Here is a 122316-nt window from a genome sequence, read left to right on the forward strand (position 1 = left end):
ATGTGACACAGCCAGGGCCACTGATGACAACCTCATCCCCAGAGAGGCTGTTATTATCCCACGGAGCTGTCGATCATGCAGGAATAGCATGAAAAGCTCTGGGAACTTCCCTCGGCCGCAGCGGGACCCTCAGGCTCCTGTGCCTTCCCTGCATCTCTCTGCCCTTGGTTGCAATTGTTCTTATCTAATGCCACATTCTGCTTTCTGCCATGAAAAGTAATTCCCAATTAAATGCATCCTCAGAGCAAATCCAGCTGTGAATTAGCCTGGAACTTGGTGGCTGGCTTGTTAACTCATCAAAGTCTCCAGGATAATGGGGAGGCACAGCCTCAAGAGCAATGCGCTGTTTGAGGATTTTGCTCATTGCCTTGAACTTGCCGCAGCTCTGCAAACTGGGACGCAGATGCCCTTTGCTCACCTTCACCGTTTTTCTGTTCTCCTTCATCCCAGGGCTGAGTAAGCAACTCCAGGGCTACAAAACACAGCCCTGCTGCAGCCTCTAGTGCTGCCTTGTGCTTCTGCCCTGAGGGATCTCAGGGTTTGCTGAGTCCCTGTTAGACACGAGGAAGAAATTTCTTACACTGGGGGTGGTGAGATCCTGGCCCAGGTTGCCCAGAGTGGTGGTGGATGCCCCATCCCTGGAGACATCCCAGGCCAGGCTGGACGGGGCTCTGAGCAACCTGAGCTGGTGAAGATGTCCCTGCTCATGGCAGCGGGGGAACTGGGGGAGCTCTGAAGGTCCCTTCAACCCAGACTATTCTGTGATTCTGAAGGAGCTGGCTACGCACTCCAGTTTATGGAGAAGAAATTATCATGGCTCTTGTGACTCAGATCACTTCTCCCATGTGCTTCCCTGCATGGACAAGACAGAAGCTGGTGCAAATCATCAATTTGTCTCCTCTGTTGCCTGCCTTAACAGGCTCCATTCCCAGGGACCTTCCCCCGGTTGGCAGTGGCAACCAGTGCTGCTCTCCCGACAACGGGCACCTCGAGGTTGTCCAGCTGCTGAGGATGATGGCAGGGATATGGTGATTGCTGCTGCTTCATGAGCAAAACGGACAGAAACCAGGTAGGAAGCCCAGGGAGCTGGCTGCAGGTCTGATGACGAAGGGAAGGGAAGAACGGCACATCCATGGCGCCAAAGTGCTGCTGGGGACCGCAAAGCCCTGGGTCCTGCTCTCTGGTCAGAGTGAAAGGCTTCAGAGTCACAGGTTATGGGATAATTCAAACACTGCAAAGGAAGCGAGAACTAGTAAAATGAGAGATTCTGTTTCCTGTGGACACGCAGCCAGGGACACATTGGAGCACGTGCTTCAGGGCTTGTTTTGGGGCATGGAAATCCCTTTGGTTCATGTAGTGAGGGCTCACAGCACCCCCAATGGGGTGAGTGGGTGTGGCAGTCATTCCATGCTCCTTGGTGACAGTCCCCATGGAGAACCCTTCCACACTGTAGTGTGACACTGCTGTGGCAACCAGGCCAGTGCCTGTTCCACAGAGCTGGGGCAGTGCAGGGTGCAGGATTGGGACCCACTGCCCTTGGGGCTGCTACCTCTTCTGCATGTCTCGCTGGAAAAGGGGCTGTTCCTTGGGGACACCTGACTGCTGCCACCGTCCTGTCCCCTGGCTGGAGGGGAATCACAGCACCCTGCAACGGAGTGAGCAGCACTGGGGGGCACAGAGGAGCCCAGGGAGCTGCAGCAGGGCTGGGGAGACCAGGTTTTGGGGAGGCTGAATCCAGGTAATGTCCCCCACTCACACTCCCCAGGGGCTCTGCCCGCCAGGATGGGGGGGGTCTGACCTCGCTGGGATTTCTATGGAAACCCAGGTACTAAACGGGGTGGAAAGCTCAAACCATCTGTTCTTCCCCTACTTATAAACTCGATCAGAGGAGCGTTTTTCACAATGACATCACTACAAATGTTCCCCTTTTATTCATCGTGCTGCCATCTGTGATGGTTTCCTCATGTGCCAAACACGTGAGCGGGTGCTGAGGGATGAGCAGGGGGGACACATCCCCTTACCCGGGTTTTATTTCTCCCTTTGGAAAGCAGACCTGGCTCCGTGGAAGCTTCTTTGTCCCCTTTCTGAGACATCTGCAGAGCAATCGGCAGAGTTAGCTGGAAGAAATGACGTGTTCAAAGGTAAAAACCAAAGCGCAATCCAAAGCTGGTGGAGGATCTGCTGTGGGGACCTCACCTACAAGAGTAAATGCTGTGGTGAAGTGAGCCAGACAGGCGGCAGGAAGCCAGACTGAAGGTGTTGGGTTGTGGTGGGACTGGTTCTGCCTGTCCCTCCTGTGCTGGGGATGAGACTGTGGCTTGAAATTTGGGTGTTCGGTGAGGCAGGGTTGGATGATATCGGTCAGCTGAGGACATGGGTAGTGGTGGATCTGCCACAGCTTCAGTGCTTACCTGTTAAGTAGTTTCTCAACTTGAAGCTACGTTCCCACAGCTGGAGATGTGAGCACTCCTGGTCCGCTCCTGGGAAAAGACAGCTGGGTTCCTACCCATCCCCGGCACTGGTGGGTTTGGTTCTTACACGGTCCTCGCAGTTGTTTTGGGTGACAAAAGAGGTGACAACCTGCCCTCCCCCCTGCTGAAGGTCTGCACCCTGTCCTGGAATCGAGGTGTTGGCCGTGGTCAACAGGCACCAGTTTTGGTCACTGTTAACACCTACTTGCCCTGAGTGGTGGTGGTAGGGTGGGGGTGGGTTACTCAAGAGCAAAGCACCTGGTGGACCTTGCCATGAGGCGCATCAGAAATGCTCATGGAGCTGGTTTGCATGGCTCAGAGGTTTTGGGTGATAATAAATATCTGAGGTGGCAGCAAAGAGCTGAAGGTGGTGCCAAACAGCTGGAGGTGGCGATGCCATTAACCCACTCCGCTGTCTGATTGTGTTCGCACAAGTGACCAAACTCTCTGTGGCAGTGGGGAAGGGCCGCTTTGAGGAGGACACTTTTGGATTCCCCTGAGAAGGAGAAGGTGACTGAGGCTGAGTTCAGGAGGCTGCAGAAACAGTATTGGATCGCAACAGAGAAGAAGAAATCTTATGGCACACACATGCGGCAGCAGATGCAGACTCAGCAGTGAGTGCGGCTCAGAAAGGTTCTCCATGCTGAGATCTGGGGACCCTGGCACTGGGATGGGGAGGGGTGAGGACCAGCCCCAGCGCTGCAGGTGGGTCGTGCTAAATGACATTTGTTGTTCTGCTTACAGAAAAGAAACAGAGCCGCTGAACCAAGAACGAAAAGAGGTGGTGTTGGTGCTGGGCCGGATCACGTCCATGAGAAAAGCGATGCTGAGAGGCAGAGATTGTAGGGAGCTCCAATGCCTTTCGCAGACCAAAAATCAGTATGATTCTATGATTAGAGACAAAAAAGTCCCGTTAGTTGACGTGGGCAACCAGGTAAGAGCATCTGGAACGTTCCCTGGCTGAGCAGGGTAGAGCAGAGTCACAGGGTGAGCCTTATCACTGAAACTCCTCAGTGTAAAATGTGTTTAGTTCAGGCCTTGGAAAATAATGCTGCCTCCTGGCAAAAAACAAATGGCAATGACAAATGGATAGAGCCAGGCTCCCACTCAAGTCAGCAGCACTGGCTAGAAAAGTCAGGTCTGACTCTCAGCCTTGGTGTCCCACCAGTCTCTGCAGCTCCTCTTTGACGGCACCCACCTGCCTGGGGTCATGCAACATCCCTCTGCTTTTCCTTTAACTTTTTTCTTCTAAAAGAGAGGAAAAAATGAAGCATGTAGTTGTGCTGCCTGAGGCATGGCAAACAGAGGAGCAGCAACATCTGAGGGACCTCCCTTCACTTCTCCTGGTTGGATTTGGTCAAGGATGGGGTGGGAGGCCAAGGGAAACCCAGAGCTACAGAAGTGACGGGTCCCTGCAGCTTTCTGCTCTGAACAAGCCACCCGTGACAGGAGTCAGGGGACACGCTCATGTGGTTTACAGTTGCTAGAGGTGCTGCAGAGCTTTCTACCACAGGCTTAGCTTTCAATCAGGGATCCCTTGGCTGAGTCATACCTCTCCCACCTGCCTCCTGCTTCGTTGTTCTCCAACAACTTCATTCTTCTGGTGGATTTATTTCTTCTGGCAACTCCCCACTTCTGGCAAAAGTTTTCCTCCACGCATTCCCAGAGAGGACTCTGCAGATCTGGCCAGCACGATGCCACTACCAAAAAACCATCCTCATTGCTTCTTCCACTCTGCACAGAGCGCTGCTGTGCCTTGTTCAGCACGTCCTGAATTCCCCTCCAGAGGCAGCTGCATTTCCTTTATGACATGAAAATAAACCCATTCCTAGTTACAGTTTATGTTTCTGCATGTGCAGGATGGGATCCTTTGGGATTAAAGCTGCTTCTATAACTGTGAGCTCATTAATGACACGGTTGCTGTAGTTCAGGTCAACAGAGGGTATTTGCTTTGGCTAAGTGTCCTGACAAGAGTCCAGAATATAGGGGTGGAGATGACACTTTTTTTTTCTTTTCCTCTATGTGTGCAGATACTAGAGCTGGAAAAAGAGATTGTGAGGCAAAACCGGATAGAAGCGAAGGTGAAGCAAGCGAACTGTAGCAAACGGCTGCAAAAGCAGATTGAGAAACTGGAGTTGCCTTTATATAACGTAAGCAAACATTTCGCAGATCTTCGGAGATCACCTGCAGGGCCACACTGGGGCCTGTGCACAAACCACTTTTTGCTCAGAACAAAGGATAATGGTGCAAATGCATTTGGTTGACATGAGCTGTGTAAAGGACCTGGCTTGTTCTTCTGGCCTGATTGCTCCCAGAATATCTCAAAGACTCCTTCAAGCTCGGTGACCCAAATGCAGCACTTGTGCCATGCCAAGAAGCCTGAAGGTCTGCACCTGCTTAGTGATAAAACCCAACTGCCTAAAGCCACCTTGCCTTGGACAATGCCAGCTCCAGGTCTCTACCACGATCATCCTGGCCTGCTGCTGTGCCTCCTGTCTTGGGGAGAAGGATGAAGTCATAGAATCATAGAATAATTCAGGTTGGAAGGGACCTTCAAAGCTCACCTACTCCAACCCCCCTGCAATGAACAGGGACATCTTTCACTAGATCAGGCTGCATGACCAACTTAAAATCTCTTGGGCTGTTTTTGCCCCAGCCCTCTCTTTGAGCAGAGACCTGAGCCCACATAACCTTCAAACTTTTTGCCTCCCTCTCCCCAGGTCACTGTCCAATTTGATACCGTACTAACCCGAGATAAGGAGTTCCGAGAAAACATTCAAAGCCTGCTAATCCGGAAAGCCAGTTTGGAAAACTTCTACCTGAAGTTCTGTAGGAAGAAGGGGCAGCACAGAAAAAGGATGAGCATTGCCCTTGAGCTATCCACACAAGCCCACAAGCAGCAGTACGTGGCTTTGCAAACACTCTGTGGCAAAATTGGCACTGATGGGCAATGCCGGTGTTGAGTATTAATGGAAAGAAAGATCAATTGTGATTCCAGAGGAAGGATTAACCACTCTTGTCTAGAGCTGGGTGCTAAGGGTTGGGTGCAGAGAGGCTGGTACCTCCAGAGGGATTTACTCCTTGTACCTGTGTGTGGTGTAACCTGCTGCTTGCTGTGTGCAGGATGGAGGCTCTGGCAAGGATTTCAGCCCTGGATGAAAGGAAGAACAAACAGGCCATCCAGTACAAGGTTGAGATGCAGGAAAGGGAGCGTATCCTCAGCAGGGACACCAAAATGAAAAGCTTCATGCTCATCAAATATATAGATCGCTCTGAATTGGAGGAAGAGGCCAAAAAGAGAAAAGGTACCAGATGAGAGAAACCATGTGCAACTAGGACTGCAAACTGCAGGGTTGGCAAGGGGGCTGCTTGTGGCACTGCACCCCACTGGCAAGACCTCTCCTGGGGAGGGATCCCACTGTGTTTGCCCCATTCCCATGCAGACTGTGAGCTCCTTGCTTAATTTCTGAGCGAAATAAAGACACTTTCTGCCCTGAACACCCCACCCAACCCCACAGAACCCTCAGGGGAAGGCTCTGCAAAGGGGACATGCACAGCCCAGGCTCTCCATCTCTCTCTCAGACCTGAAGGCAGCTGAGCGGGCCAAGCGGAACCAATGGGAGATCATCGAGAGCCAGGAGGTGGCTTACAGGCGTCTGCTGGAGATGGCGGAAGATGGGGATGTCAGCCACCTGGTGAATGGCTTCATCAAAAAGGATCAGAAGACCTTTGCCGGCTTCAACTATGCCTCCGAGCTGAGCAGCAAGACAGAGAATATGTGGCAGAAGATCAAGGACCTCGAGGTCTGTGCCAGGCTCTTCATATCTCCCCTTTCTCAGCTGGTGATTTTAGGTTGGGGTGGTTTTTCCCTCTCCCTTGTGTCCAGCACCAACTGCCCACACCAGAGCCCAGCTCACAGCCTGCCACATTAGGGGAATGCAGAGAAGTAGCCAAAAATATTACTCCAATAGACAGAACGCCGTGTTCTCAGAGCTAAAAGTGTCTCAATGCTGCCACCGTGTACCCAGCAAAAATACTGCAGGATCCAGGAGAACTGAGAGCTACCTCGGCCACATGTGCAGTGAGAAGTTGTGGGGTCACCTCCTGCCCTCCTGGCCCTGGCGACAGTTGTGCCCAGAGGGGTCAAGTGGGGTGTCCCTGCTCCCAGGGTGGAGGGATGGTCCCCAGCCTCTGTTAGGCAGCTCTGGTGGACATTCAGCCAGTACATCCTCCATGTGCTTGTGTTTACACAGGATGAAGTGACAGGCCTCATGTTGAATCAGGAGTGTGCAGAGAGCAGCAGCCTTCATGCCCTGAAGGAGCTGGAGGTATGGCGGTCAGGATTAGAGCAGCAGACACATGTCCTAAGGAGTCTCTGGATGTCTCCTGGGATGTCTCCAGTGTCCAGACTGGAACTGGCCAGCACTGGGGTGGGGAGGGACAAGGGGCTGGTGTGAAACTTAGCAAAACCTTTGCTGATAGGAAAAACTAACGAATGCCACCGAGGAAGACAATGAGCATGAAGAGAGATGCAAAGGGAGCAGCAAAGTGCTGGGCCACATCACACCCAGCCTGGAGGCCCTGTTCAAAGGAATCAACTATGACACTACAAAGATAACGAAGCAGCTTGGAGAAAATGGGCAGATCACGTATCTGAACTTGATGCAGTTTTCTGGTGGGTTGGAGCTGCCCATCTTTCCCTGCCGTGTGGCCTGGACCTGTATGCCCACCACCCCCTCGCATGGCGTTTTAATTTGAGCTAGTTTTTTGCCCCTTGACCCAACATGCATGGGTGTTCCTAGTGTGCATTTGGGGGTCCCAAATTCCCAGCAAATTCAGGAGCTAACCCGGCTGTATAAACACCCCAGTAGACCCCCCCAGTCCCTCCCTTTCGCTCTGGGTATGAGACCCAGCCTGCGGACCCTTGTCCCTGGGTGCACAAGCTGCTTGATGACACTGCCCTGGGGCAATCCATGGAGTCCCACTGCTCGCTGGTGTGATCCCATACACAGGGGTGGGTTTGGCCAGGGGTCTGGGTGCAGGAACCCTGCGGGACAATCATTCTTCTTGCCCAGATGTCCTGGAGGAGAGGTTCAACAGTCTCCTGCAGGTGGAGTCCAACCTGTGCTACGGAACGGCTGATAAGCCCCAGCTGGACCAGGACATTGACAACTCATTGCTGGGTGCCACCAGCCTCTTCCCATTGCCACCCACCCTGGACGGCACCAGCCGCACCATCGACGCTGGTGAGTGCGGGAGGTGAGAGGGAGGGACCGCAGCCATGCGACCAGCCAATCCACAGTTGCCCCATGGCCACTTGGCCAATCCCCTGCTGCCAGCCATCCGTCCCAGCCAATCCCAACCAGCCTGTCCTACCCCACCGGGTATGTAAGGCCTGGGATGGCGGGCATGACGGGGTGACCGTTTTCTTGAGCAGGGGAGGTGCCACTGGACCATGGCCAGCTGTCCCAGATGGTTCTCCAGAGCCTCAAGGAGAAAGAGGGCAATGCCGCCAGCACAGGCAACAAGGGGAGAAATGACGTTGATGTGTGAGAACCTGGCAGGGATTAGTTAAATAATTAGATTAGTTAAATAAATAATAAAACTACAGAAACATTTTGTTTGGAGGACACCCTCAAGATCATTGAGTCCAACCATTAACCCAACCCTGGCAGTGCCCCACATCCCTGAGAACCTCATCTCTAGTCTGTCCAACCCCTCCAGGGATGGTGACTCCAGCACTGCCCTGGGCAGCCTGTTCCAATGCCCCACAGCCCTTTGGGGAAGAAATTGTTCCCAAGATCCAACCTCAACCTCCCCTGGCGCAACTTGAGGCCGTTTCTTCTGGTTCTGGTGCTTGTTCCTGGGGAGCAGAGCCCGACCCCCCTGGCTCCAAGCTCCTTTCAGGCAGTTCAGAGATCAGAAGGTCTCCCCTCAGCTCCTGTTCTCCAGCTGAACCCCCCAGGTCCCTCAGCCGCTCCCATCACACTTGTGCTCCAGCCCCTCACCAGCTCCCTTCCCTTCTCTCAACTCACTCCCGCTGGGCACAGATGAACACACAGACACACCACGCAAGCCCAAGATCCGCTCACACCAGCAGCTGGATTTCCTCTTGCCAAAAGGCAGTTTAATGTGGGTGCCATTCACTTGTTCCCCAGGGGAGAGGCAAAGGGACCCCCCCATGCGACCTAGACACAGGCAATCTCGTCGTGCCAGCCCCGGCTTGGGCTAATCCTTCTCTTCACCATGAGTAATTACATGGACAAGGTTTTTGTAATCCAGGTTGCCAGACATGTCTGGAGGGAAGGCTGCGAACATCTGGTCAATCTGACGGGAAAGAGCCAGAGTAAAAAGGCAGCACAGGAGGGGTTTGGGGCTCCGAGGAGGGCTGGGGGTCTGTTGGGATGGGGGGCACAGAGGGCTGGCAGAGCGGGGGAAGGAGCTCATACCTCTTCCTGGGAAAACCTCTCGCCCTGCGTCATCAGCATTTCTTTGATGCTGCAAACAAGAGAGTGCGGTGACCACCGAGGAGGACTTGGTAGGGATGCCCATCCACCCTCCTGGTTACCCCTGGACTTACTAAGCAGACTTCAGGCCTTTCCCCTCTGGATCAAACACCTTGAACGCGTTCAGGATTGTCTCCTCTGGGTCGGCACCTGGGGGTGACATGGCCATGGCCATCGGAGATGGTGGAGGAGGAAGGCAGCTGTGGTCTCCTGCTTCCCCCAGCCTTTGGGGGGATGATGTGGGGTGTGGTGGCAAGTGGGGGCTCTGTGGGAAGGCCAACCCCACAGCTCTCCCATGCTGGCAGGGGCTCTTGATGGCAGGTGGTGGCAGGTAGAGGAGCAGACGCAGGGTGGTGGTGTGGACACAAAGCAGCTGTGTCACCACCACCCTGACAGACGGCATCTATCTTATCTTTTGGGTGTATTTATAGAGCTCCAGGCACAGGCGCTCGGGGCTGTGCAGCCTCCTGGAGATCTGTGGCGGGGCTGCATGCCTCGGGTTCCAGAAGTGATATAGAGTGCAGCCGGACAGGGCTGCTGGGTCAAAGTCATGCTGCAGCCAATGCCCTGGCCAGGGTGGCCATCAGTGCCACCGTTGGTATCGGCAGGCTTGGAGACACTGCAAGATCTCCTGTCTCCTCTTTCTATGGGGACAGCAGCATCACAGCCTGTGGGATTTTCTTTAAAGGCTGGGAAACTGAAGCACAGAGGCCTGTCTGTACCCCCCAACAGGTTGGGGACACACCAGATAGTGCCTTCTCAGATGGGACACAATACTGGTGATGGTGTGGGTGCCCACTCAGCCCCCTCCCCAGCTCCCTGTGTCCCCCTCACCCTTGAGTTTCTCCCCAAACATGGTGAGGAACACGGTGAAGTTGATGGGGCCGGGTGCCTCCTTTATCATCTCATCAATCTCCTCGTTTTTCACATTCAGGCGCCCTAGGGGAGAAGAGTGTTGGGTGAATTGTGGGTCCCTGTCCTGCTGCAAATGCCTGCAGATCTTTGGGCTCTGCTCTGTGCATCGGGGGCTGAAGGACACACCATGGAAACCTTCTTCTGGAGGTTTTCTTTAGAGCCTACGGGATTGAACCTCTGCTGCTGCAGGAGTTGCTCTGAGTCACCCCTTGTGGGATCTCACAGGTTGACAGAAGTCGTTTCGGATCAGGAGGTTTTCAGCAAAAACAAGAGATCCAGTTAGCAGCTGGAGCTTGCTTGAATGGGGGCTCACGGCTGTTTCCTCACCTAATACATCTAATGTCATCGAAGATTTTGGGAATGGTCCTAAAAGGGGGCTCACCGAGTGCAGCAAACGTGTCTCTCAGATCCGCCTTGTCAATGAAGCCATCCCGGTTCTGATCCATGATGGTGAATGCCTGGAAGCACAGGAGGAGGGCAGGGAGCACAGGGAGAGGGAGACTTGTCAGCCTTTGCCAAAGCTTTAGTACCTTCTTCTTCCTCCCTTTGACTTGGATGGGACAAGGGCACTGTGAGCCCTTCCAGGATGGGGCTCTGGGGGTCCTCACCCAGCAAGGGAGCAAAAACCATCACCTGAACCCAGCAGCAATCCTGTCCCCTGTGCCATTGAGCGATGTGGGGTGATGGCTTCCTACAGCAGTCCAAACACTAATGCCATGCAGACCCTCTCCTTCGCCAAAGCGCCCTCAGCCTGGGATGAGACCAACTGGGCAAGACAGCCCGAGCTGTCAGCTCTCCAAACAGGGACCAGTTATCCCTGTAACTGGCATCTTCCCAGGACCGTGTGCTGACTGTGCAGAGGGTAAGTGAGGAAAAGCTCCTGACACAGGAGACGTGCTCCTGCTCTCCTGGGTGCTGCTGGCTGCTCCATGGGGTGCGAGCTCCTCAGAAGCTTTGAGGTGATGCCATACTTAACAATGTCACCGAGTTGTTACTTGCACTTTTAAAATAAAATGACTCAAAACCGGGCATGCTGCCTCCTGTTGCAAAGCAGCTGTCACCGATCTGAAAGCGCTGAGGAAAGAGCTGAAGGTCACATCGCATCAAGGACCCTCTGTCATTTCTACCAAACCCACCTACCTCTTTGAATTCCTGGATCTGGGCCTGCTCGAACATGGAGAAGACATTGGAATTAGCACCTTCAATCCTCTTCTTGGCTTTCTTGGGTGCCTGCAGGGGTTCAAGTATGTATCACTAATTCACTGGCTTTTTATAGTGTGGAAGAAAAGCATGAAACTACCCTATTCTTAGTCATGAGGCCTTCACAGCAGCTCTAAGCACATGTGACGCTCTGAGATACTGAGGGGTGTTGAGATTCCTGCGGTTCAGTCTTTGCTTTCCTGATGAATTTAGCCAAGTAGGTCCAAGGAAAGACGAGCTGGGAAATTGCTTCCACACCAAAGGCTATAGCAGGTGAAAGGATGGGCACTGCAGCAGGATCTCCTGGGGTGGAAATCTGAGTTTGGGAGCACTACTGAGGCTGCACGCAAGGGCTGGAGTCATTAGGTGCTTCCTTACATTTCTGTGCCTCTCGCTAATAACGCAGCACTTATTAAAATGTTTGCTTATTAAAAAAATCTGCTTCCTCCCACACTGAGGCTTGAAACAACCAGAAACTGCTCAATGTGTATTTTAAAGAGGAGCAGAGGACAGAGCCGCTCACCATCCCACCCTGCCTGTCATCCCTGGTCCCACCCATGAGCTCCAGCAGCCTTGTCCCCTCTAATTGGGTGGGTCTTCAGGGGGGAGGCAGAGCAGGAGGGTTTCGGGGGATACAACAGCCCTTCCTCTTCATGGAGGAAGGGAAAGCAGAAAGATGGCGTTTGGACCCCCAAACACTGCTAGTGTGGGAGACACCTCTCTGTTCCCCACGGGATGCTGCAGATGCAGCCAGATGCTCCCCAACTTGCTCACCCCCTTTCCAGGGCAGGAAGGACCCTTGGCCATCAAATCCCTGTCACCTCCATCCCTCCCTGCCCCACTAAAGCTATACTGGTGAAAAAGCTGATGGATTTTGCCTCTTCCCACTGGAACTTTGGTCCCTCTGTACTCACCATGGCTTTGCACAGCTGCCAATGTTGCTGCGAGAGGCGTCCTGGAGGCAGTCCCTCGCTTCCCCTGGGCTGAAACAATAAATACATCCCCCTTGGGGCTAAAAATAACCCCATGCCCACTTTTGGCTGTAATAGGTATGTTAGCCACCCCCAACCCTGTTGTCTCTGCCTTTCTCTGTCCCTCTCTCTCTAATCTGGAATAGCTGCTTGTTGTTGTCACTGGCTGACGTGACATGTGAGCCGGAGAGGATTTCAAGGTTAACGAAGTGCCAGGCGGCCTCGCAGCTCCCACACTGGAGATGCTGACCCGAGGAGGGGACTGCACAGGAGCAACCCCACCTGCATTTGTCACTCGGGCTGGGGATGAGCTTTTCCCCTTCGCTAGGACATGCAGGGAGCACTTGGCCTGGGGGGACCCTGGCTATAGTCCCCCAAGCCTTGGGACATGGATGCTTCACCACAGTCCTGCCAGCATCTTTGGGAGCTCCAGCATGGCATCTGCATGGCAAAGCAGGGCACTGCTTGGCTGCTGGAGGCAGAGGAACCCTGCTGTCCTGGGAGATGCTCAAAAAGCAGAAGAAGCTGCTCGGCCACCCCATCTCTGGCTGAAAGGGATCGTCCTGCCATAGCACCAGCTCAGATGCTGTGCCCCATCTAAGAGCTCCAGGATGAGACTAGAGGCAGATGCTGAGCTCCCACAAAGCCGTGCAGGCACGCAGGGCTCCTCTCTCATGTGTCACCCCCACCGAGGCACCTGTCACCCACTTAAGCCAAACACTTGCTCACCCTGGTCCTGGCGAGACACATATGATTAACTCTCCCCATGCTGGGTTCTGCTGCCTGGCATCATCCCCTCCACATACTGGTAAGGCTGGTGAGCGGGTGGGGGGCTGGGACAGGGCTGGGGACAAAAGGCAGCATGAAATGGGATCCCCTGAGCTCCGGGCTCTGCCCAGACACTGCCCTTGTTCCCCCAGAAGACGCAAATATCGTGTTTAATCCCTGGCACTGCCGTGGCTGAGCCAGCAAGGATGGCATTACGGGGAGGATTTGGGTAGGCAGCAGTGAAATGAATAGGGAAAAGCGCCTGGAGAGGAGAAAACTCCTGACCCAGGAATGACTGCCTTGTCTGGATGAAGCTGCAGCTAAGGGAAGGGATTTCAAGATGGGTTTCGGGGTTTGTTTGGGCAAAAGGGTGAGCGAGAGAGCCGAGGGGCAGAGCTGGGCGAGGACGAACCCCGGGCGCACGGGCACAGTCAGGGATGAGCGGGATCAATCTCGACACGGACGCTCCCTCCTCCTGCCAAGTTGAGCTGGATTCATCGGCCAGCCGAGCCCAATTACCTTAATTTGTGGCATTAAGGAAAAATCCATAAGCATCAGGGAAGTGATGTGTAGCGGTTTAACAGGACGGGTCAGCTTCGGAGCTGCCGGCGCTGCCTGTCCCTGGCTCCGTGTCCACACTGGGGCATGGCAGCCCTGCAGCCACAGAGATTGCCCAGAAATTTGGTTTTTTGGGGGGTGAGAAGTACCATTTCTGCTTGCTCAGCCTGGAGGAGGTCAGACCTCACTTTCTCTGGTGTTGTCCAATGCTGTGGTTGGGGGTGAGATGGTGGCCAGGGGCTTTGAGGGCCCGCGGCATGGAAATCCTGGCTGGGGATGTGATGCAGATGGTTGCCTGTGTTTCTGCTGTAATTTGTAAGACGGTGCATCTGCTCCGCTGCTCACTTCTCACTGTCAGCCGTCATCCCTGGTGCTGCACGGGTCAGATCCTGCCCCTCCAGTGAGGACTCTGGTCCAGCTTGGGGTGAAGGTGGCTCCAGGCACATCTTCTCCTTCTGCTGCTGTAGAAATTGGGAGATTTACCAGCATCCAGATAAAACGGAGTGCTTTAAATATGTGTGTGTGTGTGTATATACCTATAGAGCTCCGTAGTGAACAAAAGAGCTGTTAGGAAGTGGCTGCAGCCTGTGAATGGATGTCAGGAAACAACACATGTATCTATGCCATGGCAAAATCAAGCATCGTCCCTTCTTATCTGCAAAAGAGCCTGTGTTTTACATGAAAAAGCCTTTCTAATTAATAGGACAGCCCCTCTTGAGCTCGATAAAAAATGGAGTCAAAAGGATTTGATTAACCTCCGCTCTTTTCAAGGCGCGCGCTCTGCCTGAGCGAGACGCCTGCCTGCGCCCGAGCCAAATCCTGCCCGCAGCCGATAACGGGCTCTGATCGTCCCAGGGAGCCCAGCAGCATCGTGCAAATGGGCAGCTCCGAGTCTGCAGATCACGGAGCCAATTTGGGGGTGTCCGGGCCCCAAGGCTGGCTGAGCACGGCTGTGTTGGTGCATGGGGATGCTCCAGAGCCAGCTCATGCAGCCGCTCGCTCCACACCGTTGTGGTTTCCCTATGAATATCTTTGGCTCCAACCAATATTTTTTTCTGCGATCAGATACATTTGACTAAACTAATACATATGTATACATGCTGGTACATTCCCATTCAAACCAATGTAAATTGCCTTTGACCAATACATTTTCCTGGGAAATCAATGCATTTTTACACTGGATAATATTTATGAAATTGAATTTTTTATTGAAGCTAATGCAATTCTCTTCTATTTTATGCATTTTTATTAAACTAATGCATTTTAAATTAAACTGTTGTATATTAACTACAATGGCTGTCGGTACTTACAGTAAAATAATATATGTTTGCTGAAATCAATACATATTCCAAACCTAGGAATTTCTAGTTAACAAGGCTATATCAAATATAACAAATGCATGTAGCTACTTAATTTGATGCTTATATACACTGGCTGCTATATTTGTTTATTGGTAATGATTGTTTTTAAAGGGAGAAAGCTTATTAAAGGTAGAAAGATGGATTCCTGTGCAGCTCAGGGCTGCAGTTTGAAGCCAGCGGTGGTGGCCACTCTGTCCCCAGTGCCCACGCTGAGGGGGCCACGGGGGTGGCCTGTGTGTCCCAGTGCTGGTTGGTAGCTGGTTGGTGACGGTCTTTGTGCCCTCAGCCACATCCCCGCACCTCGGTTCCCGCTGCGCAGAGGTTTGGGCACATCCTTCTCTTTCCCTGGGCTCTCCTGTGTTCATCACACTCCCCCCACAGCCCCTTGCTGCTGTCAGCCTCTGCAGGAGCTTTCAGAGGGTTTTATCCATCTCCCCTTGGTGTTCAGAAGGTTTCAATGTTTAACGGCTTATTCCAGACAGACTTAATTTAGCAGCTTTGCCTAATTCAGCTCCGTTTTCACTCAGAAGGATATATCACTGCAGTAAGGGCCAGGAGGATTTGCCCAGCTCAGGGGTCTGGGGAAGAGCTGCTGTCTGCAAACCAGAGCTGGGGGCTGGCTGGGCTGAGGATGAGACAGGTGATGGGGGCAAAAAGGGACGCTACCCCCATCCTTGAGCTGCTGGGCCATCTCAGGGATGTGCCCTGCGCTGTGCACAGGATGCAGCCCTAGGAGGGGACGGCCGTCCTGGCCTCCTGAGACACAGCGTTGACAGGCGAAAGCCATAAATAGTAGCATTATCTGCTGTGCGCGCGCTGAATGGCGCCGTAGCTGAGATAATTTGGGTGAAGCAATAAAAGAGGAAAATTAATTAAAGAGTATGTGCTAATTGTAGGGGGAATGTGTCTGGAAATAAGCAGTTGTGGCAGAAATGCAGCCGGTGGAAGGGTTTGGGCACCTTCCCTACACATCCCGGGGCACCCAGGGGACACGGAGGGCTGAGGCCGGGCACAGCTCAGCGCACGTCCTGCGGGAGCCGCGGTGGGCGCTGAGGGGACACCCCGCCGTGTCTCACCCCGCACTCCTGTGCCTTCCATGTCCCCCCTCATATGCCCCGCTCGGGGTGTCGGTGACCAGTCGTGTCCCCTGCGGCCCCCGCCGTGTCCCGCCGAGCGTCCCCGCCCCGGCCCGATGGGACGCGCTGCAGGTACAGTGGCGGCCGCCAGGTGGCACCGTTGTAGCGGGCGCAGTGCGGGCGCTGCCGGGGACCGGCCCGGGGAAAGGGACGGGGGGACGGGAGAGGGACGGGGAGATGGACAGGGAGAGGAGAAGGAGGGAGAAGGGCTTGGGGGGAGAAGGCAGGCTGCAAGGAGCAGGGACATGGCCAGGAGGCTACTTCTCATGACCTGCGGTAATGAGCTTTCATGCTCTCAAACACCTTCATAGAATCAGGGAATCATTTTGGTTGGGAAGACCCTCAAGATCATAAAGTCCAGCTGTTAACCCAACTCTGGCACTGACTCATGTCCCTGAGAACCTTATCTCTGTGTCTGTCCAACACTCCAGGGATGGTGACTCCATCACTGCCCTGGGCAGCCTGTTCCAATGCCCGACTGCCCTTTCTGGGAAGAAATTGTTCCCAAGATCCAACCTCAACCTCCCCTGGTGCAACTTGAGGCTGTTTCCTCTTGTCCCATCACTTGGAAGAAGAGACCAACACTTTCCAAAATCTTTAAGTCATCTGTGAGTATACAGGAAAGAGACTGGGACAGCTCCGTACCCCACCGTGGGGGGTGGCTCCTGCTGCCTCAGGCTGGCAGAACCAGACATGGCTGGGATGGCCTCTGGCTTTTCCACTGGAGGAGACAGAGACCCTGCAGTGGGGGGCACAGGGGAGGCAGTGGGACCCCTGCCAGGGTTTCCTGGCCCCCAGGAGCCAGCTTTACTTGGTGACAGCTGGATGGGGACAGAGCTCCAGGAGTGGCTGGCTGGATCTCCATGAGGGTTTTTCTGCGCTGCACCCAGGGCTGAACCTGGGCTGAGCTCCTGGCCAGCCCCAGGGCCTGACTCATCCCCTTGTGCCCTGATGGCACTGCTGTCCCCAGTGTGGGTCCTGGCATCCCCCTGCCCATCCTTGGGGCAAGGTGGCCAACTGAGCTCACCATCACAGCTGCCGTGTGTCTTTCACCCCTCAGCTGCCTAATGGAGCCGGATCACCGCACAAAGGACTTATCATGTGAATCACAAACGACAGGAAGGCAAGAATAAATTAACGTCTGAAATAGGAGTGTGCTGAAATCTAACTTTTCTTTTTTTTTTTTTTTTTTAAGTACACAGAAAAGCCTCTTCCATATTTTAATTAAAAGCCTTTCAGAAGAGGAGGCAAGGGGCTGCCATTTACAACGGGCTATTGTCAGGCGCACAAAGCAAACCATTCTGGAGACAAACTGATTTATTAACCTGCACCTCACAGTGCTCCCCAGGGCGGGTGAGCCCTGAGTGGTGGGGGGGACGCTGGGACCAGGCTCCCCCTGCTCTCCTCAGGATACCCCGGGGCCACTGGGACAGGGCCTGAGGGGACACAGGGACACTGGGGAGCAGGGACACAGTGTGCGACCCCTGCTCTCCATCCCTCTGTGTGGCATGGCGCACAGCCCCTCTCCTCTTCCTTATAGTTCCCATTGATTTATTAATGATTTGGCCAAACATAAACATTCCTCCAAATCCCACAATTTAATTTGCTCACCAAAGATGCCAAGTTAGTTTTATTTCTGATTTATGAGCAGGCTCTTCTTTTCCCTCGGCAGCAGAGCAGGGCAGTGATTTATGGGCATGAGAACAGTTTTGTGGGCACAGGGAGAAGGTTCCCTTGCTGGGACCTGTCTCTGATGATGCCCAACAGCAGATACCTGGAGCATCTTTACCAAGAACAGACAGGGCTATCCCTACCACTGGCATGGAGAAGATACCTTGGTATCAAACAGCAGAAAGCAACACTCACTCCAGCAAAGAACATCCATCCCACTTGGGCCTAATGACCCATCCTGTAAACAAACCTCCCCCTGCACATGGCCCTGAGAGAGGGACAGAAATTAATTGCTGGGGGGATCCCACCTTGCACAGCCCGTGCTCTCACCCCTGGCTAATTACAGGCTCATTAAGCCAAAGGTGAAGCACCTGCCTGGCACCATCAGCAGACCCAGTCTCGTTATAAATTTGGATGCTTCTCAGGAGTTTAGGCTCTCTGATTTTTGGGGTTAAGAGAGGGTCTACTTGTAGTGCTTGGGTTCCCAGAGCAAAGCTGGACATGCCCAAGCAGAAGCAGTGCTGAGGCACCCAGTGGTTGGGGTGTCAGAGCATCCATGGAGTTTGCATCTGATGCCAATGGGGTCAAGATTGCAGCTCGATGTTTGCAATTGCATCTGCAGTTCAGTGCTTCCAGGTGGATGTTTTTGTTGCAGCACCATGAGGAGGATCAGCTATGGGAGCCCCTTCTCCAGCCAGCTCTGGAGGTGGGGAACAGGCTGGAGCAGGGCTTGCAGGAGCATCCAGGCTCTCCCCAGCACAAACTGCCTTGGCGCTTGCAACTCCTCTCTCTGAACTTTTATTTTCTGTTCACTTGTTCTTCTGCCTGAGGCATTTTACAATTGTGGGATTGTGGGCAGCTCCAAGCTTTTCTGACTGGAAGAGATGAGAAGGATGAGATTGTTTCCTTGCTACTTATGCTACAGCATGGTGCCAAGGTCACTTTAGGTGTCTGCCTTATCCTTTTGGACACTTTTCCTGGCTCAGGTGAACTTCAGACAGCAAGAAAGGAAGGAGCAGACACATCCCTGTGACAGTCAGAAGCACCCATGCAGCAGACAGAAGTTTGAAGGATATTGCTTTTCCTTGGTGTCTTCTGAATTTGAATTATTGCGTTTTAGTGGAATCTCAAGAGTCCTGCAAAATGCAGGTAAAAGCAGCACGATGGTGCCTCAGCTGCCAGGTGGGGACAAGCCCCCGGGATGGCGGAGGGGCCGTTAATCCTCAGCCATGTGCAGGAAGAGACTCCAGTGCCGCAAGATCCGCTGCAGCGAGAGGAGCTGGGAGCTTTGGGATTGGGACAGTGATGGACTATGAGTGACAGCTGCAGGAGCACTTGTCCTGGGTTTGCTGGTGTCCGTGCACATGGATAATGGTGGCTGCTGGGATGGTTAACCATCTCCATTCAGCTTCTCCAATCATGGGGATCTCTGCAAGTGGTGACAGGTAAGATGGACACACACACACATGCACACCAATGTACTGGTGACTGAGGGGCTGCTGCCTGTCACCCTTGTCCTCTTTGCAGTTTCAGAGGCAAAGCAGCCTGGGGCAGCCCTTCAGTACTGCATCCCCCTCCACGGGATGGGTGGCTCAGCTCGTGTCACACTGGGTTTTGGGGAAGGGAGCTGGGATGTGGGTTTGAGCCTTGGGCTCTTCCATGTGCAGAGATGTGCATGTGCCTGCAGAACAGTTCAGGGTGTTACCTGTTCCTTAGCAGTAATATTAAAATGCTGCGCTTGCTTGGTCTGCGAAAACCCTCCTGCAAAATGCACCCGAAGGGGCAGCTCAGCCCTTTGCTGCTCAAAAGGGAGTCACGGGCAGCGGCGCTGGGCTCCCTACAGTGCAAACACAGCTCAGCTCTGCTGGGAGGTTATCGCTTTACCCCGGGGAAAGGAAATTAATGCTCAAAGCCCTTGAGATGTTGGTGTGGCTGGTACAACAGGATACGGGGCGATGTGAGGCAGAAACCGCGCAGTCCTTTATTTGTTTTGGTAGGAAAGCAAAGAGGCTATTTCTTGCACAGGTTTTGTTACTGCCCAAGCGTTACTGGCTGCGTTCCACTCTCCCGTTGAAGTTGGTCAAATTCTTCACAGCCCAATTGCATTAAGTAATTTAAAAATGTAGTCCTAAACCAGTACGAATTTGGGGATTTTTCTGGCCGTGGTGTACTATATGTTTGCTATGCCCATTCCCACCAAGGTCAAAGGTGCTAGATGTGTCAGGTTAGAAATAAAAATAAAACAACCAGAAAAAGTTTAACCGGCAGCTTCCGGATGGTGAATTTCCCCCTCCCCGCGGGGCTGGGTGTTTGTAAAACACCGATTTGTTTTTAAAGAAATCAATCGTACCGCGGGTCTGCGCTCCTTCCCCGGCGCGGGAGGGGAAGGGGGGGTCCCACGACCCGCGTGGGGACGGTCCCCGCGGGTGGCCCGGGTTTGGCCCCTTCCCTCCCCGCGGAGCGCGGGCGGGGCGAGGCGGCGGGGCCGCCCCCGGCGGTGGAGGCGGGCGGGCTGCTCCGCTCCCCTCCGCGCCGCTCCGCGCCCCTCCGCGCCGCCCGTCTCCCCCAAGATGGCCGCCGACGTGGGATCGATGTTTCGATACCGGACGCGGTTTGATGTCCGCCGGCTCCAGGTTGGTGGCGGCGGCGGCGGCCGCGGGGCTGGCGGAGGAGCCGGCGGGAGGGGGGGATCCAGGCGGCCGCCCCCATCCCTCCCTCTCCCCCCCCCTCCCCGTTCCCTCCCTCTCTCCCTCCGCCCGCCTTTCCCCATCGATAGGTATCAGAAATTGATCCCCGCCGCCGCCGCTCTTTGTTCGGCGCCGCCCGGGAGCATGGAGCAACGCTAGCGGCAATGGAGCCGCGCCGCCCCGGCCCCCGCCCCGCCGCCCCCGAGGTGACAGCGGGGCCGGGAGCGGGAGGGGGGGGCGGCCGCCGCTCCGCCCCGGCGGGAGGAGAAGGAGGGAGGGAGGGAAGTTACCGCGGGATGAAGTTGCGGGGAGCGCGGCCCCCCGCGCCGCTCCGCCAAGTTTCTTGCGCTCCCCGCCCGCGGAGCGGAGCCGCAGGTGCCCGCGGACTACAAAGTGTCCCCGGTGTCGTCGTTCCGTCCCCACCCCCCTGTCCCGGGAGCGGGGACGGCTCTGTAATTGCGTCCCCTCGCTGGTGTTTGGAGCCGGGCGCTGGGAGGGCAGAGGCTCTTGATGGAGATGATGGATGCGCGGTAGCCCGAGGGATGGCGGAGCGGGGCTGCCCGGGGCCCCGCCGCGTTCCCATTGTTATTCAGGGCCGGGGGTTTGCGGTGCCGGTGCTGGGGCTCGCTCAGCCCTGAATGTCGGTGTAGGCGATCGGTGTCAGTGGGCGGCTGGTCAGTCCTGAGAGCCGACGGGCGTGAGGGCTGGTACCCAGCGGTCGGGACTTGTGATGGATGCGGCGGGAGAGAGATCCTTTGTGGCTCTGGGCAGGTCACGGATGCCGTATCCCGCCGTGGTGCCCGCGGTCTGTGAAATTAACGGTAAGTCCTTTTGTTAACGTGTGCGAGGGAAGGTTTGTCAGGGGATGCTGACAGTTTTGTGACCTTAAATAGGCGCCGATGTAGTGGGGAGGTGGATAATTAACACAATAGCTCTCCCAACATAATGGGATGAAACCCAACCTGGATCTACTACAAAAGCCGAAATGCTCATTTACATGGATATTAAATGGGTTTATCCCTGTAGGATATTACGGAGTTTAAAATACAGCATGCTTCATAGGGGAGTAAACAAATTGAAATGCGATTTATGGGGCTTCAGTACTGTATCAACAGTTCCAGCGTTTAATACATTTTGGCTTTTAAGGAGATTACGTGCTACATCTGCGATACGCGACCCTAAAAGTAATGCAGGTACCAGGGCTGGTCGGTTTGCCATGACTGCTCATTTATGGCATTGTGGTCGGGAAGGGATTACGGGTCTAAGCAGTTGGGATACAAAAGCATTCCTCGCTACATCACACTAATGACTTTTCTTGGGTGCGCGCAGACCTTTATTTAAAGACAAATATTGGCAGCTACTTTTCCGTGGGTTTGTCGGGGCGGCCTTGCTGGGGGGAGAGTTGGGCTGGGAGATGGGCAGCCGCTCTCCTTCCCCACCGTTCCGCTTGGCCGAGCGGCCGTGCCTGGGTATGGAGCTGGAGAGGGAGCGCTGGGGATTGACTTCTGTCCAGGCAGCAGTTCTGCCGCCTTGCTGGGATCACGGTGGGAAAGGTGACCTTGTGCCAGCTTGGCCTAATGCCCTCTATTAAAAAAAAATAATTAAAAAGAAAAAAAAAAAGGGAGAAAAAAAAAAGGAAACAATCCATTTATTATTCTTCCAAGAGCCTTTTCTTTTTTATTTTTTTCTCTCTTTATAATGCATGTGTCTGAGAAGCTCTGCTGGCCTGGGGCTGGCTGAGAATGGCAGAGTTTGAGCAACCCTGATGAATGGTGGGCATATGTAAAACACGTAGATAATGTGCTACTCGGCAGCACTTTGATCGAGACGGCGTTGAGCCTTTTTACAGCACATAGTCTCGGAAATGAGAAGAGATAAAATTCTATCAAAGATAATACCAGACATATTTCACTGGGTTATGAGATTGTTTTATTGTGTACATTACTAATGCAGTATTTTTTTACAGCTTTCTTGTGTATAATAGTCATAGCGGGATTCATACCTTTGTGGGTTTTTTGTGTTTTAATTTGCTCTTGGTTTATTATCTTCCGGTTAGCATTGTATGGATTACACGCTCCGCGTGCTGGATGCCGTTTTAATCTGTGTTAAAACGGAAAAAAATAGCAAGAGTTGTGAGCTGCTGATTTGGGATAATAAATACAACCGTGAGTGAGAGGAGAGAGACCGATTATAGCCATCTTTTATAAATGTCTTCACATCTCATTATGCAGATGAGCTCTGGCTATATGGCTCCAGTGTTTGGTTCATCAAATAAAATGCTCTTCGTTTTATTTCCTGTAATGCAAGCGCTTTCCGCGTGCGGGAGCGGAGTTGGGCAGAAACTTCGGCTCTGCCGGATGGCAGCGTGCCGGGAGCCTCGCAGCGCGGTGTGGTTGATGGAATGGTTTTTAGCTGTTCAAAGTTTAGGGGAGAAAAAAACCCCACAACTGTGGATGTGATTAAAATATTATAACCTTATGATATTCTGAAGTGCATAAATTTTGCATATCAGCTACAGAGGGAGTTTAGGCATCCATTAAATGATATGACAGCTTGACTTATCTAAATGTGCTATCATTTAACAATGTGTCAAAATTCTTCTTTATATAGACGACAGCAGTAAATAAGCTATCAGTCCTCTTGGCTGAAGCTTAATTCCTGGAGCTTGGACTAATAAACTTAACTGCACTCTGGTGGAGCAGCCTGTTGGCAGGATAATCTTGGGGGCACTTTTGGGGCTGTGAATGGGGGGGAGATTCACCTCTGCAAATTCCCCGGGTTCTGTGTGCTTTGGGGGGCTCTTATGGAGCAAATGGTGGGACCTTCCACTTTCCTCCAGCACCCGACACCATCCGTTCCCACCCCAGCATTGCAGAGGTGGAGGGTGGGGTGGTGCCCGCGGTCGCTGTGCTCAAGGGGAAGAGAGGGGGAGCCCGAGGGGGGGCTCTGGGTGCCCCATCTCAGGGGGATTTTTGTCTTTCCAAGCTGAAATCTTGGGGTTTATGCAAGTGCAGCCCATGCTGGGGGTGGCTGAGAAGCGCTGTGGGGTTGCGAAGATGGTTTGTGCTCCCCAGGCATGTGGGCTGCAGAATTGTCCCGTTTAAACCATTAACATGAATTTAGGGGCAGTGGCACTAATGAAGCCTCGTTCTCTGCAGGTGTTTATCTCATTGTGGTGGTATGTGTTGTCTCATGGTTGTGTGCTCCTTTTGAGAGGTTCCCAGTGTCCATGGCATTCATGATGATGCTCTTCATGTGGATTCTCCTCTGTCTCCTATTGCAGCTGTGCTCTGCAGCCCATCCATTGGCAGAGACACTAGTGACATTTCTTTCCTTCACCCAGGAGCGCTGTTTCCTTAGAGATCTAGGGCTGTGGCAGCTAGAAATGCTTGTCCCTTCCATGTCCCCTTAAGGAGGTTCAGCTGAACCAACCACCGAAGCGTAGCTGATGCTCCAGCATGACCACTCATTGACTGTGGGACTCATGTGTCCCTGGATGTCGCCATCATTGACCACTTTGTGGTGTCACCTTCCTCCACATCTCCACTGCAGCTCTCTCCTTGGGACAGGCTGGGGTGCAGCGTCCATCCCACCATTCCCCAAAAATCCTTCATTAGAAGCTAATACTTGATATTTCTGGTATTTGCAATTTATATGTGAAGGGAAGAACGAGATGGACCATGTTGCTGGTCCCGCTCACGGTTGGTCCTGTGTTGTCCATCAGTACGAAGTTGAACCATGAAGTTTCTAAAGTGAAATGTGATTTTTCTTTTTTTTTCCCTTTTATTTTCCCCCCTCCTGTGGCTGAATAATTGAGACGCTGCCAGACAAGAAGAGAGCAGCAGAAAATGAGAGTTTATCTTTAGCTCCGCAGCTCTCACTTTAGAAACTGGTGACCCCAATTTCAGCCTGAAGAGCGACTTCTTCCCTAATTAATAAATCCATTAATTAATTGTGTGCGTGCCGCAACCCATTAGAGATGTGCATGCTGGCCTCCTGATCCAGTTTGGTGGATTGTCTCTGTGGCCTTGGTGGAAGAGGGGAAAAAGAACGGGATTGTGACTAAGAGGCAAATAGGGGACGAGGGTGGATATATAATTTGATTTTGTGGGAGCAGAGGGAAGGTGTCAGAGGGAGGTATCACCTCCGGGGGGGTTGTCCAGCGTGGAGGTGGGTTTGGGGATGAGCCATTTCCTTGGGGTCCCCGGGCTGCATCATCACCACCCGCTGCCTCGCGGCCGTGAGTTTGCCAGGGCTCAGCAGGGCTGCTGTGCTGCAGGTGGAGCTGAATATTAAAGCGTTTGCTGATCTGAATTATTATTTATGACCAGATTAAGCAAACAGTACACTCCCAGCCCGTGAGTCCTTCAGGAGGTACTTGCTTAGCTAGATAACCTCGGCGGAGCGTGCAGAACTCGCTATTCATCTCCCTCCATATGTTGGCACAGGAGCTGCTCCCTTCAGTTAATTTTTCTTGCCGTCTGCAGAGACTTCGAATAAAAATGCAGGCATAATTGTTGTGTGTTCCGGTCCCATAGCTACTGTGTTCTCTGCTGAATGGAAAGTTAACTGTTGGCAAAAGAGGCACCGTGTTTAAATGCAGAAGGTTTTGCTTGCCTACGGATTTGGGGGATGGAGTGGCCCGTCTGCTCCCATGTTTTCCCCTCCTATTTTTGCTGGTGGGAACAAGCAGTGTATTTGTGTTCTCGGGGTGGCTGTGTGTCCTGTGGGGTGGTGGTGATGCTGTTCCCTCCTCCCTTGGGTGCTGCTGTAATCAGGGCGCTGAACATTCCTGGCTATGGGAATTCCCATGTCTTGAATTTCAGGGATTTATCCCAGGAGCTGCCGGTGCAGCACAACAAGTTGAAAATGCGGGATCGTGGTTTGCAGGGAGGAGGGAGGGTGATGACGAGCTGCAGCATCCTGATCCTCTAGAGCCTGCCTTGAAATTCAGTTAATTTAGGGTTCAAAAGCGATGGTGTGTGCCTCTCCCTTACCAGACCTTGAGACAGAAACCCCACCACAGCTCGCTCGCTGTATTAATGGTGTTGCGGATTCCCTCTTGGTTTGGAAAAGGCACATTAGAAACATCCATCCCCCCAAAAAAAAACCTGGGTGAAGTTTCTCAGAACATTTTGTACCATCCTGCTCCTATTACCGAAAGATGTAATTCCCCAACTTGGGAGATAATAAGCAGGTATTGACTTCTGCTGGGGTCATTATCAAGATTTATTCAGTCAATATGCCTTCTTGGGTCAATAAATCTTGAGGTTGATAAAGGAGGAATATATACTTGCAGACTTTATTAAAAAGTTTTCCCCTTTCGTAACACTTTCTTGTGTATGTTGCGTTAGGATCTATGACTGAGTTTCCTTTAATTATCCCTTTTTTTGTGATGCATGCTTTCCTGCAGCTTTTGGTGTCTTGTTGAAGCAGCAAAACGTGGGAAGGAGGATTTGACCCCATGCTGGGTCCAGTTCGTTTGGGATTGGTGTCTAAGATCTCCCATTCCTGACGTGGCTTTGATAATGGGGTGGGGGCTCGGGGGCATGAGCAGGGGCTCTGGGTTCCTCATCCCAGCATCTCAGCGCTCAGTGGGTGGAAAGGACGGAGATGAGCATGGGGCAGTGGGGGTTTTTCTGCTGGAGGGTTAAAACTCAGGATTCCTGTTCCTGACCCACCATAGAATAACAGGATGGTGTCCCCATGTCCCCTTCCCACTGCAGGCTGAGAAGCGTGGGACTCAGGATGGAATGAAACTGCTCTGGTGCTGGGTCAGGCTCTGTCCCAGCACCCACTTGCTCCCTTGGGCGATGGCTTTGTGCCTCAGTTTCCCTGCTCCTGGGGTGTAAGGGATGGAGTATTCTTGCGAATCACCCCAAAAAGGTGCCTGGTGGCATTGTGGCTGTTGTGCCCATGCCATGGCTGTGTGACTGGGCACTTGTCCGTGGTCCCCTGCAGAGAATGGCCCTTGAAAGGGTTGTGTGCCCTGTTTCAGTTGCCCATTTTAAGGATCCTGGGGCATCTTTAAAGAGGTCCAGGATGTATCAGCGCCATGAAGAAGCAGCTCTCGAAGCCAGCAAGCCATCAGCCGCAGGGGGTCATCAGTAAAATCTAACCAAAAGCCTTAGATAGCCTGGAAAGCTGAAGTGCTTGTTATTTACTGCAGTGCTTGTTAATGAGCAGCATCCCCCTCTTCCTGCATCGTCCCCAGCTGGCGCTGGCAGATCCCAACTCGAATTTGGGGTGCTGGGGAGCAATGCCTGCTCACCCTGGGCTTGCAGGCGGGAACCCTGTTGGAAGGGCAGTGTAAGATGATGGGCTCCTTCAGCTTCATCTTTACATTTAATATGATTTATTTTGGCTGTGTTTGCCAAAGAGCTGCTTTGCAGCATCCCCACCACTGGTGGATTTTCTTTTAAGTTGAGCTTCCTGATTTCACACAGCTGAACACACCGGCGCCACCTTCCAAAATGGTTTCAGTGCCTTTTTTTTCCCTATTACGGCCTTGCTGTGTAATTATTTTTTTGACTACTTTGGTGTAGCACTTAATGATTTCCCCAAAGCTGCAACAGGACCCCAGAGTATTGATATAGCTGCAGTTTAAGCGACTCGCTGCTAACGCGTGGCCGTTTTAATATTAATTGCTTGGCGAGTGCGTGCTAGCTAGTTCTTCTGCAACGCCGATTTGCTAAAAAAGTAAATAACCAATTTGAACCCCGTGTAAATATTCCTGTGGTGGGAGCTGTGCCGTGCGTCAGCTGCTCCAAGCACACTGCCGTTGCCTTTGGTAACGCTCCTGCAGTTTTACACCGAAGTCAGGACCTCGGGCATCCTTTGTTTTCTTCCGTCGGGATAACATAATAAAGTATTACCTGGTGCTGGCAGCGCGTCTTGTAATGTGCGGTGTAAGCACAGCCGCTCATTGGCGCTGGAGACGGTGTTATTGCTCAGCCTGGCTGTGGAGGACATTTATTCTTTATTAATCACACCGGTGGGGTGAACTGCTGTCATCTGTGGCTCTTGCAGTGGTTTGCAAACGTTGCTTCATCCCCAGGGAACTGGGTAGTTGTTGCCCCTCGTGTCACCCTGGTTTCTTGGCTGAAGGGAGAGCAGGGGCATGGTTTGGGTGTTGCTAAAAGCCCCCATGATGCCTGTGTGTGATGGAGCAGTACATGGTGATGGGGAGGATGGTGCTCTCCAGGAGGAAGGTCCTTGGGGATCCCTGTACTGCAGCTCCCTGTACCCCCAGGGCAGCAGCTCACCACCCTCCATAGAATGATGGAATAGTGTGGGGTCGAAGAGACCTTCAAAGCTCATCCAGTGCCACCCCTGCCATGAGCAGGGACATCTTCACCAGCTCAGGTTGCTCAGAGACCCGTCAGCCTGGCCTGGGATGTCTCCAGGGATGGTTCATCCACCACCTCTCTGGGCAACCTGGGCCAGGCTCTCACCACCCTCAGCGGCAACGATTTCTTCCTGGTGTCCAGCCTGATGGGGCAGAGCTTAGTGCTGGGTCTCATGAGGTTCCCCTCAGCAGTGCCCAAGTGGAGGCTGCTGCATTTGCTCATGGCACATATGTTGTGCCAGAGCGGGATGCTCTGGCTGTGCCACTCCAGTCCCCTTCCTCCGGCACCTGTGGTGGGCTGATCCCAACCCTGTTTTGACTCCCCAGGCCCCATTGCAGTGGTGGTGAGGGCTGCCCAGTGCTGTGGCCACCCAAGGCCAGTGGGTCGCAGCCCATGGCACGGATCCGGTCATGACCGCGTCCAGGATGCTGGTGGCCATCCAGGGTCAGCAGCGCTTCCCGCTCCCTTCTCCACTTGGCACATAGTGCAGAGGTAGCGGCGTCTCCTGCCACTGCACTTTTCTTTCAAATAAAAGCAGCTAATTAACATTATTCTTTAATTATTGCCTTTATCAACAAGGGGTCTGGTTTATACCAGCAGGATAGTCGCTTTGCCTTCCACTACCCAAGTGAATGCTTCAATTCCTGTTGCTTTTGAAATGAATTTGATGTCATCTGCCCATTGTCACTTAATGGGGACACTTGGGTAATGATTGCGCGCTCCAGCCCTGTTAGCAGCACTGCGAGCGTGTAATTTAGCCCCTTAGGCAACAGTACTTTTGAAATCTCTGGATAGTTTTGAACTCTCTGTTCTTAATTAAATATGCAATTTTTCACGGTAACCAGGTTAATTCTTTTGTGTTGTGTTGTAATACTGTTAGGAATTTTCATAGTTCTTATTAAACATTATTCAGGCATTGTGAATTCCATAATTAAAAAAAATGAAAAGAACAAAGCTTGATTCACTTCTTTCTTTTCCCTGGTTAATTTATCAAATGAATTTTGCAAATTTTTCTTTTTCTCCCCAGACGGCGTGCCAAGTGTTTTAAAGGGGAAGGATTTAATTGCTCTGTAGGGATTGGTTGGTTATGAAGGATTTGGCTGTTTGATTAGTAAACCCTATTGGGAATGGTTTAATGCTCCATGATCTTAAAAATTGTCTGATTGTTAGGCTCTCCAAGGATGTTTTCTCTTTTCCGTATGTACGGCAACAGCTTTGCACAAGTGTGATTATTAGATAGTGAGGAGGGAGCGGAGGGGTAGATGGTCGGTGCTGGGTGAGCCTGTCTGCCCTGGCAGCGCCGAGGGAGCCACAGTGATCCCCAGAGAGGTGACGATGATGATGGGCGGACAAACCAAGGGTTGTTTGTTTACCCCCCTGCAGATCACAGGAATGAATCGCTGGCTGTGTCAGGATGGCTCAGCTTCTCTTCCAAGAGTCATTCCCTGATATCTACCTTGTAATGTAATGAAATTATATGGAATATCTGATTTATCAAGAGGCAAAACCCTGCTGTGTTCTCCGTGTCTGAATCACTCTGATATCCCACCAGGCAGCGTCCCTGGAAGGATGCTGAGGTGCATGGGGAGGTCTGACCGGGAGCCTGCCAGGGGTTTAGTCCGGAGTGGAGCCGGGATCAATTGTGACCAGTCTGAGGGGGCTCCCCAGGGTTTATTTGAGCTTTATGGAGAGCTCAGAGAGTCATCAAACTTACAAATACATTCTGATTTAAGAGAAGAGCCATTATTATCTTTGAGCTTGGTTTACGTGGCACCTATTTTTCCCCATTCCGGTTCAAGCCTCTTACAGTGAGTGGATCGACCAGCGACCGATGCTGCGTGTGGCAGTTTCCCAGTTCCTCTGTGACTGATGCAGCGATGCTGGGCGATGGTTAACGCAGGGGTGCGAACCGTTTGCTCTATGAGTTTTGCTCAATGCTGATGACCTGGGGCTTGAGCAGAGACCGGCCGTGCTGCCTGGGGTCTGGCGGCACAGGGCTGCTCCCTATGGTGCCGTGCTGAATCCGGAAAGTCATTTAAAAAACAAGAACGAAAAAAAAGGACTAGACATTTGCAAGGCGAAGCCGAGCAGACGCCGGTAATGTATTCCCAGGCATGACACGGAGTGGCAGCGTGTCATGAACCGCGTCCCCGGGGACCCCTGGGTCTGTGATATTGGCTTTAACCCCCACCGGCTCCGCTCGGGGCGTAAATTCATCAGGCTTACGGGTATTGCTCTTGGACTACTGAATAATTTACAGTTGCAGAGCCCAGCCAGGTTCAGGTCATTGGGGTTCATGGGTTAATAACAGGTTTGGTTTTTGTTGTCAGCAGCTGCCTTGATAACATATGAAAGAATCCTATTCTGTTGATTAGATTTTGAAATGGATCAATTTTTAATCAGCAGAACATCTGACTCACTCAATAAGAGGAGCGTGGTGGAGACAGGACGAGGGGCTCGTTATTTACAGGATTGTTTGTTTTTTACTAATACACAAATCCTGGCCAGGGCCGGAGCCTGCCCCCCGCCTTCCTCACCCGGGCTCCCCCAAAATAAACCGTGGGGATTATCTGCAGCCTCGGGCCAGGTATTTGATTCATCTACGGATTTGGTAGGACGTCCCTGTTGCTGTTTAAGAGATCTGACGCTGAAGCTTTGATTTATCTATCTGTTGTTATTGATGGAAAAACATTTACTTACCATTTACTTACCAGTCACCAAATCTTATAGAGAAAAGCACATTGGGGGTGCTCGGCTCAACCCTGTGGGGAGTTCCTGTCCCCAAGGGCCACCAAGAAGCACCTTCAAGATGAGCTTGTGGGTGCTGGGAGAGCAGGGGACAAACCCCAGGGGTGCTGAGCAGTCCTGGACAAATTCCTGAGTGTGAGCAACGTTTCCGAGGGAGTAACTTTGATTTCATCATGAGTACTAAAAGAACTGCATTCCTATTACAAGTTAAATACTGGATGGGGACCTGGGCAGATGTGCTTTTTTAAAAATGTATTATTACTTGGGACACAAAAAGCATCCCAAACTTGACATACTGCATTGCATCTTGATAAGCACATGTTGCTTTCTGTAAAGATGTGCATGACATAGATTTTCATTCCTAAATGGAAATTTGGGCTTGAAGTGCTCAACAACTGCTGTAACAGGACTCCCTGAAAATGAAACCCTTTTTATTTTTAATAATAGAAACGGTAAAAATCTTGTAAATGTAACTTCGGGGAAAGTTTCGCTAGAGTACAGACGACTCTGTGGTTGCTGGCTGGGCGCTGGTGGCTGGGGACGGTCTGTTGCTGGCAGATATTGATACAGACAAGAACTTGTCCTGATGGTGATTTGCATGGTTTATCCCTGGGTGCTTTGGCATTTTACTTTTAAAACTTGTGCCTTCTGGCAATCTCCTTAAGCTAAATAAATATTTTCCCTCTTGCCTTGGATCAGTTAAGATCAGGGATATGTGGGGGCTTGCTCCCAGCAGGTTTTTTCCTTTTTTTTTTTCTTGAAAGACTTGCCTCTTATTTAAAATTTGGTGTATTTATTAATATATATATATATATATATATATATATATATATGTTTTTTTTGTTGATTTGATGAGGTGGTGACTTAAGTACCAGGAACAGCGTCCCAAAGCCTCTGGCTGGCGATGGGATGAGCTCCCTGGTCGCACTGGGTGCCGTAGCCCTTTCAATACCATAAGCCCAAGAGCTCATTTCTATAACCTAGAAATAACTCCGCAGGTAATAGCGGTTTGCTAATGGCCACAGCACCAGCTTCTGGGCTCTCGTGCCTGTCGGCGGGCACGGGTGATGTATCAGTTTCTGCTAAAAACATTAGCAACATCAGAAGGTTAAATATGCATATTATATCATCCCTGGCGGTTTTATTTTCAGGAGAGCAATGAGTGTCACAAGTTCACGACTTCAGAATTAAGTTTATTTTAGTGATGGAAAATGTGCTCCTCTGTTGAGCATCTGCTGGTTATTTTCTGAGATGAGTTGAAAGAAAAACATTTTTGTAAAGAGCTGAGGGGCAGCTGACCTGGCTTTCTTTATTATTTTCTTTTAAATAACCAGTGCTTAGGAAGCATTGATGGAGATGATGGGTCTTTAGCCTCTGTCAGGCAATGGGGAGCTGCCCAGTTCTTGTGCTTGGGCAAGGCAGCAGCTCCTCTGGTAACTTATTAACTCTCCAGATTGCCCTTATGTTTAACAACTGAGCGCATGAATCGCTGGTGGCTCCCTGGGTTTTAGCGTCATTGCTCCAGACAGGGTTCACCCAAAACCGCGCTGGGGCCAGTCCTGCCGTCCCCGCCGAGCAAACCGCACCGGTGGGTTTGGAAACGGAGCTTTGCTGCTTCATTTGCGATTGAAGAGCGTGCGAGGGGGTTGTTCCATTGCAGCTCAGGGTTCATTTGGGGTCTATGAGTTTGGACCTGTGCCAGTGCCAAGGCTGGCAGGTACAACCCTGTGTGTTACTGGAAAGCTGCGCTGGTTTGATCTGGAGTTACCAAAACCAGAACACAGCCCTGCCCTTTTTCCTCCATGAATTTTAAGTGAGTTATGAAGCTCCAACAATTTTGGGCACCACAGGGTATTTGAGTTCATTAGGTCTTGCTAGGAGGGACGTGCAGACTGTGTTTTGGCAGCAGTTCTCCTTACCCATCCCTTGCTCTCTTATTTAAGAACCCTGCCTTTCTACTAGGGTGCACAACCAGACCCTGGAAGCATTTCTGTATTTTGGCCTTTTTTTAAGCTCATAATTAAACAAGTACAGAGCCCAGCATCCCTTTATTTAAAGAGCAGATGGAGCATCCTGAATATTAGCACAGTCCTGGCTCTGGCAGGGTATGGATGTACCCCCCAAGGGCTGGATTATTGGGCAGGCAGCGGGCAGCAGCTCTCTGGAATGCTGCTCAAAATGGCCAGGGCTTCGTTAGGAAGGGCTGAGCTGAGATGCTTTTCCTGCCCTCCCTTCCCATCCCATGGCAGAATCCTGGCGAGCTGCTTCGAAAAGCACTTTTGGATCCCAGTGGGTTGGAACTCCCTCCCGCTGTCTGAGCCGGCGGAATCCGGCACCGCTCTCCCTCCGTCCCACCTCGCGAGAGATCCGGGGAGATGTGGCTTTTACCATAATAACTGGCGTGTTTGTTTCTTTTTTGCTTTTTTTTTGGTGACAAATGCTTTATAATGGATAATCCCAGACCGCTACTTTAAAAAACCATAAAAGAAAATAGCGCGAGCGCTGGCTGCTGAGCTTGCCTGGAGCTGGCTGCTCCCTCCTCACCGTCACCGATGCATTTGGGGCTGCAATGGTGCATTTGGGGCTGTAGCAATGCATGCGGGGCTGCAGACGCCATCACAGGAGGTCCAGATCAATCACCAGCAAAATCCCCATCTTTCCCTGTTTTGTCTCTAACCATCTAGCCATCTAGCAACTGTATTGTTTACCTCCCGCACTGATTTCTCATTGAAATGCCCTATTTTTATTTTTTTCTTAAGCAGCTGCAATTGATAATTTAGCTCTGGATAAAGCAACCTTACAGCTTTTTTATTTCTCAGAGGCCAAACATTGATGTTGTGTGAAATGGGAGCTTTGAGGAGGCTTTGTATGGAACTTAGCTTCCTGAAAAATTTATTTACTGCGACTGTGATCTGCAGGAGTGAATTGATGTTTATCTATAGTAGTTCTTGCCAGAAAAAAAAATGCATAACTGCACTTTCTTCGGAAGCCTTGAAAGGCCTTTTAAATAAGTGTCTAATAGTAGGCTCTCAATAGCAAACAGCCAGCTTGATAGACAGTGTACAGTATATTATTAACTATAAGCAGGCTTAATCTTTTTCTCATGTTTTAGAGAATGCTTTATAACCTTGTGGCCAAAGAATTCATGATCGCCAGGTATTTGAAGCTAAGCAAAATTATACCAGCTGTTACTGCTGGGAGATCGATACTGCCGGGAAGCTCGTGGGGCCGGGAGCTCCTGCTCGCAGCCCGTGTCCTGGCGCCGGCGGCTCCAGGGCCATCCTGGCCGCGGAGATGGGATTTAGGTGGCCTGTGATCCCTGGAGAAGGGTGCTCGGGGGTTGTTTATATATTCTCTTTTGCAATTGCCACGTGAGAAAAAGGATCCTGGCATTGCACTTGAGTGATTTTGAACACAAGATCTATGGGGAGAGGCTGAGGGAGATGGGCTTGTTTAGTCTGGAGAAGAGGAGGCTTAGAGGTGAGCTCAGTACTCTCTAGAACCACCTGAAGGGCAGTTCTAGCCAGGTGGGGATTGGGCTCTTCTCCCAGGCAGTCAGCAATAGGACAAGGGGGCATGGGCTTCAACTCTGCCAGGGGAAATTTAGGCTGGAGATTAGAAAGCAATTCTGTGCAGAGAGAGTGGTCAGCATTGGAATGGCTGCCCAGGGAGGTGCTGGACTCACCGGCCCTGGAGGTTTTTAAACTGAGATTGGCCATGGCACTTAGTACCATGATCTAGTAAATGGACTGGAGTTGGACCAAGAGTTGGACTTGATGATCTCTGGGGTCTTTTCCAACCCAGTTGATTCTGTGATGTGCAGGTCCCAGCTTGGTGATGCAGCCACAGTGATGAAGGATTTGGCCTTGGTGGGGTGGAACTCACCTGCATCCCTCCTCTGGACGTGGCAAAAAACCAAAGCAAAACAAAAAAGCAGAAGTTTTCTGTCTGGCAGTGTTTGCACTGAAGTTCCCAGTGAGCCTCTGACCACCGTCTTTGCTCGTGGTCGAGGGCGATCTCAGCCACGCTCTTTAGTGCCCTATTTGCAGTTGGGTTTCTCTGCTTTTCCTGCTCATGCTGTGCAGGATCCTGGGAGCTCTGACCGGGAGTCAAGGAATCGATAGATGGTTAAGGTGATAAGTGGCGTTGCTAAAAACCAATTTTACAAGAGGAGTTTGCAAAGGGGTTAGCGGAGAGGAGCTGCATCCCTGCCCCAAATGGCTCACTCCATCTGGGAGCTCATCTCTGACCTGAATTAACCTGGGGAGCATCCTCGGTGTGGTCATGGCCGCTTTTCTTCTGCATCTGTAAATCTATGTGGGTCCTGTGGGAGGGTGAGGTGAGGCTGAGGAATAAGTTTCCTTCCTCCAGAGAGAGTGTTTGGGGAAAATCAGAGAGGTGAATGTGCCTGAGAGCAATATAAGCTTAAACAAGCTGAATTTGCTCAGCTGATAACTTCTAGCCGGTCTCGGAGCCGTTGGCTCTGCTGGCATTACGGTGACAGTATTTACGTAGGGGTGAAGTATTCCCACACAGCTCCCCCAGCGTGGCCGGTTCTGAGCAGGCTTTTCTCTGATCCCCACCACGACTTGCTGCTGCTTCAGCTCTGTTTTCCCTTGAACAAACGTATTTGTTGTGCTGACTTTCGAGTAGATCCCACAGCCCATTAGTGGTGTGGTCACTGGCATCAAGCACAAGTGTCCCCTGGTCGCCTGTCACCGTGTAGCACCCGACCGTGCATCTCAGGGATGTTCATCAAGGCAACTTTGACCACCAACAGCTACTACATGTTCTTTGTAGAGGAGGCGAAGCTGATGGCACCTAAGATCTTCCTTTCTAACTAAATTTTGCAACTAATTTCTGTTGTTTCAAATGCAAAAGTGCTCTGTGCATGTGGTGAGTCCCTTCAGACACCATCCAACTTGCTGCCGTCTCCTTTGCTGTATCCAAGGGGTCCCAGCTCCCTCCTGGGGCTTTGCTGACCTGATCCTGGTTTCTCAGGTGTCTCCTTGTCTTTGTGGCAGACCCTGAGCCCTCCCTGCTCCCCAAGGTTGCCTCGTTGGGCTGGTTTTGGTGGTTTCCCGCAGAAGAAGTTGGCTTGGGCTGCAGTTCATTGGGCTGGTGATTTATTCGAAGGCGTTCTAACATTCTGCTGGTCCATCCCATCCCTTGTGTATCCTCATCTCTGCTGTGCCTGGACTACAAGTCGACGAAGGTGTGGGCTTTTCCACCTAGTTGTTTTCTTTTCCACGGGAAGAAGAATGGGTTGTTTTTAGGCTATCTGGCATTTCTCAGGCTTGACTCATCTTTTCCCACCTGCAAGACCAGGATCATCCCCCAAATTCGTGCCTCAAAGCCGGGGCACTGGGGCCGGCAGCGGCATCCAACTCCCCTCGGGCAGCAGTTCTTTGTTTTCCCATTCATCAAGCGGAATTTCCCCTTGGACAGTGACCCCAGAAGGAGCATCATGGGATGATCGTGCATTGCTGTTGGGCTTTGCTTTCATGCCATTTTTTATTACTGTGTTCCTCCATTAACGCATCCACAGTTCGAATGCTGTGGCTGAAACCACCTTATTTCATGGGTTTTTTTAATCATAGTGGGGAGGCTGTTTCTGGATGCTGATTGATGGAAACATCTTATTTCCTAGTCAAAGTGTCTCTGCTTTGTGTGGTAATGAAATAGTTTGACACTTTGACATGTGTGTCAAACACTTTTCTGAGGAAGCAAACAGCAGAGACTTTGATCTAGATGCAAACTGGTTTCATTACAACAAACACACCCCCCTTTCATCCAGAAAAGATGATAAGGGGTTTCAATTGGTGCTAACTAGCAGTTGCTCTTAATGATTTTAAAAAGAAGAATAAGAAAAAATGTAATAATTGAGTAGTTAAGCTATTACGTTATAAACTAACCCAAGTGCTGTGGAGTGCCATAAGGTAGGTGTAGTGCCAACAGTATGAACAGGGAGAGAATTCTCCTAAAATAAAACAACAGAAATCTTCTCTTCTGGGAGATGTTCAGATTTGTTTTCCCCAACATTTTAAGTAAGAACATCTTCAGAAATGCCTTTTCTGGAGAAAATGCATCTTGTTTTTTGTAAAAGTGGCTTTTTCCATGAAAAAGAACCCCTTCTGCTATTAGCTTTCTTTCTGATCTCTTCCCCTTATTTTCTCCCAGCCAGGCCTGGAGATATTTTAAGTCCTGGTGGGAGGGCTGGAGTGGGAATGAATCCCAAACACCCTCAAGCTGACAAAATTCTGCTCAATTGTGATCTTTTATTTTTCAACAGACAATTTTGAGTAGAAATGGGTAAAATTCCTCCGTGGTGTAACCATGTTGACCCAAGTACGTCCAACTAAACGCAGCAGCACCTTTTGTTTTCTATTTTGAGTGTTGGGCTTGTGCACAAATGTCCTTCGAGCAGCTGAAGAGAATTTACATGACGTATGGAAATTGTTGGGTTACAGCGTATCTGGAGGTTTACGTGAAGGTTTTCTCTTCCCTGCCCACTGTACAACGTCATCACGGATGCTGCGGTTTTTCTTCTCAATCCGGGAGTTTTGCTTTTAACTATTTTATTAAAGAATATTTTCCCATTTGAGTATCTTGGACTGGGTGATCGTTGTAGGTTCATTCTAACTGAACCGTCCCGTGTCCCCATCCATGGGGCAGGGAGGCACAGGAGGCCCTCATGCCTGAGCAGAAACACTTAATTTAGTGCCTCCTTAATTAGCGCAGCAGTTCCTGCTCCTTGCCCTCATCCTGCCCTCTCCACACCGGGGCCTGGAGCTGGAGAAATCCTCCCTGGGAGATGCTGTATTCAGAAATGACATGGGATTTGGGGCTTAATTTTAGCCAGGACATGTGGCTTGTTTTTAAATGCTTTTCAAGTCAAGTCGCGGTGGCTTTGTTGTAGTTGAGGAAAGTAAAAAACAATCCCCCAAAAAACTAGAGAGGCGACATGGTGTAGATGGTATCTCTCCGCAGACGGAGTTAAGGAATTTAATACAAGGAAGCTTTTGCAAGTTGCTCGGTCTGCGTCGGAGCGTGGAGAGCCTGCGTTTGAGATTAAAACTCACATTTCATTTTTATACACTGTGCTTAATCCAATAATGATTCCATGTTACAAACGGCAATGATATCTTTCAGCATAGTTAATCAGAAGAGACTTAATGCTGTCACTATTTATTAACCTTTGTTGAAAAGCAAGAAGTTTTCTTACTAATCTGTGATTGTTGCTCTTGTCAGGCTCTATCAAGTGCAAACCAGATTTGGCATTTGTTACGGCAGGAGGATGCTGCTGCCTTCCCTGCCGTCTGCTGCATCCCACCCCGTGCAGGAATGGGGTCCCACACGGTTCGGGGGGGTGGTTTGGGTGCTGGGGGGGTCAGGGTGGCTGGTCCCCTGTTACCTGTCCCCGTACAGATGGGTTACAGCCTCATCTGCTCCTCCAGACCACAGTGCTGGGGTAAAGAGGCAGCTTTGCCCTTCTTGGGGTTATTTTTTGGCTGCCCGACGCACGTTCCTGCATCCAGGTCCCTCCCACCCAGGGGCTGTTTGAGGCAGTAGCTCCGGGAGTGGGGAGATGCTCTCCTGGCTGGGGGACCAGCGTTGGTCTCTGATGGTTTGTGAGAGGTGAAGTGGCTTCCAGCAGCTTCTCCAAAAGCTCGGGGGATGCCCCCACCCTGCTGCCGCCATCTGTGCTGGGGGAGAAGGTGGATGGGCAGACCGGGGGGTTAAGTGGGGTTTGTGAGGATGCGGTGGCAGGAACTCAGCTGAGGCAGATGGAGGCAGCTTGTCCCTTGCGTCCAGAAAGGTGTCCCTTGCGTCCAGAAAGGTGTCCCTTGCATCCGAGCATCACCCCAGGCCCTGGCAGAGACAGGCGGAGGCTGCAGGCAGCGCTGCCCGTGAAATCACGGCCCCGCGTTGGCATCCCAGGGACAGTGGCTCACCTGGCTTGGCAACACCGACAGCCAAAATGTGAGTTTTGGGGAGGGGACTGGTGGGGAATGCGTGGTTTTTTTGAAGCTCCGTGGTGATAAAAGGTCAGCGCGTGAAGGAATTTCAGCCTTCGATATCCTCCCGTTTATCTCCTGTTGCAGGGAGGCCAGTGCTGGAATTGTCTTGTAGGAGCACCTGGAATTAATGAGCCAGCTTGGTGCCGAGCAGAAATCGATGCTTCCTGCATTAATTGCTCTGTGTTGGAGCTTCGGCTTTTTATTCTGAGTTATGTAGTTACAGGGAGAGATGTCTCTCTTCGGCACAGCCCTTGTTCCCATGGGAAAGGGTCCCTCTCCTGCCTGGGAGGGGGTGGAATGTCCCTCGTCACTGCTGCTGGTGGGGCAGGAGCTATTTTGGCAGAGCAGGCATTGCTGATATTTCTTATTTTTAGGGTGGCATCGAGCACTATTCTGATCTCAGCTTGGGCACTTGAACAGGTGCAGTTATTTTACATTTAGCCATGAAGAATCCCACTTTGCTAATATTGTTAGAGCCTAAACATGGTATTTATATTTTTAGTAAATTGTTCTTTATGGTATTGATTTACATGTAATGTAGTCCTTGCATGAATAACTGCTATAAATCTGGAAGCATTTATCATCTGAAATAGCTACAAACTCAGTCAAATCCTTTGTTAGACACGATTAAGGAGCTTAAACTGCAAGGTAGAGGGTAAAATGTAAACCATATTTTCTATGACCAGCTCAGAGTTTCTACTCACCAAGCCATTGATCTGTGATAAGAGGTAAGGGTTAAGATAATTTGGTGAAATGAAAAAGTAGGGAATAAATGACAATAAATGGGATCTCTGATCAGGCACGTCGATATTGGGGATGGTGCCTGCCTCTGCCTTCCCTGCCCAGCCAGAGAAATTAACTTTTGAACTCAATGGCTCCAGGCTTTTTCTCCTGATTTTCGTCCTTGGTGCTGATGGGCAGCAGGGACGGATACTTATGTGTTATCCTGTTGATACCAAGCCCAGGAAAGCTGGGCCTTGTGGACCCAGGGCTTACCAAACTGGTGTAAATCTTGTTTGGTATTTGTGAAACAGTGATCATATTAAAAACCCCAAGTCCGGAGCCCGCGCTGGTGCCGTGTGCCAGACATGGAGGGCTGGAGGGTTTCTGGTTCTAAATTTAGCCATTTAAAAGAAGATTATGGACTATCCACTTGGGACTTTTTTTAAAAAGGCTTTCACAATAACTCTTGAAAGCCTGATGCCTTTAATCCTGAACTTTAATTTAAAGTAAAGAAATCTTTTCAACTCTCCTCTTTCCCCTCCTCCATCCCGCTATTCCAGGCTGAGGCTCTTTCCGACTTGCTTACAGAGCAAAGATGTGCTAAGCTCTTTTAATTTCTTATGAAGATATTTATTTTTTAATAGAAAGAAAATCAAGTCAACACTCGAGAGTATACACAGCAGTTTACCGCGATAGGAGGAATTAATCAGTCTATAAAGTTCAAAATATACAAAGAGAGAAGGAAAAAAAAGCTCCGACTGATCAAACATGAGACTCCTTTCGAAGATGAGAAGATAAAAGCCTTTTCCTCTGCGAGCTTCTCTGTTATTGGCAGCCAGTGGGGTCAAGATTTGTGTGTGTGTGTGTGTTATGGAAAGCTCAAGATAATTAATGTTGTTGAAAGAGGACCGTTGGTTGGCGTCTGGCAGGCGAGCCCCTGAGTCTGGCATCTTGTGAAGCAGCAGTGAGTCGGGGGGGGAAGTTCCCCAGCAAGGGAACTGCCAATTTAGCAGAGCAATAAATAAAATGGAGATAAAAAAGAGAGTTTAAAAAGGGATGCGGTGCTGCTGTTGCTGGTTGAGCCTCTGTTCCCTGGCTCAGCATCATGTACGGGTGTTTACACGGACCACACTGGTTTGGGATCTTGGAACAGGCTTCTGAGAGCGGTGGTCGATGCCCCAAGCCTGGCAGAGTCGGACAGTGCCTTTAATAATGGGCTTTAACTGTAGGTCAGCTCTGAAGTGGTCAGAATGTTGGACTAGATGATCACTGCAGGTCCCTTCCAACTGAAAATATTCCCTTTCCCCATTCCATTCCCTTTCCCCATTCCATTCCCTTTCCCCATTCCATCCCCTTTCCCCATTCCATCCCCTTTCCCCACCTGGCTTTACTTCTCTGGATGCTTTTGCAGGACCAAATACCTGCAAACTCCTCCTGGATACTGGGAATTCTCAGCCAAGGCTGTGCAGACCTGCTTGCTGCGTGCTTGATCTTTCTCATCTCCCAAAGCTCGTTTGGATGTGTCCTATTACGGTTTTCGTGTTAAATCTGCCTACACTAATAATCAATAGATGTATGGTCACCCAGGCTGTTTATGTATCTCCTCTATCAAAGCCCTGACAACACAAGATCAAGATGCGAACAGGCAGGCTCATACATCGAACGCTATTTAAAAAGCAGGATGAATTAATTAGTGCTGTTAATGACCGGGGAGAGATTTTTAGGAAGCTTCAACTGATGGTTTGGAGCCTTGAGCATGGGACCAACCAAGTAGGTGGAATCTTATGGTGCTTCCCCACTGATGTTTTGGTCTGGGATGCCGTGGTCCCCATCTGTGTCCTTGCAGCCGGTGGCTGTGAGACCAACCGAAATTTGTAGGGTGTGACAAGTCCCTGCGGATCTGGCAGGGAATGGACCTGGGGAAAAGATAGGTCTAAATGCCTTCCTTCCTAGTGGGTGCTAGAAAGGAGGACACTTAGATGTATCTTTTCCCCAGTCCCTTGTGTCCTGCATCAGCAAACTTCCTTCCAGCACCGCTGCCTGAGCATCCTTGTGGGATGACGTGTGACCGGTGGGCTGTGACGGTCCCCAAATGTCCCACCAGCACACCGGGGCTGCCTCAGCGTCATTACAGCAGAGTGGTGGTGGCCGGATTTGCCCCATCCTGCTTCTTACTCAGAATTATGTTAATTATGATTATTTTTTAATTGCTTGAAGCTCTTTCTGGCCTTTCACAGCCCCTTTCAATGGAGCCGAGACAGCACAGCTGATCGTCCCATCCTCCGCTGCCTTTTCTATTCCAGTTATTTATTATGCAGCATAACCAGAATTGCTCTCAGACAGGACTTGTCAGCTATAAAAGACACTGGCAAATTTTATTAGTTGACAGAAGGGTTTTTGTTTCTTTTTTTTTTTTCCCCTTCTGAAAATATTAAAAAGTCAGTTATAGAAACCTAATTTTAATTTAGTTAGGTTTTAATTTAATTTAGTTTTTAAATTCATTTTCCGGCAGAACTCAATTTTTCAAGTGTAATTTGATGCCGTCAGTGGCTATAATGTTTAATGTCCTACCTATAAATTGCAAGGATGGCTTTGAAATGATTTACAGGATTCAGGGGGATAAAGCTGTCTCTTGGCCCCGCATGTGGCCGAGGCCGGAGAGAAAATGGTTTTATTGTGGCAGCCGCAGCGGCTGGTGCTGTTATCTATGGAAAGATGGGAAAAACCTTAGTTTTCCTCCTGGCTCGGTGCCGGCTGGGGATGGATGGGAATAGGGATGGGAAGAGGGATGGGGTCTGTGCTGGGCAGGGATGCTCCAGGGATGTTCCTGGGGATTTGTGATCTGTCAGGCTCTGTGCTGGGATGAGGGGGGGATCCCAATGGATGAAAAAGGGGGCTGGGGGCAGCGGTGTTACCCCACAAACCCATCTGCTTTCTGAAAAGTGCTTTCCAAACCCTGTCTGGGTGCAGGATGCAAGTGACAGCTGACTGCTCAGGGGGTTAAAAATGGGGGCAGACCCTTGGAAAACCCAGTGTAATTGCATAAAATACCCTCCCGATTTCATCCATTTAAGTGTTGCATCTAATTACTGGATTAGCGAAGTCTTCAAACCATGTATTGAACATTATAAATGGAGATAAGATGATTCTGGTAGTGGCTTACTGAAACCAGGGAGGTGGTGGAGGCTGGCTGTGTACATCTTTGGGTGGGGGCCAGGTTGATTTGGCAGAGGAGGAGAAACCCCTCGGTGCTTTGGAGAGCGTGGCCACGGAGAGGGTTGTGGGGGTGTCTCCTTTTGTTATCTGGGGGATGCGCCAGCCCCTGGGAATTCCTCCCTGCTGGAGTTTGCTTCTTTCCCAAAAAATGAAGACAGCCAAGCTGTGTGTCCATGGGTGGGAAGGGAGCATCCAGGGATGTCTCCTGGTGTGGGGTTTGGGGAGCCCGGCAGTGGCCGTGCCTGCCCGGTGGTACCAGTGGGTTTTGGCTGCAGGTTGGTGCAGCCGTATCTCACATCCTGATCAGCTTTGGTGCAGTTGGGGTTCTGCCGTGGTGGGACCTGAGACACATCCCACAGATGAGCTTGGTGGCCTTTAACCCAAGCAGCCCTCCCCATGTGCAGGAGCAGTCCTGTTCCCCTGTACCCCCATGCTTGGCTTCCCGCAGGGCTGAGGCTTGTCCTCAGTGTCCATCCCCCTCAGTAACGTTGGAGTCCTGTGGTTAATTTTAAACCAATTATTTGACATGTGTTTTAAGAACTGTTCACAAAATTTCATGAAAATGGGCTGTTAGGCTGCCGGAGAAAAACACCTTAAACTATTGTCCTCCATGGAGAGAAGGGCTATGAACACCAGTGTCATATTAGGCACTGGAGAATCCACATGGGAGCTTCCTGCCATAGCCTGGGCTGTGCCACCACCCTCCCATGCCACCACCATCCAGTGCCACCATCCTCTACATCTTCTCTTGGTGTCCCCAAGACTTTGGGCTCCTGTGTGACCCGCATGCTGCACGCAGGGGTCTCGTCATGCGAATGCCCCCCATGTTCGACCCAAGGCTGATGTGCCGACACCAAAGGTGAAATCCTGGTACCCATATCTCCCGGTGAGATGCCATCGTCGCCCGGCGTCCCCCAGGTTGTCATGGTTACTGACGCATGGGACCCCAGAGACCTGGCTGGGAATTAATGGCAGCCCAGGATAAAGGATTCCTGTCTGGGCCGAGTTGATGGATTACATTGATGTGCCATTTGTCATACCGTAATTGTTCTGGCAAATGTAATACCCACTAGTATAAACATTGTGCTGCTTTGCTAATAAAACTGAAAATAGGAAGAGAAAGGATGATGCAGTGTTATGGTCAGTTAAAGAGACACCGCCTCCGTGCTGGCACCGAAGGCTTCTGCCTGGAAACCCGCCCCATCCTGCCCTCTGTGTCCAGGGAAAATGGGCAAAGTGCGTGCAAGATCTTCGTGGGATGTGTGTGGCTCTCAGCATCACTGTAGTGCTGGATCTGCCTTTGTTTGGGGGCCGAACATCTTCCTCCCCCCTGAAATAAGCAGGTGGGGACCGCCAAGGGTCCCCTTGCCAGGGGCTGAGTCCATCCCTCCCCCTGCCTTGCACAGACTTTAATTGCTTTGCGAGAGGTAAATGAGGGCTGCGGCACGTTTGGCATCCAACGGGGCTGCTCTCACCTTGATGGGGCTTTATAAACAGGGGGATTTATGGTGTGACGGGTGCCTGACCCTTGGTGCTGCCCTCTCCCCGTGTTTTGGGGGGCACCAGGGTTGATACTGCTGGGAGCAGTGTGTGCCCAAATCTCCAGATAGTTTTGCTTTCTTACTAATCAGCTCACGGATTAGGAGTCCAGCAGGGACTGTGACTGGGGATGAATCGCTTATTGTCCCGTAAGCGGGCCCTGGTGATGGAGAGGGGTCAGGGAGCTCCTCCAGCTGCCATTGGTCCTCGCTGGTGGGAACCTCCATCACCGTGGGGTGATCCCTGCAGCCCGGCTGGGCCTTGGGTTGTGTTCAGAGGAGGTGGCCAGAGCAGAACCTCGAAGGGACCATCTCACCCATGTCTTGTCTCATCTTGCTGGCACAAAAAGCAATGGCGAGGAGGAGGAGGAACACCATCACCTCCCCCATGCAAATCCTGGGGTAGTTGAGAGACATTGTGGTTTATACACTCATATCGCCAAATGTTTTTAAAGTTTCTGGTTGACCTGATTCATAGGGAAAAAAAGATAAACACCCTTTCTGTGTTTGCAGTCATATGTAATTTTTATCTCTTGACCTTTAAACGTAAGCAGCAGTAAAATGAAGAACTATGGCAGTCATTTAACACCCTGCCTGTACTAACTGGTTTCTGCCTGTGAGCCGCGGTTTTAAATTGGCTAATGCAGAATACTTGCAGAGCTAATAATAATTCAGATTACTCCTGTCAGCTATTCCGGTTTCATGGGTAATTTAGTAGTTGAATAAATTTTTAAAAAAATTCATTCGTTCCCATGCACTGTTATGAATCAGTAGATGGTTTACCATTGGCAGCAGTAACTGTAAGAAGATTTAAATTGCTACTGAAAAGGATTTGAGTGAAGGTAATGTTTTATAATGTTCTAAGCCATATGCACTACTTTCAGGCCTCATCAGTTTTACATTGATTCCTAGTGAAGTGTTTAATTGCATCATGAATGCAATATAATTCAGTTCTTTTTGCTAATATGGTATATATCTCAAAGTGATATACAGCGCTGACAGTGAAGACTCAGGATTTTCTTAAGATTTTAAAATATGTGTCTGTGTGTGTATTTGCACACCCGTGTACACATCTGTGTGTGGCTGGGAGCTCTTTTCTTGGCGTAGCCTATGGGCTATGGGTTGGGTGCTCGGTGCTGAGAGTTGCCAGCTCTCCTGGGGTGTATGTGGCATCAGTAGGTAGGGGATTTTATATTTGTGTGTGTGTATATATATATATTTATATATATATATGCATATATAAATAACATGTTCTGTTCTTACAAGGTGATTGCTCTGACCATGACCAATGCTGGAGGGGCAGCTCTGCTCCGGCCCCAATGCTGTTTCGATCCTTGCCGGTGCTGCTCACACCCACGGTGGGCGATGGCATCTCAGCCAGAGCCACCGGCCTGGTGCCATCAGAGCCTCGTGGGCAGCAGATTGAAAGAAACGTGCTTTCATCTTAAAGCGAAGACGATTTATTTGAGGCCATAAAGGAGGTAATTAGGGATGCGGCAGATTGCGAGCTGCTGCCCGGCCGCTCAGCACCAGCAGCGGGGAGATGTGCGCTGGTGCTGCCGCTCCGGAGCCGCTCACCCTGACATAAAGCCCATTGCTGTCCCGCTGCCAAGCTCGCTGAGCCGTGCTGATAGGCTCCGGAGCCCCCGGTCTGTGCTGGCCCCCGTGCCCTTCCCTCCCTCCCCAATCCCTCTGCACCCCGCGGGGCAGGGACCTTCCCTGGCTGCCCTCCCCGTCTCCCTCTTACTGCTCATATTCATTTCAATCTCATCAGCTAATTAAGGACCAGTCCCTGCAGAGCCCTGTGTCATCCTGATGGGGAAACTGAGGCAGGCTGTGCTGGGTTTTCCCGCAGGAGAACGCCAGGGCTGCAGCGGAGAGAGCATCTCCCATCCCTGCTGTAACCCCTGCCTCCCTGGCTGCATCCTACTGCATGTTCAGCTTTTAATTCCCAAATTAAAACATGTCCCAGTGTCGCTGGGGACATGTCCCTGGGGGGCTGGGTGTTGTTTGGCAGTTGCTGTGTGGCTGCAGCTTTCGCCTTTGGGAATCCTTTATTTTAGATGAACGAGTTACTTGTTCAGGATGCAGTGCCATTTATTTGCATCTCGCCATCATGAGCAGGGAAATTGTGCCCTTGGTGGGGACCTCAGCTCAGCACCATGGGGCTGTGGGAGGCCGGTGAGAGCAGGATCTGGCCCCACATTTGGAGTATTCCCGCTGCAGGCCCCTCTGTCACCCTGACACTCCTCACCCGGTGCTGCCGGGACCGGGACACACGCCGGTGCGAGAAACTAATGCGATATCAAAGTCGCTAACATGATTATGCTTATATATCATATTAGGGAAAATGAATACTAATTCAATACAAAGTACTAATTCAGTAGAACAGAAAATTGCTGAGAGAATAGAAAATTACCGAGCGTGCCGAAGGCGGGCGTTGCTCGCAGGAGAGCCGCTGCCTGCCTCTCGCCGTGCTGGAGCTGTTTGCGGCAGCGGTTGGTGCCGCAGTTGGCCGGGACGACATGGAGCATCCGTGGGTGTGTGCCGATGCCAAACCGGGGAGCCGAGGCAAGAAATCCCACTTTGTGTTTGAGCCCGAAGTTCATGGCCAGGGACTGGGAGATGTTTGATGGGACCTGCGGGAGAACTGAAGCAGAAAAGCAGGAAAATGGCTCTGGGTGCTGGAGGTGAGGGGGAAATAAAGCTCCATCTGCCTCATCCAGAGGAGGCTGCCTAATGGAGCCAGTGTTTTAAGATATTGGCTTTTTCTAATGCATGCATCGCATCTTATTCCTGGGCTGGTGCTGAGCTTGAACTCCCAAACGTCCAGGGGACCATTCCTGTTTTGGGGCCCACGACACTGACCGAAGTCTCCCATGGCCCAGCCTTCCTCCTCAGTGTAAGCTCTGTGTTTTCTCCTCCTCCTCATGGCATTTCTGCCTTGGGGATATTTTCCCCTTGGCATCTGGGATGTGCTCCTTGCACCAGTTGCTGCTGCAAACTGGTTGTGGAGTCTCCGGCTCCTTGGGACAGTCCCTGGCACCACAGCTGCACCCGCCAGCACCCCCGTGGTTTTGTGCCGGGGCTTGGTGAGAAGCAGCCGAAACTATGTGATGGGCTCTTTGGCTTAATTGGATTTCTCTTTCAAATTATTATTGCTTGTGCGAGTTCTCAGGCCACATTTCCTGAGTTGTGGTGGCTGACCTGTCTCTCCATCCACCACCATGGCCAAGGTGTTGGTCCTGGTGAGCCAGTGGGGGGACACCCAGATTTCACTAATATGCTTCTGAATAAGGAGTTTTCATTGCAATTTAATGCAGCCACTTCAGGGCCCTCGGTGCTCATCCTTGCACGTCCCCCCATCCCATGCGTGCACCTTCAGACATGATGCAAGTGACTGGTTTTGGAAATACTGGGTATTTACCCAGCTCAAAGAGAGCCGTAAGTGGGACATGCGATGTTTCTGTACTAATATGGTAGGAGAGTCTTATTGTATTAGCAATTTCCCATCAGATCATGTCATATTAGTATTGTATTGTATTAGTATTTGTTTTCACTAATGTGATGTGAAAGTTGCTAATATGATAAGACTCCTGCATTGTATTAGTGAAAACAAATATTAATATGATAGGATGGAAAATAGCTAATAAGAAACTAAGTTGCTAATCTGACATGATGGATCTCCTAAAGGAATTGGTCGTAGCTTTCCTGTACTTTTCCAGAGCCACCTTCAACCCTGCTTGGGGAGGTTGGGAAGGCAGCGGCACCAACGGGTGGCACCGGTGGATTTTAAAGGGATGGATCCACCTGGAAAGTGAGAGCATCTCTTTTGGGCTTAAATCCAGGCTTTCTTTGGGCAAGGGGCAAAAGATAAATCCTGCACTTATGGGAAAGCCCTTGTGTGCCGGGAGCCCTTCCCAAGGCTCCTGGTGCAAGTGGATCCCTGGAAATCTGGAGCAAATATGAATTTCGGTGGCGTAGAGCCATTCCTCCGGTGGGCTGGAGGCTGCCCCGAGCTGTGGTTGTGACACGGTCTAACTGTCATAAGACATAACCAACAGTTCCCTAATTTTTGTTTGTTTGGATTTTTTTAAATTATTTTTCTTTTCCCAGCCACGGGAGCAAAATATCAATTTCTGCCATGGAGAGCCAGGGTAGGTGAACCAGAGCTAAATAAAAATAAACATTAAACAATTATTGGGATTTAGGTTTATTTAAAAAATCAGCAGGGTTGAGGGAACGAGCCACCTATTAGCAGGGAAGAAAGCTATTGGGCTTTTTAACAACATGCTGTTTCTTGGCGGAGGCCAGGATTTGGGCTGTGTGCGCGGTGGCAGCCCTGGATATTATTGATTAAAGATGATGTAGCAGCAGTGCAATTATATCACAGTTTGTGCTCGCTGCGGTGGTACCATTGGCCTCTCATTTGTCTGTCGGAGATTGGTTTGTTTGTCTTGCCCTTCCCGGGTGTCGCTCGCTGCTCCAAAGGGTCGGATCTCCCGGCACAGGCTGGGGACGCTCGGGGCAGTTGGGGACTTGACTTGGTCTCGGTGGTGAAAATGTTTTTAATTGCTTCTCGCCCCTTGTTATTTTTGTATTTAATGGTAATTCCAGATTCTGTGCCATCAACTGCATCATTGCAAATAATAGGGGAATAACGTGCTTTGGAAGGAATCGAGCTGCTTGGGGTGGATCTGTGGTGGGACTCACCTGCACTAGAGGGTGTTTCCCTGAGGCTGGGGCAGATCTGGCCATGGTGCAGCTGATGCTCGGGATGGCTGGGTGGAGAGCAGCCCCCAGGAGAAGCACTTGGGGGTGTTGGTTGAGAAGCTCAACGTGAGTCGGCAATATGCACTTGCAGCCAGAAAGGCAACTGTATCTGGGTTCCCCAGCATAAGAGGGACGTGGACATTTTGGAGCAAGTTCAGATGAGGCCATGAAGATGATCAGAGGGCTGGAGCACCTCTCCTGTGAGGACAGGCTGAGAGATTTGGGGTTGTTCAGCCTGGAGAAGAGGCTCAAAGGAGACTTTATAGCAGCATCTAGTACCTAAAGAGGACCTGCAACAAGCTAGAGAGGGACTTTTTAGTCTGGGTCTCTTTAGTTTGGTGAAGAGGAGGCTGAGGGGTGACCTTTTAATGTTTATAAATATATAGAGGGTGAGTGTCATGAGGATGGAGCCAGGCTCTTCTCAGTGACAAACAATGGTAGGACAAGGGGTGATGGGTTTAAACTGGAACATAAGAGGTTCCACTTGAACTTGAGAAGAAACTTCTTCACAGTGAGGGTGACAGAACACTGGCCCAGGCTGCCCAGGGGGGTTGTGGAGTCTCCTTCTGTGCAGACATTCAAACCCTCCTGGACGCGTTCTGTGTAACCTCATCTGGGTGTTCCTGCTCCGGCGGGGGGATTGCACTGGATGAGCTTTCGAGGTCCCTTCCAGTCCCTAGCATTCTATGAATATATGATTTTTACAAGGGCACATAGTGACAAGACAAGGGGTGATGGCTTTAAACTATCAGGGGAGATATAGATATAAGGAAGAAATTCTTCCCCATGAGGGTGGTGAGGCACTGGCTCAGGCTGACAGAGAAGCTCTGGATGCCCCATCTGTGGAGACATTCAAGATCAGATCAGACGGGGCTTTGGGCAACCTGGTTTGGTGGAAGGTGTCCCTACTCATGGCAGGGGATTGGACTGGATGGTCTTTATGGTCCTTTCCAACCCAAACCACTCTATGATTCTACGTTGTAGTGGGCAGAGCCACAGAGAAGAATGGTTTTAAAGCATTTCCACAAAATTCTGCACAGACGTTGAGGCCAACATAGAGGCGATGGGGACGGGCTGTGCGGCGTGTAGGAGCGAGCGGATGGCTTGCGGGGAGCGCGCATCTTCAAATCAGTCTATAATGCAATCAATTCTGTATATCCCTAGTGAAACAGCAACATTTATTTAACGTCTTTTATAGAGCAGCTGAGTTTTATCACAAATCACATTCCATTTCTATTCATCGGGGACCCCTTGAAGGCTAAAACGCACTTACTTTCCTCCGAGGAAGTTTACCAATTCTTCAATAAAGCCCCATTTGCCTCCGTATGTAAAATTGACACATTTATTGAATATTAAACATTTGCTGGTTGCTTGTGCACTTCTTTCGACTTTATCCGTTGCCCTTAAAAGTCGTTAGGGGAAGGAAATGTCAAAGTCGCAATAAAGGCGTGTTTATGGGTGGAAAGGGGATGCTCGAATCTACTGGAGAGGCCGGTTTATCCCATTTGGTGACTCCATCTTTGGAGCATCCTCTCATCTCTTGGCAATAGCCATTTGGAAGTGTTTCTCTGATTATTCTAAAGGATTTTTTGTGCATAAGAGCCGTTTCATGTCGGGTGCTGGTCAGGGTTGTGCCGGGTTGCGAGGGATACGCTTTTCTAACCTGGAGTCAGTCAAGCTAATTAGCAGGAGGTCCAATAAAACAAGTTTTTCTTTTATCACTGTTACTAAGTGCTGTTGTAAATCAATTAAAAAGTATTCTAGTAATTCTGGTTTTCCTTGGCAATTCTGTTTAAAGAAATACCGAGTCATTAACAGTATTTTGTGCATGTTTGTGTGTGCATTTTTGGGAGACTATTGAACTCTTGCTGTTGGGTTCGGTGCTGCCGTACCCCACTTTATTCCCACAACCCGTACAAATTTCTTCTCATTTACTTGGAAGAAGGTGCAGGTTTTTTTGAAGGTAGTAAGGAGGGAGTTTTCTTTTCCTTGAAACATGGATATTCATGCCAATGGTTGTCCTGGTTATTAATTGCTAAAGATGCAGCTGCGTCCTTCGAGCACATTCCCGGAGGTGTTTTTTGAGGAGTGTTAACTCGGGAGGATGCGAGAGCGATGTGTGAGGGTCCCGTGGTAAACAGACCTTTAGGTGCATTCCCTAAAGACATCACAGCCCCTGTGCAGTGGAAAAAACCTCAGTGGCTGGAAGAAAAAATTTGCCAGGAGCAAAACTGGGGGTTTCACAGCCTTTCTGTGATCTATTGCTTCTCTCTCTTTTATTCCCCACCTTTTCTCTTCTTTAATTCGCATCATTTAAAGCAGAATTTACAAACGTGGGCCAGCTTGCCCTGCTTTATGGATAATTTCTCCCAGGCCACTGGCTAATTGAGGACACATTGTTAGATGGGGATGGGGCTGCCAGGTGATTTCACTGACTCTTGAATATCTGCTGAGCAGAAATAGTGGTTTCATGATGGCAGTTTGATGTCTCAAAGACCCACCTGCTCTACCAACCTGGAGGGATGAATGGGCTACTAAATCCTGTATGGAGACAAACACCCTCCCTGCCATGGTTTAACTCTTTAGCCCCATCGGGGATTTATTTTAGCAGCATTTGGGAAAAATGTTCCCAAGCCATCCTGGTCCATTGGCCCTGTTTACAAAGAATGAGCTTGCTAAATTAATACTTTGCTGAGCACCAGGGTGGGAGTGAATTATCCCCACCCCCCCAATGTTACCAGTAGGAATACAGAGCATTACATTTAAGATTTAGGGGTTGCTTCATTGTTTTTAAGGATTTAATTTTGTCCCTCCTTTGGAGCAAGGCGACTCTTGCATACTGCAGGATGGGGTCTGGCTCCTGCTTTGCCGTGATTGCGGTTGCATCTCTGGATGCTGAATTATAAAGCTCTGGGAGCTGAGACACCCCAAATTGTCCCAAACGGAAAAGCAAATGGGTGCGCAGAGGAACCAGCCCATCTTTGCAGCGGAGGTGAATTTTTTGGGGCACTTGTCTGTATTAATTTATAGAAGAAGCTGGCATAATAAATGTCACTTAACGGAGCTCCAGTAAACATAGCTCATCTTGAGTGTATAATAAAAATAATATATGGCTGCCTCTCGGCGGCTCCCGTCTCACCACTGACCGGGAGGAGAAGCCTTTGGCCAGGGATCCCGCTGCTGGCACGACCCTCAGTCCCAGCAAGAAATACCCGAAAGCGGCTCCTGGCACAAATAACCTTTCCGGTGCACCGAGAGGCTCTTCTTTATGGGTGAGGGAAAGTGCTTAAAATGCTTAGAGGGAATAAACAGCTTTTAATGAAGTTACATTGCCACATAATGGGTATCATAAAATTGCCTTCATAGTACAGGGTCCCAGGATGGCTTTTATTATTGACTGAGCAGGAATCCTGTCTGTAAAGCTCCGACAGCTGCAGAGAGGAGAATGCAAAGTCTTCTTAAATTACCTGATTGAAATAACCGGCAAATATTCTGCTTTGCTGCTTTGTTGAAGGCAAAAGCTGCCTTTGGGGTGGTCTGTCAGACCTGGTTTGCAGCTTCTGAAGAACACAGGAGTTTCATTGCAGCAAAACAGATGTTCATCTTGTTTCTCTATCGGCTGTTTGATGAGAAATTTATTGCTCTTCTGCTGGGCTGGAGCTCCTCTGCTGCGGAGTCTATTAGGCAGCCCGGGAGCTGGCGGGGAGCCAGGGAAGCCGCGTTTTGATGAAACCCATGAAAAAAGCCTCGGCTTCGAAGGCGCCAGTAATAATGCACCGGCTAGACTCTTCGGATCGGGCGATTGATTGCTGTGATTTGATTTATTGATCAATACCCTCGAATTTGGCGTCTGAGAAGCTGAACTAATCTTTAACTGCTGTGAACATCTCTGCCTGGTGGAGAATTAGAGCTGATAAGGAATGTATGAAAGGAATCTGAGCTTATCTTAATCACACAGTGCCCCGGCGCTGCCTGCGCCGAGCGGGAGTGGATGTGTGCAGAACACAATCACCAGGCAGAACAGAGCAGATCTATAAATTGATGGAATTCAAAGCCTCCAGCATCGATTACCATTATAACAAACAGTGGCGCGCTGAATGTCTGATTATTTTTAGACAAAGATTCTGTGCTCTCAGCAGCAATTTTGCTGATGCTGTCACTGTGTCAGATGTCTGTTGTTGATTGCAATTAGATGCGATACAAAAAAAAAAAAAATTTAAAACTATCTCTGCCTATAGTTTTATTTCCACTTATTAAATCTCCTCCTTTGTTTGCCTCCTCCTAATGTCTGCAGCTGGATGAAATATTGCATTACCAGAAGAGATCTCTTATATTCAGTTGGGTATAATCACTTTACAGATCATTGGATTATATCTGATATGGTTCAGATAATCCTGGGGAAATGTGGGACATTTACTCTGCCTTGGTTAAATGCGCCCTGGTTTAGGGTTTGAAATGCAAATCTGCATAACATTTGGGTTTCTGAAACAGGTCTGCAACCCTCCCAATGATCTAATTCTATTAAAACACTAATCAATTCCCCATGACGTCAGTCCGCTTTCCTGCTGGTGCCAAGCGTGAGATCCAATGTGGATTTATCCTGTTCTTTTTAAACGGCTTTTGGAGCTGCCACGGCATCAGCTTTAATGGTTTAAGGAATGAATAAGGGCAGCAGGGAGCACGGCATGTCGGGCGCCGTTGTTTGGTTTTCCAGGGTTCCATGTGCTGAGATCCAGCTTTTGCCAAGTGTATCCATTGGTTTGATGCTTCCCAGTTTCTCTCCAGTTCTGGTGCATGGCCGAGTGGCCACGTTTAGGACCACGAGGCTGCACGTCCAGGGGGCTGCAGGTCCCTGCAGGGGTGCAAAGGCATCAGGATTGAGGGGAGGTCCCTCAGGAGCCCCAATGGACCCAGCTGGATTTGTCCGGCTGGGCGCTGGGCTACCTCTCCACACCCCACGGTGATGCTGGTACAAGATACTTAGGGAGTTTCATGCCTTTATTTCAACACAAGCAGGGAAACGTGGGCTTTGCTGTGTGGCCGAGCGGTGGCCATGGCCCTGGCCCTGACCTGGCCGCTGGGGGAGCGGGAGGTCTTGTCTTGAACCTGACCTCATCTTGCGCAGACACGCGCGGCTCCGGGGCTTGATGGAAAAATGCATCGCAGCCGAGGAGTTATGTGCTGCTGGCAGCTGGTGTTTTCTTTCTTTGGGAAATCTAATATATTGATTAGCTTTCTTCAGAACAGCATCAATAAAGCGTATAATGGCATGGCTGGTGCCTGCGGCGTCTCCTCCCCTGGTCTGAGTCCCTCTGGAGCCGGGAAGGACCTCGGCTGCTCCGCGTCCCGCCGGCTGCTCCTCCTGTTCCTGGCAGCCACAGGCACTTCTCTGCCCGGCAAACGTGCTTGGCCGGACACCCTGGTCCTTTCTGCAGGGAGGTTGTCCCAGGCAGCCTTCCTCCTCCTCCTCCTCCTCCTCCATCCCGTGCCTCTGCAGTTCATCTGCCGCCAGCAGCTTTGGCTCAATTGACTCCAGCACAGAGGCACTTGGCCAAACCTTGGCATGTGATGGGGGGTCTGGAGAAAAGGCTGAGAGAGCTGGGGCTGTTCAGCTGGAGAAGAGAAGCTGAGATGGGACCTTGTTTATGTGATAACTGTCTCCGGGGTGGGTGTCAAGAGGGTGGACCAGACTCTTTTCAGTGGTGCCCAACAACGGGGTGAGTGGCAATGGGCACAGACTGAAACACAGGAGGTTACTGAACATGAGGAGAAGCGTTTTTCCTTTGAGGTGCCAGAGCCTGGACCAGGCTGCCCAGAGCAGGTGTGGAGTCTCCTTCTCTGGAGACATTCAAACCTGCCTGGACGTGACCCTGTGTTAACAGGGCTTGGACTGGATGATTTCCAGAGGTCTCAACACCAGCCCCTCTGGGATTCTGTGGAATATCTCCAGTGTCCGGCTACACCATGAGAGATGGCCATGGTGTGCTCCTGTCCTGGTCATCCCCATCCCCAGGCAGTGAACGTCACCAGCAGAGCCACCGTCACCCAAGGCGGTGGCACTGATGGACTGGCACTGTGCCAGAGGGGCTCATTGTCCGACAGCTCAGGACATTCTATGATTCTAGGATTTTTCTTTCAAGTCCTATAAGCTCCACTTATCAAAGGGCTGGAGGAGCATCCCGGTCCCCCACTGCCGCGGGGTGGAGGTGGCCGGGTTCATCCCGCCGGCTGGGAGCCAGGAAGGGTTTTCTCTGCTTCCCGAGCATCTTATTATGAGCTCATTGCAGAGAGAGAGATTTTCAGGGAAAATTGACAGCTGATGACTATGGGAAGATGTTTTCAAAAGGAGAAACAATTTACAATAATTAGAAATTTATAAAATGTCTTTAAACATGGTGGTAATAGGGATAAGAAAACACTTGCTGCAATGTAATCAGTTATTAGCAGCTGATCATTTATCTCGATGGATAGTTGCTGCTAGTACATGAGACACGTAATAAAAGGACTCTTGATTAACTAATTTGAATATCTTTTGAGAACAAATTCTGAGTTCTCTTTTTTCTCCATTGTAACGGATCCGTACATCTGTGAGATAAACACTGAATGAATATGGTAATGAATATTATTCTGGAAGTGTAGCCCTCGAATGCTGCTATCACCGCCCCAGCCCTGGCTTTGGGAAACCACTGTAGTGGGTGTAATGAGGAAGGGGCTTTAACGAAGCTGAGGCTGTGGGATGCAGGAGAAGCAGGTGGGGGGGATTGCAGGGGTATGGGGGCAGGACCAGGTTGGCCTTGTCCATCAGCTTCTCTTTGGCCTCTGGTAAGAAGCAGGATGGCGGAAGTTGGGGGTGTTGGAGCTGCTCATGGGCAGCCATCAATACAACCTGTGAAATAGCATCCCTCGATATACGGGTTTTTTAAAAACCATGGCTTTTCCATGTCTCCCTGGGAATGGAAATCTGCCGTGCGTCTCAAATCTCTGCCCTCTGCGAGATCGCATTACGGCTCTTTTGATATTGCGCTGTAAACCCTGATTCCATTTTAGATGCTGAGACTTCATGGCTCAGCATCTGCGCTGCGGGGCCCTGGACCATCGGTGGTGATGGGTGGCAGCAGGGGACCGATCCCCGCTCCCTCCCGGCTGCCGTGCCCGTGTGTGCCGGTGGTTAAAGGATGCAGCCACATGTGTGCGAGGGCAACACGGCCGAAGCAACTGGGAACACACGACAGAATTGTATTTTTCCTTCCTGGCACAGCAGGCAGAGGGAGGAGGCGACTGCTGGGGGTGATAAGCAGGGTCCGGTCCCAGCCCCCCGTGGTTTCTCCGGCAGCTCCCAGCTCGTTGTACCAACCGTCCGTGAACCGCGCCGGCAGCACAGGAGCGGTTCCTGCTGCCTGCGAGTCATTCATCGTCCTCAGCCACTAATGGACTCCATTCAAACACTTCTCCCTCCTTCCCCCCTCCCAAACGTTATGATTCAGGTAGTGGCTGAAATCAGATTCCTTTTGGCAGCAAGAGGCCCAGATATTTTATATTTACGCAACATTTTCTTCCCAGGATCCCTATTTTCCCGTTCTTTCAACTCCATCCCTGGTTGGGTCACACCATGGCTCCATCACCCGCCATCCCCTCCCCTGTGTGGCCGGTGATGCTGTTGAGGGATGGGGGCTGGATGTGGTTGCTCCCGTGGGGACAGGAAGGTGACGCTCAGAGATGTTGGCACTGCTCCCTCTTGGTTGTATTTACTGCTGTGAGGAGCAAAGTCCACGTAGCTCTGGATGCAGTTACAGGTAATTAAACTCAGCTTGGTGAGGATTTAAACATTAATATTGATGCTAAAGTTTTTAATAAAATATAGGGAGAGAGAGAAAGAGAAAGGGGTATTGATTCTTATAGGCTTTTTATTTTTTCTTTTTTCCTGCTTTGTCATGGGGAAGGGTTGGTATATTGGTGAGCGTGAAATAAGGATGTGCTGTGCTGGCACAAGGGGCTGCAGATGAGGACAGATACAATCCCAGAAGGAAAAGATAGGGGAGAACTGTTAGGAAAATGCATTTGGGATTGATCTATGTGGTGAGGCTGTTCCCCCACGAGCATCCTCTGTGGTGGACACAGGCTCAGCCCCAGGATTGGGGACAGCACCTGCTTCTTGGGAACGGTGCTGAGCCTCCGAGGTCTCCACATCTGCTTCTGCATCCCTCACCCTTGGCCCACGCTGCTGTCCGTGTGTCTGGGCTGCGCCACCGGCATGGCTCCCATTCCTGGCCCAGCCATGGTGAGTCCGGGATGGGGGTCCCAGGTCCCCTGGTCTCACTGTGCCACCACGGTCCTCAAACCCCCTTTATGACCCGTGTTCCCATGCCGCACCAAAAAGCTGTTAAAAAGATGCTGACAGCCGTTTTTCTCTCCCTGCTTCTCTGCAGACACACAGGACTCAGGTTTATCTGCTTTCTAACTGATATTTTTTTATATAACTGTGAAATATTTATATTGTCCAATAAAAGGCAGTAAGCTTGCAATCTCGCACAAATTCATTTGAGACTGGGAGCTTCGTCGTCTGAATTTTACACCCGGCAGTGACCCCTGGTAATTGGCTCCATACATCTTTAGCATCGTGGATTTACATAAGGCATAGGGGGTGATTGATGGCAGGGGTCACCCCACCTGCCCCATGGCCCATGTAGCAGGGGATGCTGGTGGCTGCCCAGCCCCATGTCTCCTGCTCTGTAATGTACCACGGCACAGCTGGGTGGGTTTTTGGTGATGTCAGGGAGGAAGGAACTGGTCTCCTGTGATTTAGGCAATTGTGGCGTAAGTCCCCATAGGGAGGATTGTGATCAGGGTCCTGAGGTTTTGGTGGGATGTGAGAATGGAGCAAACTGCAGGTGATGGTGCAAACTGCGTGTCCTGCCGCTGGGACCAGCTGCTGATCCTGGTGGTGATGGCTCCTTCCATCACAAACCCAATTTGCCCCAAAAGTGCCTGTTTTGGGAGCCGGGTGGGGATGCTCAGGGAGAGTGAATCCAGGATGGGACACATGTGGCCACTGGCTGGAGCTCCACACAGGCACCTCCCCACCTCCGCCACCAGCAGCTCGGCCCCCAATTTATCAAAAAGCAATTAATAGCCTCTCCCCCTGCTCAGGTTTTACGGTTTCTGTCTCCTCTCTCCGACTGCAGGGCAGTAATTAGAGTCTGTCTAATGAGGTTTTCATGGCGGGGATATGGTCTCTTGCCGTATCTCCCCATCAGACAAAGGCTTTGCCACAGTTTACGGTGTCCGCGTAAATTTTTCTGGCTCTTTTCACCACAATACAAGCTGGATAGGGACTGGGACATCCCTCGGCACAGCCAAGCACCCATGAGGTCTCTTCACGTCACATCTACCCCATCATTATTTTTTTTTCCACATTCTACCAAAATTAAAAAGCAATCTATATCTTAAAAACCTTATTTATGAACACTTAAGCGTAAGTAAGTCATCGTTGGACGGCTTCCCTCCCTGCTGATGGATGTAATCTGGCACCGGGGTGGACCGGGAGGGAAATCTGGCAATACAATATGCTGTGCTTGACTATTTTGACACTCGGAGTGCGATGTTTTTTTTACAGTTACTGATGAGCTTATGGCACTGCTCCTTTTGGAGAAGCGAGGAGGAGGCTGGGGCTGAGAATATTGATTAGCGAGCTCCTGATTATCTCAACAACCCTCTCGGCTTGCCTTTTCTTTTGCGGGGAATACAGAATTTCTTCAATTATTCATATAAACCCCCATGTCAATATTGCCAATGCGCCATGGCTGTGTGATGCAAAGCAAATTCAGTCGGGGAGAATGATATTCCTGCAATCCTAAAACCCAGCCCTCCTAACCCACCTTTATTCTATTTTTTTTCCCTCTTCCTTTTGTTTTTGTTTTGTTCCAGAAGGAGCTTAATTCTGTTGCTTCAGTGCTGGCAGCGCGGCGGGGGGAAAGCGCACAGTCTCATAAACATTTAATTGAACTCAGCCGGGAATTTAAGAAAAATGTACCTGAGGTACAGGAGATTTGCTGTTAGAGAATTAACTCGGCAGGACAGCGGGCTTCCCTCCCCGACAACTAGATTTTTGAGAACCGTAGATGTAAGTGACTAAGAAGGGAGGCTAATTAGCCACAAAGACAAATTATAACCCCTAAGCTTGTGTTATGGGGATTTTTTGTTCTCGCTACCCCCATTAGCTCCTTTGGATGGGCAGAATGGGGTGCCGGGGGGATAAGGGCTTTGCAGGGAGATGCAGCATCCGCTGGGATGTGGCACTCGCCTGGATGCATCCTGGCAGCGCAGGAGGAAACTTTGGGTTTTGAGGCGTTTATAAAAAGCAAACGTTGAGCATTTGGCACCGAGATGCTGGCACCCAACTTGCAGCCCAGATGGGGGGAGATGTGTTGTTTAGAAAAAGAATTTTAAAAATGATAAAAAAGACTACAAGGGGGAAAAAAAGAAAAGAGCAACTCTAAAATAGCTTTCCTCGCAGGCTGTGCGGGGAGGGGTGTTTTCTGTCTAGGTGGGAGGAAAAGCTGGCAGTGTTCTAGGGGGATGCTCGGAGGAGAGGTGGGCAGGCCCTGCCATCACCCCCACGGTCCCAGGCGTGATCCCAACCCCTTCCCACCCCAACAGCTCTTGGGGGGTTGAAATGGGAATGGGAGAACCCTGGGAGGGAGAGACAGGACCCAGCTTTTTGTGGCCAAGGTACAAGGTGGTTGTCCCCAACCCCTGAGAGGTTTCTATAGCCGATATGATCCATCGGCTTTGCCTTCGCTGCCAGTACTGGATGTTCCTTGTGCCACCATGGGCAGGGGGACAGGCATGCTACTGCTGCTGGTGAGCTCCCTGATGTCCCCTGCGGGACACCAGGGATGGTGGCCCTGCCTGGAGAGCTTCCAGGCAGGGAAAGGAGCCATCGCTATCTGGAGATGCCACTGAGTGGCCAGAAGATGCCATGATGTGGCCAGAGGATGCTGTAGTGTGATCAGGAGATGACGTGCTGTGGCTAGGAGGTGCCATGGCATGACCAGGACATTCCACAATGTGACCAGGAGGTGCCATGAAATGGCCAGGAGGTGCTGTGTTGTGGCCAAGAGATGCCATGGAGTGGCCAGGAGATGCCATAGTGAGGCCAGGAGGTGCTGTGATACTGTTCAAAGATGCAGTGATGTGGCTGGGAGGTGCCATGGAGTGGGCAGGAGATACCACGATGTGACCAAGAGGTGCCACGGTATGGCCAGGAGGTGCAGCACCATGTCCAGGAGATGCCACGACATGGGTGGGATGCATCAAATGAGGTTGCAACAGGCAATCTGATGAGCAGCTGAGCACCAGGGTGGGACCACATGGTCCCAAACCCACCACATTGCTGCAGAAGGCATCTCCCTTCTCCATCCTCCAGCCTGACCAGCTGCTCCCCAACCCCTTCCGCATCCCCAGAGGCTCCGCGAGTGCCTTGGCTTTGGGCCCTGGTGCCATTGAGAAATGCGTTGCCCTTCAGGATACCTCTTTTTCTTCATGATACCTCTTCTTCTCTCTGGGTTTTTAGTGCTCACTCTTTGGGGGCCGTGTTCTCTGCTCCTCTAATGTGCTTCGATGGAAACCCCTGGAGAGCTGCCGGTACTCGGCGCTTGCCAGCAGCAACACATTAGGATCTGTCATCTGCTGAGCATTACCTGATTTTAAATCTGTCTCTTTGGAGCTCCGAAACTGCATGAGAAAATATTAAAGTAAACAATAAGTGGATTTACACAAATGCGACTGATTTCCATATTTTTCATCACTTCATTTTATTACTGGGTTTACTGATATGCTCATTTATTTATAGGGCAATCCAGTATTGATTCATTCCGATGCACTATGCATAAACACATAAAAGAGAGTGATAACAATAGGAATACATTTTCAGTCTTTTAAATACTGCATTTTTTCCAATAGTCTTCATTAGATCTGCTACACGACTGTGAGCGACATCCTTTGGGGAGCCCCAGCCGGTCCCTCCGCTCGAGTGGCTCTGGATTTATGCGGGTGTAAGGGAGACCAGGATGTGATTCCCAGATCCCCAGAGGTTTTGAGGGATTTTTATCCCAAAAGGTGGATTCTGCTCCCCTGAGGTTTGGTTTCTGAGCTGCTCCAGTGCCAGGCGGTGCGGGATGGACACTGGTGCGGGATGGACACCGATGTCCGGGGCTTCTCCTGGGGCCAGGCTGGGTGCTCTTTTCCTCCCTCTTTTTCCTTTTTCCACTCTTTCTCCTCCCTTTTTCCTTTATTTTTCTCTTTTTAATATTTGTAAATATTTTTTTACCCTTTCCCCCTCTCTTTCCCTTTCTTTCCATCTCTCTTCTCCCTCTCTTTCCCTCTCTTTTCCCCCCTTTTTCCACTCTTTTACCTTTTTTCCCCTTTTCTACTCTTTCCACTTTCTCCTTTCTCCCCCTTCTCTTTCTCTCCTTGTTTTTCCTCTTTTTCTATATATTTTCTTTTGAAATATTCTCTTTCCTGCATTTTCTTCCCCCCCCTCTATCCTCCCTTTTCTTTCCCCTCCTCTCTTTTCCAAATGTATTAAAAAGCCTCTTCAATATATTCTTCCCCGCAAAGCCCACTGCTTTTCCGCGTTCCCCATGAATATTAACCATGGAGCGCAGGGCGCTGCATCACCTGCGTCATGGAAAGGAGCCCATGATGGATGGCGATACATTTAGGCTTCTGCATCCTTCTTATGTATTTTTTTTCTTCAAGGAAGGAGGAGCAGGGTCAGGAGAATAAATTGTACCTGTGGAGAATAAACCCAGTTTTTATTTCCCCCCAAAATTAGCTAAAGGGCAGGTTTTTTCTCTCCCCAAAAGCCGCCCGTGACGGCAGTTTAATGGCAACAGCTTGAGACGGACAAAGTTTGAATATCCTTGCAACAGAGAAAAGAGCAAAGCGAAAGCCCTGCTAATTACAAAAGTTGCTTTATGAAAGATAATTCAAAGCAATAATTTAGCAAACATAATCAAGTAGCGCAGATGGGGATTTTGATGAATAGTTTGCAACATGCAATTAGCAGCTCTTGCAGTTACATATCATTAACCCTCAGAGCACAAAAATTATTTTCTCATTATTAGATGAAAAGGTAAAATTAAGCTGACTAGACAGTAAAGGAACAAACTACAATTAATTACCTTCATTTATTACAGTCATTATTTTAAACTTATTTTTTTTTTTTACTCTGATAGATAGATGAAAACATCTAAATTAAAAGTTTTGTTCTGCTAAATGGGAGGTGAAACTTTGCGATGCTCGGGGTGCACCCGCGCGCCGGGGCCATCCCGGCTCCATCCGGGGACCAGCGGGAACCCCCTCATCACACCACTTCATCAGTGCCAGGGATGCAGAGAAGATGATTTTGCAGGATAATGATTTTCTGGGCTCACGATAAACCTGGCCCCATTGGGAATTAACCCACCCGGGTGGCACCTTCTCATGCCACTGGTCGATATTCATCCCACTCCTTTGAGCTGCATTGGGTTCGATGCTGGAGCTTTTCGTTTCAGTGTATGCGCTGGTAGCAGATGGTTTGGAGTTGCCAACTGTCAGCAAATGCACTGAAAAAAATTTAAGAAAAAAAACCCCAAAAAACAGCCAGTGGAAAAAAAAAAAGTATTAAATTATGTTAGTGAGGATGGTAAAATAAGCTTGAAATACTTTCTCCGCTTGCTGCGTCATGGAAGAGGGAAGAGCTCAGGCACCTTCTCCTGGAGCCGCCTGGGCCGGGATGCTGTGGAAAAAGGGGGCAAAACATAACCTGATGAGCTGAGCATCCGCTGCCTCTGCTCTCAGGAACCTCGCCAAAGCATCATTGAACTTGTCAGGAAGTATTACAACAAAATTAAGAACCAGCAGCAATTTTCTTGTGTTCGGGATCCTATGCTTTATAAAGTAAATTATTAATGCATTTTTTTTCTCTGTTAAGCAGTTATTTGCAGCAGTCTCGGTATATTTCTCATTAGAAATAACATCATCTGAAGAACTTTTATTGATTCTTTTTTTTTTTTTAATCTCCAAATCATGAACGTGAACAACATATTTCTATGACGTTGCCTTTAACTAGAGTTCTCAGGCTTTATTTTTATATTATTGATCTTTTTTGACGTGAATTGCTTTTTGGCCTTGTGAAAATGTTGTGAGCTGCTTCTGGCTTTGGAGGAAGGGGCTGGGAGTGGGAAGGAGTGGGTGAGCCATGGTGGTGTCGGTGTGTGATGTGTGGGTGTGCAATGTGTTTGTGTGGGTGTGCAATGGATCTGTGCATATATGTGATGGATCCATGCACGTATGTGATGGATCCGTGCACGTGTGCAATGGGTTTGTGCATGTGTGATGGTTTGTGTTGTGGGTGTGTGTGGGTGCACGGTGAGTTTGTGGCTGTGCAATGGGTCTGTGCAGGTGTGTAATGAGTCTATGTGGATGTGTGAGAGGTTTGTGCAACGGGTTTTGGCTGATGTGCAGGGGGTCTGTGGGTGTGCGATGGGTCTGTGCATATATGTGATGGATCCATGCACGTATGTGATGGGTCTGTGCACGTGTGCAATGGGTTTGTGCATGTGTGATGGTTTGTGTGGTGGGTGTGTGTGGGTGCACGGTGGGTTTGTGGGTGTGCAATGGGTCTGTGCAGGTGTGTAATGGGTCTATGTGGATGTGTGACAGGTTTGTGCAACGGGTTTTGGCTGGTGTGCAAGGGGTCTGTGGGTGTGCGATGGGTCTGTGTGGGTGTGGTGGGTTTGTGTGATGGTTGTGTGAGTGTGCAATGGATCCATGCATGTGTGCAGTGGATCTGTGCATGTATGTGATGTGTCCATGCATGTGTGCGATGGGTTTGTGTGGGTGTGTGATGAGTCTGTGTGGCTGTGCGATGGGTTTGTGCAGTGGGTTTATGTGGGTGTACAAGGGGTCTGTGGGTGTGCGATGGGCTTGTGTGTGATGGGTCTATATGGGTGCGATGGGTTTGTGTGATGGGTTTGTGGGTGTGCAAGGGGTCTGTGTGCATGTGTGATTGGTCTGGTTCCATGTGCAATGTAGGTGTGCAGTGGGTCTGCATGTGTGTGATGGATCTGTGCACATGTGTGATGGATCTGTGCACGTGTGATGGGTTTGTGCACACGTGATGGGCTTGTACAGTGGGTCTCTGGGTGCACAGTGATCTGTGCACATGTGCAATGGGTTTAAGGAGTCAGGGTCAGACGTGGGGCACCGGGAAGGCAGCAAAGGACCCAGCACAAAGCAGGGGGTCCAGCCCCCATCACCCAGCGCTCCCCCTGGGACAGCGGCTCCCTCCACAGCCCTCCCCCTCTCCCTCACTTCTTTATACATCAGCAAAAACAGGCGAGGAAAATAGTAAAAGCTTGAATGTATTTTTTCATCAGTTTTCTTCAACATTTGGGGTCTCTGCTGCCGCTTTCTCCCCCCAACAGCTGTTCCTCTCTGCTGAAAAAGAGCTCATTTGTGGTTTACTGCCACCAGTATTTAGATGGAAATAACCCACTACTTATCCTGCACTTGATCTCATGGATGTAAGAATAAACTCGCCGCCGGTGCGATGCAAATCCCGCGCCTTTGGAGAGGAGGTGCTCAGACAGTCGGTCCTCGCCGCCGCACCGGGAGGAGGACCGGCTGCGCCGGGGGGAGTTTTACCATTTTGTCAGTCAATTATAATAATATTTCTGCTTCCAAATGTTTAAAAAGTTGGCTTCGGAAGGTATAATCATGGCACAGAGGCCAGCCTGACAATAGTAATTAATTAGGCTATTACGCATTCTACAGTGATAATTGCTTTGCTGGAAAGTCACCAGCCATGAAAAGGACCCGGCGCGTAAATGTAATTCATCACGCGACGGCGATCCCGCGCCACTGCCGTGCCTCACCTTGAGCCCGCGGATGCTGCGGAGGGAGATGGAGGTGGGGGGGAATAGAAATTAATAGTATGTTGATATATAATGCAGAAGCAGAGCTCGCCGAGGGCTTTGCGGGTGGAGGGAGAGCGGTTGGCAGCAGGTTCGGTGTCGCCGATGGGCATGGTGGTGATGAGGGGAGCGGGGATGGCGCCATCCCAACCCCGTGGAGCTGGGGCAGCTTGCGGGGATGTTCGGCTCCCCTATTTTTAGCAATTTTCTCCTCTTTTTAGCAGGATGCGGGTGACATCGCACCCTCGAGTGGGGACACAGAGTTTGGCCCAGCTTCTTGCTTCAGCAAACACAACGTGTTTCAAAAATATGGACCCAATTTCAAAGCAGTATAGTATCAAATTTAGTCCATCTTTTTGAAATACTCTGTATTTAGTTTATTTTTTCTACAAAACTTTGATTTTAGGACTGATGTGGACTTTTTCTGTGTGTTTATTCAGCTCTCCATACAGAATAAGAGCAGTTTTGGGGTTAGGCTGAGCTGGCCTGGTGCAGCACATGGAGCTGCTCCAACAGGAACCACCCCTGGCATTTTGGTGAATTATCCATATCCAGAAAAGGTTGCTGAAAATTTTAAATCGATATATATTTTTTTCACTGTTATTTTCCTTGAAGTTCAGTGGGACTCCGAAAGAGCAGAGCAGACCCCTGGCTCACCATCCTGCCGATGGACCACACTGGTGATGCGCCGGTGCTGACATGGGCTGAAATGGTCCCCAGGTTGCACCAGGGGAGGTTGAGGTTGGATTTAGGAACAATTTCTTCCCCAAAGGGCTGTGGGGCATTGGAACAGGCTGCCCAGGGCAGTGCTGGAGTCACCGTCCCTGGAGGGGTTGGACAGACGAAGAGATGAGGTTCTCAGGACATGGGGCAGTGCCAGGAGTGGGTTAACGCTTGGACACGACGGTCTTGAGGGTCTTTTCCAACCAAAATCATTGGTTGAGCCCCGTTGCCCATGGGCTGTGCCTGCTCCCACTCCTCCCCTGGGCAAATTCCAAAGGGTTCAGGATGTTGGGGGTCACAGAGGGAGACCCCCAGCCCTGCTGTGTCTCTGCATCCTTATGGACCCATGGGGGAGCTCCCTGTGTCACCCCAACACCGGGTGCAACGCTGTCCTGCTGCCATACCCTGGCAGAGCTGCTCTTTGGCTGCTCCCCGCCTCCCTCCCTCCTCCCCACTTTATTGTTATTATTTTAAAACACCCTGAAGCCAAGCGTTTTTGCAGAACGCTGAAGAAAAACCCCCAAATTCCTCCTCGGCTGGAAGCGTGGCGCTGAGAAAGTAGGTTTGTGTACGAGAGGCTATAAAAAGCCCAGCTTATACAATTTTAACAATAGAAAAAAGATCTTTGTGCTCCAGTGCCTGCGAGCTGGGAAGGAGAAGGCGGTTTGCTCAGGTGGCTGCTGGATTACAAATGAGCCGTTTGCTTTGGGTTTGAATGACAAGGAATCGCAATCCGGGATGGTGGGAGCCCCGCTGACACTGGGAGGATGGTTGAAGGGGAAAGATGCTCCGGCATGGGAGCTGCCACCAAGCTGAGGCACGAAGTTCAGCTTCGTTTGACAATTAGCCCATCGGTGGCTTAAAAGTGTTTTAATTGACTCGTCTGCTGATGGTAAAAGCACGTTTGCCAGCACTGAATGTTGGGTGGGTGCCTCTTCCTCCATCACCAGTTGGCACAGGTGCGCAGTTTGCATCAAACTGGTATTTTCTGGCTGGGAATGGGTCAGCTCCATCCTTGGATCATGCACCCGGGGCAGCAGGGACACAGAGGTCCTTGTGTCCCCATCCCACCTGCTGCTGGTGGGGCTGGATGTACTGGGTTGGGAAGGGGACCCTCGGCAAACCAAGTGGACCAGAGCCTGGTGGGCTGCAGCCCCCGCCCTGAGGCTTCGGCACACCTTGAAAAATTAGGGGGATTAAATGATTTATGCTCATCAATATTGCATGGGAGCATGTGGTAGATTAATACGTTGTTCGGTTATTGGTGATGTAGCGTGTGAGCCTCACCGGCACCCTGGCAGCCAAGGGGGACAGGGGCTCAATGACCCTGTCTTGGTGCATGGGGACAGCACCAGCATCACTCCTGCCCACAACATCGCCCCGGCCGTGCTGTGCCAGGAAGGGCGGCTGGGGGGGCTGTGTACCAGCTCCAGCCCAGCGAGCACAACAACAGCTAGAATTCTTTATTTCTTATTTAAGCGCTGACATTAAATTATAATTTTCATTTACTCAGAGCACATCAATGATTCAGGGCGATGTGACACGGCAGTGGCACGAGGAGTTTAGCCAAAGGCAGCGAGCGGCTGCGCGGGGCACGAAGTGGGCATGGAGCCATGCTGGGGGGACACTAGTGCCAACCACAGGCAACACTGGTCCCAGTGGCCTGGCATCCATCTCTCATCCCCTTTTTCCATCTCCCTGCAGGTGATTGCACTTAGTAAGAGAAGCAAGGAGGCTGAGACGGCTTTCCTGAGCGTGTACAAGCAATTAATTGAAGCTCCAGGTAAGCAACGCGGTGGCGACCTGGCTGCCTAACGAGTCGCGTGCCGGCCCCAGTGCCGAGAGGAGCCAGCGAGGACCGCGGCATCGCCGCCAGCCCTGTCCCTTGTCCCCGGCACCGCTGGCATCACCGACCTCTGCTTGCGCATGGTGCTCTGGAAATACTGGCCGAAGAAGAGAGGAGAGGAAGCAGCTTTTGCCATCGCTGTGTTTCAGCCCCTGAGCCAAATGCATCTTGACATTAGGAAAGGAATACATTTGCTCAGCCCTTGTAATAACGCTGCGGCTATCCCCAGGTGTCTGTTTGACGGTAAGTTAACCGAAGTGACCGAGCGCCGGCTCACAGAACAGCTCCTGGCATTGCCTGGGGAGGATTCTCCCGGTTTTTCCACTGTGCCAGACTTTACACCCGGTCTAGGGCACCACTTGGCGGGGGGAAACTGAGGCACGGAGCAGCTCCAAGGCTTGTGTTGGCAGAGGCTGTGCTAGGGCTGGGTGAGGGGCTGGGATCCCCCTCCCCACTGCTCCCCTCTTTCCCCCACGCTCTGAGCGGGGGGTGTCGGCTGTGCCAAGCACGGAGCATCCTCCGGCACGGCGAGCTGCACGTGGCTGGAGATGCATAGAAGGGCTCCTGCAGGGCCACTAATTCATTTTCCAGACATTTAGGAATAACAAAATGTTTTAATGATTTCTTAGGGGAATTAGGGAGACATATTTTTGTCCTCATTAAATTTTCTCCTGTGTTACAAGAACCAAATGTCAGCTCAGTTTCCAGAACCCTGTTATCTTCCCTCCTCATCTCTCCATGCTCACCCACTGTGTTCCTCCTGCTCGCACACACGTGCACACACATGCACATGGATGCACACACATGTACACCCCCAAACTGCTCCCCGGGATCTCTGCACCCCCCTCGTCCTCCTCCCCTCTCTCTGCTCTCCTGCAGCATCCATCTCTGGCTCCTCTTCTCCTCCCCAAACCCTCCCACCCATCGTTCTGTCCCTGCCCGTTACGTGTCCGTGTGTCTCTCGACAGCCAAACTCTTTGTGGAATACTTGACAAGCGCCACATAAGTCCTGATTCGGCATTTTTTTTTTCTTTGAATGGCTGCTGTCAACACAAATCTCTGGCAGAGACTGTAACGGAGCCTGATTGCTCAGCAAGTATTTTGATAAGTGAGCTGGCTGTGTGTCTGTAATTACGGGAGAAAACCGTAAATCTTTTGGATATTGTTCACACAGATGTGGCGTGAAGGGAAGGGGGGGAAGCAGTAAAATGTGTTAAAAGCATAATTAATGTCATTGTTGTTGGGGATGATTTGATTTAAGGCTGACTTGGGCTGGTGGAGGGATTCGTAGGACACCGCTGGATGTGTCGGAGCAGGTTGGGATGGAGGGGTGGAGGGGATGCTGCCCCAGTGGGAGAAGTGTCAGCACCAGGAAGGTACCAGGGATGCATGTGGGTACACCATGAATGGACTGTGGGTGCTCCATGGGTGTCCCCTGTTCCTGGAGCTGGCCAGCAGTATGGAGCACACGTCACCGGCATGTCACCTGCTAAAGGCCAGGTCAAGTGACCAGGCCCTGACACAGGGATGAGCACTGGTCCCTCTCGATACGGGTGCTCCCTGGAGCTGTGTGCGCTCAGGAGAAGGTGGCGAGCACCCCAGACACCTCCTACCCTATCCCACCATCACACGGTGTTTCCAGCTGCTCTGGTGCTATGGTGGGGTGTCTGGGAGCGGGTCTGCTGGTGGCTCAGACACCCTCCAGCACGGGAAAAGGCCCCCCAGCCCTGCTCTTCTATGCTGGGGCTGGGGACACCAGGAGAGGCCCCTGCCCACGGCCCCCATCCCTGCTGCAGCACTGCCGGTGCCACTAAAGGACAGCCAATAACGCCAGCTAGTGGCAGAACTTATTATATAAACTTTAAAAAAAAGTATATATATGTGTGTACGTATATATATATAGTGGGCGAGCTTATGGAGCGATAGATAGACCTGCATGGGCAGCGTGTTCCACTTTGCAGCAGGGATTTACTGATTCCTGCAGGAGCTGATTGTGCTGTCGTTCGGCAATCCCGCGTGGCACCGCAAAGTCTTGTTTGTCACATCCCTCTCTCGCGTCACCCAGCTGTGCCACAGAGCTCATGGCTGTGTTGTCAGCGCCGTGTCCTCTAACCTGTCCTGATGGGGGCTGTGATCCACACTGGGGGGACCGTCCCCTGCGCCGTGGGCAGTGTCCTGAGCCCTCCCGTGTGGCTCAGAGCGTGATGGCACGTGGCATCCACAGTGCCTTGATATGAGGAGATGACATGCTTGGTGTCAAGCGTATCCTCTCTCCAGCCCTGCAGGTGCAAGTGTGGTTTGGTCTTGGTGCAAACATGGTGCAATCGTGGTATAATCTTGGTGCAAGCACAGTGCAAGCTTGGTGCAAACATGGTGCAGCTTGGTGTGAGCTTGTTGCCTGGTCCCAGCAGCCCCTTGGTGCATCCGAACACATCGCACATGGTGGCGAAGCTGTCCCCGCAGCTGAGGACAGCGTTTTCCTGGTAGTGGAACAGTGCAGTATTAGGACAGTGTAATTAATCCAGCTGAGTATTTTGCAGACTGATGTAGGAAGCAGAGCTGGAGCATTGCTTGCTCTTTTCCCTTCTAAAAGCTCCACTCCCCATTGCTTCACCCCAGGATATCAGCTCCATGCGGGGAGCAGCCCACTGGGGGATCACCCTGGTTGTTTTTCACGGAGGGGAGATGCTGTCCTGAGGAAAATCCCTGGAGCTTTATCACTCAGGCCAGTTCCTCCCATATTATTTCTCATTATGGAGGTGAGAGGAGTTGCTGGCATGGATCAGGCGAGGGCTGCCCCAGCGTTTATCCCTGCGGAGGCGGCTCACAGGCTGGCACCGAGCCTCCTGCAACACCCCCGGGGCCGGGGGAGCGTGGGGGGAACTCTGGCTCCCGCAGCCTGTGAGCTGGGGCCCTGGAGCGCCGGGTTTAATTAGCTGTATCGTTATCTCAGCTTGGGTACTTACGGCTGTTATTAATGGCTGTGAAAGCATCCAGGCCGGTTGGGGACCACGCTGCATCTCCACGACACCCTTCCATGGCGTGTTCCCACATCCTTGGGTGGGGAAGCAGCTTGAAGGATGCCGAGCCCCAGCGTGCTGAACCAAAGGATGCCGTGAACACCCTGGGGGCGTCCCAGCTGGGTCACCAGTTGAGTACCAAAGCCAGTGGCGTGCTGGCTGGGCTCAGCACCCACCTCTGCCTGGGTCCCCACAGCCCAGCTCTGTCCGAATCCCACGGCATGGCCACAGTGGTGCCGTGTCCCCTTCATCCCGCACCACTGCCATCTCAGCTGGGGACTCGCTGAGCAGAAGAGCTGCTCTGTGTCCCGTTGGGAGTGGAGGCAGCCAGTCATTTGTTTTGTTGTGTTTATCTTTTTCAATCACCGTTATTATTTTTTACCCTTGGATGCGTGCCACACGTCCATGCCGTACAGTAGCGTGCCTGCTCTGTCCCACTTCCCTGTTTGTCTAACTTTTTGACCCTGGAGAATTCCAATCTATTTTCTTTTTCCTTCTTATCAAAAAAAGAAAAAACAAAACAAAAAAAACACCCTATATTAACCTGGCTCAATAGGAGGCATTTTCTTGAACTTATTAAAAAATCCAGACTTGTAAATTAATTTGTTCATGTTGTACAATGGCAGTGCAGATGGACTCATTAGCATGCACACAACAAATAATTATAGATGAATTTTTAGCTGGCCTGCTTAATGGGCTTGCTGGGTTAATTATGTCAATGTATAATTACATCAGCCCTGGGAGACATAATGGCACACCCTGCTGAGCAGACACCGGCTAATGACGGCGTAATGCTGACAGAGGGAAGACAGACGGCTCGGAAGGCACCTGCTTACCTCGGCACAAACCGCCATTGTCTGTGCCCAAACTGGGGCCACTGGTGCCGCGGGTGCCACCAGTTCACTCGGACAGGTCATGCCCCCTTGCAGCCCCACTGGTTTCTTGGGGCTGGTGGTGGAAAACACGGGACTGAGGGGCATACCCACACCCTATAGGGTGTCCCGGTGTCACCCAGTACCCCATGGGGTGCTCTGGTTTTAAGCAGGGTGTGGAGGGTGGCTGCCTGCGGGTGGGTGGCAAGGAGAATGGGCACCCAGGGAAGGTGGGAGAGGGCCGGGGGTGCCACCCCTCCCCTCACCAGCACCCCACATCCCGCAGACCCCGCGCCAGTGCTGGAGGCTGCCCGGAGCCTGGAGGACCGGCTGCAGCAGCTCCAGCGCCTCGAGCCTGAACCGTCCCCCCTGAAGGACCTCGGCCGCCCCTGGAAGAAGCACCCGGAGCTCGTCAGCACCAAAGGTACCCCCCGGTGCCGGCCACCCTGTTGGACAAGGGTGGCAGTGACAGTCCCCAGCTGGGTCCCCCCATGTGCCTCCGAGCACCCCCGGGATGTGGCGGGTCTCGGGGCCAGGACCTGTCCCCTGGCCTATGGTCCCCAGTGGCGGTGGCTGCTGTCCCCAGCATGGCTGTGTCCCCCTGCAGAGCACAGAGAGGGGACATCGCCAGCGGCTGGGCTCGCAGCTGAGCCCCTGCACTCCAGCATCGACAGCAAAGCGCTGTGCGCAGAAACCTCGCTGCAGAGAAATGAGGCAGAGAAGCAAAAGTACGTGAGTACTGGGGACATCCTGGGGTGCAGGGGACACACGTGGCTCTGTCCTCCCTCCTGGACAGGGCTGTCCATTTGTCCTTCCCTCTCCTCTTTCCTTTTGCACCTCCTTTGCTGTCTGGGTTGGGACAGGTGCATCCAGCCTGATACTCAGTCTCAGGCACTCAAGTGTCCATTTGTCCATCCGTCCCTGATCCCAGGGGGTTTTTGGGCAGAGCTGGGGCAGGTTCCTTGTGCCGGCCCCTCGTGCCATCTCCCTGGCATGTGGCTTTGCTCGGACAAATGGGTTAAATCCAGGTTGGCAGATAATCCTCATGAAATGGCCTTTTAATTTGGAGGCTCCCGGCTTTCCCGGTGGCTTCATTGTTACTCTTTAACACACTGCACGGGGAAACAAATGAGGAATCTTTAAACCCTAAATTGCAGATCTCTGCTGTAGGTTCCTGGCAAGTGCAGGCTATAAATAATGCAGAATAACTTTTCCCTGATTGCTTCCCCCCTTCCAATTAATTACGGGCAGGGTGGGCAGCTATCCCCCCCTCACAGGGGTTTCAGCCACAGGGATCGGGGCCATTTTCAACCCAAAGTGAATTTTTTTCCATCCGGGACAATAAATCCCTTAACATCAAGGAGCAATATGGCTTGAACGGATCCCGGCATGGGCTGGTGGGTCTGTCCCTGGTGTCACCAAGTGATGGGGGACACAGCAGGGGTTCTCCATGGGCCATGGGTTGGGCATGGCCGCAGTGCCACCAGCACAGTGGTGACACCCGTCTCTCGCAGGGGGCTTCAGGAAGCTCAGGTCACTTTGGCTGCTCGGCTGGGAGAGGCAGAGGAGAAGATCAAAGTGCTCCATGCAGGTAGGGGAGCCGGGGAGGGGGCTGCCGGCCATGGGAGGGCCCAGCCCCCATCCCAGAGCTCACCTTCTTCTTCCTCTTCCCAGCGCTGAAGGCCACACAGACAGAGCTGCTGGAGCTGCGGTGTAAATACGATGAGGAAGCTGCATCCAAGTAAGTTGCCTGTGATGCCCGGAGGTTGTTGGCAGCTGAGCAGCCCGCAGCAGAGCCGGGATGGCCCCACAGTGCTGCTGAACAGCTTGAGGTCCAGCTCTGGGGTCACCAGCACAGGACAGACATGGACCTGTTGGAGAGGGGCCAGAGGAGCCACAGAAATGATGTGAATCTGGAACAGCTCTGCTGGGAAGACAGGCCGAGAGAGCTGGGGTGTTCAGTTTGGAGAAGAGAGGCTCCGGAGAGACCTTATTGTGGCCTTTCCAGACTTAAAAGGGGCCAATAAGAAAGATGAGGACAGACTTTTCAGCAGGGCCTATTGTGATAGGACAAGGAGTGATGGTTTTGAACTAGAGGAGGGGAGATTCAGGCTGGACATGAGGAAGAAATTGTTGCCCCTGAGGGTGGTGAGAGCCTGGCCCAGGTTGCCCAGAGAGGTGATGGATGAACCATCCCTGGAGACATCCCAGGCCAGGCTGGACGGGGCTCTGAGCAACCTGAGCTGGTGAAGATGTCCCTGCTCATGGCAGGGGTGGCACTGGATGAGCTTAGAAGGTCCCTTCCCACCCAGGTTGTGGGGGATCCCCATATCTAAGACACTGGCAGGAGCTATCGCCAGCCTTAGAGGGCTGGGTCGGTGTCTCCGCACCAGCTGACGCCTCTTGCTTTCCCATCACAGGGCAGACGAAGTAGCCATGATCATGACGAACCTCGAAAAAGCCAACCAGGTAAGCTGGAGGGTGAACCCTGAGCATCCATGTGGCTTGGATGTCTGTCCCCAAAAATGGGTGGCCAAGCTCCAGGACTGGGAAGGCCTGCGAACAGGGGGCTCTTGTTTCCTTCGCCCAGTGCCTCCTCCAAACCAGCCTGGTGGGACCTCTTTCCCCATATTGGGGGTCGCTGATGTCACTACCAGGCTCTGTTTTGGCTGCTGGAGCTGGAGTTTGTCACCTCCAGCCTCTCCCGGGTGTTTTATGGCATGACCCACACCACCCTGCAGTTGGTTTCTGGTGTCATTACTTCTGGTCCTCTCTGCTCTTATTCATGAGTTTATTTAATTGTCAAAATGTAAGTACAAATAAATAATAAAGGAGCGTAAAGAGCAATTTGCAATCTCCATCCTGGAGGCGGTCTGTGACCCAGGGACTGGGATCGGGAACCACATTAGGATGTGGGGAACTGAAATACATGGGGGGGACTTGTGGCGGGGGTGGCGGGAGCAGGATGCTTGGGTGGGTGCAGGTCCCTGAGCCCAGCTCTGCCCGCTGTGGGGTGGGACGAGCCGCGGGTGCCCGGCCTGACACACGTTCTCTCTTGCAGCGAGCGGAGGCGGCGCAGAGGGAAGTGGAGAGTTTGCGAGAGCAGCTGGCGGCCGTGAACAGCTCCCTGCGCCTGGCCTGCTGCTCCCCAACGGGCGCTGCGGGGGTGAGAGCACCCCGGGGGGCTGGCAGCACCCCAACACAGCCAGGGGCACCCCCTCGGGGCAGGGAGCACCCCATCACAGCCAGCAGCACCCCGTCATGGCTGCGAGCATCTGTCACAGCCAGGAGCACCCCATTGTGTGTTCAAGAGCATCCCATTGCACTTGGAAACACCCCATCATAGCCAGGAGCACCCCACTGCATGTTCAGGAGCACCCCATTGTGCTTCAGAGCACCCCGTTGCATTCAGGAGCACCCTTTTGCATTTGGGAGCACCCATCGTGTTTGGGAACAAGCCCGAAATGCCTGTGACCAGGGCATTTTTTTCCCCCATGGGGGTGGGAGTGTTGGCCATGCCCTGCCTGCAGCCCCAGACTCCTGTGAGGAAGGGGACGTGCATCCCCATAGCACCCAGTGGAGACCTGTGAGGGCAGAGGGAAGGCCCCAGGTCCCTGTCCTGCAGGGCTGAGTCCTGGGCTCTCCTGCTCCCCATGGGGACACATCTGATGGGGAGGGTGGCCCGTGTCACCACATCAGGTGGCCAGAAGCTGACAGTGTCCCCTCTCCCGGCAGGACAAAGTGAACTATTCCATGTGCTCAGGGTCGAGGCTGGAGGCGGCTCTGGCCGCCAAGGACCGGGAGATCCTGCGACTCCTGAAGGACGTCCAGCACCTCCAGAGCTCGCTGCAGGAGCTGGAGGAGTCCTCAGCCACCCAGATCGCTGAGCTGGAGGGACAGCTGGCCGCCAAGAACGAAGCCATTGAGGTGAGGACAAGGAGCTTGCCAGGGAGCAGGGGGGACATGGGTCTGGCCGTGCTGGGGGTACACCCAGAGGTGGCTGTGAGGGAGGTTGTCCTGTCCCTCTGCCCTGGTGAGGCTCCATCTGGGATCCTGTGTCCAGTTCTGGACTCCCTAGTTTAAGAACGACAAAGAATTACTGGAGAGAGTCCAGCAGTGGGCTACAAAGATGCTGAGGGGTCTGGAGCATCTTTCTGATGAGAAAAGGCTGAGAGAGCTGGGGCTGTTCAGCTGGAGAAGAGAAGCTGATATGGGACCTTGTTCATGTGACAAATATCTCCACTGTGGGTGTCAGAGGATGTACCAAACTCCTTTCAGTGGTGCCCAACAATGGGGTGAGTGGCAATGGGCACAGACTGAAACACAGGAGGTTCCTTCTGAATATGAGGAGAAACTTCTTTCCTTTGAGGTGCCAGAGCCTGGACCAGGCTGCCCAGAGCAGGTGTGGAGTCTCCTTCTCTGGAGACATTCAAACCCGCCTGGTTGTGACCCTGTGTGATCTGCTCTGGTGACCCTGCGTTAGCAGGGGTTGTACTGAATGATCTCCAGAGGTCCCTTCAACCCCAACCATCCTCTGATTTTGTGACCCCCCCCTCCTCTGCTCTGCAGAAGCTGGAGGAGAAGCTGCAGGCACAGGCAGACTATGAGGAGATCAAAACGGAGCTAAGGTATGGGCTCAACCAGCACCCGTGGGTGCTGCCTCCTGTCCCCTGGCTGGCCGGGTGCTGCTGGTGCCCATGGCAGCTTGATGGCAGCAAAAAGTGTCCCCCCCTTGCCTCCCCCCAGCATCCTGAAGGCGATGAAGGTGGCCTCTGCCAGCTGCAGCCTCCCCCAGGCAAGTGCCACGGGACGTGCCGACCCCCTTGCCGGGCTGGGGTGCCTGTGCCAGCCCCGCTGCCGGGGGCTCCGCTGCCCCTTCCCATCCCGGCTTGGCTCCTTGCAGAGCGGATCCAAGGCGGAGGAGGCCCTGCTGCTGGGGAAGGAGGCGTTCTACCCCTCGCAGAAGTACCTGCTGGAGAAGCCCAGCCTGTTGGCCAGCACTGGTAGGGTCCCCAGGTCCCCATGGCATCGCTGGTCTCCCCGCGAGCATCCCCAGTACCACTGGGAGCATCCCTGGGGATGTGGATGGCAGGGCTGGATCCTGCCTGGCTGTGGGAAGGATCCCAGAGGCAGCAGCAGGGTGGGGGGGATGGCCAAGGGGGTGGGGATGCCACATGGGGAAACTGAGACAGGAGATGCTTCACTGCACGGCCATGGCAGGGGGAACCCTAGTGTGTCTCCCTCTCTCGTTCATCTCTAGAGGAGGATCACTCCGAAGACGAGTCGGGGAAGGATTCTCTGGGCATGGAGCAGCCATACCCGTCCCCCCAGCATGCCCCGGTGGACGAACCTGCCTCCCCCACTCCTGTCCCACCTCTGCCCGGCCCCGGCTTGGCCCCCGACGGCCCCCGGACTTTCTCACTGTCCTCCTTCCCAGGGGGCGAGCGGGTTTCGGGGGACCCCAAAACTCCCCACCTCCCACCACCTACTTTCTTCGGGGCCAAAAGTGGTGCTGTGCCGCCCACCACCGTGCCAGCTGCCAGCCCCCCTGGCACCGAACCATCTGATGGCAGTGCCAGCAGCTCTGCTGACGAGGAGCAACTGGACACGGCCGAAATCGCCTTCCAGGTGAAGGAGCAGCTGCTGAAGCACAACATCGGGCAGCGGGTGTTCGGGCATTACGTGCTGGGGCTGTCGCAGGGCTCGGTCAGCGAGATCCTGGCCCGGCCCAAGCCCTGGCGCAAGCTGACGGTGAAGGGCAAGGAGCCGTTCATCAAGATGAAGCAGTTCCTCTCCGACGAGCAGAACGTGCTGGCCCTGAGGACTATCCAGGTGCGCCAGAGAGGTGAGTGGTTGGGGTTGGGGTGGCCCCGATCCACTCCCTGCACACCCGGGGTGCTCGGTGCCACGGTGGTGACGCTCGCCAGCCCCTGGTGTGCCGGCAAGACAGGCAATGGTGGCACACAGAGTCACTGGTGTCACTTGGGGATTGTCCCTGGTGCCCCCGCTCACTGGAGCCCCGGCAAATGGTGGGGATTAATAGTGATTAACACCAACCCCTCATGGAAGCTACATCCCCAGCTGTGCTTTACTCATTTATTCTGACAAGGGCCGTTTAATTATTCATTAGGCTGTTTCATGGCATATGAATCAATGTGCTTGGGAATTTTTCGTTAAAATAATGAAGTCTTAATGCTGGAGGACAGCAGCTCCTGGCCCTGTCCCTGTGGTGGCCAGTCACTTGTGTCCCTGCGGTGGCACCAGGACAGGGCAATGTTGATAGGATTAGAAGAAATGGTGTCAAGTTGCACCAGGGGAGGCTGAGGTTGGATCTTGGGAACAATTTCTTCCCCAAAGGGCTGTCGGGTATTGCAACAGGCTGCCCAGGGCAGTGGTGGAGTCACCATCACTGGAGGGGCTGAACAGACATGGAGATGAGGTTCTCAGGGACATGGTTTATTGTCAGGATTGGGTTAGTGATTGGACTCGATGATCTTGAGGGTCTTTCCCAACCAAAATGAGTCCATGATTCTATGGTCTATGCATCTGCTGGCATTTCAACCCCAAGGGCTCCAATTTATGCCCTGGATCTGATTCAGCATTAATCCTTCACCTGCAGGAGGACTTGGTGCCAGGGTGGGGATGTGGTCCCCATACCCATATCTCTGCTTAGCACCCTGCGTGCCCTTGGATGGGACAAGCAAGGTGGGCAGGAGATACCGTGCCAGAGGCAGGAGCTGGCAGCCGGGGCTACCGGGGCTCCCAACGCTCCAGCTATCGACTAATCGGGAGTGACATTTGTCTTAAATCCAGCATCCCTAAAAATAACTGAACATGAGGAGCAGTAAATACTTCCTGACATACAAGCGGAGCTTGTAAAACCAGCACCGGTGACAAAACTGTTTTCCTGCCTCTTTGATCAGGTAGCATCACGCCGCGGATCAGGACGCCGGAGACCGGCTCTGACGATGCCATCAAAAGCATCTTGGAGCAGGCGAAGAAGGAGATCGAGTTGCAGAAGGGAGGTAAGTGCTGGCATGTGCGTTGCCCTGGGGCGACCGAGCCCTGGGTCTGTCCTCGTGGAGCTGGCACCTGGGATGGACCTGCCCTGGCAGGGCCAAAATGGGCCTTATTTGGTATTTCTCCCACCGACACCCATAGAGATTTGGGATGTGGTGGGAAGAAATGCTGGTGAATACTGTTAGGGACTCTCCGTGCAGTAGAGTTTGTACCTGGGCTTTCAGAAACTTTGGATCTACCCTTTTCTTCCCTCCCTGCCCCAAACCAGATGATTAAATGAGGATGCAGGATCCATCTGGCACGGGGAATCATTAAAGCAGCTGCGCTCACAGTCAATTACAAGCAATGAAATACATTAAAACAGGTAGTCTGCTGAGAAAGCAGAATCCCGGAGAATTAAATTAGGCAGGAACAGTGGAAAAACAGACAGGGAAAACAAACATGTTTGTCTATTGCTGTTGTTGGTAATGGGATTTGTTTTGCAGTTGTCAAAAAGGAAGCTTGTTGGGAGCTGGGGGTGTCATAGCTTTTGTTTTGTGGGTGCTGCTTGTCCTTCTGATCCACACTCATGTGGAGAGTGCTCTGAGCTTGGACTGGGCTAAAAGCCCTTTTTTCCTGCATTTTGGATTATTGCCACGTGGCAAAACAAAACATGCTGCCCCTCAGGGCTCCCTTCACTCCTTTTCTTTGCAGGTGAACCCAAAATGCCGTCAGCGTCACAGGCAGTGGCCAACGGGGCAGGCGGCAGCAGCTCAGAGGACGCCATCAAGAGCATCCTGGAGCAGGCGCGGCGGGAGATGCAGGCGCAGCAGCAGGCGCTGCTGGAGATGGAGTCAGGGAGCAGCGGGCGCCCCGGGGACACGCCACCCGCCGAGCGCTCCACCTTGGCCACCGTCAACCAGAACATCGTCCCCACCTACGTCAAGCAGGAGGAGGGGAACAGGGCCAGCCCCGGCCCCCCACAACCCCCCCTGGCCGTCCTCTCGCCTGCTGCCTTTGTCCAGAGCATCATCCGGAAGGTGAAGTCGGAGATTGGTGATGCTGGTTCCTACTTCGACCAGCATTGGGCATCCGAGCGGAGCCTGATCAGCCGACCCTACACCTCTGTCTCGCCTTCACTCTCTTCTTCCTCCTCGAGCTACTCCAGCATGGCTAATGGCCGGGGCTGGCTGCGGGGTGAGCCCGGTGAAGGTGGCACCAATGAGGATGAGATGACACCAGCAGATGATGAGCCCCAGGTGAAGGTGGAGGGAACTGGTGCAGAATCGGTGGCTGGTGGTCGTCTCTCCTACTACCCCTCCTACGTGCCGCGGACCCTCAAACCCACTGTGCCGCCGCTGACACCGGAGCAGTATGAGATGTACATGTACAGGGAGGTGGACACGCTGGAGCTGACCCGGCAGGTCAAGGAGAAGTTGGCCAAGAATGGCATCTGCCAGAGGATCTTCGGAGAGAAGGTACCAGCCTGGAGAAGGGGAGGTCTGTTGTCACCTCTGCTCCGCGACCCAGAGCCTGGGGCTAATCAGTGGCCTCCACCAGCTCCTCCTAGGGACCCCACTCACCCCATTGGGCTTCTCCTTGGAGGATGCTGAGTTCTCAGGGTCTGACACAACCCCAAGCAGTCTCCCAGTGGCCACCACCAGCTAGTTGGTGGCACTTCCCACCAGGAATTCCCTGTCTCCTGCACAGAGCCCTACGGGGACCATCCTCTCAGCCCACTGGGTATCCTGGGGCAACCCACCATGGTCTCAGCACCCGCAGCTGGGGCCAAGGGACTGGGATGTGCTGTGGGGCCATGAGCGTGGTAGCAACCTGGTGCTTGGGGGGTGACACCTGCGTGGTCCTTAGGTGCTGGGGCTGTCCCAGGGCAGCGTGAGTGACATGTTGTCGCGGCCCAAACCGTGGAGCAAGCTGACGCAGAAGGGTCGGGAGCCCTTCATCCGCATGCAGCTCTGGCTGAGCGACCAGCTGGGCCAAGGCATCAGCCAGCAGCCGACCCCATCCCAGGGTAAGTGCCACCGCCATCCCCGTGGTCCCCACACGCCATCGGTGTCCACAGCACTTCTGCATCTGCCCCCAGCACCCCAGTCCGCACCCCGAACCTGAGCAGCCCTTTACATCCCCCTCTCCTCTGATACATACAACTTGTTTGAACCCGCATATTTAGTCGCTTGGACAATTTAGGGCTGTTATACAGATCCTCAAATGTTATTTTGTCAGAAATGGGTTTGAAAGTCATCTAGTTTGAAAAAAAAAAGGAAAAACAACAACAAAAATCCTTGGCTTTGTGCCTGGCATGAAGAGGTAACTGTATTTTTTTAATATTACTTCTATTATATTTCTAATACATGTATTATTATATATGTACATAGATAATTATAGATCTCTAATGTTTATATTAGAGATACATTTTTTAGTATTATTTCTCTAACTATTCTACCGGCTCCTCCCACTTTGCCATAGCCACCAGAAAATCTCAGCTGGCATCCCCTCTCTCTGGAGGGCAGCGCCATGGGTACCCCCAAAATAACCTTCCCCCTCCCGCTGTCCCCACTGACCCCTCTCCCCTGGTGTCACACAGCCAGCCCAGCGGAGCCCCAGCCATCCCCTTCGCCACCCCCCAGCCCCACCGAGCAAGAGAAGGGCTGCCAGGAGCCCTTGACCTTGGCCTTGGAAAGCAGCAAAGAAAACCAGCAGCCTGAAAGCCGCTCGACGCCGGCGCTGGGTGGGAAGACGTATCCCAACAACCAGGGACCCCTGGGCATCCAGGAGATCGTGGCCATGTCCCCAGAGTTGGACACCTACTCCATCACCAAGAAGGTCAAGGAGGTCTTGACGGACAACAATTTAGGTGCGGATCCTCTCCCCGCCGGGGTTTTCGGGAGCTACTGGTGAGGCTGCATGGATGCATCGCCCCTGTTTCTGTAGCCGCAGACCCCTGGGTGCTCAGGGGGGCTGGCTGGCTGGGAAATGGGGTGCACCCCCTCCATGGGGGCTCTGTAGCACCCACCCCCGCTGCTCTACCTCCCTCTAACCACCTCTGCTTCTCCTCCGCCAGGCCAGCGGCTGTTTGGGGAGAGCATCCTGGGCCTGACGCAGGGCTCGGTGTCCGATCTCCTCTCCAGGCCCAAGCCGTGGCACAAGCTGAGCCTGAAGGGGAGGGAGCCCTTCGTCCGCATGCAGCTCTGGCTCAACGACCCCCACAACGTGGAGAAGCTGCGTGACATGAAGAAGCTGGAGAAGAAAGGTGAGGGTCAGGGTGATGCAGCCCCCACCCCAGGTCCAGGGTGTTGGGCAAACTGGGGGCTCCCCGGGCTGGGGGGGCGAGCGGTGTGCAGCTGGGTCTCCTCTCCCGCAGCCTACTTGAAACGTCGGTACGGGCTGATGAGCGCCGGCTCGGACAGCGAGTCCCCCAGCACCCGCTCTGAGTGTGCCAGCCCTGGCCTGCAGCCGCAGGACCTCAGCCTCCTCCAGATCAAGAAACCACGGGTGGTGCTGGCCCCGGAGGAGAAGGAAGCCCTGAAGAAAGCCTACCAGCTGGAACCCTACCCCTCCCAGCAGACCATCGAGCTGCTCTCCTTCCAGCTCAACCTCAAGACCAACACTGTCATCAACTGGTTCCACAACTACAGGTACAAGTGCTCCCAGGCTTTGGACATCTGATGGTGCTGTGCCACCAAAGATGGTGTCACTGTTCCTCTTCCAGCTCTTCCAGTCCCTCTTGCCTAGATGGGGAGGTGCAGACCCATGCATCCATGGTCACTGAAGGTCCCCAGGTGCAGTCACTGGAGGTCCCCAAGTGCAGGATTGCAGCCAAAATGCTGCCTGTGCCCTGGCTGGTGGTGGTCAAGAGGAGTCAACCACCTTGACCAAGTCGTGTGGGTTGTTCAGCCTGAAGAAGATAAGACCCCAGGGAGACCTTATTGTGGCCTTTCAGTACTTAAAAGGGGCCAATAAGAAAGATGGGGAGAGACTTTTCAGCAGGGCCTGTTATGATAGGACAAGGGGTGATGGTTTTAAACTAAAGGAGGGAGATTCAGGCTGGACATGAGGAAGAAATTGTTGCCCCTGAGGGTGGTGAGAGCCTGGCCCAGGTTGCCCAGAGAGGTGATGGATGAACCATCCCTGGAGACATCCCAGGCCAGGCTGGACGGGGCTCTGAGCAACCTGAGCTGGTGAAGATGTCCCTGCTCATGGCAGGGGTGGCACTGGGAGAGCTTTGAAGTTCCTAAAATAAGCCTTTGAAAAATATTATGTATTAAACAACAACAAAAGTAGTGACAAACACTCACGTAACTGGGTTGTTTTGACTGGAAACAGCTCCAAGTGTTGCAAAATCTGTTCTGTGTTCAAGCGGCAGTGGTTTCCCCCCCAGAAAAAAAATATTTTAAAGGCTGACAAGGTGGGATTTTACATCTGAAGTGATACCATCACATTTTTCCGACTGGAGATGCTTTTTCAAGGCACGTGGTGCCCGCACCACAGGGTGATGGACTCTCCATGATTGTGTCCCTGCAGGTCACGGATGCGCCGGGAGATGCTGGTGGAGGGGACACAGGACAATGACACAGACCCAGAGCAGAGCAGCGGGGCGGCTGTCCCCGGGCGCCGAGCCCCCCACAGCCCCGATTCGGATGCCGAGGACCATAAACCCACGTTGGGGAAGGGCGAGCATCCCTGCGCCGCTGCCGCCCCAGTGAAGGTGAAGGAGGAGCAGGGGGAGGCGGGCGGCTGGGGCCGCCGGCGGGACTCGCACAGCCCCATCGGGGGGACCGGACCTCCCCAGGAGGAGCGGGGAACAGCTCCCCACGCTGCAGCCCCCAGCGCTGGCAGCCTCCCGCGGCGGGGGGGACGTGCTGGCGCCACCACCACCGGGGGACCTCCACCACCACCACCGCACCCCGACAACTCCCAGTCCTCGGCGGGGTCATCCCGTTGCAGCTTGGAGATCTCCCCGACATCGCCCTCAGCAGCCTCCTCGCCCGGCCTCACCGGCTCAGCCTCACCGGGACCATCCTCTGCCGGGCCGGTGTCACCGGCGCTGCCACCAGCTGCCGGACCCCGACTCAGCACCAGCGTCCAGCGGCGTCACGAGAAGATGGCAAACCTCAACAACATCATCCATCGCCTGGAGCGGGCTGCCAACCGCGAGGAGGCCCTCGAGTGGGAGTTCTGAGGCCCCCAAATATATATATACACACCTACATATACATATATATATTTTGTTAAATGCAGCACGCATTGAGAGGCAACAGGTGGCCAGCGTGACAAAGGGGAGCATCCATGGAAAGGGGGTACGAAGCCACCCCCGGCTTTGTTTTAAATGTGAAAAACTGGGAACAATTTTAGAAAAGAAAAAAAATATTTATAGACCTCTTTTAGATATTTTAATAAAAGGATACTTTGGAATTTATTAACAGCTTAAGCTGCTTTGATATTAAAGATAGCTATAAAATCAAGATGATGTAGCAGTTGTGTCATTAAATGTACACTGACGTCTTGTAGTTTGCCACTGGATGAGATTAAAAGAAAACCAAAACAAACAAAACCCACAGAAAGGACTTATTGAGCAAAGCCATCAAGAAGCACTGAGACTGACCCAATTTAATGAACTTTTGCCGAGCGGTTTCCACCTCTGTCTGTAAGACATCGCATCGCTTCTGCCCCAGCCAGAGACTGCGTCATAGTCCCTGAAGACTCTAAAGTGAAAACCTTGATGCCATCGAGTATGTATTTAGTTCTGGTGGTTTATGTTTTTTGAAACCTTTGTAACACAGAATGTCCCGTGCGGTTTGTATATGTTGTAGAAATGTCTGCAATAGCCTTCTGGAATGAGATGTAGCATGGTCCGAACGCTGTCCCTCACGCTTCCTCCAGCCGGCAACTGGTGGCAGCCCCAGTACGGCACAGTGTGGCTCCTACCAGTTCCAGAGGAACAGAAAAAATAATGCGAAAGCAGAGGAAGTGACCTGGTTCTGCCATTGAGGGAGCGAGATGGGATGAGGTAGGTGGGTGTCATGGTTTGGGACGGCTCTGATTTGCTTGGGGATGGGCATCCCACGAGATCCTGGTTCCCCATGCTCAGCCATCATCCATTTGGGAAAGAAAAAGAGATGGAGCCTCCAAGCTTTGCCCCTGGGGCAGCGGCACTTGGGGACGAGCAGCCAAAAATCATGAGCCCCCTGCTTGGGGCTGCTCTCAGCGTCACAGCCGGCTCTGCGGCTGAAGCACTTTGTTTTTAGGCAGAACAGCTGGGCAGGAGGAGCGTCCCCTCACTGCAGCTGTGTCCCCAGTGAAGCTGGGGTGAACCCCCGAGGTGACACGCCAGGCTTCTGTCCGAACTGGGCAAACTCAGGCCTGAATTGGGCAAAGCACCATCAGGCTTTGGCTTGCCGGGGCCAAGCCCACGCAAAGGTGCAGGAGCTCGGCGGTGGCTCCATCCCTGTCCCCACTGTCACCAGCCACCCCTGCTAAGAAAATGCCTTTAACCACTGTGGGGTGGACGGTGCTGGGCTGCTCTGTCCCCTGCCCACACAGCGTCAGCCATCACCCACCACAACCGTCACCGGGAGGGTCCCCTGCCAGGCCCCCAGGCTATGCATTGACTGATTTTTCCACTGTCTACATTTTTATCAGAATAGAAGGTATTTTTATATTTGGGTGATAGTTGATGAGCGATGCTAAAAGCAGCTCTGTGAAGGCACAGCTCTCCTTGCCCACCTGCCCAGCCCCAGCTTGCCCATGGCCACTTTTTTCCCTGTCTCTGTGCTGCAGAAGGTCGAGGTGTGACCATTGACTTGCTCTTCTCTGTCGTGTGCTAGCGGGAGCTTTAGTGGAACGGGATTTGAGGAAGCACTTAGAGTAGTCTGGAAGACAGCAATCCTGTTGTATTAAAGCTAGCGGGACATACCGGTCACGTTTTTGTTAGGCTCATGTACTGTACTTCAAAAGTTTCTATGAGATCGATGAACTTTGTTTAACCATTTTGGAAGGAACCAGTTCTGTAAAAGAGCCACTAAATACAGAAGTTGGATACGACTTTGGCCTTGGGGTGTGTTTTGTCTGGAGGTGCCTGGGTTGATCTTGGCACCTTTCAAAGTCACAGCCTTGCTTTGGGTTTATGGCAAGAGCTCTCACTGCCATTAACATCTTATGGGACAAAAAGAGGGTGTTAAATGAGGTGAGTCCAGCTCAGGGTGCAATCCTGCTCCATGGAAGTCCTGTGCTCAGCCTTGGCGCAGGTTTGCTCTTGCCCCTGGGGTGGCTCAGCATCCTCTGGCGCAAGGTTCAGCTCAGCATCACCCCGTGGCACCGCACCCCGGCACAGCTCTTGGGCAGCGCCAGCCATCACCGGGAGAGCTCCCAGCTTCCCACACAAGGCGGGGGTGTTTTTGATTAATTAATAAATCCATATGTTGCGTATCTGTTTAAGTTTGTTTGTCGGCTAACATGTTGGGAAGGATTTATTTTTAACGAATATCTGAATGTCTGCAGAAGCTGGGCTGGCTTCCATAGAAAGTGGAGTCATCTGCAGCCAACCAACAGAGCCGGGTTCACCATCTGGATGCGGTGGGTCTAACTTCACCCCAGCTGCCCTCAGCGGCACTGCTCCAAGCACCAAAACATGTCCCAGGGTGCCATGCTTGGCCAGGAGCAGGGCTCTGTGCTCTTCAGCAGGTGAGTGACCCTGGCTGGCTTTGTGCCTCAGTTTCCCCGAGAGGCATCTCCTCCCGAGCCCACCGTAAGCAAGACACTGGAGATGTTCATACAGTTGGGATGTTGGGCAGGGCCATAGGGTCATGTTGGCCACTTAGGTGAGAGCAGGCTCCCCGGTCCCTGTGGAGCAGACACCAGTCCTGGTGAGGGGACAGATATTTTGTCCCCGTCTAAGACCCTGTGGCAGAGGGCTGGAGATATCCCACCAAGGGTGCAGGGTCACTGACCAGGAGCACCCAAACCTGGGTGACACCACATGGTGCTGGCTGTATCTCAGGGTTTGGAGGGATGGGTGTAACACTCCACCAAGCCTGTAATGCTACAGCAACTCACAGTGGGAGACCCGGTGCTGTTTCCACTGGTGAAATGGTGGGAGGGCTCGGCTTCCAGTCCGTCTCCCAGGTCTTTCTCAGGGTGGCTTTTCCAATGCTCAAACCCCCATGCTGGTCAGAATCCCAGAATGTCAGGGGATTGGAAGGGACCTGGAAAGCTCATCCAGTCCGATCCCCCCGCCGGAGCAGGAACACCCAGCTGAGGTTCCACAGGAAGGTGTCCAGGTGGGTTTGAATGTCTGCAGAGAAGGAGACTCCACAGCCTCCCTGGGCAGTGTGGTCCAGTGCTCCATCACCCTCACCGTGAAGAGTTTCTTCTTAAATTTAAATGGAACTTCCTGTGTTCCAGTTTATATCCATTTCTCCTTGTCTTGTCATTAGTTGTCACAGAGAAGAGCCTGGCTCCATCCTCCTGACACTCACACTGTCACCTGTGCCCAGTTGTTTCAGTGATTATGGAAGGCAGGACCATGCTGTGCCTGCTGTGGGACCACCCTGGCACTGTGTGTCCCAATGTCCCCAGAGTGGCACCTTCCTGCACCATTTAATCCCTGCAGGTAGATACGGGGCTCCAGGGCACTGCAAGACCTTGACACTGGCCATGTCCCACTCAGGTGACACAGTCCCTGCCCAGCCCCACAGATGTGGTGGAGCAGGAGAGGGATTAGAATGGAGAATTGATTCCCACCTGGGCCCTCCTCCCCAGGGACTTAAAGGCGCAAAGGAGAACTGGGGCTGGAGGGCATTTCTGAAACAATTATTACTGTAGCACAATCTTGTGTCTGTCCCAAGCGGTCAAAGGGAGCCAGAGCCACCCAGCCCAAATCTGGGGCATCCCCAACTGCTCCCCCCAAACCCGGGGTGGGTGACCCCAGCTCTAGGCCAGCAGCCCATTGGGGAAATAAAATAGAAACATCAGCACAAGATACCAGCTTCACTCTGTTTTGGCACATGAATCACTCAACACCCTCTGCTGCTGACACATAGGTTCTTTTCACCGCCGTGAGCAATGCTTCCCCTCAGTGAGCTGGCTGGGGGTTGATGCCCTGCTCCATAATATCCACCCAGCAAGGTGGTACCTGCAGCCACCATGGTCCCCTCAGGGTCTGTCCCCACTGTGCAGTCACTGGCTGGGCTGCAAGCAGCAAAATGCCTGGGGCTGGACGTCACCAGCTCCCCGGGTGGCTGTGGCCTGTGGTGCTGCTGCCATGAAGGAAGGGCTGTGCTCGCTGATATTGTCATTTTCAAACCACATCCTGCTGGAGCAGAGGGATCTGGTGGAGCTCGGCCGACCTCAGCCACGCACTTGTCGCAGACAGAGAGGGGAAGGCAGTAACAGGCTCCCCGGCTGCAAAACACCCAAACAGGGGCTCAGGCAAGAGCGATCCCCTCAAAATCCTCCTCCAAAAGCTTTGTCGGTCCATGACCCCACTGAAGGAGCATCAAGAGGCCCCATCAGCCCCAGTGCAGTGGTTGATTCCCAGGAGACATCAGCCAACGAGTGTTTTGTAGCATGTTTGTGCTGAGTGGAGCACCCTGCATCCACCCCTGGAGGGGAGCACCTGCTGCATGGTGCAAGATGCCATCAGTGCCAGGCTGGCATTTCACCATCATGGAGCAGCACTGGTGTCCCTTGGCAGTACCATCAGCAGGTGTCCATCACCACCATGGACAGGGCTGCACATCCCGGGGCGAGGAGGGGACCGAGGCGGCATCAAGGACAATCTCCTCTCCACCATGGGTCCTGATGGGACAGGCTGGGGCGGTCCCAGGAGCTCAGCTACTCCTCAGAGCTGGGGGTCACGCCTCTGCAGCCAGTCCTGCCGCAGCTGGGCCACCTCCCGGCCGTACCGCTCATGGAGCTGGCAGAAGGTGGACGTGCTCTCGGCCACGGCCACCCCGGTGCTGCCCACCTCGCTGCTCGATGCCCGCCTGCGTGGTGGCAGTGGTGGCGGCTGCGGGTTCCCCTCACTGTCATACCTGCTGCAGCCGGAGGTGTCGGGTGGCCGGTCCGCTTCTGGCACATTATTCCAAACTGCGCAGCCGTTCTCCTTTGGCAGGACAGCGGGCAGAGCCGGCAGCCGCTCCAGGGACCGCTCCAACCCCGAGGGCTTTGGCTTCCAGGAGCTGAGTGACCCCTGGCAGCCCCCGCAGCCACCAGCCGGTCCCCAGCGCATCTCCTCCAGCTGCTTCTCCAGCTCCCGCACCACCAGGCGCATGTAGTCGAAGCTGGCCCGTGAGAGCGACTTCACCCACGACTCCATGGCAGCCTGGCTCTCAGCTGCCAGCACATAGGTGCGAGACTTGGCCCCACCAAAGCGGATGGCGAAGGTGAATTCCTCAGCCGAATCGCAGAGCTCCACGGTGCAACCCTCCAGCACGATGACACCCACCGGTTCGCGGCTCTCCCGCTCCTCGAAATAGAAGAGCATGTTGCCCTTCAGCACAAACCAGCGGCGATGATACGCCGTGTGCCGCTCGCCACGCTTGTAGAGGAAGCCAGCATTGTCAGCCGGGGAGTCACAGGTGGCATAAAACACCAGGCTCCGCTCATTCAGCTTCATGGCTCCGTGCCCTGTGGGGACAGAGGGTGCTCAGCCACCCGCCAGCACATGGAGAATGGGTGCGTCTTAATTGTGTGTTAATAAGCCAAGTGGCTTTTTGTTCCCGGAGGCACCAGCCCCAGCACCCAGGAAATGGAACCGGTGAATAAACAACCCTGTGACTGCAGCCAGGATAACGCAGTTCCCAGCCAAGGTGCTGTGTCTGGTGGGTGTTGGGTCGGTTGTGGCTCATCGTGGCTCCCTGGGGAGGGGGTTTCCCTCCAGGCGAACATTTTCCCATAGCGGAGCTGCAGACAGGGCTTGTCCTGATGCCCCACGTCACCCAGTGCAGGTGACCTTGCTGCCAGCGCCGTGCTGGCCCTGCATCGCGGTGCTCCTCCCCACGGCACGCAGGGAGGGTTTACGGCCCGCGCAGCAGATCCGGCTCCCACTCCGGAGAGCCATGGCCACAGACCCTGTCACCAAAGCAAGGCCACCTCTCCCCTTGTCCCTTAACCACCACCAGCCTCACCGTGCCAGGCTTTCCGCCTACCTGGACTCTGCCGCTAGCTCCGGTCTCTGGTGGTCACCAGCATCAGTGACACCTAGGTGGCCGTGGGAGCACTGGATCCGGGGTCGGCCGGTGTCAGGGGGCCGTGGGGGCCAGCACCCCGCTGTCCCCACTCCGGCACCGAAGCACCTGCATGTTTCAGGCGTCACCCCAGCCTGCAGAGCAGAAGGCAGCCAAGCACCAGGATTATTGTTATTATTTTCCTATTAAGCCCCATCGCAGGGTTCAAGGAGATGAGATGGGGACTCTCAGGGCACCCAGCACCGGGGGCAGCGGGAACCCCTTTCCCCCCAGCACCTCGGGGACCCTTATGGGGTCTCCAAAGTCTCGGGGACATTTGGGAGTGGTGGAGCCGCCCTCCCCCGGCCCCGGGCGGCCCCGCTCCACTGCGGCTTCGTTCCCCCCCGCATCCCTTGGCCTCGGTCCCGGTTCCCGCCCCGCTCCCGGCCCCGTTCCCGATCCCGCACGGCCACCTTTGTCCTCGGCTCCCCGCTCCCGGCTCGGCTGGGCCCGGCCCCGGCGGGCGGAGCGCTTGTCCCGCCCGGCTCCACCTCCGCCGCCAGCGCCCATCACCGTGGCTCCGGGGCGGCCCCGGCGGGCGGGGCGGGGAGGCCCGTCACCCGGCTGAGAAACGGCCCGGAGCTCGACCCCCCCCCGGTGCCGGGAGGTCCTGGCTTGGCCCAAAGCCTCGGAGGGTCAAAGCTCCGGGCAGTGTCGGGGAGCACGGACCGAGGGGATGAGGGGTGGGGGGTGAGGAACGGAAAAGACCTTGACGGCTCAGTAATAACAAAAACATCCCTGTGTTATCAACACTGTTTCCAGCACAAATCCAAAACAGAGCTCCATGCTAGCTACTGTGAAAAAAATTAACTCTATCTCAGCCAAAACCAGCAAATTCTCCACCTGTTATTCCGTCCTGCTCAGGTCCCACAGACCCAATACATCCCCATTAACCACCACCTGCTTTCCCATCCTTTGATACAATGCAGTTATAACTCCCTTTATCTATGGACCACCCCGTAAAATGTCTCTACAATGTCCACAGGATGTCCACTGAGTTCATTTGGTGGACTTGGCAGTGTTAGGATTGCAGTTGGACCTGATGATCTTAAAGGTCTTTTGCAACCTAAATGATTCTGCGATTCCATGTACATATCTACATGTAGATGCACAGACCAGCTATTCTGTATCGACAGATCTCTGTAAACAGCAAGTGTCTTCTAAGGGATGTGTGCAAATATGTACTATTGTCTCTTTACTTTTTAACATACAGGTGGTAGGAGCGTAGATGATTCAATTATTACAAATCTGTAAATTACTGTTGTACAGAACGTACTGTAATGAAACAGCAAATCAATTTCTATCTCAGTAAATTAATTCATGGAACAGATCATCCCGAGTGCCATCACGCGGCACATACAAGACAACCAAGCGATCAGGCCCAGTCAGCATGGGTTTATGAAAGGCAGGTCCTGCTTGACCAACCTCATCTTCTATGACAAGAGTGCTGAGGGAGCTGGTGAAGGTGATCACTGAGACACTTCCCATTATTCCCACTCTACTCTGCACTGGTGTGGCCTCACCTGGGGCACTGTGTGCAGTTCTGGGCGCCACAGTATAAAGAAGATATTAAGCTACTGGAGAGTGTCTAGAAGAGGTGAAGGGTTTGGAGAGGGAGCCATATGAGGAATGGCTAAAGTCACTTGGTTTGTTCAGCCTGGAGGAGGCTGAGGGGAGAGCCCATTGTGGTCTACAGCTTCCTCACAAGGGGAGGAGGAGGGGCAGGTACCAAACTCTTTTCATTAGCAACCAATGACAGAACTTGAGGGAATGGCAGGAAGATGTGCTGGGGAGGTTTAGGTTGGACATTAGGAAAAGGTTCTTTACCCAGAGGGTGCTGGACACTGGAACAGGCTCCTCAGGGAGGTGTCACAGCCCCAAGCGTGACAGTGTTCAAGAAGAGACTGGACAATGCCCTCAGACAGATGGCGTGAACTGCAGAATTGTCATATGCAGGGACTGGAAGTGGACTCCGTGATCCTTGTGGGTCCCTTCCAACTCAGGACATTCTATGATTCTATGCATGGATGTCTGTGTGGATGTACACATGAATGTATGCATGGATGGGAAACCTGGGACCTTAGTGCTGGAAGTGCTTGCACAACATTTAATTTTTGAGCTCAGTTTTTTAAGCCAGAGAGTGGGTGACCAGGAGCATCTGGCAGGGAATGGGCAGAGTTTGCTGGATGGGATGGATGATACGAGCCCTGCAGGGAGGACTGGAGATGAAGGTGGCAGGGCAGAGGCTGGTCCTGCATGGGTGGGAGATGTTGCAAGGGACCAGGCTGCAAGTTCTGGCTGCTCTCCTGAGCTTTCAGCCATGTCCTTGGGAGAAGCTGGGCCAAAGTGGCCAGGGAGAAGGATCTCTGCCTTAGGTCAGAGGGAAAGAAGGAGCTGAAGTGGGAGCCGAGTGGCCTGGATGGGCATCTGGGGGAAGGTGACAACTGGTGCAAGGAGCTGGAAAGCAGGGGGTGATGAGCCATTTTCCTGGCACCGCAGCTGCCAGGCATTGAGCAACTGTGTGGGCAGAGATCGCAGCCCACTCACTCCTTGCTGACTGTGTGGGATTCAAGCTGCTGATGCGCTCTTGGCCGGGTCGCCAGCACTTGTCCCACTGGGGCCAGGAGTGAGCGGGTCTGGCAGTGACAAGGGCTGAGGCTGGATTTCCTGGTGCTGATACCCGGGTCCCAGGGCAATCATAAACCTTTTGGCTGTGAGAAGACTCCAGGCTGACTTCTCCTCCTGGCTGGCCTTCCATGCTGAAAGTGTCACCAGCCTGAGGACCACCTCGGCAGCACTGCTGTCCTCACCATGTCCCAATAAATACCAGCGTCAAGGATTTCCAGTTCTTATCGCTGTCCCTTTCCTCCAGTTTCTTTGTTCCCTTGCTCAGCTGCATGGCAATGTGTGTATTTTAGCAAACAAGCCATTGGTGCTCATTTTGCAGGCCCTCAACTAAGAAATTCTGCCACTGGTGACACCCACCATGACCACCACTGCTCACAGATCGCGGTCCTCACCACTGTATCCCCCTGTAGATAACTCCACCACCCTACATAGATGCTCAGGGCTTTGCAATCTTCTGCTTGTGGCAGCGGTTTTCAGTTCACCAAGGGTTTTCCCTATCACCTGCAGACTTTCTCTTTCAGACTGTAAAAAGGGATTTAAACCAGCACTAAAACCATCTGGGCTTTATCTTCTCTCCTGAGCGGAGTGGCTCTGTTCAAGGCCAGCGGTGGGAAGTCTCGGGTCTCTTTGCACCACTTATCTCTCTGCTTTGCTGAGAGGTGCCCTTTCACACAGCAAGATTAGGTGGGGAAGGACATTGAGGAGAAGCAATATCTTCAGTAAACCAGCTGTGGTAATTGAAAAAAGGCGATTGTGCTCCTGGCTCTGCCTTCCCTTGCTGGGCCTGCAAAACCCCAGCTGCTTCTTCAACCCCATCGGCTGCTTTAGTACAGGTTGTTCCTCCACTACAGCCACTTCCCAAAGGGCCCTTTGGAAGCTGCTTTGGAGAATCACCCCAATTCCCCAAAAACCACACGCAAAATTCCCCTGTGGGTTTTCACTTCCCGTTGGATCTCCTTCGGGACCCTCACGTGTCTCTGCACAGGCTCCAGCACTTCCCCTTCTGAGCAGCCCGATGATTTTCTCCCTGTTGTCTGTCTCAGCGTCCCCCTGGTGAGGAGCCCAGTGCTTGTGCCTCAGTTTCTCCTGCCAGATCTTGCTGGGAAAGATGGGAAAATGAATTCCAGTGCCGAGCTTGACCGACAGCAGGGGAAAGGGTCTGAAGGGAGGTGAGGGGCTGCCGGGTGCCGTGTAGGATGTGGGCTGCCCTTGGCCTCTTCTTCCTGCTGCTCCCATGACTGGTGACTTGGTGCGGTTACGCAGCGGCGGGTGCTGGATGGCTCAGTGAGGTGACACCAGGAGCTCTGAGTCACCTCCAGTGCTGGCTCAGCAGGGGCAGCTCCCTGAAATCTGGGGGTGCCGGGGGTGGTACCAAGGGGCTGCTGGATGCCCTGTGCTGTGTGTGGCCACAGCCAGCACACAGAGGAGAAAGGGTGTGGGTCTCTGCCATGACCAGCAGCGAGTGGTCCCTGGGGACCCCAAATGGACCCAGAAGCTGTGCCCTGTGGTTCGAGGTGATCAAGCTGTGACCACTGGCACCACTCCCCACGGTGCATTTTCAGGGTGACGGTACCCCTTGTCTCGCTCCGCGCCCATGCGAGATTCATTGTCCCACGCAGGTCTCACGCCTGGCAGCCCGAGGGGGGTGTCGGGCACCGGACGGAGTCCCCGGCCGGCCGGGCGCACAGGCCAGTGCGGCGAAGCGGGACCAGGAGGGGCCGGGGGCCGCTTGCAGTGCAGCCGGTGCCCGGGAGAGGGCAGCTGGAGCCCGGCGACGCTGCGGGGACAGCCAGCCCGGGGGACACCCCCTCCATCACCACCCTGCCCGCCACCACCCTGCCCATCACCACCCTGCCCATCGCCACCTTGCCCATCAGCACTCTGCCCATCACCATCCTGCCCATCACCCTCCCTGCCCTCTGAAACAGTGCAAGAAAACCGGGCTGAGATTTTTTTGGGGGGAAGGCATTACCAGCTCAGTGCAGACCCCCATAACCAAGTATTTCCAGATGTCACCTCCAAACTCCCTCCGGGCAGAGAGGGGGGAGCCTCATCTCACTGTGGGATGGCAGAGGTCACCTGCGGCTGGTCACATCCCACCCTAGGAAATGCTGGTGTGCTGCTTGCAAATCACCCCACGCATCCTGAAAAACAAAGCCGGCCAGATGGTGGGAGCTAGAGAAAGAAGTGGGAAGGATGGCTGGAAACTGGTTAAGACTTTTACAGGAGAAGAAAGCAGCAATGGTTAAAAGCTGAGCCCAGTGCAGAGCGGAAGGGAAGCGGCGACGTGTGTGTGTGAATGTACGAGAGCATCTGTGCAGCTCTGCATAAACAAACAGAAAAAGCAGAAGTCAGTGGTAGTGAATTAGCAGTTAGGGACTTTAGAAAATCCATACAGGAAGCTAAAGAAAAGAGAAATCTCAGGTCACAGGGGCTCAAGACACTGAGAAGGCGCTTTTGAAAGAGATGAATCTCATAAAGAAAAGTGTGCGGTAGCTGCGAGCTGGGACAGCCGCCTGTGGGAAGGAGGGCAGGCACCAGGCTCCACTGATCACTCGTCTGTGCTTGGAAAATATGTCAGAAGGTGCAATTATGCATGAAGCAACAGTGGGAGGAATTAAAAAGCAGCTTTTAAGGTAAGACTTTATCACATCAGCTGCTCCTATCCAGTTCCCTGTGGTGTTTGGGGAGGGGTGGCTGGGAAGGCTGCAAGTTACCTGGACCTTTGGAGCTCTCCAAGGGCACAATCCTGCACCTTCCACCCTTCCAACATCCCCAAATCAATGGCGTGGTGTTTGTAAAGTCTCAGCTGGTGCTTCCCTGGGTTTCCCCAGTTTGGTGTGCTGGGTGAGCACCAGCCTCCTGGCAGGGCTGCTCCGCTGTGGCTCCTGCATGCCTGGCATGAGCAGCACCTGCCGGGGGGGATCTGCGGGGCAAGGAGAGCCCCTCTGTCCCCATCACTGCTGCTGCTCAGGGAGCTCTCAGGACAGCTGGTGACACAGGTGGGAGATGTCAACCGGCCAGACGTGACCACAAACCAGCCCTTTCCTGGAAGAAGGTGCAGTGAAAGTTTATGGTTGTCCTATTTCTCATGGCTCCCAGGGTGGGCAGCCACAGCTCCACCATGCTACCCTTGTTCCCCTGGGATGGGGTGGCACCAAGACAGCACTGAGTCAGCTGAGCCTGGCCCACATGCTCCCACCCCAGTCCCCAGCCCTGCTCGGCACTGGAGGGACACTGTGACAGCTCCGTTTATCACGGCCGAAGCCCTCACCCGCAGTATGGGACAATTGCAGGCCCCGTGACCTGATCCGCTCCACCGAGCGTGGGCAGTGTGCTGCGGTGCCTTTCACAGCAGGCTAATTTCCTCGATCGAAAGGCAGAGGAAAATTATGAGAAACAGGGTTTGAGACGGCGTCTCGCCCACTGTCTCCGCTGCAGAGCTCCCTCGGGTGCCAGCCTGCAGAGCTGTGGGAGGACGCGGCCGGACAGGAACAAGAAAGTGGGGTGTTTTCCTGCACAACACCCCTCCTGAGCCCCAAAACGACCCCGTGCCTAGGCTGCCTCCCTCCCCTCGAGGGGCAGGGACCAGGCTGGGGCCAGGAAGGGCTGTGGTACCCGGATCCCTCCAAATACACAGAGAAAAAAATTATAAAAGCCATGAAAACTTTAAAAAAATTAAATAAAACCAACCCCCACGAGAGCGCAGCCGGCCTGTTTATGCCGCTGCCTCCGCGGGCGCGGATGCGATAAGATAAAGGCGCTGACGGGGAGGGGCGGTGCGGAGCGGTGCGCACCCGCGGAGCTGCCGGCAGGGCCCGGACGGACAGACGGACTGACGGACAGGCGGACTGACTGACCGATCGACGGACGGACGGACGAACGGAGGGAGCAGCCCCTCCGCTCCGCCCCCGCACAGCCTCCGCCCTCGGTCGCGCCGCTCCGGTTTACATAACCCGCCCAGGGGCCGGGGTCCGCGCCCTGCGGCTCGGCGGAAATGCGGAGCCGCCTGTCCCGGTTTCCTGCTTGAGCCGTACCGAGCCGTACCGAGCCGTACCGAGCCGTACCGAGCCGTGAGCCCCGAGCCCCGCCTGGTCCCGCCCCGTCCCGTCCCCGGCCGCGCCGCCGCGCTCCACCATGGGCGAGCGGCAGCCAGACGCCTTCCTCTGCAGGTAACCGCGGGCGCGCAGCGGGACCGAACCGTGCTGTACCGGGCCGGGGAGGGCTGTACCGGACCGTGCTGGGACGGGCGTGTCCGGGAAGCGGCGGCTGCAAAGCGAAAGTGGCGGCGGCGTCCAGGGGGAGCAGCGCAGCGGCCGCTCCTCCTGCTGCAGCCCCGGGAGCTCCGGGCGCGGAGCCTCTCCCGTCCCCGAGCCCCCGGGAGCGTGATCCCCCTCTCCTGCGAGCCCCGAGCCCTCGGACCGATCCGCACCTCCCTGCACCCCTTTTCTGCGGGAGGACACTCTTATCCCGGGTCTCTTCTTCTGGTTCCCTCTGTCCGGGGGCCACGGTCACCCTCGGGGATCCCCATCCTCCCAGCACCCGTTTACCCCATCATCCCTCCCTGTTCCAGGGGGCCTCTTCCCCTGTGGGTGCCCCAAATCCCGGGGATACCCATCTTTCCAACGCCCTTTTACCCAGAGCACCCCCTCTTCTAGGATCCCTGTTCCCCTCAAGGTCCCTCATTTCCCAGCATCCCTGCCCTGGGGACCCCTGATCTAGGGCTGCAGCATGCATGGAGCCAGCCCTGCCCCTCTCACCAACCTGCCCAGAGCCTCCTGCAGCCCCTGCTATGGGGGTGGCCCCTCTTGCATGGGGTGATGCCCACCTGCCCCAGCCGCTGTTGTGGGGTGCTGCCCTGCCTATGGGGGCCATGACCTGCATGTCCCTCCCACTGCCCCCTTGTCCTCTGCCCCTGTGCCCACTGCCAGCAGCAAGCAGAGGTGCCAGCCCGAGCCTGCCAGGCAGCGATTCTGGCTTTCTGCTCCCTGCAAACTTTGTTGGCTCACAGGCAGTGCCTGGCTTGGCCGGGACAGGGGCTTGGAGCATGAGGCCAGTGCACCAGCGGGCAGCAACCCGACAGCCTCCCCGTGCCCTGCCAGCATGCCCAGTCCTGCTCGTGCCAAGCCCTGGCAGGGTCACCCACAGAGAGCCCAGACCCTTTGGCTCTGGCAGCGGCATAATATGGTCATTGCTGCTCAGGCTGGGATTTACTGTCAAGGAAACCGGGACGAGTTGTTGAGCTGCGATTTCAATATTGTTGTTGGAAATTGATTCAAGATGTGCTGGAGTTGTGGGATGGTGGCCCAGGGACTTTGTGGGTTGCTGCACTTAGGTAGGAAAAGCAGGCAGAGGAAGAAGTGGCTGGCTTGGGGACCCAGCACTGCTTGCCCTCGTGTGTCCCCGTCTGGCGTTGGGCTTTGGTGGCAGGTTACGATATTGGAGTTTAAAGGCCTGTGAAATTACTGGCAGGTTTCACTTTGACTTGTTCGGGACTAGATGAACGCCTCAGATTTCTTTGTAACTTGCTTTTGGTGTGAGAGAGCATTGTCCCTGTGCATTCCTGCCACCCTCAATGCTGCTTTTATTTTCTCCTTTGCTTTTATGTGTTTATTACCTCTAAAAAAAATCATTTTGGTTTCGCTGGATCCCAAGGAGCAATGTGTCTGCCAGTACTGTGTATTGCATCGTAGAAACTTGGGGGCAAGCACCAGTGGCTTTTGAGGAGACTTACATCTTCCTCACCCAGAGCAAACCCTCCCCACCCACGCACCCACATACCCACGGGGCTGCCGGGACTCATCCTGGCACTGCGTAGATGTCGGGACAAATCCCAGCAGATGAGACAAAGTGAAAGCACAAGAGCTCGGTGCTGGCGGGGTTTGTGGTACCGCCAGCGCTGCCGTGGCTTGGTGAGGAGGAAGAGCCAAATCCGGCCCTGGGGAGGCTGATGTGATGGGGAGGGAGAGCAGGGTTGGCGGGGGGGCTTCGCTGCTGGCTGCTCCCCCCTGTCCCCAAGCAAAGCTGGGGACCCCCAGCCAGCCGCTCCCTCGGGACTGCTCCCTGTGCCCCGCTTCTCCCACACCCACACCACAGCAATTCATTTTGTGCAACAAAACAAACCCTATGGAGAGAGGCCACCCCACTGCCGGGCTTTTCCCTGCAGGCTGTGGGTGTAGGAGAGCACGATGATGTAAACTGGGCTGCAGGGTGCCAGACGCCACAGTGATGGGCACTGGGAGGAATGGCAGCAGGCAGAGGGTCTTTGGGGAGCTGGGCTGGCCGCAGCTGCTCATCCCAGTGAGTTCCTGTGGGCCAAGTGAACCTGGAGCTTGTATTCTGCCCGTGGTGGGTTTGGGATGTGCTGTCTGCATCCCATCTGTCCCAGTGGAGCAATCAGGGGAAGCCAAATGTGTGGATTTCCCCTGGATTTGAAATGCCGTAGGATCGGCCGTGTCCCCAGAGGTCTGCAGCGCTGTTCAGCCCACGCAGAGCCGTAGATTAAGGCCAGCTCTGGCCTTTAATACAGCAAGCTGTGTAGTGCCGGGTGTTCACGTAAGGAGTGTGTATGTCCTGTGAGAAAATGGGAATAGGAGAGCAAAATTAGCCACCCCCCACCTCCCAGCTTTTAACCTGAGTACCTAAGAAAGCACAGCCTATATGAGTATGTGGTGGGGTCTCTGCAGCCTGCTCCTCTCTTGCTTTTGAGTTTGTCAGTTCAATTTAGCGGAAGGAGAGGGAGGGAAGGTCCTGAGACCCCCAGGCTCCTCCAGCTTTCATGCAAACAGACAGTGGGTTGCAGGGAGTGATGGTGCTCAGAGATGCGGTGCTGCACCCTCACCCTCTAATGAGACCCCAGAGAATCCACACAGGGGGCTGCTCCTAGAGAGAAGAGCAGGATGGTGCTGGGCAAGTTCTGCTGCGGGTTGTGCTGGCCTGTCACACAAATGGCCTTGGCTGATTTATAGCGATGCTGTAAATATGTGGTGGCTGTTTTGGGACCCTGTTCTACTCCTTACCTCCCCTCAGTCCCCCCTGGGCATGTGGGCTGGGGCTTTCTGTTCTGCTTGGGGGAAAATCAGCAATATTTACCCCACTGGTGAGAGCAGGCTGCTGGAAAGGAGGAGAGGCTGGGCTAAAGGGCAGCAATAAAACTTCATGGGGCTTTCCATGGGTGCAGCGTCAGGGCTGCTTTCCTTGGCTGTGCTCGTTCTGCAGGGGACGTGCTGTGAGCACGTCATGTTGTCACCCGGCTTGCAGGAGGGTGAAATTGGGGTGTTCTCCTCTGTTCCCCTTGTTATTCCCTATTGGGAGGCTGCAGCTGAACCCTTTCCCACCTCTCCCCCCGCACCAGACCTTCCTGCATCTCTGAGCAGCTGCATCTCATTCCCACCCCCAAATGGCCACCCCTCTTGTCCCCCTCTGTGCTCCCAACCCCGGGTCACATCCAGCCAGTCCTACAGCACCTGCTCTGTCCATCCCCAGCAGATTGGGATGCAGAGAGGGGCTGCACCAGCACCATCCCAGGGGGATGCTCCACACCACCCAGCCCTTAAGAGCCCACCCCCGGTGGGCTGGCCCCCCCGAGACCTGCATCCCCCCGAGCTCCCCGCACCGGATGCTCTCCCATTGAAAAGTGCTGTTCATTGTAACCCAGCCTTTTATAGCTGACTTGCGAGTGGGCTGCAGTGCTGTGCCAAGAAAGGCTGCTGCCGGCTCAGAATAGCTCTTTTCATGGAGGACATCCTGGGAAGGAACAATGTTCCCGCTCTTGGGATTGTGGGAACTTTGTATTTTTGCTACTCGGGATGCCGGGAGCTGCGGGGCTGGCGAGGGTGTCTCCCAACCCTTCGCTTTGCTCCCTCCTGAAAATAGTCCTGGGGGTAAATTTTAAATAGAGTTGTGCTTATAAAAGGGAGCAGAAAATGCCACCGGCTGCTTTTCCTCCAGTTGGGAAACAGTTGTTTCTGAGAGCGCCGGCACATAAATCAGATTTCCCATTTACATTGCTGCTGTGCACTTTCCTGGCATGGAGAGTTGTGGCGAGGAGTTGAGGCCAGTTTCATTTTCAGATCGCAGCGCGCTGGCTGCACTGCACATGCTCCGGCGTGCCTGCGCGCACCCGCGCGTGAGCGTGCCTCTGCACCGGCCCCGGCGACACCGGCCCTGCTCCGTAACCCTTCCCTTCCAGGCTAAATATTTGCAGCACTGGGTGCTGGAGGGTGCCCTTCCTGCACAACGGATGCATTTACTGGGATTTTTGCCACTACAAAGGCACAAATAAGCCATTGCCGGATCCAAGCTGTGGCCTCAGGCTTGCTGTCCCAGCCGGGGCAGTGACACTCGCCAGGTTGGGCAAGAGTTTAATGCAATCAGCTGGGGGTGGCTGGGCTGCAGGGCTGGATCCTGCACAAGCTGGGGCTCGCTGCCCCAACCACATCAAAGCCAGCCCGTGGCAGGTCCATCCCGCTCTTCCTCGAGCTCCTACCCCAGCACCCCAAACCAACGCCAGCACCCCAAAGCAACCCCAGCCCCCCAGACCAGCCCTGAGACAGGACAAGCTGGGTGACGGACAGCTCTTGAAGTGACAGGGGGTTGGACATTAGCCCCCCAATCCCAACCAGTCTGTGGTGTGTCCGAGGGTGGGTTGGATTCTCCATTTGATGCAAATTAAAGCAATTAGCTGTTGCGACAAGTCCTTCGACTCAGTGGTGACGCACAGGACGGCCAGGAGCCCCTCATGGGAACGTATGGGGTATAAGGGATGCGGATGTAAAGCCAGTGGCCGCTGAATTCCAGTATCATGGAGTGTGACGGGCTGGAACAGGGAGAAGCCCACACGGTATCAGGTACTCGGCATTGCTGCGGAACATCTCTGCCAAAACCTGGGGCCATCGGAGGAGCAGGATGCTCAAGCGTCGATTCAGCCGGGATAACTATTCCCACGTCAGAAGTCTCTGGGCATGAGCAGGGAGGACGGCATCGTGGTTTGTGCGGGCAGGAGGAAGCACCAGGGGTATATTTCCCATTGTTGTGCCATTTGGAAAAGTCACGTTGTTACCGGAGATGGCCTTCAGCTGCTTCCCACCTCGTGCTGCAGGTGAAGCCCGGCTTTTCCCACACCGCAAACCTCTCCTGAAGCCGGTGCAGAGCAAGCCTGAAAGCTTGGAAGGTGAATTCCCTGTGCTGGGAATCTCCCACCCATCTGAGGAGCCATCCACATGGGTGCCCCTCTTCCCTCTGCGTTTTGGGGGGAGCGCCCCGCCGAGCGTTCTGGTGGTGCCGGCAGCCACGGTGGCGATTCCTGGGCGCACGGAGGAAGCGGGAGCACAGGCAGAGGATGCTGAGTCACGGGCAGGCTGGCGGTGCTGATAGACGCCGGCACGGGGGCCCCGCCGGGGGGTTCAGCTGGGCCGCGGAACATGGGGCGCACGCCCGGCACCGCCGCAATGCCGGCCGGCTCTGAGCCTCAGGCGGCTCTCTTCTGAGAAGCCGAGGCCCAGCGGGGCTGGCAGGGGGCAGATAACATCTCCCCTCGCTGAGAAACTTCACAGGACGTACTAGGAAGGGCGACGGGTGGGCAGAGATAGAGCTTCGCTTCCCAGCCTTATCGCCTCCCCGACTGCAAACCAGATCTGCTGTGTTCTGCATCGTCCCGCTCGCTTCCTCCTGACCTCTGTTTATTTTTTATTTCCTTTAATTTTTCCTCCCCTTGACAAATGCAATCACTTTTCCTCCCCTCCCAGCAGCCAGGGTGCTGCTGGCGGGTGGCTGGAGTTTTGGGGAGATGGCGGTGCCCGTGCTGGCGCGGCAGGATCCAGGTGGCTCGGCTGATGTTTCCTGCCCGAGCGGGGTGCACAGCCCCGATAAGTGCTGCGGGCGAGCACGAGGCTGGGCGGTGAGCAGCATGGTGGGGAACGCTGCTGCTGGGCCCAGCCGGGCACGCCGGGGTGGCTGCGCGCCAGCCGTGGGTGCCGTCAGATTGGCCTCGCAGCAAAATCTGCTCAGGGCACAGATATGGTGTGGTTTGCCAGAGCGCAGCGGCCCCTCGGAGCATCCCCCCAGGGACACATGCTCAGCCCTGGCCATGCCGGCGGTGCGGCCGCGTCTCCCCAGGCCAGCGGGGCTGCGTAGATCTGGCAGGCAAGGCAGCTTCGTCCCTGGATTTCTGCAGCTTTTCGTGTTGTTTCCTCCCCTCCCGCCCCCACTCCAGCTTTATCAGCTCCGTTGAAATAGATCCCTGGAGGGAAACCCGTCGGCACTGCGAAGCGTTGGCAGGAGCGGAGCGGATGCAGCCGGGCCAAGCGTCCCTGTGGGACGGCGGGCAGCTGCCGGCGTCTGTGCTGGCGGGAAGCGGTGCTGACACCCTGCTGCGGGACCTGCCTGCACCCCACCTCACACGTGGGGAAACTGAGGCATGGCCCTACGAGGTGTGGATGGGGATCCAAGGCTCTGCAGTGGGGCTGGGTGCTCAGCATCTTGCATGGTCATCGGTGGCAGGGGACAAGCTGTAGTGGTTGCCTGCACAGCCATGCCAAGGGGCTGTCGGGGCTGGGGGGAGGCACTGGGGCTACCCTGACACCCCTGTGTGCTCTGTCTTGCAGCACGGCCGCCTCGCTGGAGCCACGGCAATGAATGGGCACGCTCTGCCGGCCGGCACGCCAGCACATCCCCGGGGCTGGCATGAGTTCTGCGAGCTCCACGCCATCAGCACCGCCAAGGAGCTGGCGCGGCACTACCTGCGCTTCGCCACCGAGCACCCGCACCATGACCTCCTGGCTGCTGAGAACTTCTCGGTGCAGTTCACCGACCTCTTCCAGCAGTACTTCTGCCACGAGGTGAAGGAGGGTTTCGCCATGAACCAGCTCCGCATCCTGCCCGCCGGCCCGGCGCGGGATTACCGGGAGACGCACCGGCGGCATACGGACGCCTCTTTGGGCACGGCGGCCACCAAAGCCGAAGTGGAGCTGGGTGCCCATCCCGAGCAGCCCAGTCGAGCCCCTGAGACTGCCCCAACGGGGCTGCGCAAGTCCTGGAGCTCGGAGGAGCTGGCGGGGCAGGCGCGGCGGCCGTTCTCGCTCAGCCAGCTGCGCAGGAGCTGGCGCAGCCTCTTCCGACGACGTTCCTCGGATGCCCTCCTCGGGGATGGGGACGGGGAGGTGACGACAGAGGCAGCTCTCAAGCCAGGACTGGGCAAGCGCATCCTGCCATGGGGGCTGTCACGGGAGCAACCCCCCGAGGTGCGCAAGGAGGGGGTTCTCAAGTATGGGCTGTTGGATGAGAGCTCCCTGGACAGTGGGACGCGCTGGCATCGCTGCCGCCTGGTGCTGCGGCGAACAGGGACACCAGAAGGTGAGGAGTACGTGCTGGAGCTATTCGACCCACCCAAGGTAAGGAATCATAGAAACATGGAATGGTTTGGGTTGCAGGGATCTTCCCAGCTCTCCCAGTGCCCCACTGCCATGAGCAGGGACATCTTCACCAGCTTAGGTTGCTCAGAGCCCCATCCAGCCTGGCCTGGGATGTTTCCAGGGATGGGGCATCCACCACCTCTCTGGCCAACCTGAGCCAGGCTCTCACCACCCTCAGGGGCAACAATTTCTTCCTCATGTCGAGTCTGACTAACATATCGCCAGCTATTGCCTATTTTGGCCAGAGGGACGTTGTGGGTCGCTCAGCAGTGAGTTGGGCATGATACCAAAGTGACAGCACATTCCAGGGGAGGAGCAGGGACACGGTGCATCCCTGATCACAAGGGATTGTCACCATGAACGGTGTCCGGGCACAAGCCCAGAGACCAGACAGGTTTGCTGTGCTATTGCTCATTCTCCTTGGTGAACATACAAGGCTGCATTGTGTATATTTGAGACCTCAGAGCCACCGCTGCGTGCTCACCTTTGGGTGGTGAAAGGTGCTGTGACCATGTGCCAAGGACGACGCGCGTGCTAATTATTGTGAGCGGTCGAGATTGCGTTTCTCCCTGCTGGGGCCCCAAAGCTGGGTTTTCCAGCTGGAAGCAGAGCACATGCTCTGCAAGCTGATGATAGAGGCTGGTGGGTTCCATCCTGCTTGTCCCCAGCCCCACGGACCCGTTCCAGCAAGGCAGGGGGGCAGCTTGTCTGGCGAAGCCCAAATTCACCCTGTCCCCTCTGTGCTGTGGCTTCAGCAGCCAGGGCATCTGCTCACCTGGGCAAGCTGGGAAAGGAAGGGGAAAATAGAAATTAGGCTCTGTGCCTTCCTCTGCTCCCTGTGGGACCTTTAAGGGAGTTTAATTTTATTTTCGCAAGTACTTTTGTGGTTAGAAATTGAAGTCTTGACTACCCCGGGGAGCTCCCATGGTGCTGAGGCACCGGCTGGAGCGGAGATGATGCAGGATGTGAGTGAGCAGGGAGCGATGCGGGGGGAGCCGCGGGGTTTAATCTTTAAAAAGACAGTTCCTCCACATGGCAAGTCTTCTGCAGGCCTGATGGGCTGGGTTTTCTCTTTTTTTCTTGTTTTTTCTTTTTTGGTGCTCATTTAGCTTTGACGAACTTGTGCTTGGGAAGGAGGAAGCCTCGGGTACAGCCAGAGTCCCATCCCTGCCTTTGGGCTGTGTTTGCTGCTCACTGCAGCACCGTGCCAGGGAGCAGCTGGCTAAATTCCTGCGAGTTCTGTCAAACAAGCCTATGTTAAATATGAAAATAAATAAATAAATAAATTAGAAACACCCAGATTCTAGAATCTGAAAACCAGTTTTGCTCCGTTGTATTGGGCTACAGTTTGTCCCAATGTCCACACAAAGTAAAAAAATAAGAAGGCTGTCAGGCCCTCACTGCATCCCCCCTGCCCCCAGGACCTGGTGCTTGCAAACACTGCTTTTTCCTTTTTTTTGTCTTTATTTCTTCCCCTTCCCTCCCCTTGGGAAGCACACAGCACATTCCTCCTCTCTGCACAGCCCTGGCTTTCCCCCGTGGGTGGGAGGCGTTTAAAACAAGACATTTAGCAAGTCCCCCCGCCGTTCTGCAGCATTATTCCTGGAGGTTTGCACCAATTCTCCATCCCGCAGAGATTTCCAGGGGTGTCACTGTCACTGTGAGGTGGGGGACCCTGGGGTCCCCTGGGACCTCGAGCCTGGAGTTTTCTCAGCCAGGTCCATGGAAAAGGGGATGTTCCTCCCTGGATTTTGCGAATCTCTGGAATAAATTGCTTCCTGTGCAAATATTCTCAGGGCGGGTCCTTCCTTTCTAATTAACTGGGCCAAGGCCAGATTCTATCTCCTTTATAGCAAAGTAAATCCAGCCCCTTTCCAGTAACTGTGATTGAATTTTGGGGGTGGTGGAAAGCCCTGGGCTGTGTTGGTGGGTCTCATTCCCCAAAATCAGCAAGAACGCAAACTGTGGAGCAGCAGGAACAGAAAAGCTTCTTGGTGGCTTTTTTTTGGTTTGTTTTTGCTTTGGTTTGTTTTTTTTTTTCTCCTTTAAAATAACTAAATAATAACCAATATCTCCCTGAGAAAGGCTGCAGGGAGCCCCCTTGATCCTCCAGCCCTGGGATGCTCATAGAGCATTGCCGCTGCCTTTTGCCCATGTCGTGGATCTGTTCCTGATTTGAAGATGCTGTTAATCTTTCATAATGATCAATGGTTTTAAATAAGCAACTGTAAAAACACCCCAGGGGGGTTTCCATCCCTGGCTGGTCTCTGGACTTGGTCATCCTCAGGGTCTCTCCAGAAGTGCCCTCCTCTTCTTCCATTCTACTCTTTAAATAGTAAGATGAAAATGGAAATTCAGCTGAGCCTCACGGCTTTACAGCATCAAGCACACGAATATTCAGCATGTTGGATGACCTTGGAAAAGCGGGATGTGCAGGGAAAGGGGTGGCCCTATGCGTGTCCTGCCACAGCTTGGCTGCCGCTCCATTGCTCTGCTTTTGGCAGCTTTTATCTTATTTTCCCCTCTGTTTTCCCTCTGGCGCGCTCCAACAGGGCCTCTTGACCTAATCCCATAACGTGCCCAGCATCAAAGGGCGCAGGGCGCTTTGAAGAGCCCTAATCCCATTTTTGCTGCCTGGGTGGCTGCAGCCGGCGCTGCGCGGGGCCAAGGGCTGATGAGTGCTGGCGCTGCCGGCGTTCCCGGTGGCACTGCCTGGTGTGGGTGTCCCATCCCACAGGGATGTGCTAATCTTGTGGGAGCTTCAGCCTGGATGAGATGGGGCTCCCCTTGCTTGCGGCTGGTGTGGGGTTGGTTTTGGCATCGCTGCTTCTTCCCTCCAGTGCTGGAAAAATGATGTTGGCTAGGAGGGATTTGAAAACGATGGGATGCGGAGCAGTCCTAGGAATGGAATGGATGAGGGGTGCCACTGCGCTCAGGGCAGCTGGCACAGGGCGGGGGACACGCCGGAGGGTGCCATGGTGCAAGAATAGGTGTCAATGCTCTGTGGCATGAAACCGTCCTGATGTGCAGAGCAGGGGGCTACTGGGGTATCTATAATGCTTGTATGTGTGTGTGTGTGTGTATATATATATATACATGTAAAACCCTGGGTATAGGCCTAGGTGTGGATTCTCTGATGTGTAGCGTGAGGGTAATGCTTGCTGATGCTCCTTGCTTTCTATGGAGGCACTAAGTGGTTTCTCCTCTGCCACAACCTTTATTCTCATATAACATGTAGGACTGGATAGCTCAGAGGCCTCTCCACCTTCATAAATTTAAGCCAAGGTTGGCAAAACAACCTTGAATATTTTAGGGCAGCCCTGTGGGGTTTTGGGGTGCTCCGATCACCAGCTGAGCCTCAGTCCCAAGCACCTTTTGTATGGCCAAGTCCTAAACTCCGTGAAAACTGTGATTTGCAACGGAAACGTCCCAAGCTGTTTCTGTTGACCAGATGTTTTTACAGGAAGGGGAAGGGAAATGGGATTTGCATTTGTGCTGGTTTCTTTATAGCATTTTAATGAAATCCAGTGCATCCCGTAAATTGACGGCACGCCAAGACAAGCCGGGACGACTCTTCCGCTGCAAACCCGTGGTGCCTGTGTCATGGCTCGTACGTCTTCAGCCGTGGCTGCAGGACGAGCAGTATTTTTATCTCCGCTCAGCCTGAGACTGCTTTGACTTCCTTTTTTTATTTTCTTTTTTTTTTCTTTTCCCCTTCCTTTCACCTGAAGCTGGTTTCTGAGAACTTGTCGCCTCGTGAGCAAGCAGGTCCTGTGCCGCTGGGCTCTGATTTTCAGCACCTGGGGCTCCACATGGCAGCCAACCAGCCGTGGGGTGCGGGACATCCAAGCATTCTGGTCCCTGTCCCCATCCCAGCTCCTCCTGGAGCTGCTTTGTACCTCCAGGAGCAATTGGAGCCACTCAAACATGGCCTTAAGTGACTCACCTGAGGATATGTGGCAGAGGGAGGGTTGGAGAGGCCACGTTTTGGGAAGCCTTGACGCCAGCAGCAGCTGTGTTTGCACCCCTATGCCAGCAAACCTCCTCTTCTGCAGCACAACACTTTGCTTCAAATCCAAACCCATCTTTCCTTTTATTGGTGACTTGTAATTATGCTTAAAAACTGGATGTGCCAAATTGGATGCACAAATGCCCTTGTTGCTGCTGCAACCCAGGGAGCTCCTCTGTTCCTGCACAAAATGATGCAAAATGGTGTTTTCTTCCCAGGACCACAGGAGTGGGGCAGCGAGTGCCCCACAAAGAAGAGGTTTTTTTGGTCATGGGAAGCATCTCAATGTCCCATCATTGCCGTGGCCTGGGGAAAGGCACATTTGTGTCAATCTGGATCCTATTTGGTGTTCTCCATCCTGTGAGCTGAAGTGGGCTGGACCATGTGTGCGCCTGCCCTCATCCCCATGGTTCACCCAGAGGTGACCTGGCTCACACCATATTTTTTTTTCCTCCCCTGTTGCATTAAAAAATGTTGAAGGATCCCAGGCTGGCAGGGGGTTGCTGCCTGGATCCTCCAGCCAAGAGTGATGCTGTTGTGTCATCCCTTGGTGGCTGGACAGCATGTGGCCAGAGAACTGCATTCTTCCCCTGGCATCCACTGGAGTTGCATCCATCTCCCCGCATCCCCAGGGCCCACATCCTTCTCCTGACATCTCCAGGAGCTGCATCGTTCTTCTGGTAACCCTAGGGACCACATCCTCTCCCAGCATTTCCAGGGGCCACGTCCTTCTCCTGGTGTCCCCAGGATCTGCATCCCTCTCCTGACAACCCCAGGGATCACATCGTTCTCCTGGCATCTCCATGGACCACATCCCTCTTCAGGGACTGCATCCCTCTCTTGGCATCCCCAGAACAAGAGTTGGGAAGCCTGCTGTGGGGTAAGAGCCCAAGAGGTTTGGGTGAATGGCATTTCTCTCAGGATAGGCAAAACTGCACCCAAAGGCGCGCAGAGCTGCACCCAAAGCCTCTCGCAGACTTTCACTGCCGAGCGGGGCGGGCGGCACATCCCCTCGCCGCTTCGCTTTCGGCACCGTGACGCTCGCTGTTCTTCGAAGGTGCACGGGGCTGGGCGTCCTTTCAGCTTTTTGAGATTTTGGTGGTGATTTTCCCCCCCCCTCTTCTTTTATTTGGTATCGCAAAGTGAGGGTGCACGGGGGGGAAGGCGATGAGACAAAAGGTTATTTGTCATTTATTAACCACAACTTTTTCCATCCTTGGTCATGCACGGAAAAAACACTTTTAGCAGCATAACCACAGCCCTGGCGTTAATTGCTGAAGAGCAGAGTTTCTTATTTTGGAAACTGTGTTGCTGGGATGGAGCTCGCCAGGGCTTGATTGGGTTGTGAGGGGAAGGGAGCCGGATAGATCCCCAACCTGTCAGTTCTTCGGGTGCTGGGGCTGTTGGGGTTTGCAGGAGAGGGCTTGTAGGGTTGATTTTCTTTTTAACCCCATCCTTTAAAGTCCGTGTCCCATCGCTGTGACCATCACAATGGTGATGCTTTGCTGGCAGCCGGGTCGTCTCCCTCATGCGGCTGCTGCAGAGCCGCTCGGGTAGGAAAGCATCACGTACAAGGCGAGAAGTGAATGAAAAATGGAGATATTAAGTGCATCACAGGAAAAAGGACTGGGAAAGAGCTTAAGGATGGCGCCGCTTCCCCCCCAAACCTCCTGCATCTTGGGGGTGCCGGTGGGCGCAGGAGGCTGCCGGGTCCCACTCAGCCCTGACAGCTGCTCTGAGATGCCCGGTGGGGTTTTTTTTGGGCTGGTTGTCACTTTTTTTTCCTTTTTTCTTTTTTTTACGGCCCAGGATGTGGTTGCTGTGAGGCAGAGCACTGCTATTTCTTTTTTCAAAGGTAAATATTTATGAGAGCCTGCAGAGGCAGCGCAGGGTCTGATGGATTCATCCCGGCAGCGAGGGCTTGGCCGGGGTACAACCCGTGTCTCCCCACTGGGCAGCGGGTCCCACCTCCCACCACTGCCCGTCATGGGCATCATAATATCCAACGTCATCTTGAGATGATGGTAAAAAATGAAGCATTTTGGGCAAGACCTGCTTTCTTCAGCCAGGCAGGACGCAGCACCGACCAAGGGGTAGGTCCTGCTTTGGGGCCAAAATACCCACTCAGGGGACTGAATGCTCCCATGTGGGAGCTTCTTGTGTTGTCCTGGGTGATGCAAAACCCCCGGGACATCTTGGGGACCATGGGGACCCTGTGAGGTCCATGCTTGACACCCCACATCCCCCAGCCCTCCAAGGCTGGGTTTTGGGGTGGCTCAGTCCCCGGCTGCAGGCGGCTCCCGCTCGCACACAGACACCTTGTTTACTTTCTGTGCTCGTTATTTATTCCAGGAAATTATTAAAGCAGCCCACGCTGGAAGCGAGTTTGGCTTAAAATAAAAAAATAGGGCTGACGAATGCTGCCTGTTTACAGATCCTGTTTATAGCCCTTGTCTTCCTAAACCCTGCTAGGAACATGAGCTGCTGGGTGCTCTGGTTTTGGGGTGCTTTGCAGGGTTTTGGGGAGGGAATATTGACTCATTTGTGTGGAGCCAGTGGCTACTGCCTCGCTTGGTGGAGGTTTATTGATGCACAAAAAGGGGCAATTACCTCTGAGGATGGGGAGGGGGTTTCTAAGCAGAACCCCCAAATCCCTTCCCATGGGGATGGATTTACCTGGTGGCTTGTGGGGTTGCGTTTTGCAGCGCTACAGGTTTAGTTTAATCAGAAATAGGGGCTCGCTGTGTCGATAGGGGTCCGGGCTGTGTTTTCTTGCGTTGCCGTTTGCTGGCGCTCGGCAGCCGCTCAGGATGGGAACAGAAGGTGCTTTGTGGCTTGGCCACCCTTGAGCCAGCTCTTCAGGCCTGCACAAGGGTGCCTGTTGTCACCGCTGAGCATGGTCCCCTGGGGGATGGCTCTGTCCCCTGCCATGCGCTTCGGGGAAGCTCAGAGATGGGCTGTCTTGGAAACTCTTTTGTCCCTTTGGTGTTCGTGAGCTGAGGATGCTGCTTGGGGCTTGGGGTGTGCAGAGAGTGGATTTTTGGGGAGGTGATGGCCAGGGGCTTGGGGGCTCGAGCTCACAAAGCAGCTCGTCATCTCTCCTGTTTCTCTGCTTAACAGAGGCGGGGAAACCTCCTGCACCCAGCACCCCAAGCCCAGAGCAGAGAACCTCATGATGGTGCTCATGGTTGTTGTCAGTAGGTTTCAGAGTGAACAGCCTCTGCATGCAGGCAGAGAGGCCAGAGTGTACTGCCCTAGTTTTTTGTGTGATTGTCAGTGGCTGTGGGGTGCAGTAGGCCTGTGAGAAGCTGGGGCTGTGCAGGGGAATGACCCAAGTCAGCAGGAGCCCAGACCCTGTCCCCAACACCAGCACGGGGCTGCCCGGGGGGACCTGTCCCCTGAGGATCAGCCGTGGTGCAAACGCCTGAGGAGGAGCAGCGGGATTTGCTGTGCTACCAACCACATGGAATGCTGGGATTAGCTGCTGGAGGACAGAGGCTGGGATTAGCTAGGCTGGGATTCACTGGGCTAGGATTAGTTGTGCTGCAAACCTGCAAGGCTGAGCGCTGGTCTGAGCCATGGTGCAAATCCATGAGGATGAACACTGGGCTGAGCCGTGGTGCAAACACCCAAGGACACGTGCTGGGATGACTGATGGTGCAAAGTCCTCGAGGACGAGCATTGATTTTAACCATGGTGAAAACTCCCCAAGAACAAACACTGGGATTACCCGTGGTGCAAACACTTGAGGCCAATTGCCAGTGCAGCAGATATCTTGTATCCTCCAGTGTGACCCTTGGTGTCAGCCCAGGACCCCAGTGCCACCCTGCTGCCCTGCGCTAGAACAATGGGATGTGTTTGCCCTCTGCTTCACCTGGCATCCCCTGGCACAGCCTCCCTGCTCCTGCGAAACTTCACAAAACTCCCCGGGGCCGTGGGCATGGGATGTGGTTTTATACCAGCATAACTGGCACTTGCCCTGCTGCAGATCGTGGTGACCTGCCTGTCCGTCCCTCTGTCTGTCTGCCAGACCCAGGCTCATGGCAACTCTGTCTTAGGTCTGTCCCTTGCCTAAGGGACACACGACAGGTTCCGTGATTTACAAGATGTGACAAATCTTGCCTGTATCCATCAGAGACCTTGCACAAGGGCCTGACTCAGAGTGGAAGCGAAAGAGCCAGCATGGGGAAGTCCCCGGTGAATGGAGGGGCTGGTGACAGTGGCCACCGCTGTCGAAGGATTTGCTCTCTGCTCCGCACAGTCTCGGCCTGCTGGACCTGCCATCATCACTGTGTCACCACCATCACAGCTGTGCCACCACCGTCATCACCATACCACCACCATCATTGTGCCACTGCTGTCATCACCATGTCACCACCATCACTGCTGTGCCACCACCGTCGTCACCATGTCACTGCCGTCATTACCATGCCACCACAATCATTACTGTGCCACTGCTGTCCCCCCCATGCTACTGTCACCTTTGCCAACTGGGGACTGGGCCCTGGCTCCAGCGTCCTGGTGAGACCTTTCCCAGCACGTGTAGGTGGGCTGGCAGGAGCTTTGCTTCCAAGAAAAAAATAATGTATAGAAATCCAAAATATCCTTGTCAGAGAGGTGTAGGGGACCCGCCGTGGCCATCCCAGCCTTCCTGGGTGATGGTTTTGGTTTCCCCGTGACCGCTTGCATGTGAACGCATGGAAGGCGAGTGGAAAGGTGGCTACCGGGGTGCTGGACGGAACGTCACCCTGAAAGGAGCTGGCAGCACCATGGCCCTGTGTGAACACCAGGAGCGCAGAAGGCGGCAGACGCAGGAGCTGTGGCGAGAGCTGCTGCTGGGGCTTTGCCAGGTGGAAACACTGCAGCTCCGCTCCGCGCCTGCACCGCCCCGGCGCAGCTGTGACCCTGTGACCTGCAGCTCCCGGCACCACCACAGCACCGAGCTGCCGGCAGCTCCTTCCTAGGTTTGACAGATGCTGGCAAAACCCAGCGTTCTCCCGGTTGCCCTGCCCTCCCCAGGTGCACAGAGGCCACAGGTGCTGCGCCGCTGCTCCCGGTGACACTTGTTCTCCCCGTGCTGCACCGATGCTCCCTGTGACACCCCACAGGGTCCCCCCAGGACCGGGGATACAGGGACGTGGGTTGGGGGGTGCAGTGGGGTGTCCCCCCTGAATCAGGCTGTGGGCTCTGGCAGGATGCTCAGGGCAGGGAGCAGGAGGAGGATTTCACCCTGGGGTCATTTTCTTCCATCTTCCAGTTTGTCCCATGTCCCCAGGCACTGAGGACAGCTCTGGCCTGCCTGGAGGTTTGTATTTTTAAACTCTAGAAAAATTCCCTGCAAAGAACAAGAATACAAATCCCGGGGGGCAGCAGACCGCTGGTGGGAAGACACCGTTCTCAAGCACTAAATTTAAGTAGGTGCCGAGAGCTGGTGTGGCTCCTCTGTCCCCAGCTGATGGGACTGTTGTCCCGATGGGTGTGTATTAGGAACAATTTCTTCCCCAAAGGGCTGTGGGGCATTGGAACAGGCTGCCCAGCGCAGTGGTGAAGTCACCATCCCTGGAGGGGTTGGACAGACATGGAGATGAGGTTCTCAGGACATGGGGCAGTGCCAGGGGTGGGTTATGGTTGGACTCAATGATCTGGAGGGTCTTTTCCAATGGAAATTATCTGCTTCTAAGTCTCTGGGGTGGGAGCTGATGCTGACAGGGCTGGCGCTGAGCTGGGTCAGCATCCTAAGCACCCTGTCTCACCCCAAGCTGGGCCAGCCGGGGGGTACCCAGCGCCACGATGCTGCCGTGGCACCTCTCTTGCCGGGAAGGCACCCGTGGGTGCCAGGGGAACACGCGCTGTGTTGAATGTGCAGTTTTGGTTACCGAGAAATCCCTTTCTCGGTACCAGCTGCCATCGAGCAGGGCATCTTGTGGTCAGGTGCGGCGGTTCGGGGGCGGGGGGCACCGTGCCTGCGGTAGGCACTTCTGCGAAGCCAGACTGGTTTTTCGGGCACAGTATCTCTCTGCTGCATCATTTCCTTCTCCGTTCTTACTCCCTGTCTGCGCTCTCCTGGGGGAGGGACACAGCTGAAGCCCGGGGGCTTCGCCGAACTCCCTTTTCCTGGAATTTCCCACTTCCTAGGAAAGCGAGAGGCCGACTCCGCGCTGCGGTTGGGTTGTGTGCCGATAAAACCTGCCATACCGATGAGTTTGGTGACGTGCTGGCTGTCACAACCCAATGTGTGGGAAAGCAGCCAAGGATGGGCAACCCCCTCGGCTTTGTCCCTGCAGGACTTTGCACAGGACACAGTCACCTTCCGAGGGTGGCAAAAACTAATAAAACTCCTTCAGGCTAAGGCAGCAGCTTGAGGCACCCCCAGCCCTGCCAGCAACAGTGATTGCAGCTGTAGCTGTAGCTGCAATCAGTGTTGCCGGGGGTGCCGCGAGCCGCCGCGGTGGCACCAGCCCTGTTGCAAAGTGCCGTTCAGCGAGCGACTTCTAAGAACTTTCTTTTTGGCGCAGCTCGGTGCTGATAAGGGCTGATCCTGTTCACACTGTGTTTCCGGCCCCACGGTACAGCGAGTCCTGGGGTGAGAGTGTCAAGGGAGGAAGGTGGGGGGGGGTGGAAAAAGAAAGGTTTTTCTTTAAAAAAAAAAAAAGCACAACCAAATGTGGTTTGGTTGGGTGACCATGGAGAGTACCGAGATGCTGGTGGGGACCCCGTTGGGGTCATGCAGCTGACTGGGGACATGGCAGGGGTGACTTTGCCACGAGCACCACAAGCTGGGAGCAGAATGAATGTGCTTTGGTTGGTAAATGCCATTGGACGGCCAAGCGCCTGCAGCCCGCTGTTGTGGGGGCTGTGGCCATGGATTGAGGTGGCACGGGGTGCCGTGACTCAACCGGCTCTATTGCCTGGGTATCCCAGGGGTGTTTGGCACCCAAGAGGGTCGCTGGCACCCCGGGTACAGCCCGGTCCCAGTGGTCAGCAGCTCGATGGCCAGTGCACGGGGTGACAGAGGGAACTGAAAGCTGCTGGGACGGGTATTCTTAGTCTTTGTGGAAGTGTTTGCTCAGCGTTTTGTCATCTTGCCTGTGTCAGCACCAAGCCAGCTGGGTGGCCGCGGGGAGCTCTCGGCGTGCCAGGCTGAGCCCCACACCCATGGGGGGCTTCCTCCTGCACCCCAGTGTCCCCAGCACTGCACGGTCTCCCCAGAATACACTGCCATGCTGGGAACCCCCGTCTCTCTCCTCTCCTGCGCCCATCCTTCTGCTGCTGGGTACTTGGGGACACTAAGATGGGTCCTTGGGGACACTAAAATGGGCCCTTGCTCTGGGCACCATGTGGCCCCCCTGAGGTGCCCCAACAGTGGCCAGGCTGTGCTTTGTGGGGTATTTCCTTGCCACACAGGGTATTTCCATACCAGTGAGGTATTTCCCAGCAGAGTGGGGTATTTCCATGCCTTGGGTGGTTCCTGGCAGGCTTGAGCCATGTCCCATCCCATCCGATCCCACCCCATCCCATCCCATCCCCAGCAGGACACGGGGTGGTGTTTTGGGGCATGGGGGGGTCTGGACTCAGCTCAGCCACCGCTCTCCCCACCAGGGCTCCAAGCCGAAGCTTCTCGCCGTCTGCTCTGCTGTCCAGGAGGTGCGGAGATGTACACGCCTCGAGATGCCCGATAACCCCCACACCTTTGTCGTCAAGGTAAGACCTGGCCGAGGAGGGGTCCGCTGCTGGCCCCGAGGCCTTTCCCACCCTCCAGGGTGCATATGGCTGCTAGAAGCTCCCGTGCCAAATTTCGGTTCCTCTTCCCAGCTGTTGGGGGGGTGCAGGGGAGGATGTGGCATTCGCGGTGGGGGATGCTCTGCCCCGGCTGCGGTCAGGGTTGGTGCCCAAGCACTGAGGTGGGTGGGAGGAGGATGCACATCTCTCTCTGAAGCCCCTATGTCCCTCTCCTGTGTCTCCCAGGTCACCAATGCCACTGACATCGTGTTCGAGGTGGGGGACGAGCAGCAGCTCAGCTTCTGGACGGCTGAGATCCGGGAGTGTGCACGCAGGGGGTAAGCGCCCGCTGGATGTCCCCAAGCCTGGGGACAGGGATGGCTGCTCTGTGTCCCCCAGTCCCCTGCCGCCAGCGCTCAGCCTGGCTTCTCCCATCCCCGGCAGGTCTGACACAGGTGACCCCGAGGTCGTGGCGTGCCGGCACCCTGACCCTGCGGCTGCCAGCCCCACCACCAGCACTGACACCCCCGGCCAAGGTGAGCAGCGGGGACACCGGGGACCCTGGGGACAGGACATCTCTCACAGGGGGACACTGTGTCCTGCCGTGGCCAACCGGGCTGATCAGGTGTCCCCAAGTGGGGGGCAGAGCCAGCAAGGAGGGGGACGGGGATGGGGGTGATGGCATCCCCACTCATCCCCGTGCTCCGGCAGGGAGCCCGGGGGAGGCGGCGGGGCCGAAGATGGAGCAGTTCCTCTCCTCCTGCCCCTGGTTCCACGGGCCCATCTCCCGTGTGAAGGCGGCTCAACTGGTACAACTTGGGGGACTGGAGGGACACGGTGTCTTCCTGGTGCGGCAGAGCGAGACACGCCGCGGCGAGTACGTTCTCACCTTCAACTTCCAGGGCAGAGCAAAGGTACGGGCGGGAGAGGGGCTGGTGGGGGGAAATCTCACAGGAGCCCCTTGAGCAGCCCCCCTGCTGCGGCATGGTCTCTGTCCCATCATGTCCTACCCCATGGAGATAGAATCACAGAATTATTTTGCTTGGAAAAGACCCTCAAGGTCATAAAGTTCAACCGTTAAACCACCCCTGGCACTGCCCGTTGTCCTTGAGAACCTCATCTCAGGTCTGTCCAACCCTCCAGGGATGGTGACTCCAGCACTGCCCTGGGCAGCCTGTTCCAATGCCCCACAGCCCTTTGGGGAAGAAATTGTTCCCAAGATCCAACCTCAACCTCCCCTGGCGCAACTTGAGGCCGTTTCCTCTGCTCCTGGCGCTTGTTCCTGGGGAGCAGAGCCCGACCCCCCCTGGCTCCAAGCTCCTTTCAGGCAGTTCAGAGATCAGAAGGTCTCCCCTCAGCTCCTGTTCTCCAGCTGAACACCCCAGATTCCTCAGCCGCTCCCATCACACTTGTGCTCCAGCCCATTCCCTGGCTTCATTGCCCTTTGATGCTCTTTTGGTCCCTGCCTGGATGCTCACAGAGGGCTGGTGTTTCTGTGCCCTCTCCTGGGCGGCAAAAGAAAGCTGCGCATGCAGCACATCATGCTAAGGCAGCTTTTCCCCCAACCCCCAAATATCCCTGTGTCCCCCCATCATCTCCTCCAGCAAGGGAACTGGTGGAATGGTAATGGGTCCCTGCTCCTCCCCACAGCACCTGCGGCTCGCGCTGACGGAGCGAGGCCAGTGCCGCGTCCAGCACCTCCGCTTCTCCTCCATCCTGGAGATGCTGCACCACTTCCACCGCTACCCCATCCCGCTGGAATGCGGGACGGCCTGCGATGTCCGTCTGTCCAGCTACGTCGTCGTCCTGCCCCACCCGCAAGGTACACGAGCACAGAGGGACGGGAACATTCCCCTGGGGTGCAGGAATGGGGGGTCCTATGTCCCCGGGGTGGGTGCACGTGCACCAGATCCGGGTCCTTTGGCTGGGGTGGAGGTGGAAACATTGGGGCAGCGGCACAAAAGGTGACTCCCGAGCTCCTGGCTTCCTCGTCTAAGAAAGAAGCCTCTCCAAACCAGCGGGTGCAGGATGTGCCCCACACCCCAACCCCGATCCCCGCGGTGTGTTGGGACAACGGGGCAGGAGCATCCCCTGACCCCCTGTCTCTCCCCTCCGCCCGCAGCTCCCGGCTCCACCAGCACTGTCCCTCTGTCCCTGCCCGTTCCCAGCTGGAGCCCAGAATTCAACCACATCCCTGCCAGCTCCTCCTGCCCCCACGGCCCCGCCGAGCCCCCTCCAGGCCCCCCGCCGGAGCAGATCTTCCACCTGGTGCCGCCGCCGGCTGAGCTGGTGCAGAACCTGCGCCCCGGCGGGGCGGCCGCGGCCCCCGGCCCCCGGCACCGCAGTTCGGACTACGAGGTGGAGGCACCGGGCCGGGGCCACGTCCGCGCCATCGACAACCAGTACACGCCGCTCTGACGGGCACTGGGATGCACTTTCGGGTGGAGAAATCCTCGAGACTTCCCACCGAGAGAAAGAATGTACCTTGTTTCTTCCTTCTGGTTAGGGATGATTATTATATTTTTGCAAGGAAGGGGGTAATTTTTCACTCCGGTACGGGTGTGCTCCCTCTCTTCGGCCTGTTAAAGGGCCTTTTAATTTTTATTTTTAATTTCTGTTGTTATTATCAAAGCTTTCTCGTTACTGTTTACACACGCCACTCGTGCCTGTGCCCCTGTGCGCCGAGCATCGCGCCGTCGGGCTCGGTCTCTGCCTGTCCCTGACATGACAGCGCCCGGCGGAGGAACCGGGGTCTTGTGTTACAGCCATAGAAATGGAGAAAGATAAAAAGAAGTGGATTGTAAATTCATCGACCAGTTGCTGCTCTGGGCCGCGCCGGCGAAGACGAGCAAAGCCCGACCTGCCGGAGCTGAGCTCTGCGTCGGGCGGGGATGATCGTGATCAGAGTTTGGGCTTTATTTTTAGATAAGGCAAAAACTGGCTTTTCTCGCTCTTCTTTTTTAACCCAGCACAGTTGCAGTCGCTCCCTGCGCCAGCCAGAGAAATACTCACACCATTAGCCTTGCTAATTAAGACATGAACACTAACTGCTGCATCGTTAATAATGTCACTAGCTGAGAACTAACACGGAGACTGACAGCAAACGGCTCCTCCCGGTGACGGGGACATTTTGTCCTGGTGATGGAGGCCTTGGAGGCACAAATCTAACGTGAGCTTTTCCCAGAAACACTTTTTTACCTCTCCAGCACAGGTGCTGCCACCTCCTTCTCACGTGCCTTTTTCTTTGTCTGTTCTCTCCTATTTTTATTTTTATTTTTAATTTAATTTTTTTTTTAATTCTTTTTTAATTTTTTCCTTTTTGTTTTTTGGGTTTTCTTTTTTTCTCTTTTTTCCCTTTTCCTTTTTTCCTCCTTTTTTCCTCCTTTTTTCCTCCTTTTTTCCTCCTTTTTCCCTCCTTTTTCCCTCCTTTTTCCCTCCTTTTTCCCTCCTTGTTTTCTCCTTTTTTCCCTCCTTTTTTCTTTTTTTCCTTTTTTCCTTTTTTCTTTTTTCCTTCTTTTCTTCCTTTTTCTTTTTCCTTTTTCCTTTTTTCTTTTTCCTTTCTTCCCTTTCTCATTTTTCTTTTCCCTTATTTTTATTCTTTCTCCTTTTTCTCCTTTTTTCTTCTTTTTCTCCTTTTTTCTTCTTTTTCTCCTTTTATTTTCTCCTCTTTCTTTTCTCCTCTTTCTTTTCTCCTTTTTCTCTTTTTTTTCCTTTTATTCTTTTTCACTTGTCTTTTTCCTTTTTCTTTCTTTTTCCTCCCTCTTCCCCCCGGTACCCAAGCTCTTGCCCGTATGTAAAGCCGAGCACCAGGCTCTGGCAGGCGAGGGGGCGCCAGCGCCATCCCGGTCCCGTCCCCTGCAGCCCTGGCTGCCGCTTCACCTGGGGCAGCGGGCGCAGCCGCCCCAGAGAGGGAGGAACCGCTTCTGCGAAGCTGCCGCTATTTTGAGAATAAGGAAGGGGCCGGGGCCGTTGCGACACACGGGAGGGGATGTTCGCAGCACCCAACTTCCAGATTTCTCAGCTCCCCGGGATTTTGGATGCAAAGCTTGCCTTTAAATGGCCTTGCAGGGAAGCCTTTCATTTTTGTTTTTCCTTGGCGTTGCAGGAGAGGTGGGAGCCCTCAGGAGCATTAACATTTAGGAATTAATTTGAAAGCGAGCAAACAAAAAGCCTCGTGGGTTGCAGTTAGGGAGCTGTGCAAAGATCCAGGCTCTAGGCAGGGCTTTGGGGTTAAGCCAGCGTGGGGTAAGCCCGGTTGGTAGCCAAAGGCCGAGGGGCCGAGCTCTGCTCAAGGGCAGGAATTGCCGGGGACAATCGTGGTGCTGCTGGGCTGATGTCGCACAGCAGGAGCCAGGACCAGGCAGGGACAAAATAGCTGGGGCCAAACGCAGCCCAGGGAGCGAATCTGGGTTTAAAAGTAGTAAAGGACAAGGGCTGAGAGAAGCAGGATCCCATCGATGTGAGGTACTGGTTAGGATTTGTATTTAGTGCCTCCCCATCTCCTGCCCCTGCTCTCTCCCAGGTCTCCTCTCCTTTGTGCATTTAAAGCAGGCAAAGTAATCCCACCCCTTACCCCATCATTTTCTCTGTTAAAAAACAACTTGAAAATGGATATACGGGGAGGAATCCCGTATTTCAGTGGGGACCAGCGTTTCGGCACATGCTGTCACACACTCTTGAAACAGGAGTGTTAGAAGCAAATGGCACTGGCCGGTCGCGTCTCCGGCGCTGCCAAACCCAGAGAAACAAAGCCAGCCCTGTCCTGGGCTGCAGCTTCTCAGCCAAATCCACATCCCCTTTTTCTCCCCAGACCCACACAAAGGCTGCAGGGAATGGCAGGAGCATGGAGCCGGGGTTGGTTTGTGCCTTCATGGTCCCTTCATGGCTAACAAATAACTCCCCATGGTCTTGTATTTATTTATGGGGATGGAGAAGGGGAGGATGCACAAGTTTTCAGCCCCTTTCCTTGCTTGGTGCGTGGTTCATGGAGCATCCACGCCTTGGAAAACACTTTTATATGTTAAATCTTGCTGAGGTTCAAAGAGCTGATTTTTTAGTCCCACTGAGCTCCAGGTGTTCAAAGGGGTCTTTCCCCAAAAGACGAGGTGGGCTCATCCAAATCACCCTGTGCTCAAAGCATCTGCAACAAAGAGCAGGCTGGGAAAAGGGATTGATATTCACAACCAGTGCAGCCCTCGCCAGATAAATCAGATGCTGCTGGGACGGGTTGTTTTGGCACGCCGGGGCTTGTTGTTCAAGTGCCAGCAAGGAAACATGCACACGCATGTGGTATTTTTAACCTGCAGTTTAATTGCAAGGGGTTTCTCCGTGGTTTAAATGGAAATTGCTGTGCTTGATTAGCAAAATATATGTTGAGTTCATTACCACCCCAGCAGCTGCTTCCCCTGTGCAAACAAACTCTGGTGGATGCGAACTCCCGTTCTTCCCTGCTCGTGAGCAGGCAAAAAAGTTGCTCTGATTAGTTAATTATTTCCATCTATATTTTAACATTTTTTTGGGGGCTATTTCCCCAGCTCCTGGAGGGCTGAGTTTGAAACCCCATTTCTCCTGGAAAACATCTGGCTTGGAACAGAGATCGGAGCTGGACACATTGATCCAGCCCGTTAGGTGCTCCTCTTCGTTACAGCAGCGAGCAAAGAGCATTAAGCCCTTCCATTCTATGGAAAATAAGCAACTTGAAGGAAATCTTACATTTGTCTCTAAACCTGGGAAAAGAGCCTCAGGCTTCACGGGTTTAGTTCCCTGGCCCACATGGGTTTTTATTGGTGTTTATGAACTATCAGCATTGGGTTTTGGGAGGAGGGGAAGCCCAGGGAAGAGCCCCCCGCACGGCTGAGGATCCGGTCACCTCCTGTGCTCCCATCGAGGAAAAAGAGCATTCCCTAGAGCTGAAATCAATCTTGATGTGACCAACCAGGTCGTGGCTTGTGCCTCGTTTTTGGAGATGGGCACATGCAACGTGAGTTTGGATCTGGAGTGACAAAGTCCCGACCCAACCAGCACCGACTCTGTGCGCTCGCCCAGCGCCCACTCGCAAGGCGAGGGACGCCCCCATCTCAACTCAGGACAGTTAATTTTGGCAATAAAAATGCACACCAGGCAGTGCCTTCACTCCCTGCGACAGCAGGGACTGGCTGAACACGTAACCTAAGATTTGGGTCCCACCAGAACTTCTCCCCCTCGTCTCCATCAGAAACCACTCGCTGTTTGCCGACAGACCCTCCCCACCAGTGGCTTCCGCGTGTCCTTGTGGGTGACAGGTTTGGAGGAAGGTAATGACACGAAGTGCTATTTCATCTCTTCATCCATCCCTCCCTCCCGCCCCAGCCCCGAGGAACAGCACCAGTAACCCAGCTCCCTTACCAGTGCCTTTTGCATCAAAATCATTCTGGGGCAAATCTTTTAGGAAAAGGTCCGGGGTGAGGCCAAAGCTTCTCGTTTCTCAGTCTCCAGACCGCAGAACGCAGCTGTCGCCCAGCCAGAGCAGTTTTACTCTAACAAGCAGATAGAGCCTTGAAATCTTGACTAACAGGTTCAAGTATTACGAATTTTAATTTAAGCTTGTTCGACGCGAACAGACCCAACCTTTGCCAGCAACTACTGAGGTGGGGGAGGCGACTGCTCGCTAACTCGGCCTTCACCACGATGATTAAAGCCAACAGTTTGTTGGCTGAAAAGCGCATTGATCCGAAAATTCTACTTTTCACCTGCACAGAAAAGTTCTTCTTGTATAGTAGGTTTTTCTATGTATTTTCTGTATGTACTGTACAAGTAACTTATTCTTGAATAATGCAATTTTACCGTAATATTAAAAAAAAAAAAATCTGCTCTTAATAAACTGTTTTTAGAACTCGTTTCTCACTTTTAGTCTTTAGTCTGATTCTCTCTAGGTGCTTGGATGCTATTTTAACTGATACTTTAATGGCTCCTAAACGTCGGGCGGGCTGGTCCTTCTCAGAAACCTCATTCCAGGAGCCCCGACCAAGTCACGCTCTGCGCCGCCCTCGTGCCCCCCCTGCTGCTCCATTAAGTGACGTTTGACTGCACTGGAGAGATTGGGACAGAAGCTCCAGTGGAGTTGTGTTCCCCAGCGTGTTTTTCACCAGGGATGGTAACCGCTGCGCACCACAGGTTGTGCAGACAACAGGTTGCTAGTCCTGCCTCTGATGTGTAACTACCATAAAGCCCAGTTTAACCAGTCTCTCTTGGTTAGTTTGCGCTGTATGGACTGGCTAGGAAGGCCTCAGCACTTTA

The 122316-nt window shown here is 53.4% G+C and overlaps 5 protein-coding genes across 12 annotated transcripts; 3 read left to right on the plus strand and 2 right to left on the minus strand.

Annotated features, from left to right (window-relative positions):
• The first annotated feature begins 2864 nt into the window (after positions 1–2864).
• CCDC63 (coiled-coil domain containing 63) lies at positions 2865–8024 on the plus strand. The gene is made up of 11 exons (XM_071816178.1): positions 2865–2885; positions 2928–3085; positions 3216–3405; positions 4502–4621; positions 5192–5373; positions 5595–5776; positions 6054–6274; positions 6725–6799; positions 6954–7146; positions 7547–7717; positions 7909–8024. The coding sequence occupies exons 1-11, from the start codon at positions 2865–2867 to the stop codon at positions 8022–8024; spliced, it is 1629 nt and encodes a 542-aa protein (XP_071672279.1).
• A 548-nt stretch (positions 8025–8572) lies between these two features.
• On the minus strand, positions 8573–12157 carry MYL2 (myosin light chain 2). Its single transcript, XM_065851961.2, has 7 exons — positions 12007–12157; positions 11033–11122; positions 10275–10350; positions 9812–9916; positions 9052–9127; positions 8921–8969; positions 8573–8798 (listed from the first exon to the last, which is right to left on the minus strand). The coding sequence occupies exons 1-7, from the start codon at positions 12118–12120 to the stop codon at positions 8700–8702; spliced, it is 609 nt and encodes a 202-aa protein (XP_065708033.1). The 5' UTR covers positions 12121–12157; the 3' UTR covers positions 8573–8699.
• A 7896-nt stretch (positions 12158–20053) lies between these two features.
• CUX2 (cut like homeobox 2) lies at positions 20054–85090 on the plus strand. Of its 8 annotated transcripts, XM_065851465.2 has the most exons (20): positions 20530–21065; positions 66999–67077; positions 71319–71456; positions 71640–71760; positions 72547–72623; positions 72707–72773; positions 73453–73501; positions 74094–74198; positions 74768–74959; positions 75602–75660; positions 75779–75827; positions 75936–76035; positions 76293–76877; positions 77956–78057; positions 78746–79509; positions 79901–80060; positions 80634–80903; positions 81111–81299; positions 81411–81684; positions 82571–85090. In XM_065851465.2, the coding sequence occupies exons 1-20, from the start codon at positions 20979–20981 to the stop codon at positions 83226–83228; spliced, it is 4125 nt and encodes a 1374-aa protein (XP_065707537.1). In that variant the 5' UTR covers positions 20530–20978; the 3' UTR covers positions 83229–85090. The 8 variants fall into 8 exon arrangements, with proteins under 8 accessions (XP_065707535.1, XP_071671896.1, XP_065707537.1 ...); XM_065851463.2 differs by lacking the exon at positions 20530–21065 and adding an exon at positions 20054–20190 and having other exon boundaries at positions 75779–76035; XM_071815795.1 differs by lacking the exon at positions 20530–21065 and adding an exon at positions 20383–20450 and having other exon boundaries at positions 75779–76035.
• PHETA1 (PH domain containing endocytic trafficking adaptor 1) lies at positions 83842–89874 on the minus strand. Its single transcript, XM_065851467.2, has 3 exons — positions 89688–89874; positions 89197–89369; positions 83842–88675 (listed from the first exon to the last, which is right to left on the minus strand). Exon 3 carries the CDS (start codon positions 88662–88664, stop codon positions 87888–87890), a length of 777 nt encoding a protein of 258 aa, XP_065707539.1. The 5' UTR covers positions 88665–88675; positions 89197–89369; positions 89688–89874; the 3' UTR covers positions 83842–87887.
• A 6000-nt stretch (positions 89875–95874) lies between these two features.
• On the plus strand, positions 95875–117846 carry SH2B3 (SH2B adaptor protein 3). Its single transcript, XM_065851667.2, has 8 exons — positions 95875–96074; positions 102507–103292; positions 114922–115023; positions 115288–115379; positions 115486–115577; positions 115753–115955; positions 116692–116863; positions 117164–117846. Exons 2-8 carry the CDS (start codon positions 102534–102536, stop codon positions 117457–117459), a joined length of 1716 nt encoding a protein of 571 aa, XP_065707739.1. The 5' UTR covers positions 95875–96074; positions 102507–102533; the 3' UTR covers positions 117460–117846.
• Positions 117847–122316: the final 4470 nt, after the last annotated feature.

Source organism: Patagioenas fasciata, chromosome 17 (genome assembly GCF_037038585.1).
Source record: "Patagioenas fasciata isolate bPatFas1 chromosome 17, bPatFas1.hap1, whole genome shotgun sequence".
Lineage (NCBI taxonomy): Eukaryota > Metazoa > Chordata > Aves > Columbiformes > Columbidae > Patagioenas > Patagioenas fasciata.

Coding starts and splice junctions, on each gene's coding strand:
- CCDC63 (XM_071816178.1), top strand. CDS start 2,865: ATGCCATTAACCCACTCCGCT. Junction 2,886..2,927: donor TGCCATTAACCCACTCCGCT/GTCTGATTGTGT, acceptor TCTCTGTGGCAG/TGGGGAAGGGCCGCTTTGAG. Junction 4,622..5,191: donor TGGAGTTGCCTTTATATAAC/GTAAGCAAACAT, acceptor CCCTCTCCCCAG/GTCACTGTCCAATTTGATAC.
- MYL2 (XM_065851961.2), bottom strand. CDS start 12,120: ATGGGGTTATTTTTAGCCCCAAGGGGGATGTATTTATTGTTTCAGCCC. Junction 9,128..9,811: donor GTTTGGGGAGAAACTCAAGG/GTGAGGGGGACA, acceptor TGTCACCCCCAG/GTGCCGACCCAGAGGAGACA. Junction 8,970..9,051: donor AAAGGCCTGAAGTCTGCTTA/GTAAGTCCAGGG, acceptor TCTTGTTTGCAG/CATCAAAGAAATGCTGATGA.
- CUX2 (XM_065851461.2), top strand. CDS start 20,979: ATGCGGCGGGAGAGAGATCCTTTGTGGCTCTGGGCAGGTCACGGATGC. Junction 71,457..71,639: donor GGAGCTCGTCAGCACCAAAG/GTACCCCCCGGT, acceptor GTCCCCCTGCAG/AGCACAGAGAGGGGACATCG. Junction 76,878..77,955: donor TATCCAGGTGCGCCAGAGAG/GTGAGTGGTTGG, acceptor CTCTTTGATCAG/GTAGCATCACGCCGCGGATC.
- PHETA1 (XM_065851467.2), bottom strand. CDS start 88,664: ATGAAGCTGAATGAGCGGAGCCTGGTGTTTTATGCCACCTGTGACTCC.
- SH2B3 (XM_065851667.2), top strand. CDS start 102,534: ATGAATGGGCACGCTCTGCCGGCCGGCACGCCAGCACATCCCCGGGGC. Junction 103,293..114,921: donor AGCTATTCGACCCACCCAAG/GTAAGGAATCAT, acceptor TCTCCCCACCAG/GGCTCCAAGCCGAAGCTTCT. Junction 115,578..115,752: donor CACTGACACCCCCGGCCAAG/GTGAGCAGCGGG, acceptor GTGCTCCGGCAG/GGAGCCCGGGGGAGGCGGCG.